The sequence below is a fragment of the Carcharodon carcharias genome, chromosome 6, assembly GCF_017639515.1.
Source record: "Carcharodon carcharias isolate sCarCar2 chromosome 6, sCarCar2.pri, whole genome shotgun sequence".
Taxonomy (NCBI): Eukaryota; Metazoa; Chordata; class Chondrichthyes; order Lamniformes; family Lamnidae; genus Carcharodon; species Carcharodon carcharias.
The window spans coordinates 176,767,742-176,905,413 of NC_054472.1; the positions used below are offsets into that span (position 1 = coordinate 176,767,742).

The 137,672-nt window shown below is 45.9% G+C and overlaps 2 protein-coding genes, 1 long non-coding RNA gene and 1 pseudogene across 5 annotated transcripts; 1 reads left to right on the forward strand and 3 right to left on the reverse strand.

The window, feature by feature from the left end:
* Positions 1-4,436: 4,436 nt before the first annotated feature.
* On the reverse strand, positions 4,437-6,403 carry LOC121278856 (annotated as a pseudogene).
* A 9,020-nt stretch (positions 6,404-15,423) lies between these two features.
* Positions 15,424-88,617, forward strand: LOC121279030 (tyrosine-protein phosphatase non-receptor type 2-like). Of its 2 annotated transcripts, none has more exons than XM_041189787.1 (10): positions 15,424-15,648; positions 24,561-24,651; positions 41,046-41,146; positions 54,140-54,238; positions 55,968-56,105; positions 57,387-57,596; positions 59,680-59,841; positions 65,321-65,529; positions 69,811-69,912; positions 88,269-88,617. In XM_041189787.1, exons 1-10 carry the CDS (start codon positions 15,592-15,594, stop codon positions 88,282-88,284), a joined length of 1,185 nt encoding a protein of 394 aa, XP_041045721.1. In that variant the 5' UTR covers positions 15,424-15,591; the 3' UTR covers positions 88,285-88,617. The 2 variants fall into 2 exon arrangements, with proteins under 2 accessions (XP_041045721.1, XP_041045720.1); XM_041189786.1 differs by having other exon boundaries at positions 15,425-15,648; positions 69,811-69,898.
* On the reverse strand, positions 83,668-85,567 carry LOC121279031. Its single transcript, XR_005943316.1, has 3 exons — positions 85,302-85,567; positions 85,113-85,198; positions 83,668-84,144 (listed from the first exon to the last, which is right to left on the reverse strand). It is a non-coding gene; the product is annotated as an uncharacterized LOC121279031 (long non-coding RNA).
* A 7,236-nt stretch (positions 88,618-95,853) lies between the features above and the next one.
* Positions 95,854-121,248, reverse strand: fam210aa (family with sequence similarity 210 member Aa). Of its 2 annotated transcripts, none has more exons than XM_041189120.1 (4): positions 121,103-121,248; positions 100,808-101,327; positions 97,964-98,075; positions 95,854-96,531 (listed from the first exon to the last, which is right to left on the reverse strand). In XM_041189120.1, exons 2-4 carry the CDS (start codon positions 101,281-101,283, stop codon positions 96,298-96,300), a joined length of 822 nt encoding a protein of 273 aa, XP_041045054.1. In that variant the 5' UTR covers positions 101,284-101,327; positions 121,103-121,248; the 3' UTR covers positions 95,854-96,297. The 2 variants fall into 2 exon arrangements, with proteins under 2 accessions (XP_041045054.1, XP_041045057.1); XM_041189123.1 differs by having other exon boundaries at positions 121,082-121,238.
* Between the last annotated feature and the right edge of the window lie 16,424 nt (positions 121,249-137,672).

The following is a 137,672-nucleotide window of genomic DNA, read 5'->3' on the forward strand; positions in this document are numbered from 1 at the left end:
TCAAGCATGCTTCTAATAATCAATTCCATGATATTGATATGACATTGATTTACAGGCCTATAGGTATGTTTTGTCATTGCAAAAGACACTACATTAGTCTGAAAGGTGTTGTTAACGGCTCTTACGTCTCTTCCGTTGTCTCTCTTAGCACAGATTTAATTTCTTTAAGCTTCTTATGGATTTTCATCTCATTTATGCCACATTGTTAGTTCTATTTTCAACTAGCATTGTAGGTGCTGAACCACTAGGATTTTCTGTGCAGCTGACTGATAGCAGCAGAAAGACTTGGCTGATGTCTCCAGATATACCTGAAGAGCTGGCAGAGGGCTGAAGGTAATAGTCCTCATCAAAGCCTTCGAAATGTTTCAGACCGGGCTGACTGAATTCCCAGAATTTGTAGTTCAGAATCTGCCTTTACTAGAATGTTTAAGTGTTTAACTGTGAAAAGAGGCACAGTATCTTATTCAAACCAGGTCTCAAGAGAGCAGAATCCATTGACTCTAACCTGGGCTGAGTTCAGGACCAGACAAGTTACCTCCCAGGCCTAGTATAAACAGAAAATGCTGGAAATACTCAGCTGGTCTGGCAGCATCTGTGGAGAGAGAAACAGAGTTAATGTTTCAGGTTTGTGACCTTTCATCGGAACTGGTAGAGTCACTGAAATACTAACTTTGTTTCCCTCTCCACAGATGCTGCCAGATATGCTGATTATTTCCAGCATCTTCTGTTTTTATTTCAGATTTCCAGCATCTGCAGTATTTTGCCTTATTATCTTTCCTGCCACCAATCCCCATTGAGCCCTGCTGTGTGTCCTGAATGTTCACGGGTGAGGAGAGGCAGGAGGCACGTAGAAAGAATAACCAGCCATTGCTTAATGGATAGCAGCAGTCTTTCCTGAGTCAGAACGTTGTGTGTTCAAGTTCCACTTCAGAGACTTGAGCACAAAAATAATGGCTAACGCTTTAGTGCAGAACTGAGGAAGCACTGTTAAAATGCCATCTCTCTCATGAGAAGTTAAATTAAGGTCCCTCTCAGCTGGATATAAAAGATCTCATGACGCTTCTTTGAAGAACACTAGGGGGAGTTCTGTCTGGTGTCCTGGCCAACATTAAAGTCTTTCTTTATTTCAGAAGGATGAAACTCCTGCCTTTTAAGAAAACAACATTCCAATGTGATAAAGGGAAGGCCTGTGGCAGATTGCAATCTCAACCTCCATAAAGTTCCACATGAAAGGGTGCCACACAAGTAAGTTTTCAGCTAATGCCAAGAGTTACAGAATCCCAAAAGTAAATCCTGACATCGTAAATGGCGCTATATGAATGCAAGTCTTTATTTCTTTTCATTCAAGTACTGGGATCACAAAGTTATTTACTTCCTTTTAGAACAGGAGCACCACAAAACCTATCATGCTGACCTCATCCTTCTCAGAAAGCAGCAAGGAACACTTGACACAGGATTCAACTTGAGTCAACTACTGAATTATTTCACTTTTAAGCGGTTTTCTCTGAATAAAATAAAACATAATTCTAGTATTAAAAACAGTTCCAAAAATTATAGAATTACTTGAAAGTTTAGAGGTATTTGTTGTAATCATAAATTTAAACAAAGAATTCTTTTTCCTGTGCAGAAGCTTGCTTTTTTACATTAGAACAGTGGCTACGCTTCAAAAGTACTTAATTGGCCGAAAAGCATTTTGGAATGACAGGAGGTCACAGAAAGCGCTATATAAACGAAAGCTTTGTTTTATTTAGCATTCTGACTGCCAATCCTACTAAGATTGACCAGATCATTGGAGACCAGAAATCAAACTTAGGATGATCATGGTCTATATGGCTTAATTGTCACTGGGTAAAATTATGCAGCCATCACGGAGCCTGTAACTTTGGTTAGCCTTGTATCTGACATGGGAAGAAACATGTCAAATGGTCAGCAGTCTGTTCAGATTAAAATTCTTGGGGATTGTGTTCACCTCTCCTGGTGGGTTTTCCTATCTATTACCCTCCATCAGTTTAGGCTCTGCTGCCCTTATACCAAATGGCACCAAGTTCTGATCACCCATTGCCTCTTTGCTCACTGACTTGCTTTAGTTCTCCATCTAGCAGTGCCACAGTTCTAAAATTTTCATTCTTGTTTTCAATCCCTTCATGGGCTTGGCCCCAGCCACCACCACTGCCCCCCCCCCACCTCCCCCGCACGCAAACCTCATAATTCCCTGCAGCCCAATAATCACCCGAGATTGTATGCGGTGGCTGCCATTTCAATGGAAGTGACCTCCCTATGGCAGGTTGTGAGGTCATCGGAGTCAGAGGTGCAATCCTTCAAACAGGGCAGCAAAGGCCCTTAAGGCCTAGATGCTGCACTTGGAAAGTTTTCCCCTGTGAGCAAAGGGGCCTGCCAGCTTGGCTCTTCTAAAATCTGTTATTATTTTCACCCCTCCAGAGGACACCTCCATTTTGAAGTGCCCTCACCTTCTAACTACTTCAGCAGCACCCACCTCTCCCGGTGGGACAGCTGAGGTTCCAGATCTGCCGGTCCTCTGATTTGGGCCAGCAGCTCTGGGAGCCCCAGCGCCATTCTTAATTGGTGAATGGCATCCATGTGTGGGCTTTGCCGTCTACTGAAGCAAAGGAACAACAGGGAGCTCAGAGGGCCAGCACTGGCACTGGTAGGTGGCCAATACTGTCACATCATTCCTACACATCTTCCACCAGCGCAGACACCTTTACCTTGGCTGGGTCTAATTCTAGCTTAGAATGGGGAGCACTGGGTGAGCAGCACATCACGAATGAACAAGAGGAGGTAAGTGAGGCCGAGTCAGCTGTGGGCAGTCCCCTTCGGAAGACAGAGGAAGAGACAGTCATGCTCTCCTGGTGGAGTTACTGGGCCTCGGGTGTCACAAACAAGGAGGATTTATCTGGAGCATCAGAAGCAGTTAAGTTCCCAAGTGTGAGAGATTCCTGAGCATTGCTGAGTCATGGACAGACATGGAGGAAACCATGCAGCGCACACGCTTTGTCATGGCTCAGGAATCTGAGCGCATGAACTCCCCAATTAAAAGAATGGCCCATATACAGCACTACTCTGACTGGATGCAGGAACAGCAATGCACAGGCAGAGTGAGACTCTCTTGTAGCATTGATTGCTCAGTGTTGCTGATAGTGCAGATATTTTCAGTGGATGCCAGCTGGATCTCAGCTAGTGCATTATCGAGCATAAAATGACACCATGAAAAGGCTGAGTTAGTCAAAGACGCTGATGAGGGATCACTCCTTTGAGGTCACCGGTGTCATCCCTCACCTCCTTGGCTGAGAAACCATCCATGCTGCAAGGCCATGTGACAGAGGCTGCCCCTGCTTTAACACAAGTGTAAGCACCTCCAAGACAAGGACGGAAGCCTTGGGCATCTTGGCTGGATTGAGGTAAAATACAGCAGGCTGCCTCTACCTCACCCTCAGCCACAGTGGGAGCATGCTGTAGGAGTGTGCATGAGTGTGAGGCGCCATTTCGTTAGATGCACAATGGGTCACCTGGATGTTGTTTTCTCCGTTTATACGATTAACATTTCCTTTAACAATTATTGCTTATGCTTACAATCAGATATGTGTTCTGTTGAAAGGTCATGAGGACTCGAAACGTCAACTCTTTTCTTCTCCCCCGATGCTGCCAGACCTGCTGAGTTTTTCCAGGTAATTCTGTTTTTGTTATGTGTTATTATTGTTTGATGTCCAAAGGGACATGAGGTTAAAGTTGGTGGTGGTGGGAGTACTGAATTTCCTGCGGTGGCATGGTCTGTGTTGGGGGAGACGTTGGCATTGGACCGTTTTCAATCTATTTGGATGGCAATGTGTGATTGGTGGATAATTTCTCTCTCTGATGGAAGGTGATTCAGAGATAATCTGGCATAAGAGCTGGGAGCCGCTCAAGTGAAAAATTGCTGACTTAGTGTGGCCCTTGTGGCTATGCCAGCCTGCTGATCGCTGCGAGATCTAGGAAGGCAATGGTGGACTGCCTCCAATTCTGGGAACCTGGCTCCTCTGGAGTATTCCCTTCATCCTCCTCCCCATCCTCCTCTGAGAAAGAGTGCCATTCCTCTTCATCCAGCTCCAGGCCTCTCTCTATTGTCATGTGCAGCAGAAGACCACAATACGAGAGATCTTGGCTGGCTCATACTGGAGAGTACTGTTAATTCCAAAATTCATATGTTGAGGAAAGAATGAGTCTGAAGCCGGTCTGTAATTTAAGGCAGAGTTATTTCCAAGAATGCAGAGTAAATCTACAGACTCTTCCAAGTCCTCCCAACAACCAGTGTCAACACCTTTACATACTCTTGTAATGAAGCCCTAATACTTCCCTAATTGGGGACAGCTGCTCTTGATTACTAACTTAAAGCATGTACTCTAATTTTTTTGTTACAATAACATTTTCCCTTAACGTTGTTAAGTGTCAAGGCCAACACAAGTAACGTATATGGGGTCTGTTATTGATGTGAAACTCAAACATGTTTTAGTGTCCATGGTTGGAGGGCTCTCCTTCCAATGGGGAGACCATGAAGCCTGGATGCTTGGCCACTCTTTCACTCTGGTGTAGTACTCCATCAGCTGGGATATTTATCTTTGATAATCCAAAATGAACAGCAGAGGCCACTTGTGAGAGCAGCTTTACATCTGCCATTGTGAAGTTCTTCCCAGTAATAAAGGAATCAGGACCCATCTTTTCAAGGTATCCTTTCCACAGCACCAACTCTGCATTCAGTGCCTTTTTGTTCCTCTCCACAGCAGAGTTATGACACTCATTCTCTGGAACCCTCCAGTTACAGTAGCTCACAGCATGCAGTTTTTCTGTAGAGCAAGAACCTCGTTCATTCTCTGGTAGACAAGTGCCTGGTCATCTCCAGAGTCGGGGAGCAGCTGGGTACCATGGGATTTGAATTGGTTCTCCAAATAAAGATATGATCCAAAAGATTTGTTCAAAATAGTGGCGGAAACTGGGTAACTGGCCTCCTATGATTTATTGCCATAACTTCAGCCAATTTATTTTTTTTATTCATTCACAGGACATGGGCGTCGCTGGCTAGGCCAGCATTTGTTGCCCATTCCTAATTGCCCTTGTTTAGAGGGCAGTTAAGAATCAATCACATTGCTGTGGGTCTGGAGTCACATGTAGGTCAGACCATGGTAAGGACAACAGAGTTTCTTCCCTAAAGGACATTGGTGAACCAGATGGGTTTTTTTTAACAACAATCAACAATGGTTTTATGGTTGTCATCAGACTTTTAATTCCAGATTTTTTACTGAATTCAAATTTCACCATTCAAACCTGGATCCCCAAAGCATTACCCTAGGTCTCTGGGATACCAGTCCAATGACAAAACCACTATGCCACAGCCTCCCCATTATGTTCCATCTTCTGGTATCCCTGCAATTTCTTCTCTTCCAAGATGATCATGATCCTCCAGCAGGGTGAGAGCTGGAGTCCCAGAATAGGAAAACAGCACAATTCAAATATTAATAGGCACCACTCAATTGGTCAAGGCAGTGACAGTGCATCCTCAAGATGCCAATAGTCTTTTCAATACATGTTAGTAATAGTAGGTAGCTCTGGTTGTAGTGCCTCTGTGCACTTATGGTTGGGTCCTGGACAGGTGTCAGGAGCCACCTCTTTAAAGGATAACCTTAACCCCCAGCAGCTATCCATGCAGTGTAGATGTTGGCCTGAAGAGATGTGGCATCTGGGACTCTCAAAGGATGAAGGAATCATAACAGCTGCCCGGGAACCAGGCTCACACCTGCAATATGCCTTCCTGTGGTCACAGACCAGCTGGCTATCCAGTGGGTTTTCTGTTCAGCCATCTGGCTGGCTGGTCTATTGATGCCTTGACAGTTACGTGGGTCGATGATTCCTCCCCCCCCCCCCCCCCCCCCCCCCCCCCGCCAGACCTGAGGGAAACCGTCAACCCAAATGCATTCTGTGCCAATGCTGGTTCATCCATCACAAAAATGGATGTAGTTCCCCCATCCTCTGAAAGAGGGTATCTGCAACTTGCTTGGTGAGCTGCCAACTGTGGATGCCATTCAGGTTTTCAGCTGACCCCTAGAACGACCCAGATGCATAAAAATTCAGGGCGACAATGACCTTGATGGTTGCAAGTTGCCATGGGGGCAATGTGGCTTCAGATCATTGTGGACCGAAACACAATTTCTGAGGCCATCTGCATAGATAGACAGTCTCCTACAGCAGTGACGCCCTGTCTTTTGCAGGTAGGTGACCTTGGGTGGAACAGCTGATGTCTTGGGTAGCACTTCTTCCCCTTGCAGTGCTTCTCTGATCTAGCCTGACCAGGAGGATGAATCTGCTGAAACTCCTCCTCTCTACTCTGTCCAATGTCAGAGTAGCTTGCTCCCATCTCTAATTCCTCAGGTGCTGCTGATTCATTCACCAAGGCTTTGTCTACCAGACTCTGATGCCCAGTGTGATACCAGCAACCTCACATCCCTTTCCTAAATCCAACCACTCACTGTTCACAAATACAAGTCACTCAGCACCAGCAATGGCAACTCGGTGTCTCTGGTTGAGCAGCTAAGTATAAATCCCTGTTTCTTAAATAGGTTGACCATTATGTCCATGAGCAGTCATTGCTCCCTGCTGTGCACATGACAGCTGCATCCTCAAGTCCCAGACCCCCGCACACCCAGACTGAAAACCTAAAACTGTTCACAAGGCTTTTAATAAGCTCTACAATAAGCTTAGCGATTGGAGACATATGGGTTACTGGCACCCCCCAATCCCTTTGAAAATCACATTGTATTCTGGATGTGTTGGAATCCAGTGACACCGTCTGACAATGCTATTTTCAATCTGTGCCTACACCCAAGCTTGTTCTCATGGGCTATCGAATAGCCCACATTAGCAGACTAACAGTGAGTATGAGAGACACACACACATACACACAGCAGACTGGCAGTGAGTCTGAGACACAGTGGGGCACACCCATTTGCAACTCCTCAGATACTGAAGCAGTTCATGTCCAAATACAGAAAGACCTGGACAATATCCAGGCTTGGACTGAAAAGTGGCAAGTAACATTTGTGCCACACAAGTGCCAGGCAATGACCATCTCCAACAGGGAAGAATCTAACTATCGCCCCTTGATGTTCAATGGCATCACCATCACTGAATCCCCCACTATCATCATCCTGGGGGGTTACCATTGACCAGAAACTGAACTGGATTAGCCATATAAATAGTTTGGCTACAAGAACAGGTTGGAGGCTAGGAATCCTGCAGCGAGTAACTCACCTCCTGACTCCCCAAAGCCTTTCCACCATCTACAAGGCACCAGTCAGGAGTGTGATGGAATACTCCCCATTTGCTGGATGAGTGCAGCTCCCACAATACTCAAGAAATTTGACACCGTCCAGGACAAAGCAGCCCACTTGATTGGCAAAGCATCCACATTCACTCCGTCCACCACCGATGCACGGAAGCAGCAGTGTGTACCATCTGTAAGATACACTGTAGGAATTCACCAAGGCTCCTTCGACAGCACCTTCTAAACCCACGACTACTACCATCTAGAAGGACAGCAAATAGATGGGAACACCACCACCTGGAAGTTCCCCTCCAAGTCACTGACCATTCTGACTTGGAAATATATTGCCGTACCTTCATTGTCGCTGGGTCAAAATGTATTTCTTTTATTCATTCACGGGATGTGGGCTTTGCTGGCTGGGCCAGCATTTATTGCTCATCCCTAGTTGCCCTTGAGAATGTGGTGGTGAGCTGCCTTCTTGAACCACTGCAGTCCATGTGGTGCAGGTAAACACTGCAGTTAGGGAGTTCCAGGATTTTGATCCAGCGACAGTCATTGCCTGACACTTGTGTGGCATGAATGTTACTTATCACTTGTCAGCCCAAGCCTGGATATTGTCCAGGTCTTGCTGTATTTGCACATGGACTGCTTCAGTATCTGAGGAGTCGTGAATGGTGCTGAACATTGTGCAATAATCAGCGAACATCCCCACTTCTGACCTTATGATGGAAGGAAGGTCTTTGATGAAGCAGCTGAAGATGGTTGGGCCGAGAACATTACCCTGAGGAACTCCTGCAGTGACGTCCTGGAACTGAGATGACTGACCTCCAACAACCACAACCATCTTCCTTCATGCTAGGTATGACTCCAACCAGCGGACCTCCCTTCTTATCAGCACTGTGGGTGCAACCACGCCACATGGACTGTAGCGGTTTAAGAAGCCAGCTCACCACCACCTCAAGGGCAACTAGGGATGGGCAATAAATGCTGGCCCAGCCGGGGAAGCCCACATCCTGTGATTGAATAAAAAAGTCACACACACACACAAAGCAGACTGGCAGTGAGTCTGACAGTCTCTCGCAAGGCAGAATAACAGAGTCTGAGATTCTCTTAAACAGCAGACTGGCAGTGAGTCTGAGCAGCCCAGGGAGAGAAATCATGGGCGCCGGTGCTTCTCCCGTTTCTGGGCCCTGACCCTTTATGCCTCCCCGACAATCGTGCATGATATTTTTTCCCCTTTTAACGTTCAGCAAACAATCACAGAAAGGTCCCAGAAAAATGATAATTCCAATTGTTGGCATCTGGTTACAAATATCGTCCAATATATATATACAGCATGAGTCATTAATATTAGAGCAGCAATTATATAATGCAGTGTTAGTTTGTGAGCACCCTATAGGTGATCCCACTGTGACTATTAAATGAAACAGTGAGTACAAATTTTAAATTAACAGCATTGTGCAATATTATTAATTTGACAGGAAAATATCCTATCAGTTATTTATAATACTGCAGACGATAACAGTGATTTCAGTAACTGTCTCATTAACATGTTCTGTACATTGCACCAAATGTACATGTTGACAGTAAATTCAAATTTGGGGGAAAGTTTCAATATTTGCAACCCAGATTGCAAGAAAACCTCTCGGGTTTTGTTTTATATATTTCAACGACCTGTTCTGGATAGAAAAGAAAGACCGTCTCCATGCCACAGCCCACGTTGTTTCATTGTTGGAGTTGTAGAAAGGAAAGAGGGAGAGAGGATGGTCCCATTCACTTGCTGCTGCCCAAATTCTCTCCTTCCTCCCCCAGACTCACTGACACAGCACTCACTCAAGATAACTCTGTATCGCTAGAAGCTAAGTTCCAATTCCCTAGGAGTGGCACAGGCTGCGGACGTGGGTGACAGCTGGGTCCAGCCTGGTATGAGGCTGAGTGATGGCTCCCCACCCAGGCCTGCTGCCCCTGGCCTTCTCTGGCTCAATTACCAGCGGAGACTCCCTCCTCTTCTTTCATTTTCTGCTTCTTCTCCTTGGCCTCCCAGAAGATGTAATCACAAGTCATTCAGTGCAGCTGGAAGACTCCTGTATGGTGGCCTTAACCTTTTAGGCCCATGAATTTGATGCTGCTGAAAACCTCAATGATTTATAAGTGGTGTACAAACCATCATTTACGCCAACAGAAGCGCTGTTCTGGGGATCTCCTCATGTCCCTCGAGAATATTAGTTTCATGTTAATGTATTTTTAAGTTCAAAAACGCAATTATCTATCTGATTCTCTTGAAACCATAAAAGACAGGCTTCCGTTGAAACTTTAAACAGACTAGTTTTGTTTCCAGCTGTTTTATCACCCTCCCCCCAAAGGATGCCTGCAAAATCTGAGAGCCCGAGAAAACTTTGCAGCTTTGTCACTCATCCCTGCACACATTTCCACATTAACCTCCGTCCATCTTTAGCCCGCCATAGCTGATATGATTATGGTTGGAGGTTTTATTTCCAACCCTCCCTCTGGCTTTCTCTCTCCACCCACCCCCACATGCCTCTACTCTGGCCTTACCATCTATAAACGCACATCCTCTTTTTCTGACCACACTTGTTTCCTTTTTCCTCCCCATGAGTTGAATTCATAAATCCCGGAGTAACTGATTTGAAAAAAATTATCAATATCCATTGAAGGCTATTAGAAGAATTTTGAAGGCCACAGCGTCAATGGGAGAAGCAGGAAGTGTGAATGGAGGAGTAGCTCCATGTTTCCTGTGCCTGCTGCTCTTCCAATCACTGCTCTGCTGTCATTTCGACCTTCGGACGGCTTTGTGGTTGACTGGATTAAAAAAATCGGAACCATGAAGCTGCCTGAAGGTCGGAAGCAACAGAGCAGCAACTTACTGAAACTGACCTGAAATACCGGCTTTAAAAAAAAATTGGAACTGTCAGGCTGATGGTTCTGATTGGTTTTCAAAAGCTAGTCTTTCAGGTCTGCAGCTCTGCCTTTGGCTGCCCAGGCTGGATGAACTCCCTTCATGTCATCAAGCCATGGCTCCCCCGTCCCCTGGGTCCTGGTGTTTTGTATCACCTGCAGCTCCCTCTCCTGGGCCCTGAGTCTCAGTGTCTCATACACACAGCAAACTTACAGTAAGTCTCTCACATAGAACAGGCTGACAGTGAGTCTCACACATACAGCAGGCTCACAGTGAGTCTCACACATACAGCAGGCTGACAGTGAGTTGCACACACACACACACAGCAGACTGACAGTGAGTCTCTCTCTCACACACACACACAGCACATTGACAGCGTCTCCCTCACATACACAGCAGACCGACAGTGAGTCTCTCTCACACACATACTACAGACTGATAGTCTCACACACAGAGCAGACTGAGTGAGTCTCACACACACACTGAACTGACTGCGAGTAACACACACACACACACACACACAGCCGACTGACCGTGAATCTCTCACAAACTTGGCAGACTGACAGTGAGTCTCACACACAAGGCAGACTGACAGTGAGTCTCACAAATACAGCAGACAGTCTCACACATACAGCAAACTGACAGTGAGTCTCTCACATTCAGCAGACTGACAGTGAGGAGATAGCAGGGGCGCTGGCAATAATTTTCAATACCTCTCTGACCACAGGAGAGGTGCCAGAGGACTGGAGGACAGCCAATATGGTACTGTTATTCAAGAAGGGAGGAAGGCATAAACCAGGGATCTACAGGCCAGTCAGTCTAACCTCAGTGGTGGGGAAACTATTGGAAGCAATTCTGAAGGACAGAATTAATCTACAGTTGGTGAGGCAGGGATTAGTCAAGGACAGGCAGCATGATTTTGTTAAGGGGAGGTCATGTCTGACCAATTTGACTGAATTTTTCGAAGAGATGACCAGGTATGTACATGAGGGCAATGCATTTGACATAGTCTATTTGGACTTCAGCAAGGTTTTTGATAAGGTCTCGCATGGGAGACTGATAACGAAGGTAAGAGCCCATGGGATCCAAGGCAGTTTGATAAATTGGATCCAGAATTGGCTGAGTAGCAGGAAGAAGAGGGTGATGATCGAGGGTTTTTTTTTGTGTCCAGTGGGGTTCCACAGGACAAAAACAGAATTACCTGGAAAAACTCAGCAGGTCTGGCAGCATCGGCGGAGAAGAAAAGAGTTGACGTTTCGAGTCCTCATGACCCTTCGACAGAACTTGCGTTCGAGTCCAAGAAAGAGTTGAAATATAAGCTGGTTTAAGGTGTGTGTGTGGGGGGCGGAGAGATAGAGAGACAAAGAGGTGGAGGGGTGGGGTGTGGTTGTAGGGACAAACAAGCAGTGATAGAAGATCATCAAAAGATGTCAACGACAATAGTACAATAGAACACATAGGTGTTAAACTTAAAGTTGGTGATATTATCTAAACGAATGTGCTAATTAAGAATGGATGGTAGGGCACTCAAGGTATAGCTCTAGTGGGGTTTTTTTTTATATAATGGAAATAGGTGGGAAAAGGAAAATCTTTATAATTTATTGGAAAAAAAAGGGAAGGGGGAAACAGAAAGGGGGTGGGGATGGGGGAGGGAGCTTACGACCTAAAGTTGTTGAATTCAATATTCAGTCCGGAAGGCTGTAAAGTCCCTAGTCGGAAGATGAGGTGTTGTTCCTCCAGTTTGCGTTGGGCTTCACTGGAACAATGCAGCAAGCCAAGGACAGACATGTGGGCAAGAGAGCAGGGTGGAGTGTTGAAATGGCAAGGGAGGTTTGGGTCATTCTTGCGGACAGACCGCAGGTGTTCTGCAAAGCGGTCGCCCAGTTTACGTTTGGTCTCTCCAATGTAGAGGAGACCACATTGGGAGCAACGAATGCAGTAGACTAAGTTGGGGGAAATGCAAGTGAAATGCTGCTTCACTTGAAAGGAGTGTTTGGGTCCTTGGACGGTGAGGAGAGAGGAAGTGAAGGGGCAGGTGTTGCATCTTTTGCGTGGGCATGGGGTGGTGCCATAGGAGGGGGTTGAGGAGTAGGGGGTGATGGAGGAGTGGACCAGGGTGTCCCGGAGGGAGCGATCCCTACGGAATGCCGATAAGGGGGGTGAAGGGAAGATGTGTTTGGTGGTGGCATCATGCTGGAGTTGGCGGAAATGGCGGAGGATGATCCTTTGAATGCGGAGGCTGGTGGGGTGATAAGTGAGGACAAGGGGGACCCTATCACGTTTCTGGGAGGGAGGAGAAGGTGTGAGGGCGGATGCGCGGGAGATGGGCCGGACACGGTTGAGGGCCCTGTCAACGACCGTGGGTGGAAAACCTCGGTTAAGGAAGAAGGAGGACATGTCAGAGGAACTGTTTTTGAATGTAGCATCATCGGAACAGATGCGACGGAGGCGAAGGAACTGAGAGAATGGGATGGAGTCCTTACAGGAAGCGGGGTGTGAGGAGCTGTAGTCGAGATAGCTGTGGGAGTCGGTGGGTTTGTAATGGATATTGGTGGACAGTCTATCACCAGAGATTGAGACAGAGAGGTCAAGGAAGGGAAGGGAAGTGTCAGAGATGGACCACGTGAAAATGATGGAGGGGTGGAGATTGGAAGCAAAATTAATAAATTTTTCCAAGTCCTGACGAGAGCACGAAGCGGCACCGAAGTAATCATCGATGTACCGGAGAAAGAGTTGTGGAAGGGGGCCGGAGTAGGACTGCAACAAGGAATGTTCCACATACCCCATAAAGAGACAGGCATAGCTGGGGCCCATGCGGGTACCCATAGCCACACCTTTTATTTGGAGGAAGTGAGAGGAGTTGAAGGAGAAATTGTTCAGTGTGAGAACAAGTTCAGCCAGACGGAGGAGAGTAGTGGTGGATGGGGATTGTTCGGGCCTCTGTTCGAGGAAGAAGCTAAGGGCCCTCAGACCATCCTGGTGGGGGATGGAGGTGTAGAGGGATTGGACGTCCATGGTGAAGAGGAAGCGGTTGGGGCCAGGGAACTGGAAATTGTTGATGTGACGTAAGGTGTCAGAGGAATCACGGATGTAGGTGGGAAGGGACTGGACAAGGGGAGAGAGAAGGGAGTCAAGATAACGAGAAATGAGTTCTGTGGGGCAGGAACAAGCTGAGACGATCGGTCTACCTGGGCAGTTCTGTTTGTGGATTTTGGGTAGGAGATAGAAGCGGGCCGTCCGAGGTTGGGAGACTATCAGGTTGGAAGCTGTGGGAGGGAGATCCCCAGAGGAGATGAGGTCAGTGACAGTCCTGGAAACAATGGCTTGATGTTCAGTGGTGGGGTCATTGTCCAGGGAGAGGTAGGAGGAAGTGTCTGCGAGTTGACGCTCAGCCTCCGCGAGGTAGAGGTCAGTGCGCCAGACAACAACAGCACCACCCTTGTCAGCGGGTTTGATGACAATGTCAGGGTTGGACCTGAGAGAACACAGGGATTGGTGTTGGATCCCTTGCTGTTCACGGTCTATATAAACAATTTAGACTTGAATGTGGGAAGGTTGATCAGTAAGTTCGCAGATGACACGAAAATTGGTGGGGTGGTAAACAGCGAAGTGGATAGCCTTAGATTACAGGAGGGTATAGATGGGCTGGTCAGTGGGCTGATCAGTGGCAAATGGAATTTAATCTGGATAAACGTGAGGTAATGCACTTGGGCAGAGCAAACAAGGCACGGGAATACACGATGAATGGTAGGATCATGGGAAGTACCGAGGACAGGTAGCGGGACAGGTACTTAAGGTGGTTAAGAAGACATGTGAGATACTTGCCTTTATTAGCCGAGGCATAGAATATGAGAGCAGGGAGGTTATGCCGGAACTGTATAAAATGCTGGTTAGGCCACAGGTAGAGTATTGCGTGTAGTTCTTGAATCCGCATTATAGGAAGGATGTAATTGCACTAGAGAGGGTGCAGAGGAGATTTACCAGGATGTTGCCTGGGCTGGAGAGTTTTAATTATGAGAGTTTGGATAGACTGGGGTTATTTTCCCTGGAGCAAAGGAGATCGATGGAGGGCATGATTGAGGTGTGTAAAATTATGTGGGGCATAGACAGGGTAGACAGGAAGGAACTTTCTCCTTGGTGGAGGGATCAATAACCAGGGGGCACAGATTTAAGGTATGGGGCAGGAGGTTTAGAAGGGATGTGAGGAAGATTTTTTTCACCTAGAGGGAGGTGGGAATCTGGAAGTCACTGCCTGAAAGGCTGGTAGAGACAGAAATCCTCATAACATTCAAGAGGTATTTGGATATGCACTTGCGATGCCATGGCATACAAGGCTATGGGCCTAGTGCTGGAAAATGGAATTAGAATAATTAGGTACTTGTTTGACGGGCACAGACTCAATGGATTGAAGGGGCTTTTTCTGTGCTGTAGACCTCTACCACTTTAACACATACAGCAGACCGACGGCGGGTCTCTCACACACAGCAGACCGACGGCGGGTCTCTCACACACAGCAGACCGACGGCGGGTCTCTCACACACAGCAGACCGACGGCGGGTCTCTCACACACAGCAGACCGACGGCGGGTCTCTCACACACAGCAGACCGACGGCGGGTCTCTCACACACAGCAGACCGACGGCGGGTCTCTCACACACAGCAGACCGACGGCGGGTCTCGCACACACTGCACACCGACGGCGGGTCTCGCACACACTGCACACCGACGGCGGGTCTCGCACACACTGCACACCGACGGCGAGTCAGGAACACACTGCACACCGACGGCGAGTCAGGAACACACTGCACACCGACGGCGAGTCACGAACACACTGCACACCGACGGCGAGTCTCGCGCACACGGCAGACCGACGGCGAGTCTCGCGCACACGGCAGACCGACGGCGAGTCTCGCGCACACGGCAGACCGACGGCGAGTCTCGCGCACACGGCAGACCGACGGCGAGTCTCGCGCACACGGCAGACCGACGGCGAGTCTCGCGCACACGGCAGACCGACGGCGAGTCTCGCGCACACGGCAGACTGACGAGTCTCACACACAGCACAGAGTTTCAGTGTCAATGTTGATGCCGCTTCCGGGTTCTCCCCCCCAACCCCCCAACTCACCAACCCACACGTGCCGCGCATGCGTGCTCCGCCGCCCCAGTTGGGCGCTGCGCCTGCGCGCTGCGGCCCTACCAGCCACACGGGCTCGGGATTTTGATGTCGGCGGCCGAAGAGTGTGGAAGAGCCGTGCTTTGAGAGGGGGCGGCGGGGGGGGGAGGGAAAAGAACTTCACGGAGCAGGAGAAGGTGAAGAAAAACCGCAGCGTACGGGACTCGAACTCCACTCTTCACATGCTTAAAACATGGAGGAGAAATTCGCCGAGATCGACGAGCAGAGCCGCTGGTCTCAGTCATACTTGGTAAGTTTGTCGAAGTTCCCATCACCCGCCGTCTCTGGTATATTTATCTGAATATACCGCAGGTCTCCGGTGCGAGTGTGCGCAAAGAACCGCGGGTGGACGCCTGACTCCCGGTTTCAGCCAACGGAAGCCAGGCCCGCAGGCTCGGAAGCAGCAGTGGCACTGCGCCTGCGCCTGTTTAAAGGTCTTTTTCTGCCGCGGATGGTTAATTGTTTGGAGTTCCCTCTTAAAGGGGATGTTTTCCTCTCGTTGCAACTTGAACTTCACGCATGGGATCGCTGCAAAACAAAACCGCAGATTGCAACATTGGGGGGGGGAAGCTCGTGGTGCTACAAATCTTCCAGTCAGTCTGTAATCACTTAGTTTTGTTTGCTTCCAATTACTCATTTCCAAATGTTCCACTCAGAACTTTTTACATCACAAATTCAAATAGGAAGGCAGGTAGCGTCGCCTTTTTGCTGTCCTCTTCCTTCAACCGTGTTGTTCGCTTAAGTTTAGACTGCAGGACACTCACTGGCACCTGCGTGGCGGCTTTCTGTGTTTTTCACAGGTAATAGCTTGGTATTGTCTTTGGGAAAACCTTGGTAGCAGGTTTGGGCTAGAGCCACAATTATTTTTGCCTAAATTTAGATTCCAGGAGCTTAGTCTCTGTGAGCTCGTTTCCACTGTTTACATTATTGAATTTGTGTTTCGTAGAACAGTAGCAGACTTCTTGCTTCAGTTATACAATAAAACATAAAAGTATTCAATGATCCTGCCTCCACTGCCTCAGCAGGTGGTGGAGACAAGGTCATTGAATATTTTAAGGCAGAGGTAGATATTTTTCCTTTAGTTCTGTTGAAGAGTCATACCGACTCGAAACGTTAACTGTGTTCCTCTCAGCAGATGCTGTCAGACCTGCTGAGCTTTTCCAGGTATTTTTATTTTTGTTGTAGATAGATTCTTGTAGGCAAAGGAATCAAAAGTTATCGGGGTTAGACGGGAATGTGGAAATTGAAACACAAGAAGATCAGCCATGATCTTATTGAATTGCGGAGTAGGCTCGAGGGGCCGAATGGTCTACTCCTGTTCCTAATTCTTATGATTTTAGACTTGTTCATTGTGCTGATATGACCCTGTTTGGTAGCAAAAAATACGGCAAGGTGATTTGTAGACATCGGATTCATGAAATTAAACCAATATAAATCCTCTTAGAGCTATGTTCACGCTGATACATGTTATTTTGGATTCTGTCACTGCATTTTAGAATGCTAGAATTCTCTTAACACAGAATCATAAACCTGGGTTTCAATCGGCTAAGCTAATGGAATTATATTTAATATAAATGGATGCGTTTGTGGACACTGGCCTCCTGGAACCCAGCTAAATGAGCATTAACAAGGCTATAGGCCAAGTGCTGGTAAATGGGATTAGGTAGGTCAGGTGTTTCTCACATGTCGGTGCAGATTTGATGGGCCGAAGGGCCTCTTCTGCACTGTGATTCTGTGTGAATATAAACATGCTGTACTCTTTCAGAGGGGGAGAGGATGATCGAGATATGGTAAATAGAGTGAGACAACACCCTTTCACAGCACTTACATGCCCTGAGGGCCCCAACATATTGCAACAGTCCATCATCAACCGTTGCCAATGTTACCAGACTGTGGGAACCTGGTTCCTTGTGGCACACCCTAGGATCCTGCTTGATGTCACAGACATGAGCATCCTTCACAGTGCTGTTACCTCATGGGACTTTTCCACATCAGCTGTTGGTAGATCTACTTGTTCACCTTCAACAGCACTTCCCTTTCTTGCAGCTTCTTCCTCTGAGGAGGGCAAGTGTAGCAATGTTGTGGACCCACCATTATTGCCACATAGCTCTATAAATCATACAGTATATTGACTGGTATAATGCTGTTGCTGGGTCTATTTTGTCGAATTCCTTCACTTGCAACACCATGGGAGCACCATCACCACCACAAGGTCTGGAGATGTTCAATAAAAATGTCCAATGTCATGTTCTGGTGTTAATTAAGAAGGACATAAATGTGAGTTTGCTAACATTATCTACATATCAAGAGCTATTAAAGTTATAGTGCCTTCTCCCCCACACCCCTTGCAATGTCACCAAATCCTGTAATTTTCTGTCAACCCAGTGCCTGCTCATCCAACACGTATTCCACAGGGACTATTGCGAGATCCCAGGAACAAGCCAGTAAAACCAATACCTGTGTGTCCTTCTGTAGTACTACCAAACTAAGTTTGTGCTCCACAATGAAATTAAATTTATATGGTGCGTTTTATGACCACTGGACATCACAATCACAATTGTTACAGCACAGGAGGTCTTTTGGCCTGTCATGACTGCAGTGGATCTACGTAGGAACAATTTGCCTACTACCACCCCCCTGCCCATAGCCCTGCAAATTCTTCCTTTTCACGTAACAATCCAATTCCATTTTGAATGTCTCGATTGTATCTGCCTCCAACACATTCTCAGGCAGCGCATTCCAGATCCTAACTGCTCGCTTGCGTGGAAAAGATTTTCCTCATGTTGCCATTGTTTCTTTTGCCTATTACCTTAAATCCGTGCCCCCTTGTTCTTGATATTTGCAGTAATGGGAGCAGCTTTACCTTATCTCTTCTGTCCAGACCCTCATAATTTTGAATACCTCTATCAAATCTCCTCTCAATCTGCTCCAAGGAAAACTGTGCAAACTTTTCCAATCTATCTACGTAATTGAAGTTCCTCATCCCTGGGACCATTCTCGTGAATCTTTTCTGCCTTCATATCCTAGCTAAAGTGTGGCATCAGAAGAGGGCACAGTACTCCAGTTGAGGCCGAACCAGTGCTCTATACAAATTGCAAAGTGTTTTGGAGCCAATGAAGTACTTTCTGAAGTGTATACACTGTTGTAAAGTAGGAAATGTGGCGACCAATTTGTACACAGAAAAGTCCCACAAACAACGCCACAGTAATATGATAATGACCAGATAATCTGTTTTTGTGATGTTGATTGAGGGTTAAATATTGGTCAGGACATCAGGGAGAACTCCCCTACTCTTCTTCCAAATAGTGTCATGAGAACTTGTACATCCATTCAAGCAGGCAGATGGGGCTTCAGTTTAACTATCATCTGAAAGACAGCAGCTCTAACAGTCAGTGCTCCCTCAGTATTTTTTAAAATTATTTTTCACAGGATGCAGGTGTCATTGGTTAGGTCAACATTTATTGCAAACCCCTAATTGCCCTTGAGAAGGTGGTGGTAAGTTGCCTTGTGGAACGGCTGCAGTCCATGTGGTGTAAATACACCCACAATGCTGTTAGGGAGGGAGTTCCAGGATTCTGACCAATGATTGTGAGGGAATGATATATTTCCAAATTAGGATGGTATGTTGCTTGGAGTGGAACTCGCAGGTGGTGGTGTTCCCATACATCTGTTGTCCTTGTTCTTCTGGGTGGTAAAGGTCGCAGATTTGGAAGGTGCTGTCGAAGGAGCCTTGGTGAGTGGTTGCAGTGCATCTTGTAGATGGTAGACTGTGCGTCGGTGATGGATAGGGTGCCATTCAAGTGGGCTGCTTTGTCTTGGGATGGTGTCAAGCTTCTTGAATGTTGTTGGCACTGCACTCATCCAGGCAAGTGGAGAGTATTTCATTACAGTCTTGACTTGTGCCTTGTAGATGGTGGGCAGACTTTGAGTAGTCATGATGTGAATCACTTTCTGTAGAATTCCCAGCCTCTGACCTGCCCTTGTAACCACAGTATTTATGTGGCTCGTCCAGTTCAGGCAATTGAACAGGTCAATCTGGATGATTGATCTCCAACAACCACCACCTTTGAAGGCACTATATACTGCAAAGCCTAAGGGACCTGACAACATTCCAGCAATAGCACTGAAGACTTGTGCTCCAGGACTAGCTGTGGCCTTGGCCAAACTGTTCCAGTACAGCTACAATACTGGCATCTACCCGCAAACGTGGAAAAATGTCCAGGTATGTCCTGTACGCAAAAAACAGGACAAATCTTGTTTTGACCATCTGGTCAATGGTAACCTCCAGGATGTTGATAGTGGGGGATTCAGCAATGGTAATGCCATTGACTGTCAAGGGGAGTTGGTTGGATTCTCACTTGTCAGAGATGGTCATGGCCTGGCACTCGTGTGGTGCTGATATTACTTGCCACTTATCAGCCCAAACCTGAATGTAGTCCAGGTCTTGCTGCATTTGGACATGGACTGCTTCAGTATCTGAGGAGTCACAGATGGCACTGAATATTGTGCAATCATCAGTGAACAACCCCCACTTCTGCCCTTATGATGGTAGGAAGCGAAGTCATTGATGAAGCAGCTGAAGATGGTTAGGCTGAGGCCACTACCCTGAGGCATTCCTGCAGTGATGTCCTGAGTCTAAGATGATTGACCTCCAACAACCAACACCTTTGTGCTAGGTATGACTCCAACCAGTGAAGAGTTTTCTCTGATTTCCATTGACTCCAATTTTGCTAGGGCTCTTTAGTGACTGGGTCAAATGCTGCCTTGATGTCAAGGGCTCCCATCCCTCGAGTTCGGCTGTTTTGTCCATGTTTGGACTAGGGCTGCAATGAGGTCAGGAGCTGAGTGCTCTGGCAGAACCCAAACTGTCAGTTAGCAGGTTATTATTGAATAAGTGCTGCTTGATATCATTGTAGGCAACACTTCCCATCACTTTGCTGATGATCAAGAGTAGACCAATGGGGTGGTTTTTTGCAATCAGGACATACCTGGACATTTTTCCATGTTTGCGGGTAGATGCCGGTATTGTAGCTGTACTGGAACAGTTTGGCCAAGGCTGCAGCTGGTTCTGGAGCACAAGTCTTCAGTGCTATTGCTGGAATGTTGTCAGGTCCTTTAGGCTTTGCAGTATGTAGTGCCTTTAGCCATTCCTTGATATCATATGGAGTGGAGTGAATTGATTTGGCGGAAGAATGGCATCTGTAATGCCAGGGGACCTTCAGAGGAGGCTGAAATGGATCAAACACTTGTTGCAAATGCTTCATCCTTATCTTTTGCACTCATTTGCTGGTCACCCCCATCATTGAGGATGGGGAGATTTGTGGAGCCTCCTCTTCCAGTGAATTGTTTAATTGCCCACCACCATTCACGACTGGATGTGGCAGGACTGCAAAGCTTAGACCTGATTCGTTGGTTGTGGGATCGCTTACCTCTGCCTAGCGCATGCTGCTTGGCATGTAGCTTAACCAGGTTGACACCTTATTTTTAGGTTTGCCTGGTGCTGCTCCTTGAATGTTCTCCGAAACTGTTCATTGTGCCAGGTTTGATGGTAATGGTAGAATGGGGGAATATGCTGGGCTATGAGGTTACAGATTATGGTGTTGTATATAATTCTGCTACAGCTGTAGGCAATCTATTGTATTTAGCACCCTGGTAGTGCCACACAACACTATGGAGGGTATCATCGATCATTGACCCCACATCTAAATTCCCCCAGCTGCCATGGTGGGATTTGAACCTATGTCACCAGAGCATTAGCGTGGGCCTCTGGACTACTAGTCTGGTGACATTATCACTATGCCACTAGCCTGTCAGCTTTTTTGTTTTATGTACTCAGTCCCTGGAGTGGGACTTGAACCCAGAACCTTGTGACTCGGAGGCAAAAGTGCTGCCAACTGACCCATGGCTGATACTGCTGCAGTACCTCTGATCGAAAGCTAATTATATCAAATGCCAACAAACCCTCAACATTAAACTTAATATATCTAGCAGCCATCTACATATTGACTAACATCTTACTATGTATCTTGGCCTATAAAGAAGGTAGAAAGAAAAATGTAAATAAATGAATAAACATAGAGTAATCAAGGCCACTCATTTGTGGTTCTCATGGAATTTGACCTCCAAACACTGGTAAATGTTTCAGAATGGAAATTGGCTGAATCCCTGTATTTTGTGTTTCAATGCGCAGCATCTATTCCATAGCAACAAGAATAGGTGATTCTGTTCCTCAGGTTTGTTTCGTCATTTAATGAGCTCACAGCTGACCTATATTTCAACAACATTCACCCAGTTTTGTTCCATATCCATTAATAATCCTTATCCTAGGTGCCAACTGTGACTTAGTTGATAGCACACTCACTTTCTGAGACATAAGAGTTGTGGCTTAAGGCCACAATAGGACTTGAGCATTAATATCAAAGCTGACATCTGAAGAAGAGTCATACAGACTTGAAACGTTAACTCTGTCTTTCTCTCCACAGATGCTGTCAGACGTGCTGAGTTTTTCTAGCAATTTTTGTTTTTGTGTCATTGGTACTGATGTAATTTCTAGTGAGATACCTTTACTGTTAAGCAAATCTTCCATGAAAAAGACACAAATGAAACTGGACATGGAGCATTATAAGGCAATTCTTGTTGAAAGTCAGTGGATCTGCATTTTACCCAGTCAGGGCATTATTGTATCCCTTTAACAAAACCTGAGGTTTCTTATCAGAATGTATTAATGGCATCGGGCGATAAGAATCAGAGAGGGGGGGAAAAAACTAATTATGGAAAAGATTAACAGACAAAGATTAAAAATCTTGGTAAAGGATGCAGGTGTGGTTGTTGAGGTGTACACAAGGCTCATCAGAGAGATTAGTGCAAAATGTGAAATATGTAAAAATCCCAAATTACTTTGTGATGTGCGATTAAAGCCCCTGCCCTAGAGGTGACGATGATTAGTTCTATTTGTTTTTGCACATTTGAATGCTTTGCATGAAGGGAGAAGGGCTTTCATCAAGGCTGATGATCCGTAGAATATTTGGAGAGCTTTGAGGCATGACATAAGACTATGTAAGGTGGATTGGCTAAGCCACCAATGCTTCCAGCCGAAAAGCAAATTTTAAAAAATCCTGATTGAATCGCCATTATTTTAAAGGCCTCAATTAAATCATCCCTCAAACCTCTAAAGGCAAGGGAACACAAGCTTAGTTTATGCAACCTGTCCTCATAACTTAAATGTTTACTGCCTTGAATCATTCTGGTAAATCTGCACTGTGCCTTTTCCAAGGCCAATATATCTTTCCTGAGGTTCGGTGATCAAAACTGAACACAGTATTCCAAATGGGATGTGGCCAAACTGTGAAGCATCACTTTCAACCCCTTCAACATAAAAAATATTCCATAAGCCTTCTTGATTATTTTTGTATGTCTCCCATTTGGCATTCTTCCATCTGCGGGAGATGGGAATACAGTCTCAGAACTTTGGTGTGGGTCAGATGATATCATTTGCTGCACTTCTTTTGATGACTGAACAAGCAAATTCTGGAAAGGCAGCATCTGCCACAAATGCCACACACGAAGTTGTCCCTTGTCAGTGGTATGGGATGACCTCTGCTAACACCATCTTGAACATTTAACCAATACTTAAGCTTGCCTGTAGCTTTTCCTGCATGTCTCACATAGTTGCATCCCTCCATGCACTGAATCCTTCTGGAATACATTTGTTTTTATCCTTTCACGGGATGTGGATGTCGCTGGCAAGGCCAGCATTTGTTGCCCATCCCTAATTGCCCTTGAACTGAGTGGCTTGCTAGGCTATTTCAGAAGTCAGTTAAGGGTCAACCACATTACTTTGTATTTGAATCATATGTAAGCCAGGCCAGGTAAAGATGGCAGATTTCCTTCCCTAAAGGACATTAGACATGTCCCCAAGTGCCCACTTTAGCAACTGGCCTTTTGATATGATAGCCCTGTCACGTGCATCATGATCACTCAGCCTACCACCATACAGCCCCTGATCTATTGTATTCGGTTTCTCAGGTCTGTCATCACAAAACATGAGTATGTGAGCTACAGGGTTCCACATCAGCTGCTCATATTTTGAGTTTTTGCGAGTATTTATTGTCCATCCTTAGTTGCACTTGAGAAGGCGGTGCCTTCTTAAATGACTGTAGTCATTAATAAGTTGTGTAGTCGTGTTCACTTTCAAATTGTATGCATTCTGAAAACACCTGAAATGTCCTTAAATTTCTCCAGATGTTTATTTGACATTGAAACCTTCTATTAAGGTTCATATTGCTGTCAATTGACCATTTTGATGTATCCACTCCCACAGACTGACCAGGGAAATATATGGAGTGTAATATGGCTGTTTGATTTCAGTTTAGATTCTAGTTTGGAATAAACTGACACAATGGCCTGGGTCCTGTGGCGTTACAAGTTTCAGGAGTAGATGAGCATGTGTGATGCCTATCTATAAAATGATAGGTCCCTGCTTTGAGCGCAGACATCAAAGCTACATTTTACTCCTAAAATATGGAAGGAATGCTTTATATTTGATGAATGAAGAGGACCCTACCAAGTAGGCTATATATATATATTTTCTGTGTGCTTTGAAGTCATCCACATTGACCTCAGCAAAACACAAAACACAGGGTGGTCAGCACTGTCCAATACTAACTTGGTATCTAATATCATCAAGAACAGTTTCATCTGTCATTTCATTGCTGTTTGTGGAACTTGGTTATGCATAAAATGGCTGCCATGTTCATGTACATTTTAAAGTTAAATAATTGGATATCAAAGGCTTTTGGGCGATTCTGAGAAATAAGGCACTTACCCTGTATCTCAAATGTCTTAGCATTTCATATGCAAATTCCTGTGTTTTTCTTCATTGGATTTTTGACAATTTCTTTGATAGATTTTTGATAATAGTTTTAATAGTTTGTTTGATGTCATGGCTGTTTGCATTAAAACAGTGTCACGTGAGTTGGAATCTCAGGGGATTAAAACAACATGACCAATGTAAGTTCTATCTTGAATGAAATTGTAAAGGTTTGTAATCGGTATAGAACTGTTTAGAAATGCAGGATGAAAAAACACATTACAAAAATACATTGTGGTGCACCTTGATTGTTGTCTGCATATGTTAATGAAGATTATTTCTTTTGATTGCAGGAAATTCGAAATGAATCTCAAGACTTCCCGTACAAAGTAGCTAAATATCCAGAAAACCAGGTTCGAAACAGATATAGAGATGTCAGTCCTTGTAAGTAGAACATTGCAGATGTTATGCTTTGTAAACTCCACACGGCTTAATCCAAGGAGATAGTTACATGTTTCAGATACATTGATGACATTTTTAATAAGGTTAACATATATATTAATTACCAGTCGATCTCTTGCCTTGCACATGGAGAGTCAAAACAATGTGTAGCCGTCAGATGAAATGGGCAATCAGTAATTGCTCTGGGGCGCACAGATGTAGTTCTCCCATTTCAAAGTTGTACATTTATTTTTCTGGGTGCAAGTGTTTAATGGAAATCACTTATGTTTACTTGTTGCACGACAATTGCTTCCTCCTGCTAGTGTCGACACTAAATTGCAAATTGCTTATGTAAACTTAATTGTGAATATAGGAATTTATAATGGCAACATAAGTCAAGGCAAAATACAAAAATCTTTTTAGGAATTACCAGTTGATCCTTATTTCTTCAAGCACTCTTGCCTCTGACTTACAAGGTAGTGGGTCTAAAGACCCAGTCTAGAGACATGAGTGTTTTGCCGAGGCTTGATTTGTCCCCTCAAGTGGATGTCAAATATGCCAGGATGCTACTTGAAGATAAGCAAACGAGTTTTCTAAGGGTTCCGAGTGACATCAGGTGGTGCTAAATGGGTTCCTTCACTGTTACTGGGCCAAATTCTTGGAACTCTTCCTAACAGCACTGTGGGTGTACTTACACCACATGGACTGCAGCGTTCAAGAAGGCAGCAGCTTCCAAACCCACGACCACTATCTTCTAGAAGGTCAAGGGCAGCAGATACGTGGGAACACCACCACCTGGAAGGTCCCCTTCAAGCCACTCACTACCCTGACTTGGAAATATATCGCCGTTCCTTCGTTGTCACTGGGTCAAAATCCTGGACCTCTCTCCCGAACAGCATTGTGGGTGTACCTACACAACATGGACTGCAGTGGTTCAAGAAGGCAACTCACCACCACCTCCTTAAGGGCAATTAGGGATGGGCCATGAATACTGGCTTAGCCAGCGATGCCCATATCCCAAGAATGAATAAAAATAATCAAAAAGCAATTTATCTCGTCATTTATCTCATTACTGTTTGTGGGATCCTTCTCTGCATAAATTGGCTGCCACTATTATCTACATTACACGTGTTACACTTCACATAGACCTAACTGGTTGTGAAGAGCCTTGGGACCCCCTAGGCATGATGTAAATGCAAGTTTGTTCTTTCACCTGGATATGCCTGACTCCATAATCTTGAATGTCACTGGTCTAATGAGTGAATGTCAGCAGATAGTTCTACTATGGGGATTGCATCCTTGCCCTAGATGCTTGAGTCAAGGTTTATCCAGCAGAAGTCACTGCCCAGGGCTATACAGTTTAAACACTGTTGTTGTTTGTGCTTTGTAAACTCCATGTGGCTTTAGCTATGGAGACAGTTACATGTTTCAGATACATTGATGACATTACCAATAAAGTTAATGTATATATTAAACACTGGTCAATCTCTTGTCTTGCACATAGAGAATTCTGATCTGTATGGGCATGAAAATTAAAAAGTACCTACTGTTGAACATGTCAGTTCTATGTAAATTCCACAGCTGTCTGCTGGTTGTCATTCAGATGGAAAGTGAGAGTATTTCAGCTGTTTCCAGTAAATGATGTTTTCTCTTAATGATGAATTACCTTGGGACAGAATCCTCAAGTAAGTTATTATCCATGTCAGATGTGATCTACTTCTTCCTTGTAGTTGCATCAGAGTGTGTGTTATACCTATGAGGTTAAAGTTAAAAGGTTGTCATTTATTCATGAGCTTACGTGATACCGAAATTGAGTGAACCATGAGCAACTCTTGATGTATGCTGCAACCTTGAAACTATACTAGCTGATCTCTCATGTCATTGGCCATGTGAGGTAGCTTTTTTTTAAAATAAGAATCAGGTGTATTTGGGTAAGTATTGGGGAATCAAAGGGACCTTGAAGTCCTATAATGGGGCCTTGATAATTGGCTACAGCAGCTTGGCAACAGGCATCAACAGCCCACAACGACACTTGATAAGCACATCGTATGTGGCACTTGTGGCAGAACCACCGTCTCGCAGATTGGTCTCTTCAGCCATCAGAAAGGGTGCACCATAGGAAGCTACCCCATCCCCAACAGATTTGATTTTCTGCATGTCTGTCATCTTCAGGTGGTAAGATGATGGTGCTAATAATGGGGCTTGGAGTCTGCCAGGACTGGAGCAGTGTCTGGTAAACTAGCAGTATTTTAAGAAGAAAGTTCCAATATCTGAATAAGGGGATTACAGGAACACTGGCAAGGTAGTCCTTGGGCGTAATTGAGCCATATCCTTGGATTTGGGAATATTGTGGAGGGTAATCTTAGAATCGATGAGCATTGTGACAGGACTTAGAATCGGGCTGTCAGCATAGAGTCACAGAGGTCTACAGCACAGAAAAAGGCCCTTCAGCTCATCGAGTCTGCGCCGGTCAAGAAAGTACCGAACTATTCTAATCCCATTTTCCAGCACTCGGCCCATAGCCTTGTATTCCATGGCATTGCAAGTGCACATCCAAATACTTCTTAAATGTTATGAGGGTTTCTGCCTCTACCACCCTTTCAGGCAGTGGGTTCCAGATTCCCATCACCCTCTGGGTAAAAAAATTCTTGCTCACATCCCCTCTGAACCTCCTGCCCCTTACCTTAAATCTATGCCCCCTGGTTATTGATCCCTCCACCAGGGGAAAAAGTTCCTTCCTGTCTACCCTATCTATGCCCCTCATAATTTTATATGCCTCAATCATGTCCCCCTCAATCTCCTCTGCTCCAGGGAAAATAACCCCAGTCTATCCAATCTCTCCTTGTAACTAAAACTCTCCAGCCCAGGCAACATCCTGGTAAATCTCCTCTGCACTCTCTCTAGTGCAATCACATTCTATAATGCGGATTCCAGAACTGCACACAATACTCTAGCTGTGGCCTAACCAGCGTTTTATACAGTTCCAGCATAATCTCCCTGCTCTTACATTCTATGCTTCAGCTAATAAAGGCAAGTATCCCATATGCCACCTTAACTACCTTATCTACCTGTCCCGCTACCTTAAGGGACCAGTGGACATGATCCTCGGTACTTCCCATTGGTCCTACCATTCATCATGTTTCCCGTGCCTTGTTTGTCTTGCCCAAGTGCATCACCTCACACTTATCTGGATTAAATTCCATTTGTCACTGATCAGCTCATCCGACCAGCCTGTCTACATCCTCCTGTAATCTAAGGCTATCCTATATCCTCGTCACTATTTACCACCCCACCAATTTTCGTGTCATCCGCGAACTTACTGATCAACCCTCTTACATTCAAAACAAATCGTTTATATATACCGTGAACGGCAAGGGACCCAACACTGATCCCTGTGGAACCCCACTGGACACAGGCATCCAGTCACAAAAAAACCCATCGATCATCACCCTCTTCTTCCTGCCACTCAGCCAATTCTGGATCCAATTTATCAAACTGCCTTGGATCCCATGGGCTCTTACCTTCGTTATCAGTCTCCCATGCGGGACCTTATCAAAAACCTTGCTGAAGTCCAAGTAGACTATGTCAAATACATTGCCCTCATGTACACATCTGGTCATCTCTTCGAAAAATTCAGTCAAATTGGTCAGACATGACCTCCCCTTAACAAAACCATGCTGCCTGTCCTTGATTAATCCCTGCCTCACCAAGTGTAGGTTAATTCTGTCCCTCAGAATTGCTTCCAATAGTTTCCCCACCACTGAGGTTATACTGACTGGCCTGTAGTTCCCTGGTTTATGCCTTCCTCCCTTCTTGAATAACAGTACCACATTGGCTGTCCTCCAGTCTTCTGGCACCTCTCCTGTGGCCAGAGAGGTATTGAAAATTATTGCCAACACTCCTGCTATCTCCTCCCTTGCCTCACTCAACACCCTGGGATACATTTCATCTGGGACAAGATTTATCTACTTTTAAGCCTGCCAGACCACTTAGAACCTCCTCCCTTTCTATGCTAATTTCTTTAATTATATCACAGACCTTCTACTTGATTTCCATACCCACGTCGTCCCTCTCACTTGTGAACACTGACACAAAGCATTCATTTAGAACCCTACCTACATCTTCCGGCCTTCACACACAAATTACCACTATGGTCCTTAATGGGTCCTACTCTTTCCCTAGTTACCCTCTTACTCTTAATGTACTTATAAAATAACTTTGAATTTTCCTTTATTTTACCTGCCAATGTTTTTTCATGCCCCCTTTTTGCCCTCCTAATTTCCTTTTTAAGATTCCCCCCTTAAGAGAAAATATTTTTCGTAAAGTGGATGCAAATTTACAAAGTGCAGGGATGTATTTTCATGATTTAAAGCTAAAAACTTAAACTTCAGTGAACTTCTTGAGTTTGCTAATTTGTACGTCCTTTTTTAATAAATATAAATTTTCAAAAGGAAAAATGACCTCAAAAGCTCATTGTTTGCTTAAGCCTCAGTGGTTCAGCAGAGATTTTTTTCTACTGAATTTCCAACACAAACGTAGAGATTTATGAGCAAAAATGAAATGCAGTCTTCTTTAACCAAAAAACAAAGAAACCTGACTTGCTTTAATCACATAGTGAGTAGTTTGTAATGGAAAAATAGTATTTGTTAATAAATTTAAATGACTTTCAGAATTGCCTACTGCAAACCTTGCTGAATTCAATCTCCCCATGTTGTTTGAAAGCCTTTGGGGGAGGAATAAAAAGCAAAGGAGTTCTCAAAGTCTCTCAGGGCAAGGGAACACACCCTTTAATCTACATGTCACGCTGATGGACCGATTGAGTGCTTGGAAATTGTGCAAGTTTCACCTGTGCAGAATGCACAGATGTGGTTGAAAGACATGTTGAGTTAAACATATCCACTGTCAGCTCTGACATTTGTGAAGCGCTGAGGCCTTGAAGTAAAAACTTTAATGAAGGTGTTAAAGGACACAAAGGACAAGCCAGTGGGTAATTTCTGTAGCATTATTGTGAAATATGCTATCTTTATTTTCTTTAAAACTTTTTATTTAGGACATTACAATTTTCAGTTACTGTGCTGAGAAACGGTGAATAAAATTATTTAGGAAGTATTTTGAGTAATTCAATTAATTTATCAACATGATGGTAAAATGTTTATACGTGGATTTGTCGTAACTGTTGACAAATCGTTTCCCATTATAATTCCACTTAAAGTGCAGCGGGAAATAATGTTTATGAACAGGAGGAGTATGTTATTTGCGGAACTTCTGATAATTTTAATATGTATATTTGTTAGATTTTATAAAAGTTAGCTTTTTGCTAAGGGATTGGAAATGAGGCTGAACTAATTAGGGAAGAATCTGTGCAGTGTTGTGTAATGTGTGTTTGAATATGTCTGTATTCCGTTGAGTTACACAGCTCCAACTGAATTCTGCAAATATTAATAGCTCATGTCGTAAAATCCCAACTAGATTTTTAAAAAAATGATTTGCTGGAATTTTACAAGTTAAGCAGTCACTGTTTGTAGGCTCAATGGCATTTTGTTCTTCAGCCTAAGGAGTACTGTGTACTTGGATTGAATGTAGGATTCCAATTTGTGTTACAAATTGACTGTAAATATACCTCAAGCACTTCAGATCCAAAACTAGATTGGGAGTTAGACCCTTGTGTACAATAAAAGGAGTCTATTTTCCAGGAAACATTAAGACAAGACACAAGCAGGAGCATGAGTTTAGTTTCTGCACAAAACTTTCCTATGATGAACTTGAGAATCAGAAACATAGGAACAGGAGTAGGCCATTTGGCCCTTCGAACCTGCTCCACCATTCAATAAGATCTTGGCTGATCTGGTTGTGGCCTCAGCTCTACTTTCTTGTCCCAAAACCCTTGACTCCCTTGCCTAACAAAAATCTGTCTAACTCTACCTTAAATAAATTCAAAGACCCAGCCCCCATTACTTTTTGGGAAAGAGAATTCCACACACCAACGACTCTTTGGGAGAAAAAGTTTCTCCTCATCTCTGTCTGAAAGGGAGACCTCTTATTTTTAAACTATATTCCCTAGGTCTCATCTCCCCCACAAGAGGAAATATCCTGCCCTCTCAGGATCTTGTATGTTTCAATAAGTTCACCTCTCATTCTTCTAAACTCCAATGGGTATAGGCCTAACCTGTTCAACCTTTCTTCATAGGCAAACCCTTCATCCCAGGAATGAGTTCAGGGAACCTTCTCTGAGCTGCTTCTTAAACATTATACTTTTTTTTAAATAAAGAGACCAAAACTGCACACACTACTCCAGTTATGGCCTCACCAAGGCTCTGTTAGCTGTAGTAAAACTTCTCTACGTTATATTCCATTCCTCTTGCAATAAACTCCAATATTCCATTTGCCTTCCTAATCACCTGTTGTACTTGCTTACTAACTTTTTGTAATTCACGTACTGCACCAGGACGCCTAGATCTCTCTGTAACACTGAGTTCTGCAATTCTTCTCCATTTACTGCTTTTCTATTCTTCCTGCCAGAGTGAACAAGTTCTCATTTACCCACTTTATGCTCCATTTTCTGGATTTTTGCCCATTCATTTAACCCGTCTATATCCCTTTGCAGACTGTCTTACTTACAACTTACTTTCCTACCTATCTTGGTGTCATCAGCAAATTTAGCTATCATACATTCAGTCCCTTCATCCAAGTCATTGATAAAGATCATTAATAGTTGAGGACCCAGCACTGATCCCTGTGGCACTCTACTAGGTACAGCTTGCCAATCAAAAAAGACCCGTTTATCCCTACTCTCTGCTTCCTGTTAGCCAACCAATCTTTTATCTGTGCTAATATGTTAGCCCCTATATCATATACATTTATCTTGTAGTATCCTTTGATGTGGTATCGTTATCAAATGCCTTTTGGAAAACCACATCTACTGGTTCCTCTTTATGCACCTTGAATTTTGCTTGGTCAAAAAACTCTTAACAGATTAATTAGACATGATTTCCCTTTCACAAAGCCATATTGGCTCTGCCTGATCAAATCATGATTATCTAAGTATCCTGCTATAACCTCCTTAATAATGGATTCTAGTACTTTTCCTATGACAGATGTTAGGCAACTAGTCTATAGTTTCTTGCTTTCTGCCTCCCCCACTTTCTTGAATAAAGGTGTTATGTTAGCTATCCTCCAATCTGCTGGAACCTTTCTAGAATCTAAGGAATTTTGGAAGATTATAGCCAATGCATCTGCCATCTGTGCCTCCGCTTCTTTCAAAACTCTGGGATGCAGGCCATCCACTCCTGGGGGCTTGTCAGCCTTTAGGTCAAATAGTTTTTCTATTTCCCTGTTAAGCTCACCCCTCCCTATCACCTTGATTTTCAAAAATCTTTCTTTGGGAAGTTTTCTAAGTCCTCTACCAAGAAGGCAGACACAAAATGGAATGTTTTCCTTTATTGGATGAGGTATAGAATACAAATGCAGGGATGTAATGATGGAACTGTGTAAAATGCTTGTTTGGCCAGAGCTGGAACTTTGTGTACCGTGATGATCACCACATTACAGGAAGGGCATAATTGCTCTGGAGAGTGTACAAAGGAGATTTATAAGAATGTTGCCAGGGCTGGAGAAATGTAGCTATGAGGAAAGATGGGATAGGCTAGGGTTGTTTTCCTTAGAGCAGAGGAGGCTGAGGAGTGACCTAATTGAGGTGTGCAAAATTATGAGGGGCTTAGATAGGTTAGACAGGAAAGACCTGTTTCCCGTAGCTGAGGGGTCAATTATCAGGGGGCATAGATTTAAGGTGATTCATAGAAGGACTAGAGGGGACTTGAGGAAAAACTTTATCACCAGAGGGTGGTGGGCATCTGGAATTAATTGCCTGAATTGGTGGTTGAGGCTGAAATGCTCAAATCATTTAAAAGGTACCTGGATCTGCAGCTGAAGTGCTGTAACCTGCAAGGCTGTCGGCCAGGTGTAGGAGAGTGGGATAAAAAAATAAGTGCCTTGTTTCTTTTTTCTCTCTTTTTAGCTGGTGTAGACATGATGGGCTGAATGACCTCTTTCTGTGCCATTCGGGAGGCAGTGGCGTAGTGGTATTGTCATTGGGCTGGTAATGCAGAGACATACTTGACCAGGATAATACTCTTGACTCACCAACCTGCTTGCTGCAGATGCATCTGTCTATGACAGCGTTGGTAAGAGTGCCCACCAAACAGTTCTTGTGAAGACGAAGTCCTGTCTTCACATTGAGGAAGCCCTCCATTGTGGGATGGATTTTGAACAGATCTCGCAACTCGGGACTGGGCATCCATGAGGTGCTGTTGGCCATCAGCAGCAGAATTGTACTCAACCACAATCTAACCTCAGGCCAGCATATCTTCCACTCTACCATTGCCACCAAGTGAGATGATCAACCCTGGTTCAATGAAGAACGTAGGAGGGTATACCAGGAGCAGCACCAGTCATACCTAAAATTGAGGTGTCAACCTGGTGAAACTACAACACAGGATGACTTGTGTGCCAAGCAGCAAGTCATAGACAGAGCTAAGCGATTCCACAATCAACGGATCAGATCTAAGCTCTGCAGTTCTGCCACATCCAGTCAAGAATGGTGGTGGACAATTAAACAGCTCACTGGCGGAGGAGGCTGCATAAATATCCCCATCCTCAATGATGGGGGAGCCCAGCACATGAGTGCCAAAGATAAGGCTGAAGCAGCCTGCTTGATTGGCACCCCTTCCACAAATATTCACTACCACCAAACACTGGCAGCAGTGTGTACCATCTAAAAGATGCACTGCAGAATCTCAACAAGACTCCTTCGGCAACCCACGACCGCTACCATCTAGAAGGACAAGGGCAGCAGATGCATGGGAACACCACCACCTGGACGTTCCCCTCCAAGTCACTCACCATCCTGATTTGGAAATATATCACTGTTCCTTCACTGTTGCTTTGCGAAAATTCTGGAACTCCCTCCCTAACAGCACTGTGTGTGTACTTACACCACATGCAGGGGTTCAAGAAGGCAGCTCACCACCACCTTCTCAAGAGCAATTAAGGATGGACAATAAATGCTGACCTAGCTACCCACATACCATAAATACATTTAAAAAACACTTTTCTGTGATTCTATGATTTTAAAATACCTGTTCGACACGACACATCTGCCATTTCTTTGTTTTTCATTATCAATTCCCCAGACTCTCTCTCTAGAGGACCAACATGAGCTTTAATTACTCTTTTCCTATTCACTTTACATATCGAGGCTGGATGCACCAATAAAGGTATCTTTGTCTTTGCCAGTAGAATCTCTAGCATTACTATTCTGCCAAAACACTTTTGGTAATTTATATACTTTTCTTCTTAAAAAAAAGTCAAAAAAATTTGTATTCCCTTTAATGGCTGCCTGTTTGACATCAAGTCACTCGTGTGCAAAACTTCTTTTAATTGACTCAAAGAAATCAAAGCCACCTTTTCTAGTACCCATCAAAAGAGCTGCTCCTATTTGCAGCAAGTTGATTGTATTCGGCCTGGAGGAAATTGTGGCTCAGCCAGGACTGGATGTTTGGCAGACATGCAGAGGAGGAATTGTAAGAGGTGGCGGAGAGGTAGCTGTTGATATCATCCAGGTACACATGGAAGATGACTCCATGTCTGTCGATGATAATAACAAGGGGCAATATGTGGACGAGAAACAGGAGGAGACAGGAATTGATCCCTGACATGTTTGGGTGGAAGAGATGCCATTGGTGGCAATCAGAGCTACACCAGGATGGTGTTAACAAAGCTGAGGTGTTGGTTGAGGATGGTGTGGTTAATTGTGCCAGAGGCTGAAGAGGAAATTCAGGAGAAACAGGAGGGATAATACATTATGATCGTAGTCACAGAGGGTATCCTTTGTAAATTTGGTTAGGGTGTTTTGCTGCTGTAGGAGGGGACTGAACATGATAGGGATTAAACCTGAGTTCTGGAAGAGATGGATGTGGATCTTAGGAGTGCAAGGTGTCATTGGAGATAGGATGACAATTGGCAAGGACAGAGGTGCTAAAATTGGGTCTTTTGAGCTGGGGTGTGTTGACAACAACTTCGAAAGGGAAGGTCTTGGTCCCTGAGGAGAGGAAGCCCTTTAAATGTTTGCTACCATGGGCTGAACTGAAGAGAAATCAGTTTAATGGGGATGAAGTTAAGGAAGGAGCAATTCAGTCTCGGACGTGATAAGTTTGGATGACATTTAGAGCATAACTATAGATAGCAGAGAGTTCAAGGACTGGGATGGAGACCTGGGGAAATTTAGCCTGGCGGGAAAAGGAGAAACAGGAGAAGCAGTTATCTAGGTGACAGAAATCTATGTGCTTCTGAAAATTCTTCAGAGGTGAGAGTGGAGGGGACAGGGGAGAATAATATGAGAGGTGGTTGGAAGTGGAAAAAGGAATCCAGGGTTTTCTTTGCCTTTGACTCTGGAATGGTCAGGGAATGAGGCAGATAAAGCCATTGAAGGCTCTCATTTCAGTGTAAAGCCTGTTACCTTTGAATTGATTCTCATTTAAAGAGTGAAACTGTTGTTACAATGAAGGGACTTTCCACAGTGATTCACAGTAATTGAAAAGAACAGAGTAATGAAAGTAATGACAACTTCACTTTAAAAGATTATTTTAGCAAAAGAGGCAGCTGAGGTATGTGCATCACTTATCTTGGTCAACTCCACCCTTTCCCCAATGCTGCATTCTGTTGTACCATAATGACTAGCACCAATTTGCATCTATTGGATTCTCCTTTTTCAGGCCTATAATTCAGTAGTTGTACACTGTACTTTCACCATTGTATTAATGTTGAAAGTTCATTAGCTTGTCATTAATTTTTTCAGGTGAGTCATTTTTTAGTGTGTGTTGTCTGCTGAATACCTCTTGGAGGAGGAAGTCTGAGAAGAGATAAAAATTGAAGGAGCCAAAAGGCTGTGCCCTGACAGCTTTGGTTACTGGAAATACTCCCCACTAAAAGCGCAATGCCCCAGACAGTAAGTCCAAAAAGCTAGAACTGGGTGATGACAACTTTGTCAGATGTGTGGGATACATTCCAGTGAAAACTCTGATATAGATTGTGACAGGTCTTTTTTCTTAGACATGTGTAGTTTGCTCCTGCTCTCTCTGCACCATCACGTTGTGCCTGGTACATGAGAAAAGAACATTGATTTGCTGTGAAGACATTTGTATGGGCCAATAGTGACGAAGATTGTTCTCCACCTTGCCCCCACCCCTGGAAGATGCTGGATTATCCACTTGACAGCACCTTTCTGTGGCTTCATCTGGTGGCATTGCTTTCCTTTCTCCTTTTCTTTTGGAGCATCTACCTCTAAGCATTTGGATCTTCTGCCTGGGGTTTTCTGTGGCACTTCTGTGGGAGAATTCCATTCATTTCAGAAGAGGAACATTGAGGGAAAAATCAGGACATGTAAGCCCCAATCCACAAGCATAATTTCTGAAATGCAGACATGAAGCAAAGACATACTAGGGGGTCTATGGTGGAGAAATGCAAAAATGGCAGGTACAGAAAGAAAATTATGTCAGGGAGATAGGGGAGGAAGTACATTGAGAGAGATTAAACAGGCTTTGAGCGACCAGCCAACAGAGATGGAATACATTGCAGTGAAATAGATACAGATACACATATGAAAGACAGATCATGACCAGTGTTCCCTTTAAACTTTGCGACTGCTTTGCTATGTAACAACTGGGAATGTGCTGTGCAGGCAATAAACAGGTCGCTTACAAGCAACCCTAAGGGACTGTGCAGTGCAGAACACAGGCCATGCACAGCGAAAGGGAATTAGAGGGATTATTGATCATGACGAACACTGATAATGGACATGATTCAGTATTGTAGAGGCAAATCGAAGTGCAAAAACAAAGATTGGAGCCAAAGAGAAACAAGTGAATGAATGTGAGTCCTTTTACAATACTGGTGTACCATAATATGACAACGGTGATCAAAATTCTTATTCTTTAAGCATACAGGTAGAAGCTTTATTTAATTCTTCAGCAACCTCATAATAACGGGAAATAGCAAAAAGATATGTTGTTTAAAGAATGACCAGGAACTACTTCAAATGGAAAGCAAACAGGAACAGTTAGGGAGGGATTCACTTTCATTTCCAGCCAATCCTGATAGACAGATCTTTGGCAAGAGAGACATGGGTTATGGAGGACAGGCAAGAAAGTGGTGTTTTTAGACTATGGCCTGATCAAACATGATCTTATTGAATGGTGGAGCAGGCTTGATGGGCCGATTGGCCTATTCCTGCTCCAACTTCTTATGTTCCTATAATGGTTGGTACTTGGCAAGACACCGGCTGCAATGACTATTAGCATTGTTTTGCCAGCCTTGTATCTTGCCAGTACTTTATGACACATCGGTTATTCCTTTTTTGGGGGGGTTATTAGCTACACTCTGATCGTATTGTTTCCCTATTAGATTGTTTGTTTCAATAACAACTTCCAAACCCGTGAGCTCTGCCACCTAGAAGGACAAGGGCAGCAGATGCATGGGAACATCACTACCTGCAAGTTCCCCTCCAAATCACACACCATCCTGACTTGGAACTATATCCTTCACTGTCGCTGGGTCAAAATCCTGGAACTCCTCCCTAACAGCACTGTGGGTATACCTACATCCCTGGACTGCAGTGGTTCAAGAAGGCAGCTCACCACCACCTCAAGGGCAATTAGGGATGGGTAATAAATGTTGGCCTAACCAATAACGCCCACATCCCATGAATGAATAAAAAGAAAATTGCCATCTAATGAATTATATTAGCCTCATTGAAGTTCATTTTTAAATGCCACACATTGGTGTCCATCTTTCATGAAAACTAGATTGTAATTGAATCATCACAAAGAGAATGTTGCTTTGATGTGCATAGTATTATCTCAGTTATAGCTATTATGTATATTCTATCAAATGACAAAACAGTTCTAATGTCCTTTACTCCAACATTCATATCAGGTCAATTTTAAATTTAACCACTAAAATTGCTCATATGTAGAAAGAAGTAGCTTGCTATAGCTGAATAAGAGCTTCCTAAAGATCAGGACTATTCAGTGAGCATCACTGCAGGATATGTTCCTCATTTATTGATTTGATAAATTGTGTAAGCCCTTTTTGCACACTAAAATAATTTTACAGCAAAAATAGATGATAGTTCAGTGTTAAATATTGTAATTGAAGACCATTTCCTCCCAGCAGTTAAAGAGTTAAGCAGCTGTGTTTATGTGTAGGCTACATCAAGAACTATTCATAGCATTACATTAGTTCGTCTTTCTGAAACAGTGATGTCATCTTTCCGAGAACACTAGGGCTTTGGCTTACCAGAAAGAGTAGAACTTTTCCTGTTGTCACCTGAAATGTAAGCATTGTTAACATGATTATGGAAACATTGAATCCTTAATGAGATAGAAACTAGCTGAATGTGACTTTTTGGAAAACAGCTTATTCAGAATAGGGAGTTGCCTGCTGCTGTTAAATTACTCCAAGCAAATGGTAGTTATGTTTTGTGTAAAATGTTAGCCTTTTCATTACAGTATGACGATTGGTGAATATTTTTGTAGTCAACATATGGTCACCTTCATTTTAGACTGGAGAGGTTATGTTTTTCACATATAATTTTCTAAGTGTGTTTAAAAGCACAGTTAGGTTGAATAAAACATATTGTGCACATAGGATGATGGCATGCGCGGTTCTACATCGTAAATTTGTGTAACTTGAGAGCCTGATGAAGACAATGGTCAGGAGTACATAGGTTTTCATGGTTCCAAATTAGATATTTATTGTAAATTCCATTGTTGTAATTTTTTTTGTTCCTTAACTTTTATAAGTCGGTCTGACCTATAGAATACTGGCAAGGAGTTCAAACAATTCTGCCTTAAATATTTAAGTTGCCTTAAGTTGTTTTAATGAACATACTACACCAGAAAATAACAATGTTAAATGAAATATATTTCATTAGTTTTTGGGCTGGCTTGACAATAGTGACAACTTAGAGGTTGCCACAAGTGGAACTGTTGTTCATTGTGCATTCCTTCACTCCCACCCACACTATGCAGCAGTTTTTTGTGATTCATGGCAGATCAGTTTTTCTGCATTACTAGCAGATCTGTGGTGGCATTGCTCACTGAGCCTTTGTGCATATGTAATGTATTAGGTCAAGTAGTATTACCAGGAACATTGATCAGCATTATGATTGTTACTGAGATTTCACACAGGTACAGGCCCAGAAGCCTAGCAGTTTTGGGATGGGAATGAGGGAACTTCCAGTTTTGCAATATTTTTATGGGGTGGGGGTCACAGGGGTGGGGAGCACCAAAGACAAAAGTTCTTGCAACACTAGGGCAGGTCTTGGGTCTATGAGCTTTGGAAATGGTGTCCCTAAGTCAGAACTTTGAGAGTTCCATCCCAGCTGCACACATAGATTAGAATGGCACTTCAATGATGTGCTCAGGGAGTGTTGCGTTGTTAGACGTGCTGCTTGTATATTCAGGTGGATATATTTGAAGAAAATAGTGCCCTTCCTAATGTTTATCAAACTGCACCATTAAAAACAAGTTGACTCTTTTCTTTCATGTTCATTTTATCCTAAATGCTAGGAACTTGCTGAAAGCAAATTGACTTCCCTTTATAAGTAACTAAACTGCAAAGTGATTGCGATACTGTTGACACTTGAATTACTAGATAATATTGTTGGGTTTTAAGAAATTCCTCTTAATTATAATTTTAGTATAGGTTTCCCTTTCTTCCTTTGCAAAGCTAACTACTTTTATTTTCTGCGAAAGTGAAATGAATTGAGAAATGTACAGAAGAATTATGACGTATGAAGTGTTCTTTGAACAAAACTAGAAGTAATTTATTTTGTTGGCGGGTTGGTACGGGGGGGATTTTGAGGCCACCTACCAGATGGACATAGGGCGTTGGTCACCTAAGAATAGTGGGAAATGGTTTACAGTCCTGTTCCCTCTGTGGCCACTGCAGCCTTTCCATGGACCTGTTGGTATGCAGAACTGCCTGCCTGAGTTGGGCAGTATACCCATTTAATCTGAAAATTGGGATCTTATGATCTGCATAGCACCCCATTTGCTAATTTAGAATGGTACGGTGAAGAACGTGCCCATTACATGCTATGCCCAGTTTCAGTTGGCAGTCCAGACAAAGAGGAGTCAACAAGTAAGCATTTTTAATGCATTTTTGTGGGGTTATGAACGTACGAACAAGGAGCAGGAGCCGGCCATTCAGCCCCTCGAGCCTGCTCTACCATTTAATAAGAGCATGGCTGATCTGATGGTAACCTCAAATCTGAATCCCATCTACCGCTAACATCACTCCTTTGCTTACCGAGAATTTATCCACCTCTACCTTAAAAATATTTAAAGACTCTGTTTCCACAACCTTTTCAAGAAGAGAGTTCCAAAGACTCTCAACCCTCTGAGTGAAAAATTTTTGCCTCATCTCTGTTGTAAATGGGCGCCACCTTATTTTTAAACTGTGGCCCCTAGTTCTAGATTCTCCCACGAGAGGAAACATCTTCTCCACACCCATCCTGTCAAGACCCCTCCGGATCTTGTTTGTTTCCATCAAGTCGCTTCTAAACTTCAGCGGATACAAGCCTAGCCTGTCCAACCTTTCCTAATAAGACAACCCACCCATTCCAGGTATTAGTCTGGTAAACCTTCTCTGAACTGCTTCCAATGCATTTACATCCTTTATTGGAAGTGTGGTTGGAAGGGTATGATTGCTATTCCAGACTCCACAAACCATTATGGCCTGCTTTTTCTTCAGTCTAGAGGCTGCATGGTGTTGTGACGACCGGAGATAGCAGAATGCCCCAGGGATCCCATTTTCTGCCCACAGGCCACTGACAATGCTAAGGAAGTCTGACCCTGAAAACGACTGGACTTCCTGCCAGGACTATCGCGCAGGTGGGGATGGGTTACAGTGGGCATGATGTCACAGCTGGTTCCCTGAAGTCTGCCTAGGGAAAAAATCTACCCCTCGTATTCATAAACTCAAGCTGATTATTCGGGTCCTTCATACCCCATTCTTGTTGAATCAAAATGAGGATGGAGGATTTTCACATTCCAGGCAGCCAGTATTGGGATCCTGTTTATACCCAGAACAGATACACTGTGAGCAAGGTTAATGGTTTGAAACTGCTTAATCTTAACTCATTCAATTTCAGTCCCTTGCTGCCAATTGGGGAAGAACACTTTCATCAGTTGATCTGGATTCATATCCAGATCCACCATTCTAATTAAGTTTTAGTTCTCCTTATTTAATATTGTATGTGTGTGTGCGCTATGAGCTATAATGTTAATTGTGATCTGACACCTCCATTGAATTACTATGTTGTTTTTTTCAAATTGTAGTTGACCACAGCCGTGTTAAGCTTCAGAAAGCAGACAATGATTATATCAATGCAAGCCTCATTGTCATGGAAGAAGCTGAGAGAAACTACATTTTAACCCAGGTAAGTAGATGTGGAAAGAGCCATATAAAGAATGATTGTTGCAGAGTCTGATTGAGAATACAGCTATACTCCGTTTTAAGTAGACTAGAATAGAGTAGTTAAAAAAAATTACTATCTATTTATTAGTTTTAAGTACTACCTACCCCGTTATGAAGTAGTTGGGAGCTGGGTGCAATTTTTTTGACTGTATGCATAGTTACCATCTGGGTGAATCAATGAAAAGGCTATTTCCCCATTCTCTAGAACTTTTGGTTTGGGTTTTGGTCTCTCCCCACTTCACCACCATGCCCCACGCCCCCAAACCTTGGAACATGTTATCAACTTAGGTTTTGGACCATTACCAGGGTGAAAGACAACCTGGTCATTTTAAGGGATGAAACAAATTAATGTAAGTGAGTATAGGAGAAATCAATCTTGCAAATATATGCTGACTGTATCTTTATCTATATCTATATCTGACTATATATTTTGTAGCGCTTTGTTTTAGAGCAGTCAGGAAAAACCAAACCTGTTCTCTTTGATTCTTTGCAATGTCACTCGGAATGGAGAAGATTTAATTACATGGTGTTTTATTTATTTCATGTTTATGTTGTGCACTGGGGCCAAAAATCTTGGGTTGAGAACACTTTACAAGCCCAAAGAGAGGGAGTGCAATTCTAAATTTAGTCTTATGAAATGAAGCTGGGCAAGTGGATGAAGTAACAATGGATGACCATGTTGGAGATAATACAGTTAAATTTAGCATAATTATAGAAAAGGACAAAGATAGAATAGGAATAAAAGTTCTGAATTGGGGAAAAGACAAATTTTACGAAGCTGAGAGGTGATCTGGCAAAAGTAGACTGGTTACAGCTACTTGAAGAGAAATCAGAGAGAAACCAATGGAGGCATTCAAAAGTGAGATTTTGCAGGCACAGTGTTGACATGCCCCCACAAAGAAAAGGGGCGATACTGCCAATCTAGAGCCCCCTGGTTATCTAGAAGCATACAAGGTAAGATAAAGCAGAAAAAGAAAGCTTATGACGGTCACAAAACTTAAATATTGTAGAAAGCCTAGAGGAGTATAGAAAGTATAGGGGTGAAGTAAAAAAGGAAATTAGAAAAGCAAAGAGAAGATATGAAAAAATATTGGCAGGTAAAATCAAAGAAAACCCAAAGATTTTTATCTGTACATTAAGAACAAGAGAATAACTAAGGAAAGGGTAGCCCTATCAAAGGTGTGCACGGTAACTTGTATGCTGATGCTGAAGGTATGGGCAGGGTTCTCAATGTGTACTTTGTCTCTGTTTTCACTTAAGGACTAGGATGATGTAGGCATTCTACTTAAAGAGGAGGAGTGTGAAATATTCAATACAATAAGCATAGTGAGAGAGGAAGTACTGGAGAAACAGGCATTCTTGAAGGTGCATAAGTCACCAGGGCCAGATGGATTGTATCCCAAGCTGTTAAAGGAAGCCAGGGAGGAAATAGCTGATGCTATGAGGATCATTTTCCAATCCTCAATAGATACTGGTGAGGTACCAGAGGATTGGAGGTCTGCAAATGTTGTACCATTATTTAAAAAGGATGCGAGGGATTGGCCAAATAATTATGGGCCAGTCAGTCTGACTTCTGTGATGGGCAAATTATTGGAATTAATTCTGAGAGAGAGGATAAACTGTCACTTAGAAAGGAATGGATTAATTAGGGATAGTCAGCATGGCTTTGTTAGGGGAAGGCTGAGTCTTACTAATTTAATCAAATTTTTTGAGAAAGTAACAAAGAGGATTGGTGAGGGTAGTGCAGTGGATGTTGTCTACATGGATTTCATTAAGGCATTTGACAAGGTCCCACATGGCAGACTGGTCAGAAAAGTAAAAGCCCATGGGATACAGGAGAATGTAGCGAGTTGGATCCAAAACTGGCTTAGTGACAAAAACAAAACGTAATGGTTGATGGATCTTTTTGCGAATGGAAAATTATTTCTAGTGGCATTCCACAGGGCTCATTGATGGGCCCCTTGCTGTTTGTTGTATATATTAATGATTTGGACTTAAATGTGGGTGGCATGATCGGGAAATTTGCCGATGGTGCAAAAATTGGCTGTGTAGTTGATAGTGAAAAGGATGGCTGTTGTCTCCAGAATTTTTAAAAAGTTCCTTCATGGGGTGTGGGCTTCACTGGTTGGGCCAGCCTTTATTGCTCATCCCTACTTGCCCTTGAAGGTGCTGTGAGCTGCCTTCTTGAATTGCTGCAGTCCATGTGGTGTAGGTAGGGAGCTGTTAGGAAGGGAGTTCCAGGATTTTGTCCCAGCAACAGTGAAGGAACAGTGATATACTTCCAGGTCAGGATGGTGAGTGACTTGGAGGAGAACTTCCAGGTGGTGGTGTTCCCATCTGTCTGCTGCCCTTGTCCTTATAGATGGTGGTGGTCGTGGGTTTGGAAGGTGCTGCCTAAGGACCCTTGATGAATTCCTGTAGTGCATCTTGTAGATGGTACACACTGCTGCTACTGTGCGTTGGTGGTGGAGGGAGCGAATGTTTGTGGATGGTGTGCCAATCAAGCGGGTTTCTTTGTCCTGGATGGTGTCAAGCTTCTTGAGCGTTGTGGGAGCTGCACTCATCCAGGCAAGTGGGGAACTTTCCATCATACTCCTGGCGTGTGCCTTGTAGATGGTGGACAGGCTGTGGGGAGTCAGGAGATGTTACTCATCGCAGGACTCCAAACCTCTGACCTGCTCTTGTAGCCACAGTATTTGTATGGCTAGTCCAGTTCCATTTCTGGTCAATGGCAACCCCTAGGATGTTGATAGTGGGGGATTCAGTGATGGTAATGCCATTGAATGTCAAAGGGCGATGGTTGGATTCTTTCTTGGTGGGGATGGTCATTGCCTGCCACTTGTGTAGCACCAATGTTACTCGACAGCCCAAGCCTGGATATTTTTCCTTATGGCTGCAAGCCCTGGCAACATTCTTGACATTCAATGGCATTACCAAGAATGTATCTACCACTTAAAATGGGGGTATTCCTGTAGTTTTAAAATTTGTGCATCTCCCTTTGAATCTTTTAAGGTGAGTAAAAGCCATGAGAAGTAAATTGTCTGCTTACTGCTCATGACTGCAGAAGTGCCCGGCCTGTGTTGAGTTTGGACGTAGTGTGTCTCATGACTTGAGATTATCTGCAAAGAAATTCCAAGCTGCTTGTTTTTGTTCTAATATCCAACAGACAGAAACTTCGACTTCTGACTTAGCTGTAGAATTGTGTGCAGTTGGGCCACTCCAAGAAGCAATCCAGCAAGTTATTCAAGAGAACATACATCTAGAGAGAGAGTTTTGAAGCTCATCATAATTTCTTAATTAGCTTGGATAATCTGACTTCTTAACAGTAAATTTCTGTGGCCCTCCAGCGCTTATCAATATTGAGGACAAGTTATTAAAATGGTTAAAACATCAATTGTTGCAATTCATTTCAGCAGGCCCATTCCACTTGTATAGCCCAAAGTCATATCAGTGACAAGTACTTGGTACTGTAGTGCTTTATGGCACCATGCCCAGATTAACAGACCATCCAGACCTTCATTGATTCTAATGGAAGTAACTTTTCATTCATTTATGAAGCAGCTGAGCTTCGTGAATTATGTGAACAAAATGTAGCAGGATGAGAGTGCTTTATTGGTGAAGAATCAAAATGTGCTGCAAATAAATGGGAGGAAAAGCTTCTCTTGTTCTACAGTGTACCTCAGTAGGATTCCTTTTTTCAAAAAAGTTTTTGTTTTGATCTGTTCTGCTGAAGGCTGACTGGTACTGACATATTGTTTTACAGGTGCCATAGTCTCTGGTGCCTTGTGCAAATGATCATTCTTCAGATAGAACATAATAAGACATGTCTGCAGGGACTATTCTGATTGAGGGAATCAGATTTCAATAGATGCTGCACAAAAACAATAATACCTGGAAAAACTCAGCAAGTCTGACAGCATCTGCGGAGAGGAACACAGTTAACGTTTCGAGTCCGAATGACCCTTCAACAGAACTCAGTAAAAATAGAAGAGAGGTGAAATATAAGCTGGTTTGGGGGCGTGGGTGAGACAAGTAGAGCCAGTTATAGGTGAAGGTAACCAAAAGATGTCACAGACAAAAGTACAAAGAGGTGTTGAAGGTGGTGATGTTATCTAAGGAATGTGCTAATTAAGGGTAGAAAACAGGCCAAGCAAGGTACAGATAGCCCTAGTGGGGGTGGGGTGGGGCGAAGGAATCGAAAAAGGCTAAAAGGTAGAGATAAAACAATGGATGGAAATACATTTAAAAATAATGGAAATAGGTGGGAAAAGAAAAATCTATAAATTATTGGAAAAAAAAGGGGGGAATCGGAAAGGGGGTGGGGATGGAGGAGAGAGTTCATGATCTAAAATTGTTGAACTCAATATTCAGTCTGGAAGGCTGTAAAGTACCTAGTTGGAAGCTGAGGTGCTGTTCCTCCAGTTTGCGTTGAGCTTCACTGGAACAATGCAGCAAGCCAAGGACGGACATGCGGGTATGAGAGCAGGGTGCAGTGTTGAAATGCAAGCGACAGGGAGGTCTGGGTAATGCTTGTGGACAGACCGAAGGTGTTCTGCAAAGCGGTCACCCAGTCTGCGTTTGGCCTCTCCAATGTAGAGGAAACCGCATTGGGAGCAACGAATGCAGTAGACTAAATTGAGGGAAGTGAAATGCTGCTTCACTTGAAAGGAGTGGGAATGTTTGGGCCCTTGGATGGTGAGTAGAGGGGAAGTGAAGGGGCAGGTGTTGCACCTTCTGCGGTTGCATGGGAAAGTGCTGTGGGAGGGGGTTGAGGCGTAAGGGGAGGAGCGGACCAAAGTGACCCGGAGGGAACGATCCCTGCGGAATGCCGCCGGTTGGCGGAGGGGAAGAGATGTGTTTGGTGGTGGCATCGTGCTGGAGTTGGCAGAAATGGCGCAGGATGATCCTTTGAATGCGGAGGCTGGTGGGGTGATAAGTGAGGACAAGGGGGACCCTATCATGTTTCTGGGAAGGAGAGGAATGTGCGAGGGCGGGAGATGGGCCGGACATGGTTGAGGGCCCTGTCAACCATCGTGGGTGGAAAACCTTGGTTAAGGAAGAGGGAAGACATGTCAGAGGAACTGTTTTTGAAAGTGGCATCATCAGAGCAGATGCGATGGAGGTGAAGGAACTGAGAGAATGGGATGGAGTCCTTACAGGAAGCGGGGTGTGAGGAGCTGTAGTCGAGGTAGCTGTGGGAGTCGGTAGGGTTGTAATGGATATTGGTGGACAGTCTATCACCAGAAATTGAGACAGAGGTCAAGGAAGGGAAGGGAAGAGAAGTGTCAGAGATGGACCATGTGAAAATGATGGAGGGGTGGAAATTGGAAGCATGAAGCAGCACCGAAGTAATCATCGATGTACCGGAGAAGGAATTGTGGGAGGGGGCCGGAGTAGGACTGGAAGAAGGAATGTCCCACATACCCCATAAAGAGACAGGCATAGCTGGGGCCCATGCCACACCTTTTATTTGGAGGAAGTGAGAGGAGTTTAAGGAGAAATTGTTCAGTGTGAGAACAAGTTCAACCAGACGGAGGAGAGTAGTGGTAGATGGGGATTATTCGGGCCTCTGTTCGAGGAAGAAGCAGAGAGCCATCAGACCATCCCGGTGGGGGATGGAGGTGTGGAGGGATTAGACATCTATGGTGAACAGGAGGCGGTTGGGGCCAGGGAACTGGAAATTGTTGATATGATGTAGGATGTCAGAGGGATCACGGATGTAGGTGGGAAGGGACTGGACAAGAGGAGAGAGAATGGAGTCAAGATAGCAAGAAATGAATTCCGTGGGGCAGGAACAGGCTGACATGATCGGTCTGCTGGGACAGTCCTGTTTGTGGATTTTAGGTGTGAGTTGAAGCGGGCCGTCCGACGTTGGGAGACTATTAGGTTGGAAGCTGTAGAAGGAAGATCTCCAGAGGAGATGAGGTCAGTAACAGTCCTGGAAACAATGGCTTGATGTTCAGTGGTGGGGTCATGGTCCAGGGGCAGGTAGGAGGAAGTGTCTGCGAGTAGACACTCAACCTCTGCGAGGTAGAGGTTAGTGCGCCAGACAACAACAGCACCACCCTTGTCAGCGGGTTTGATGACAATGTCAGGGTTGAACCTGAGAGAACGGAGAGCAGCAAATTCAGAGACAAGTTAGAATAGGTGAGAGGAGCAGAGAAGTTGAGAAAACTAATGTCACGTCGACAGTTCTCAATGAAAAGATCAAGAGAAGGTAAGAATCCAGAGGGAGGGGTTGAGGTGCAGCGAGACTATTGGAGGCGGGTAAAAGGATCCGTTGAACGGGGAGAGGACTCCTGCCCAAAGAAGTGAGCATGGAGACCAAGGCGGCGGAAGAAGAGTTCAGCATCGTGCTGAGCCCGAAATTCATTGAGATGAGGGCGTAAGGGTATGAAACTAAGTCCTTTGCTGAGCACTGAATGTTCAGCGTCAGAGAGGGGAAGGTCAGGGGGTATGGTGAATACATGGCTGGGGCTGGGATTGGAAGACGGGATGGGGACAGAGGGACAGGCAGGGGTGGATTGTCCTGGATGGGTGTTGGTGTCAATGAGTTGTTGGAGCTTGCGTTCCTTTGCACCTGAAAGAAAGAGACAAAGTTTCTTGTTGAGGCGTCGGATGAGACGAAGAATAAAATGAAACAATAGATGCTGTTTGCACAGAATGCCCCCATTCACCTATGTACATATGTACAGACACTTCCAATACGCATCACTGTATTTTAATACCGGGCAAAAACCCTGGTTTCATTCATTTTCCCCAAGCCCAGCTCAGAATGCTAATACGAACTGTAGCTCCAATTGCTACCTTTGCTGAGATCAACTAATTCAGCATAAACTGAACCTGTGATCTTCTAGGTCCCTCACAAGCTTATATTTTACAGCTGGTGTTATTTTAAACTATTTAAATTTATTTTTAATCCAGTCCACCCGTGTGTCAAGATAATGCCAATCAGAAAATCCTTGCTATGTACTCTTGCAGCCCGAGTCACTGCATGGTGATTAAGCAACCTCGCGTGTATTTACCCTTTCCCTATTCAGCGGAGCTTTAGCTAATTGATACAGCCCTTTACCACCCTGAATACGATTAGCCAACTCAGCACAGACCATAACCCATACCTGGGAATTGATTGATCTGTGCATTATGGAGCTATTTAAGCTCTCTGAGCTCATGGTCTATTTAGGAACCTACATGGATGGAGTTTCTGTAGAGGGGGTCAGCTTAGATAAAAAAGGATTGTCTCCCTTCAGACGTGAACGACCTCTCTGCTTCTCTAGCTATCTCTCTCCTTGTATTTTGGCACTTATACTTAAATATGTTCATAGCCCTTATTTAGTTGAGGGTTGTTACCTATCTCCCTAGGTTTTCATGTGGTAGTTATTGCTGGCTTTTAGCTGGTAAGCGCCCAATATGCTTAGCTCATGGAAAAAAGAGCGGTTTGAAACTTAAACTAGCACCGATTGGTAATTTTGTATTGCAGAAACTATTTTAAGTCCATTTAATGGTATCTTAAGATCTAAACTTAATTTGAAACTGTTTTCCTGCCTTTATTTTGGCAAATGGGATCAGTAAGTTTCAAATTTTCATTATTTTGACATCAATATCTGATGCATAAAATGTAAAAAATAAAATTGTTTTTGATTTCCGCTCATTTTGGGACATTTAAATGGCAGAAATTTACATACTTACATATTTACTTTCAAGAGTTTAGCATTTTGTTATCCATAGAGCCTAGTATTCTGAACTTATAGAATCAAGAATATTTTCTTATCTGGGTAAAAACTTGTTTCATGTACCAAGAAAATGTTTAGTGAGTGGATATGTCCCTGTTTGGAATGGGAAGGAAGAGATTAGTTGCTTCAGAAAAGCTTTTCCTGTGTGAATTTCACAGTAACTTGGTAATGGACTCCTTTGTATCAGGGACATAGCTTCCCAAATAAAATTGGCTGTTGTTATTGTACTTCTGCATCATTTTCCACATGGAAGTTGAACACATGAAACAGAATACATGGAGGCTGGGGAAGAATTGGAATTGTTGTTACTATCTTCTTTGTTCTGTGTAAACTGTTCAATTACCATATTCACACTTACTAAATATGTGCATTCTGATCAGAAGGAATTTGGGATGTTTCTTTATTGTTGTCTCCTTTCAGTAGAACACAGTGGGGTACCCTAGGACACGGTCTCAATATAGTGATTTGACAGAAGGCAATAATTTTAAACTTTGCCTCATCTATTTTATCATTTGTGCATGAGTTTGACAGATGAAGGTCCTGTCCAACTTGGTACCAAGTCATACAGAGCAGAAAATCCCAGGTTTGATTGTAGTCTTGCGTGAAATTAGCTGAGCTCTGCCACAATGCCGCCGGAAAAGAATAAAGAAAACTCAGACCAAGTTTCCACCGTTAACATACTATAACTTTGCCTATCTTTGCTGTTTGCCTGATTTGCTGGACAACTTTATGGCTAAGTAAGGACACAAATAGGGATGTCACAGCATAGTAGAATGGTGGTGTAAATTTTGATATGCTTACCCTCTGGGTATTAACCCTGGCAATTTTTCATATTATGATGGTGGTTATATTCTTAGAGAACTTTTACATAGATCATTAGAGCTCTGGATAGGAGCAGAGCAGGGAAAATCTTAAAAACAATTTCTTGTTTTTTTCTATTTTAAAATATGTCAAAAGTCCTGTATATTAAGTCACTGTTTTCCAAAACCCTGGCCCTTAAAGAACTGAATTTTCAAAATTAATCTCTTTCTGATACAAAAACAGAATGGTTTTTAATGGCTTGTTAAAACTTCTCAAGTTTTTGCTGTTTGTTTTTGTTGGAGTGGAACAAAATATGAACTTGGAAAGTGATGTATTAGAATAAGGAGTTGGTAAATTGCAATATTTTGAGTTTTTGTTTTATTCATTCATGGGATGTGAGCGTTGTTGGCTGGGCCAACATTTATTGCCCATCGCCAATTACCCTTGAGAAGGTGGTGGTGAGCTGCATTCTAGAACTGCTGAGTCTACGTGATGTAGGTATTGACTTTATATATTTTTAATACTTGGTGGAGTTAAGGTAGCTGACCAATTTATGATCACCATAAAATGAATTACTGCTTTCTAGAAGCATCTTTGCCTCTGTATGTGGATCACACACTTATTGCCTTGTGCAGATCACATTTCAAAAGTGAATGAGTCACTTCTTGTGGTGGGTTGTTCAGTAAGTGTTACATGAGCCCAGGTGCTAGAAACAACTTATATTAACCACTGGGGCATGAATAGTCTTAAGTCTATTTGTGGCCTTTTAAAATCTCTAGGGGCAGGAACCGCCTTTATAAAAATTGCATTGCTTCACAGCTGTAAAACTTTTATCAGGGAAACCAGTACTAGTTCAGATTTCGAAATAAATTTACATTTGGGCAAAAAATGATTAAGTGGGCCTCTTCCACAAGTACATGAAGTTGTCAATCTCAGATAAGGATTTTAAGGCACGTAACATCAGCCTGGCAGGTTTTCACTGTGCAATGATTCCTTTCTTTGAAACAAAGCAACTTTTGTACTGCAGCTATGAGCCGAGGCTAGTGGAATGTTTAGTGAACATCTGATTAAATGTATAAACTTTTGCTTTCGTAAACTGGTTGAAACTAAAAGTGTTACTTCTGAAATCTAAGACCGACTTTTAAAAATGCTATTGTTTTGTAACTGATTTTATAAGTTGAGTGAACCAGTGTGATTTATCTATGTACTATTTTTAGACTTTTGTTTCTGATAATTTTATTTATTTATAAACCTATTTTGTAGTTTTAACCTGAGCCCTGAGGTGTTAGCCATGACTCAGTGGGTAACGTTCATGTCTCTGAGTCAGAAGGGTTAATGTTCAAGTCCCATTCCAGGACTTCACAAAAATCAAGGCTGACACTTCAGTGCAGTACTGAGGGTGTGCTGCACTGTTGGAGGCCCCATCTTTTGGATGAGATATTAAGTTGAGTCTGCTTCCTCAGATGCATGTAAAAGATGCCATGGCACTATTTTGAAGGAGGTACCCGCAGTGCCCTGGCCAATATTAATCCCTCAATCAGTATCACAAAAAACAATTATGTGATCATTAACACATTTTTGTTTGTGGGAGTTTGCTGTGCACAAATTGGTTGTTGCATTTCCTACACTACAACAGTGACTACGCTTCAAAAGTATTTCATTGGCTGAAAAGCACTTTGAAATATCTGGTGGTCATGAAAAGCACTATATAAATGCAAGCATTGTTTTTCTTTTGACACATGGTGGATAATTTTAAACCCAAAAATGTTTGCGTTGGGAAGTAAAAGTTAAAATTTCCAAGCAGGCTCCCAACCCCAAACCCTCCCACTTCTGGTTTTAATGAATTTGGGATGAAGAATGTGCAACTAATCTACTGTCAACCAGTGGGTCGGTCATTAAGACCTCTAAAGGAGAGCACCTCCCTCCTTTCTGACAAAGTTTTTCTTTTTAACATTTGTTAGCTCGGTTTCCCAGGCCTTTGGAAACTTAACTGTTTCTTGACTGCGGTCTTTTTCAATGTCTTTGTTGTCTGACATCCAAGGCCATCAATCTGACTGACTTTCAGTAGGAAACTTGGGGGAGAAAACTCACATTGAAAACTCCGCTGTCTCACTCTAAAACCCTACCCCAGTAAATAACAGGGCCCTGGTATTTTGGTGTATTTCCTGATCAGTTGGATAGATATTGTAATCTAATATTTCAAGTTTGTACATTTTTGATAAAAAGTGTCATTGTTCACCCTATTAGAGATGACTTTGCCATTAAAATCATGTTAAAGGTCATGGAGAATGAGGACTTCCCTTTGTCTATGAACCTTTTCCTAAGGCATGAGGAGAATTATATGGACTGTGTCTGAATTGTAAAAGTGGATTTATCTATGATTCTGCACTACTGATTACTTACTGCTGGGGAGGTTTTTAGGACAATGAGCAAATGATGTTCCACATGATGTGCAGTAGGGAGTATTTTGTTATTCTTTCATGGGATGTGAGCATCACTGGCTAGGCCAGCATTTGTTGCCCATCACCAATTGCCCTTAGGAAAGTGGTGGTGAGTTGCCACCTTGAACCGCTGCAGTTCATCTGGTGTTGGTACACCCACAGTGCTGTTAGGGAGGGAGTTCCAGGATTTTGAGAAAGTGACAGTGAAGGAACAGCGATATACTTCCAAGTCCAGGATTCAAAAACGCTTCAGGGGGATTTGGAGAGGCTAAATGAGTGGGCAGAAATTTGGCAGATGGAATACAGTGTGGAGAAATATAAGGTTATCTACTTTGGTAGGAATAACAGAAATACAGAGTATTTCTTAAATAGAGAGAAGCTGGGAAGTGTTGCACTTCAAAGGGACTTGGGTGTCCTTGTTCATGAGTCACTGAAAGCTAACATGCAGGAATAGCAAGCAGTTAAGAAGACAAATGGTATATTGGCCTTTATTACAAGAGAATTTGAGTATAAGAGTAAAGATGTCTTACTGCCACTATATGGAGCCTTGGTGAGACCACACCTGGAGTATTGTCTGCAATTTTGGTCTCCTTACCTGAGGAAAGACATACTTTCCAGAGAGGGAGTGCAACGAAGGTTCACCAAACTAATTCCTGAGATGGAGGGCTTGACCTATGAGGAAAGATTAAATAGAATGGGCCTTTATTCTCTGGAGTTTAGAAGAATGAGAGGTGATCTCATTCAATACACAAAATTCTTACAGGGCTCGACAAGGTAGATGTAGGAAGGATGCTTCCCTTGGTTTGGGGGTCTAGAACCAAGGGGCAGAGTATTGGAATGAGGGGCAGGCCATTTACGATTGAGATGAGGAGGAATTTCATCACTCCGAGTGTGGTAAATCTTTGGAATTCTCTGCCCCAGAGGGCTGTGGAGGCTCAGTCATTGAGTATGTTCAAGACTGAGGTCGGTAGATTTCTACATATTAAAAGCATCAAGGCATAAGGGGATAGTGCTGGGGTGATGAAGTAAAAGATCCGCCATGACCTCATTGAATGGCGGAGTAGGCGAAAGGGCTGAATGGCCTATTGCTCCTATTTCTTAAGTTAAGTCAGGATGGTGTGTAACTTGCAGGGGACCTTGCAGGTGTTGGTGTTCCCCATCTTGCCTGTACGCTGCTTCGTATACATAGTGTTGACTGCCTGTGGTATTGAATGATGAGGAAAAAGGAGGAAAACCACGGCACAGGGAATAGTTGTCCTTGCATAGACAATAAAAAAGACTTTGAATATCAATGCAATGACTTTTTTTAAAACCAATAGTGTTTGACGCTAGTTACTTGATTTTAGCTGGAGTAGCAGTGGGGTTACTGGTACCCATGGAAGTGTACTCTCAGAATAAGTCATGGTATAGAAAAAGAAAAAATGGAAAATAAAATGCTGATCTAAGAAGTTTTAAAAGCCACTTTCCTGTTTAAACCTAAACCTTCCCAAAATAAAATTGGAATCTAGAAAGCTTCATTAGGAAAGTGAGAAAATAATTTTACTGTTGCTAAATGTACACTTTTGGTACTAAAAGCTATGAGCATGTTTGCAGCTCTTCACTGCAGGAACAGAAGTTGAGAGCTGTAACTAAGCTACATGCAGTGCTGAGCAGCCTTTACTGAGATGTGAATGTTTGACAGTGTTTGGTTCATAAAATCTGAAAATAATTTTAAGATGAAATATTAGATTAGTTATTGTCATTTATGGGGCTAAGGCTGGCATATGGAGATAAGTTGCTGATCAGCCATGATGTCCTTAAATGGCAGAGTAGGCGTGAGGGTCTAAATAACCTACTTCTGTTCCTATGTATTGTGTAGTGTAAAGAAACTTTAGGTTCACAGGTAAAGGCTGTGTCTTATAGTATACATGCAGCCATGCATCGCTTTTTAGAAATGAAATTGATTCCAGTTTGTTACTACATGTGTGCATTTCCTAACAGGGTCCACTTCCCAACTCGTGTGGTCATTTCTGGCAAATGGTATGGGAACAAAAAAGCAGAGCGGTAGTGATGTTGAATCGTGTCATTGAAAAGGGATCGGTAAGTGAAATCTTTACAAACTTAAATATTTGTGGCTTGATTTTAACTGCATGATTTAACTTAGATTTAATGATGCCAAGAAATGGCAAATTACCATTTAAGTTTTAACTGTGAACAGTGGGGGTTCTTGCCCTCCTGTCCTGGTTAAATTATTCAAGCTAAGTGGTCTGGTGATGCATTATATTTGGAGGCAGAGTCCCCATAATTCTTAATCTCATGTATGCCATCTGGTGGAAGCACTGAATAGAGTTATGACTGCTGCACTTGAACAGCATTACTGACAATAGTGCTGTACATCTCCCGATGGCTGATAGCATTGGTATCAACATAATTTATCTGCTTCCTCTTTCAGGCAGGAAAATATTGTGACATATTGGGTTAACCAAAAAAACCCCACATGTTTGATACATCGGAACCCATTAGAAGAATGTTCACTGAAGAAAGTTAGTGACTAATCGTCACTCATAGAATTCTTACATAAAACAATGCTGGAAAAACTCAACAGGCCTGGCAGCTTCTGTGGAGAGAGAAATAGAGTTAACATTTCGAGTCCATATGAATCATCTTCACTGCGCACTGGAAATGTTAACTCTGTTTCTCTCACCACAGATGCTGCCAGACCTGTTGAGATTTTCCAGCATTTTTTGTTTGCATTTCAGATTTTCAGCATCCGCAATATTTTGTTTTCATCCTCGTAGAATTCTTGTTTGCCAATTTCAGAGTACATACTCATCCCATGAGGCACAGCCTACTTGCCTCAATCCAGAAAGCTTAAAGTGCACATTGGCAGAGCCTGTGTGCGCAGGGGTACTTCTGAAATTTAAACAGCTACAACAATGTATAGAGCACTGATACCTAATAATGTATTTGCTTGCAAGGAAACCTGGAAACTAGTGGGAAAATTCTTATTTTGTCATGAGAGTACCACATGGTGGAGGAGGAGAATCCAGGACAATGATTTTACGTTTCTTTTTATTTTTGGAAATGTTAAAAAATGCTGTCCCAAGTGTCATCAGCTCCACCCCTCCTCCTGCAATTTAACTTAAACTGGAAAATGTTTATCTGAGTGAATGTAGTTACAGTTCCCACATTTGTCCTCACCCACTGTTGTTTCCTTCCCTAAAGGCATTGACTCATGCTGGAATATGGTTCCATGGGGAGCCACCTACCCCCATGTTATCTCATTCCTCCAGCCTAACCCTAAAACTTTGGCCAGTGATTTTACCACATTAATTGCACAAATCATTTTTCCTGATGCATGGTGAAGGTAGCCCATTACAAAAAGACATTTAGTTTAACGGTTTTATTCTAAGGTGTTATCACCTCTATTTAGAGGCAGATCATGTGAAAAAGTGCCATTTCTCCTTTCTATCCCATGAGGTTAACTTTTGGGGGTGGGTAGGTGGGGGGGTAAAATTTAATTATGGAGATGTTACTATTTAAAATGTTATTTGTATAAGCCATCTTACCAAGAGTGTTATTACTGCCACAGATAATCTTGAAGACTTATCCATTTATGGATAAAATTGTTTTCTATTTATCAATTTTTCTCACTCCCCTGTAGAGCTCCTATCAAGTGAGAAATGCTGGGTACTTTCAGACTAGCTGCTGAATGCAGTTTCATGAAAGGACCTGTGCCATATGACAATGTATAGATATTGTTTTAGTGAGCTGTACGTTTTTAGTATCTTGAAAAACAAAATGGTAAATATTATTTTTTGCTTTGCAGGTAAAATGTGAAAAGTATTGGCCAAGCAAGGAAGATGAAGTGATCTCATTTGAAGACACTCAGTTCAGCTTAAGATTGTTGTCTGAAGATGTAAAATCATACTACACTGTGCGGCAACTGCAATTACAAAGAATCTCTGTAAGGATACAGTTCACTAAAATTGTCATAATTATATAGAAGCAGTTGTAGTGGTGATTGAACCTTCTTTACAGGGCTGATTTTCCTCCCATCTTGACACAAGCCAGCCTGAGTGTTCTACCTGACCTGATTCTGCTGCTTATGTGCTATTACCCTTCCATTGTACTACTTGGCCTGATTTTGGAGTGCCAGAATCCCCTGCTTCATCCCTTAATTTTCTGTCAAAAATGATGGAATCTGGCTCCTTGAATTCTTGAGTGTGGACCTGCCGTAGTTCACTGTAGTGTAGGCAGTGGATGATCTAGTACCTTTGCATTGGTAGATAGCCGTCTTCTTTAGGCCTGATGTTCCTTTGGGTCTTTCCTGTCACTTGCAGGACCATGCCACTAACAGGGTGAGGGAGAAGCTAGTTTCAGGGCCTTCTGGCTGCTATTCAGAAACACTGACCAGAAAACCTTGATTTCCAATGTCCATCTTGCTGACCTTGAGAGAAGAAAGTAAATGATTTCATCTTCCATGGCTATGAGCTTACCCCTCCCAGATCCTTCAAATTGAAGGGACCTGGGAGCAAGACTAAGGCCATGAATTGTAGGCAAAAGTCCATTCAGGCCTCTGGCAAGCGGAGTCTTAAAATGTGGTGATGTTGCTTCAACTTCATTTGCATGGCCTTTAAACACCAGATCATAAATGGGAGCAGGAGTAGGCTATTCGGCCCATTGAATCTGTTCTGCTATTCCGTAAGATCACATCTGATCTGATTTGTGAACTTAAATCCACTTTCCTGACAGCCCCCATAACACTTGACTACCTTGTTGATCAAAAATCTGTCTAACTCAGCCTATGGTACTTTGAATGACCCAGCTTCCACAGCTCTCTGAGGAAGAGAATTCCAAAGACTTAATCACCCTATGAGAGAAGAAATTCCTCCTTGTCTGTCTTAAATGGGAGACCGCTTATCTTTAAACTGTGCCCTCTAGATCCAAATGTTGTTGCAAGTCTAAAACTTAAGTATGCTTCCTCTTTCTTAAAACTGAAGCCCCAGAATGTAACACCTTTCACTAAAGAAAATATTAATTCTAAATAATGACCTGAAAGGAAGTGGAATTTTTATGGTTTGGGATTTATTTTCCCTTTTGTACATTTAAACTTTCTTGTCCTTCATAGGAGTCTTTATATATTTTGAAAATAGGGTATTGTAGATTTGGAAATGCTGTACATTTTTTTTCTCCAATGTTAGCAATGATTTAACTTGTGTTGCTTATTCTTATTTTGTCTCGTTAGACTGGAGAGACCAGAGAGATCTTACACTTCCATTATACTACTTGGCCTGATTTTGGAGTGCCAGAATCCCCTGCTTCATTCCTTAATTTTCTGTTAAAAGTGAGAGAATCTGGCTCCTTGAACTCTGAGTGCGGACCTGCCATAGTTCACTGTAGTGCAGGCATTGGACGATCTGGCACCTTTGCATTAGTAGATACCTGTCTTCTTTTGGTGAGTAATCATGTAACACCTTGTTATTTAAAACATCATGCTGTTGTCCCCTTGTCCTTAGATACACATTGGGCAGAATTTTGCCCTTGATGGGCAGGTGGGCAGCCGATCGCCGCCACGGAAACAGGCCCCGCTGCCATTTTGAGTGGGCGCTATGCGCTCCATGTGCAGGGGGAGGAGGGATTCCCCAACAGTCAAAGTGCGCTCTTTTGCGAAAGAGCGCACATCCTCCTGAGACTAAGTGCTGTCTCAGGGAGAGCGCTGAAAGTTTCATAAACATCAAAAATAGAAAAATAAAAAAATGATTAACATGTCCCCCTCATGTGACAATGTCACACGAGATGGGACATATTAATAAATATCACATAAAGTTTATTAAATTTTTTTAAAACAGACATGAAATCTCATCCTGCCAGTGGATGAGGTTTCATGTTTTTTCAGAAGCCCACTGGGGCTCCTGGCCTGCCCGCGATCCTTAAGGCTGAACGGTCAGTGCCTTTAATTGGCTTAATTATCCTGGCAATGGCCTCAATTGGCCATTGACAGGTCGGTGAGCGGACAGCTGATCGTGCTGTGCCACCGCCTTCCTGAATATTTAAATGGGGTGGGATGAAGTCGGGGGTTTCCCCCGACGTCATTTTCGCGTCGGTGAGCGGGCCCCACCCCCAGCTCGCCGACAGAAAAATTCCGGCTATTAAATCTAGGCTGGAAGATTACGGCATTATTTTGCGTAAAGCCCAATGAAAATGCCAACGGCTGATTTAATGTTCAGACAGTAGAACAAGTTGCCCATTAAATTTGGAACAGGGCTCATAAAATAACTTGGTGAAGTTGAAGTCAAGTTGACATTTTAGGAGGATAAATTCCCTGAGTCAACTTTCTGTGGCTGATAATATTGTTCCAGATCTTTGGCAATGCAATTTTCAGGTTGTCACAAGGCGATGTTTATGATAGATTTAGCACAACTCCCTGTGATTTTTCTTTTTTTTTTGTAAGCAGGGAAGTGGTTCTGCTCACTGTATACTCATGCCCCCTCCACAACATAAATTATGGCAGAAATCTGAATGTGGCTCAGAGGATTTAAAAAAAAAAAATCATTCATGGGATGTGAGCATCACTGGCTATGCCAGCAATTATTGCCCATCCCTAAATGCCCTTGAGAAGGTGATGGCGAGCTGCCTTCTTGGACCGCTGCAGTCCATGTTGGATATATTTCCAAGTCAGGATGGTGTGTGGCTTGGAGAGGAACTTGTAGATGTTGGTGTTCCCATGCATTTATATGACTTGTCCAGTTCAGTTTCTGGTCAATGGTAACCCCCAAGATGTTGATAGTGGGGGATTCAGTGATGTTAATGCCATTGAATGTCAAGGGGCAATGGTTAGATTCACTCTTGTTGGAGATGGTCATTGCCTGACACTTGTGCGGCACAAATGTTACTTGCCACTTGTCAGTCCAAGCCTGGACATTGTCCAGATCTTGCTGGATTTGGACATGGACTGCTTCAGTATCTGAGGAATTGTGAATGGTGCTGAACATTGTGCAATCATTTGCGAACATCCCTTATGGTGGAAGGAAGGTCATTGATGAAGCAGCTGAAGATGGTTGCATCTTTTGCAACCTTTTACAAGGCTCAATCTGTATCCTTTTTCAAAGGATATAGAGCCTTTTTCAACCAATGCTGTTCCAAGGCATGCAGCACTTAAATAGTTGTACCATCAAGGTGCCTGAACAGCTGTGGTCATTGTGAGATAAACAAGAATAAGAAACATAAAAACTTTTAAATGTCTACCTAAGCAAGCTCCCCACAAAGTCTCTCACCATCCTGACTTGGAACTAAATCACCGCTGCTTCACTGTTGCTGGGTAAAAATCCTGGAACTCACTCCCTAAAAGCACTGTGGGTGTACCTACAATACATGGACTGCAGTAGCTCAACAACTGGCTCACCCACCACCTTCTCAAGAGAAATTATGGATGGACAAGAAATGCTGGCCTTGCCAGTGACGCCCACATCTGAGAACAAATAAAAAAAAGTTATGTCTAGGGTCTAAATTGTTTGCTGAGCAGGATATTTTTCTTATAGATGGAGAAACGCAAAGATCCTTCCTCTGTGGACATCAGACAAGTACTATTAGAAATGAGGAAGTATCGGATGGGACTTATACAGACTCCAGACCAGTTGAGATTTTCATACATGGCAGTTATAGAGGGAGCCAAATATATCAAGGGAGACTCATCTGTACAGGTAAAAATGTAATAATTATTTCTAATCTGTGATATTGCTGACCACAGCTGACTGTTTCAGGATAGGATTTAATCTTCTCCAAGGCGAAAGGTGGTGTGAATGTGAGAGGAGGAACAGCAGCAAGAAGAATAAACTCTTCCTCATGCTTTTCATGAAAATGAAAATCATGTTCCTTTTCAGGTTGGCAACTTTCACAGTTTCACAGTTGTGCTTCGTATCCCAAAGAACTTGGGCAGGAGTGAGTTAGCTTAAAAAAGAATGTTATTCTATCAGACTTAGTGGGTTAGATTTGTGTAATTGCAGGACATGTACCCCCTGTAGTTGGAGGCAGTGCCTATACTGATATGAGCATTACTAAAATAAGTAATTGCATAAACCCACTGTAGAGCCTCTTGGATGTAAAAATTCTATTTGCCGTGCATTTATTTTCCTGGTAATTTCTGCCGTGTGGGTGTTTCTTTCATCACAGCTTTTTTTAAAAGAAGAACCAAAGATTTCCCACCCCTGGTACAGTTCAGTTGTTTTCTCCTTGATTCACCATGTTTTTACTTCCTTGTTAAGTGCTTGAAGGTATTTGTTAATTGGCTATCATACAAATACAAGATGTCCTTGAACAGAAATTGAACTTGGAGCGGTAAACCTATCAGTTTGGACTAGATTCTTCCAATTGTGCTCCAGATAACTCTGCAGACCAGAACCTAGGGAACAAACAGCAAGAAGCTAATCATTGTTCCGTGGTTGGCAGGTAAAATGGTTTTAATTGGTTAAATTCCCTTAGTAACTCTGCACACACTTTGAGATATCCAAATCCTTGGCCCTATAAACCTATGGCTGTCCCTAGAGGGTACACTTCATATCAGGCAGACAGAAACCACAGCCATCAGCACTCTTTGCCTGTTGTTCCATGACATCTTTATCAGTTGATCTCTCCCACCCTCTAGCATACACCTGACCTTCCTTTTTGTTCTACCTGACCCTCCCCCCTTTTTCAACAGCATAAAATCCATCACCTTTCTACTCCTCTTCAGTTCCAAAGAAGAGTCATATTGGACTCGAAATGTTAACTCTCTTTCTCTCTCCACAGAGGCTGCCATGCTTGCTGAAGCACTTTCTGGTTTTATTTAAGGCAAAAACTCTGTGAATCTAGTAATAAATTGGTTCCACTTCTGTAAAATGCTCAGCCTTAGATTATCTGTTGTTGAAACCCTCATGGAATACCTTTATTGTCTCTAGACTTGACTATCCCTAATGCACCCTGGCTGGCCTCCCACCTTCCACCCTCCATAAACTTGAACTCAACCGTATATCTTAATTTGCATCACTCCTGCTGGCTCACCTACATTGGCACCTGGTCTGGCAATGCCTCAGCTTTAAAATTCTCATCCTAGTTTTCATATCCCTTCATGGTCTTTCCCTCCCTCTCCCAGTTATCTTCTCCAGCCCTGCAACCCTCTGAGATCTCTGAGCTCCTCCAGTTACTGTCTCTTGCACATCCTGGAAATACCATGCTGATGCCCCATTCTCTTCAGATACACATTAGATCTATTGATAGCGGTGCCTTTAGTTGTCTAGGCCCTAAGCTCTGGAATTCCTTCCATAAACTTCTTCATGCCTCTACTCCCCACTTCTTTAAGACACTGCAACATGTTACTGCTTTGACCAAACTTTGGGTCACCTACTCTATACCCCTCTTTCTGACCCAGTGTCAAATTTTGTTTGGTAACATTTTCTGAAGAGCCATGGAGCATTTTACTACATTAAAGGCGTTATATAAATGCTGTTTTCATGCACATCAGACATCCTGGAGAACTCTGGAAGACAAGAGAAATGTTAAAATATCTAGAGCTCTGTGAAGTAATTTCCTTTTGTTGTCTGTTGTTTAAGGGATACAAGTCTTACAGGTCACTATACAAATGTTATTCAAATATTAAATGAAGCATTAAAGTCTAAAGCATATTAAAACCATTTTTGCAAACTTGTAAGATATGGGATTTTATTAGAATTTAACCTGCATCATATTTTTTTTTAAAATGACAGTAGAATCTTGATATTAGCAATTCTATCACTTGCAACACTAATGAAAGCATCCAGTTCCTACAGGAAAGATGGTCCTATAAATTGCCTTGGTTGGATTTATGATATGGCTTGGATATTCTAAATATGTATATCTCTATCTAATTATATATGTAAGGTGGGAAATCCCTTCACTTGTTTTTGCTATGTTTGTGCTTGCCCAGCTCTGGAACCAATTCTGAAAACACAGATTTTACAAATGGATCTTTCTACTTAGTTTGTGTAATTGTTTCCAAAAAGTTGACCGGCTTACAATTGTTATTAGATCAGCTTCTGGTGTTAGGAGATTTTCTTGGTAATTTTTATCCTGCATGAGAATGTGAGATTGAAAATATCAGTGATAAAGGCTGACATCTTGAACAATATTGCCAGAACCTCCTGAGCATTCCCAATCTTCAACTTTATGTAGCAGCAATAGGACATCTACTTTAAAATTTTGTTATCTAGCAGGAAAATGAAAATTTATTTTGCTTGTTCTGCTTCCAAATACAGTGCAGTGTTTTTTTAGTCATTCTTTTCACTACATCATTGGTGCCTGAGCATTAAATCATGTTGGCCATGTCCTCTGGTGCTCTTGCCTTGAACCCTTCTGCTTCTCTACATTCCTCAGCACTATGGAATTCCTTCTCAAAACCTATCTTTTTGAACAATTTTCCAGGGATCCTCTTAAAGTCACTCTCTGTTCCCTTACTTTCGATAAAATGCTTTGGGAAGTTAAACAGCTAAATAAATAAAAATAGGAGAGGGGTGAAATATAAGCTGGTTTAAGGTGGGGGGGTGTGCAGTGGTGGGGGTGGTTGTAGGGACAAGCAAGCAGTGATAGGAGCAGATTATCAAAAGATGTCACAGACAAAAGAACAAAGAGGTGTCTGTGACATCTTTTGATTATCTGCTCCTATCACTGCTTTCTTGTCCATACAACCAACACCACCACCACCACCCCCCCCCCCCCCCCCCCCACGCACACACACACACACACACACACACACACACACACACACACACAACTTAAACCAGCTTATATTTCACCCCTCTCCTATTTTTAGTTCTGTTGAAGGGTCATGAGGACTCGAAACGTCAACTTTTGTTCTTCTCTGCCGATGCTGCCAGACCTGCTGAGTTTTTCCAGGTAATTCTGTTTTTGTTTTGGATTTCCAGCATCCACAGTTTTTTGTTTTTACCTTTTTTGTTTTTAGCTAAATAAGTACATTCATTGAGTCTGATCTATCATTCAGTTAGATCATGCCTGATCTATATCTCAAGTCCATTTCTCACCTTTAGTCTGTATCTTTTGATGCCCCTTCCTAACAAAACTATGAATCACAGTCTTGAAATTTCAGTCGACCTACTGTCCACAGCCTTTTTTGAGGAGAATTCCTGATTTCACATCTAAATGATTTAGCTCTAATTTCTAATTTTAAGATTGTCCTTTTTTCTACATTCACCCACCAAATGAAATTATTTTTCTGTATTTACCCTATCAAATTATTTTATTTAAAAGGATCTCAATTAGATCACTCCTCAATCTTCTAAATTTAAGGGAATACAACCAGTCCTTGTAATTTAACTCTTCTGTATTCTGCAGTGTATCCCCTCTAAGACCAGTACATCCTTCCAGTATATTTTTCTATTCCAGATAGAGTTCAACCAAGACTCTGCACAACTCGAGTACTTCTTCCTCACTTTTGAATTCCAAACTTTTTGAGATAAAGGCCAATACTCCAACTTTTTGATTACATTTTATTCCAGTGTAATGGCTTTTATTGATTTGCTTAAATGAACACCCAAGTCTATTTGGCCTTCCACAGTTCTTAATCTGTCACCATTAATAAATTCTGACTTGTCTTGGATCCAAAAGGGGTGACCTCATACCTTCCAGATTGAACGCCATCTGCCATAATTTTGTCTGCTCACTTAGTATGTCTTATGTTACCGGGTGAAGGACTTCAACTTTGTTTGTGCTAATTGTAAGAGTACTGTATATTTGTCCTTTAATATTGCCAATCTAAATGCTTCATCCATGCATATATGCTTCATACATTTACATCAGAAAATAATCTCTGATGCAGAGCAATAATTTATATAGTTGCTACTCATTCTAGTCAGTTATTCTTCACTGAAAAACCATCTCTACCTGCAATGAAAGCTCTCTGAGGTTCTTTTATTTCCAGTTTATTTGGCCCAGCAGATAGTTCTTTTTCAACTTACTTTAATAAAAACTTTATTTGTACCTCCCCTTTACAGCCTTTAAAAATTCCTTCTCAATTTATTTGCTGCCTTCCCTCTCTGTGATTCATATAACAGACTCCCTTTTATGTGACAAAGTATATGCAAGTGGTTGGAAACACTTTGAAGAAATTACAAGTTTGTGTGTGTATAAATTAGTGGGGGTGAGACACTATTGCTGACCTGTGTAAGTCCTGAAAAGGAAGTGTGATGCTACAGAATGGTATTACTGAGCGTGACAAAATTGACAGCAAAACTGATCATCCATATGATAATTACTCCATGCTTGTACAAGAGAAAGATATCACTTGTAGGCAAGTGCGCTACCTAACTTGGCTGCCTTCAGGGGAAATGGCTCCTGAAATGAGAGAAGCTCATTATCATCAAATATATTCCCTCTACAGACTGTATGCATCTACCTTATCATAGATTTTGCCCACATATTTAATCAATTTTAGGAAGATTTGGCATAATTTTGTATCCTTATTTCTTAGTCTGAAAGGTCATTATCCAACAAGAGCTTATGAAACTCAGGTCTACTTGATGTGACATTATGAAACCAAGTCATATAGAACAGATTGGAGAAATCATTTCTGGCTAATCAGATATTTTGTTTTAATCTTTTGTGACCCAAGACACATCTTTGAGATCTTTCTTCCTAATTTTAGAGTGCTATATTTAAAGTAGCAATGGGTTGATGATTAATAGAACGTAGGATTTTAAAAATTGAATACACTAAGCATGAATCAAATTAATTCAAATATATGATGCTTTGTTACAAAAGTCAGATTATTGAGATCTTTATAATATAGTAGAACGTTATGTCATTTACAAAACTAATCCTTTAACAGGGAAGCAGTAGGGCTGGTATTGAGAAAAAGGATCAAACCAATGGGCCAAAGAATAAGCTTTACTGTACCTGTGGTGTGAATTTGTCACCTATTAGATAGTTACATTTTTGAAAATTTTGCCGAGTCCTGTCATGAGTGAGAAGATTGGTAAGACAATTTATTCAAAAGAGGCACTAGGTGCTTTTTTTCTGTTTGTCATTTTAAAAAAATGATGTTATTGCTGTGATAAGGCTGAGCATGGTTTCTTTACTTTCTGCAACTTGCTTTTGTTTAGTGTTGTAATCGTAAAAACAGAACAAGGTTTTAAATATTTTTCTGTATGTGAACAGAAAAGATGGAAAGAGCTTTCCAACGAAGACCAGGATCCTGTAGCAGACCATCCATCTCCACCTCCCCAACCTCCAAAACGCACTCTTCCAAGGTATAATGAGAATAGGGATCTTGATTTACCAGGGGAAGAAACAACAGAAGCAGAAAATAACACCTCCATGGAAGAAACGTTTGGCAAAGTACAAGAAAACACCGAGAACAAAGCAAAGTATGTAAAATGACAATGTTTTAAAAGAAACTAAATCTGTTGCCCTGTTTCTTCTCTTCTATTTTACCCCAAGAATAGTAAAAAACCAAGAGGCAAAAGATAGGGAGGAACTTAAAACAATTGCTGTCACTAGGAAGACTAATGACACTAAAAGCTGACTGGTCCCCAGGACCTGATATCATGCATCCTAGGATTTTAAAAGAAGTGGCTGCAGGGTTGGTGAATGCATTGGTTGTAATCTTCCAAAATTCCCTAGATTCTGGAAAAGCCCCAACGGATTCAAAAGCTGCAAATGTAACACTACTATTCAAGAAAGGAGGAAACCATAGGCCAGTTAATCTAACATCCGCCATTGAAAAATGCTGTTACGTGCCATTAAATGCTATTGAGTGTTAAATGCCATTATTAAGGAGGTAGTGACAGGACATTTAAAAAATCATAAAATCAGACAGAGTCAGCATGGTTTTGTGAAAGGGAAATCATGTTTGACAAATTTGTTAGACATCTTTGAGGAAGTAACAAGCAGCGTGGAAAAGGGGAAGCTGCAGATGTGGTGTACTTGGATTTCCAAAAAGCATTTAATGAGGTGCCTTATAAAAGGTTACTACATAAGATAAGAGCTCATGATGTTGGGGGTGATACTTTAGCATGGATTGAGGATTAGCTAGCTAACAGGAAACAGAGACTTGCAATAAACGGGTCATTTTCAGGTTGGGAAATTAACTGCTGGACTACCACAGGGATTAGTGCTGTAGCATCAACTATTTATGATCTGTATTAGATTTGGATGAAGGAACCAAGTGTATTGTAGCGAAATTGCTGACAGAACAAAGATAGGTAGAATTACAGAATTAAGATTATTGGTAGGAGGATTAGAGGGTCATGAGGAAAAACTTCTTCACCCAGATGGTGGTGGATGTCTGGAATTTGCTGCCTGGGGGCAGAAACCCTCAACTCATTCAAAAGATACCTGGATCTGCACCTGAAGTGCTGTAACCTGCAAGGCTATGGACCAGGTGCTGGAAGGTAGGATTAGAATGGGCGGCTAGTTTTTTTAGATTTTTTCGGCTGGCGGAGACATGATGGGCTGAATGGCCTCTTTCTGTATCGTAACTTTTCTATGGCTCTAAAAGCAAGTTGTGTTTCTACACCAACACATGGACTGCAGCAGTTCAAGAAGGCAGCACACTACCACCTTCTCGAGGGCAGTTAGGGATGGGTAATAAATGCTGGCCTAGCCAGTGATGCCCATATCCCATGATGAATATGAAAAAACACAAGATATAGGTTAAGTGAATGGGGAAAAAAATTGACAGATCGAGTATAATGTAGGAAAATGCGAGGTTGTCCACTTCGACAGGAAGAATGGAAATGCAGAAGATCTCTGAAGGCGGAGGGGCATGTTAGTGGGGTGGTGAAAAAGGCATATGGGACACTTGCCTTTATCAATCAAGGCATAGATTACAAAAGTAGGGAGGTCATGTTGGAGTTGTACAGAACCTTGGTGAGGCCACAGCTGGAGTACTGTGGCAGTTCTGGTCGCCACATTATAGGAAGGATGTGATTGCACTGGAGGGGGTGCAGAGATTCACCAGGATGATTCCTGGGATGAAACATTTAAGTTATGAAGAGAGGTTGGATAGACTTGGGTTGTTTTCATTGGAGCAGAGAAGACTGAGGGGTGATCTGATTGAGGTGTACAAGATTATGAGGGGCATGGACATGGTGGATGGGGAGCAGCTTAGTTGAAGGGTCAGTCACAGGGGGACATAAATTCAAGGTGAGGGACAGGAGGTTTAGGGGGGATGTGAGGAAAAACTTTTTTACCCAGAGAGTGGTGACGATTTAGAATGCACTGCCTGGGAGGGTGGTGGAGACGGGTTGCCTCACATCCTTTAAAAAGTACCTGGATGAGCACTTGGCACATCATAACATTCAAGGTTATGGGCCAAGTGCTGGTAAATGGGATTAGGTAGGTAGGCCAGGTGTTTCTCATGTGTCGGTGCAGACTCGATGGGCTGAAGGGCTTCTTCTGGATTCTGTGATTATTTAAATGGAGAGAAATAGCAGAATGCAATGGTACAGTGGGATTTGGGTGTCCTCACACATGAATCAGAAAGTTAGTGTGCAGGTACAGCAAGTAATTAGGAAAGTAAATAGAGTTTTGGCCTTTATTGCAAAAGGGAGTGGAGTATAAAAGTAGGGAAGTCTTGCTACACTGCAAAGGGCATTGGTGCAACTACAACTAGATACTGTGCACAGTTTTGAACTCCTTACTTAAATTTGTGTTAGAAGCAGCTCAAAGAATGTTTACTGGCTAATTTCTGAGATGAAGGGGTTGGTTTATGAGGAAAGGTTGAGCAGATTAAATCTATATTCATTGGAGTTTAGAAGAATGAGAGATGATCTTATTGAAACATATACAATACTGAGGGGGGTGGGCAAGGTAGCTTCTGAGGAGAGATACTCTTGAAGTGTCTATAGTTTTGCCATCCAGTGAATTCTACTCATGAAGACTCTAATGCAACAAGGTTTAGCCACAAATGCTGAGACCACCTGCACAGGCAGTTCATATGATTCATCAGCAATTAGTTTGTATCTTGGTGCTTGTTCCAACAAGCGTTCAGTATTCAATCTCACTGAAAATCTATGCTGCTGCTTATTGATGCTTTCAAGATATGGTATTTGGTACTGAAGCATCATTCTCAACAAATTGGGGTCAGAACATTTTTTTAGTGTACAAGTTTGAATGATCTTAAGACCGTGTGTCAAATTAAGCTGTTGCTGCACTATACCTTATTTTGGCATATATAAGAAGCAGCTGCAGATTTTAACAGTAAATCCACTGTAATTTGTTTATCACATTGGCAGTTTACCTTTATACCTTCTCTGCTGAAGAAAATTACGTTGTGATGCTTTTTCTGCCACTTTACAGTCCCTCCGTTAACCTAAATATACGCCCAAATGGGCTTGTGGGTAAAAACAGTGGTGCAGTACAAGATATGAAACTTGATTCTTAGTCTGAGTTTTTTAATCTTAGTCAGGCCAACAGAGCACTATAATTGGCTTCAAGGTCATTCTTGATTGTTATTCAGTGAACAGTTGTTAAATTGTTCATGTGTTTCCCAGTATAGGTCACTGGTAAGGTACAAGGTTGCTTGTGGGTCAACATGTAGATTGGGGAATGCCCCAAAGAAAACATGTGCCTTTAGTGAAAAAACAATTGTCTTAAATAGGGCTCCGCTGAGCCTAGACTGTTTGAATATATAGATGTAGCCTTTTTGCCCCCAGCCTCTGGAACATATTTATGTGAAGTGAACAAAGAACAACTTGGAAGAAAGAAGTACACATCTGCATACAGAACTATCTCTTAACCTACTTCTTGACTTCTTTCTGACCTGGCATTTGTTTAACCTACTTGGTTTTTTTTGTGTGTGTTAATTGTTGTCACAGTTATGTATTGGATCTCAATATCATCCTTTCTGGTGAAGGAACTAATGTGATATTTAAAATGATAACTTTTCATATGATCATGTGGGGAAGACCACTTGATAAAGGTGGTGGCTGTGCAGTTTCCTAAGTTATTATAGCAAGCATGCTCCTGAATGAATTTTAACTTCGCCCCTAAAACCAACAAAATTATGGTAATTACTGTTTGTATGTTGTGGTGTCGTTCAAAGAATGACCGCAGCTACGCTTGTGGCAGGCAATCTTATAAGTTTCATGAGATTTCTTTAAATTCATTCTATGAAGAGGGTCTGGTGAGTCACTATTTAAAAAAAAAGCAGTTTTCATATCCGTGTTTCTAATGGACCTATTCACTTCACAGGCGATCTGTAGACAACATCAAAATAATTATTGTGTTCTGTGTTTTTACTGAAAAAACACAAATTTTGTGCAATGGAACTACGTATTTCTTTTCTTTTTAGTATTTCTAATTTTCTTACCATTCCTTTCAGACCTTGCATTATCTGTGGGGGACTTGTCCTCAAACTTCCATAGATTCTGCTCTGAGCTGGTGACCAGGGAGCATAAGATTTAATCTTTGGAATTCACTCTGCCATTAATGCAGGGAAGTAATGTTGGCTGCTCAGCCCTGCCATACCTGTTATAGCTGCATTAAAGTCATAGTTCTGTCAGTGTCCCACAGATCCGATGGCTTCCTCATGCTGCCCCTTTATGCTATGTGTAAGAGAAATACAGTAAATGAATTCTTTAAGAACCTTTTTACTTGGGTTTGTTATTGCCTGTCAATAAATAATTTTCTTGTTTGCCTTTCAGTAACCTTCGAAAACGACATCGTGAGGATAGGATAGCAAGTACAGCGCAGAAGGTGCATAGAATGAAACAGAAGCTAAGTGAAACTGAGGTGAAACGAAAAAGGTGGTTATATTGGAGACCTGTTCTCATTAACATTGCTGCAGTTGCTACTCTTGCAGTTGGAGCTGTTGTTTGCTGCTGTATGTACTTTCAATGATAAATTGTATAACTATGCATTTAATGGTGTTCAGGGGCATATTACATCTGAGGTGTAAGATGCTGAGGAGTCATATCGTCCTTGCACAAGAACAAGATGTTTGAGGATTGACAGGTCAGAGGAGGATGCACTAGAATGGGGTACTGTTTGAGTTTCACTCAACAGTTTGCAACACAGATTCTCAGGTTCTTATATTGCCAGTTGTTTGGATAATTAAAACCACCGAATAGAAGAAAAATCCTGTTGTAAATACGTTATCAGACCTGTGCTGCAATAAACATTTAGTTAAAAATTGTGCTTCCATTAAAAGCAGTCTTTTTCCTGTTTCTTGCTGGTGTTTTCCAGGAGGAAGTTTTTTTTATTTTGGCTCCATGGTGGGACACCTGTACCTAGCAGCCTGGGCATCTGATAAAGCACATTAATTTTGGTAGGCAGGTTTGAGTGTCCATTCCTATAAATGTTAAACCAGCAAGCAGCAGAAAGAAAATCCAGCAACTGCCTTGCCACTGGACCTCTTCCTTATTGCTTTGGCCTGCTGCTGCTGTTCTGCATTTTCTTAAACTGTTTTTTCTTCTTTCCAATCGGCAGAATTGCTGTGCACTTAAAACATTTCTATAGATTTAAAAAATCGTCAGCCTTAAGATATTCAATATTAGTTTTTTTGGATGGCATATTTTTCCTTTGTTTATACTGCTGTGCATAGAGTGCAGTTAGTCACTTAGCAAAGGCATAGGAAGATTTCTGGAAATACAATTTTTAATTTCCTTTTCAAAAATCAATCATTAAAGTATTTGGATTATTTACTGAATCATTATGTATGTATAAAATACTATTTAACTCCTTAACCCATAGAGGTTTCCCAAAAAAATGCGCTGTCCTTGACTTTCTGTGGCTAGGCCTTTCATTTTCATGATTGTATGAAATATGTTTTCCAATTTGAGTATTGAAAACTTCACTAACTTATTTTTAATTATTTACTCAACATTTGATTTTATAGACATGCTACCTATATTTAGAAGTAATAACCATATTTTGGTTTTTCTTTTTTTAACAAAATACTGACCACGTTGTAAAGGCATTGTTGTATAAATGCTGGCAAGGCATCCAAAGATGCTTCTGTGGGTTAAAGAGTTGAGAAGTGTTTCTTGCTAGTGTTGGTTAATGATGTGACTATCCTAAGTTGAAACAGTGGAACAAGCCTATGTATTGGCCAAGGAAGGGGAAAGCTGTTGACATTAACACAACAGATCACACTTAAAAATTGTTGAAGTTTTACATTCCAGTAAGACCAGTTGAATAAAATTTAGTCTTGAGCATTTCATTATATTGTATATTTGTATTAGAGATAATGCATCACATTATAAAATGAGGGGTTGCTGTAAACTTACTGGTCCAGGACCTGAGGATGTAAATTGTGCAGACCTGCTTTAAAATGTACTCCAGCAGTACTCATTGCCACAAGATATAATTAATGACCCATGCCAATGCATTAGCATTACTTCATGGTAGAAATCTTGTATTGCACATTAAAATTTATTATTTATTAACGATGTGTTCCTTGATGTTCAGACCATTTATTGTTTAGCTACATCTTTTCCTTTTCTTAAAAAAAAGAAAATTCCAGTTCTTGGACCAGTTATTTTTTTCAGTCCCATGGCGGGGGAATAATAAAAGTTGTAAGCCTCGATAAAAATGCAACGATAGGCTTAAAAATGACTGTATCAATAATTTATACTTGAGTTATTACTGACAACCATAAGCAATATGTAATGCATTGAGGATATCCAGTGCTGTTGTTACAATTTTGTATTAAAGAGAAAAGACCGTTTCCCCCCCACCCCCATAATTCCTGAATGTGACAGGCAGCACATTTGCAGGCAATGCTTATTTTCACAGACTGGATGTGCACTTGTTTTCCTGTTCCCTTTCATTAACTCTCAAGTATGCAAACTGTGAACATTTGATAGTTACGTTTCTCATTCTGCCTTTCTTCTTATGTAGGACTAATGTTGTAGTCCAATATATGAGGAATTTTCTATGTTCTAGACATTTTTTAGTACCATAAAAGCAATTGCATCTGAAAATTGTGTCACAGTTGTTAACGTTTTTCTTTAGCTGCCGTACATTTAGGGAATAGTGAGGTTCACTGTTGCAGTTCTTGTAAAATTGAAAAAGCATGGAGAGATCAAATGGCAGATACACCATGATCACCAAATTCTTCTTCTTTTTAATAATGCCCAGCTTTCGTATTAAAGTACCGAGACCTGTTCGAACAAGCACTTGTGTGACACATCTGGGTTCAAACTGCGAGTTAAGTTGGTATATTTTTTAGAATCGGTTGACTAAATCCACTGGCAAAGTGAAAAATCCATTAGGTGGGTTTCCTTTAAACGCTGAAATTAATTATTGAAAACAATTGTCAGGTAAGGACTGGACTTATTTTTTGGAGAGCAATAATACTCGAAATTGTTATGATCCCCATAGAGACCGATAACGTTTTTAAAAAAAAAAAAATTCAAACAAAGTTAATAGCTGTAGAGGATGACACAATATTTCATTTTTTAAAGTATTTTACTGTAACACTACACCATATGTAATAATACGCATGTTCGTATTAACAAATGACTAAAAGCACTATTAGCTAAACACTATTTTTGTAGGCAACTTAAAATACAGAATAAAAACAAAAAAACTGCGGATGCTGGAAATCCAAAACAAAAACAGAATTACCTGGAAAAACTCAGCAGGTCTGGCAGCATCGGCGGAGAAGAAAAGAGTTGACGTTTCGAGTCCTCATGACCCTTCGACAGAACTTGAGTTCGAGTCCAGGAAAGAGCTGAAATATAAGCTGGTTTAAGGTGTGTGTGTGGGGGGCGGAGAGATAGAGAGACAGAGAGGTGGAGGGGGTTGGTGTGGTTGTAGCGACAAACAAGCAGTGATAGAAGCAGATCATCAAAAGATGTCAACAACAATAGTACAATAGAACACATAGGTGTTAAAGTTAAAGTTGGTGATATTATCTAAACGAATGTGCTAATTAAGAATGGATGGTAGGGCACTCAAGGTATAGCTCTAGTGGGTTTTTTTTTATATAATGGAAATAGGTGGGAAAAGGAAAATCTTTATAATTTATTGGGAAAAAAAAAAGAAGGGGGAAACAGAAAGGGGGTGGGGATGGGGGAGGGGACTCACGACCTAAAGTTCAACAACTTTAGGTCGTGAGTCCCCTCCCCCATCCCCACCCCCTTTCTGTTTCCCCCTTTTTTTTCCCAATAAATTATAAAGATTTTCCTTTTCCCACCTATTTCCATTATATAAAAAAAAACCCACTAGAGCTATACCTTGAGTGCCCTACCATCCATTCTTAATTAGCACATTCGTTTAGATAATATCACCAACTTTAACTTTAACACCTATGTGTTCTATTGTACTATTGTTGTTGACATCTTTTGATGATCTGCTTCTATCACTGCTTGTTTGTCGCTACAACCACACCAACCCCCTCCACCTCTCTGTCTCTCTATCTCTCCGCCCCCCACACACACACCTTAAACCAGCTTATATTTCAGCTCTTTCCTGGACTCGAACTCAAGTTCTGTCGAAGGGTCATGAGGACTCGAAACGTCAACTCTTCTTCTCCGCCGATGCTGCCAGACCTGCTGAGTTTTTCCAGGTAATTCTGTTTTTGTTTAAAATACAGAATGTTCCTTTAATACTTATAACACATGGCACTCCCCACAGAATTACAATCCTTATAGCAAATTGTCCACGGTCGCTACCAACTTCCAATGTGTTCGTGTTTTCCTGTTTCATTTCAAGTGATTGTCTCCAGGCACTTCTTTCTGTTTTTGGAGATATTCCCAAAACCACCTCGAAAGCTCTTCTCTCTGCTGACCACACCAAATGCTGTTCTTTTCCTTCCCCTCTTTTTTTCCTTCTGACTCAAAAGCTTGGAGCTTGGAACTGGCAAGTCTATTTTTTGTTAGCACAGCTGCCCTTGCCTATTATTCCCAGGTCTGAGAATTTCGCACCTTGCTTAGCCAGTCCCTTAACTAAGCCAGGCTTGTTGTCAGGCAGAATTCAGAATAGTCACATGACCCTGTTCATTTTAATCTAAATTTAAAGACACAGTCCAAAACAAAATAATCTTATAAACCTCATGGTTGTAATGAAATAAAAATAAAGAAATATATAAGTAGTCTTATCGTTTCCTCAAAGTGCTGAGCGTGAAATACATTTTTTCTTTGCACCTTCCTCATGGTTGAAGTATCAGCTATGTTGTTCCCTGATGTATGGTTAAGGTTTTAGGAGATTGGCTCATGCAAAACTGCAGGTATGTTGATGTGGCACCATTATTCCTTGCTGCAATATGTTGTAGCAAAATTTGTGCATATTCAGCAAGTGTTCTATTGGGCAATAACCAAACTATTCCAAATGTAAAAGCAAAATAATGCGGATGCTGGAAATCTGAAACAAAAACAAAAATTGCTGGCAAAACTCAGCAGGTCTGACAGCATCCGTGGAGAGGAAGACAGAGTTAATGTTTCGAGTCCGTATGACTCTTCATCAGATTCCTATTCCTATTGTAATACTGTACAGCAAATTAATGAAATCCTAATCAAATGGAACCAAAGTAATTGCAGCTCCAGGAAAAACACCTGAAATTTTACTGGTATTTATGATTAGGTTGCTGTTAAAGGTACACGTTTATCTATTTGAGCAGTTTTCCTTCATGACACGATGGGAAGATGAAATGATGCTTCCTGTAAGGAAGCTTTGGCCATTTTGTACATCGAAGTATAAAATCTTTGGATAATTACTCATGGGCTGGAGGCAAGCGGGAAAGATGAGAACGTGACTGAGGAAGGGTAAAGAGGCAGGTGGTGATTCTTGGAATCTGCTTTATAAGCATTGGCTCATATAAGGTTTGATATGACAAATCTTTGTTCCAGCCACATTAAATTGAATGGAAGGTAAAGGGAGCGAAAGGGCAGTTGAAATCTCAGATACTGCCTAACCTGCTCAGTATTTCCAGCACATTCCGTTTTTATTATAGTTGAAATCTTATGCTTTACAAAAGCTTCAGTGTTTGGCTACAGTCTGGTTTAACTGTTTTCCCCTTCCTACCAATTTCTCCAGGTGTTTCCTTGAAACCCTTGTGCTGAGATACAAGTAATATTCATGCTACATAGGTGTCTTGCAATGACCATCTCCAACAAGAGAGAATCTAACCATCGCCCCTTGACATTCAGTGAATTTCCCACATCCTGGGGTTACCATTGACTAGAAACTGAACTGGCCTAGTCATGTAAATACTATGGCTACAAGAGCAGGTCAGAAGCTAGGAATCCTGTGATGAGTAACTCACCTCCTGACTCCCCAAATCCTGTCCACCATCGACAAGGCGCATGTCAGGAGTGCGATGAAATACTCCCCATTTGCCTGGATGAGTGCAGCTCCCAAAACACTCAAGAAGCTTGACACCATCCAGGACAAAGCAGTCCGCTTGATTGGCACCACATCCACAAACATTCACTCCCTCCACCACTGACACACAGTAGCAGTAGTGTAAATCATCTACAAAATGTACTGCAGGAATTCACCAAGGCAACTTAGACAGCACCTTCCAAACCCACGACCACTACCATCTGTAAGGACAAGGGCAGCAGATAGATGGGAACACCGCCACCTCGAAGTTCCCCTTCAAGTTCCTTCATGTCACTGGGTCAAAATCCTGGAACTCCCTTCCTAACAGCACTGTGGGTGTGCCTACACCACATGGACTGCAGCGATTCAAGAGGGCAGCTCACCACCACCTTTTCAAGGGCAACTAGGAATGGGCAATAAATGCTGGCCCAGTCAGTGAAGCCCACATCCCATGAATGAATTTTTTAAAATGCACTTTGACAAGCCATAGTTCAATACCATTTATCGCTGTTAGCCCATACATGAAGTTAACAGGCTGATAATTATATCCAAGTCTGTTTGCGCCCTTACTCAGGACCTGCATGTGTCCACTTTCCAGTGGGAACTATTTCAGTGTGATTGGGACAGAAATCTTGGTGAATGATTTAGCTGCTAAATTAAGAACATGCCATTATTTATTCATTCTTTCATAGAAACATGGAAAGATTTACTGCACCAAAGGAGGCCGCTTGGCTCATTATGTTCTCTTGAAATGTGCACTAGCCAGGCCAATGTAGTCGGTGTATTTTGTAGTAGACTTGTGATGGCAAGTCAATGACTGGCTAAACTGAACCTGAGATTAGAGTCCCAAAACACACTGTTGCTCCTCTGCATTGGACTGAGAGACTCTGGAGAGCTAAATTTTTCATTGCTTTTGTTTAAGCACTGGCCATAACCCATTAAAAATTGTGTTACTTCTGGTGTTGGGTAGGTGCGATTTTAAAAAAAAATCAGAGGGTTGTTTCTTTAAGGCTTTTACAGATCACCTGCATGTAAAATATCAAACTATGCGAGATGTGTTTGGTGTGAAATGACACAATTCATTTCTCAACGTGCCCAGAGATGATGTTACTTGCTGTTCTTGATGTCTGGTGGTTTTACACCTTTTACTTCAACCAATGCTGCTTGTTCTAGGGAAACCAGAACCTGGTGGCTGTACAGGAAAGAGCTAGGGGGCTGATCAGCAGTGTCAGAGTGTTAAATCATAATGATTGATTTGGTAAACTAACTTTTTGTCTGCAAAGTAATTATGCTGGGGAGCTCATATGTATTACAGGGTTAGATGGAGCTTGACTTCAAAGAATGTCATGCAAGTAATACAAAAGACACAGAGGTTCAAACTGGTGCAAGGGAAATCAGGACTGTTAGAACCATTGAAAAGTTACAACACAGAAGGAGGCCATTTGGCCCATCTTGTCCATGCCAGCCTGAGGACACGTAGGTGCCCTTTCTAATCCCACCTTCCTGCACCCGGTCCATAGCCCTGCCGCTTACAGCACTTAAGGTGCAGATCCAGGTACATTTTAAAAGAGCTTAGAGTTTCTGCCTCTACCACCAACTTGGGCAGCAAATTCCATTCACCCACTACCCTCTGTATTGGCTGGAACAACAACTTCACATAATGAGTGATTTTAACATCTGAAGGTGATTGATTTGTAGGACAGCTGTGGGGGAAGGGGGAATCGGGGGAATAGCTAGAGTAAGTTAATGAACAGTTGGTTGCTGTCATGAGGGAGCAGCAGGATATCTCAAGATTGATAAACTGAATTAGGCTGAACTTCTATAATCCAGTGAATTTGCAAAATGTAAATTAAACGCACATTTAAAATACATTTCAAACTTAACCCTTTAAAGAGCTTATTGTATATTTGTATTGTAGTTAACTACTCTAGTATAGTGGTGGCTAATTGTTGATAACTAAGCACATACGAACATGGAGCAAGAGTAGGTCTTGCTCCACCATTCAATACAATCATGGCTGATCTGATTGTAACCTACCCCAATAACCTCTCATCCCCTTGTGAATCAAGAATCTATTTAGCTCTGCCTTAAAAAAATTCAAAGACCCTGCTTCCAAAGCCTTTTGAGGAAGAGAGTTCCAAAGACACAGAAATAATTCTCATTTCTATCTTAAATGAGTGACCCCTTATTTTTAAACTGTGACCCCTAGTTCTAGATTCTCCCATAAGAGGAAACATTCTGTACACATCCACTCTGTAAAGACAGCTCAGGATCTTAAAGATTTCAATTAAGTCACCTCTTACTCTTCTAAACTCCAGTGAATACAAGCCTAGCCTGTCCAACCTTTCCTCACAAGACAACCTGTCCATTCCCGGTATGGGTCTACTAAACCTTCTCTGAACTGCTTCTAATGCATTTACATCATTCTTTAAATAAGGAGACCAATACTGTACATAGTACTCCAGATGTGGTTCCAACAGTGCCCTGTACAATTGAAGCATAACCTCCCTACCTTTGTATTCAATTCCCCTCACAATAAATGATAACATTCTATTAGCTTTCTAATTACTTTCTGTAAATGCATACTAGCCATTTGTGATTCATGAACTAGGATACCCAGATCCTTGTAAATCTCAGAGCCCTGCAATCTCTCACCATTTGGATTATTTTGTTTTATTCATCCTGCTAAGATCGACAGTTTCACATTTGCCCACATTATATTCCATTTGCCAAATCTTAGCCCACTCACTTAACCTATCTATGTGCCTTTGTAGTCTTAAGTTCTCTTCACAACCTACTTTCCTACCTATCTTTGTGTCATCAACAAGTTTAGCAACAATACCATCTGCCCCTTCATACAAGCCATTTATATAAATTGTTGAAAGTTGAGGCCCCACCACTGATCCCTGTGGCACACCACTTGTTACATCCCACCAACCAGAAAAAGACCCATTTATGGCTACTCTTAGTTTCCTGTTAGCTAGCCAATCTTCTATCCATTCCAATATGTCACCCCCTACACCTTGAACTTTTATATTCCACAATAACCTTTGATGACCTTATCAAATGCCTTCTGAAAGCCCAAGTACAGTAAATCCACCGGTTCCCCTTTACCCACAACACATGTGACTCTTTCAGAGAACTCCAATAAATTGGTTAAACCTGATTTCCCTTTCTCAAAACTGTTTACTCTGCCTGATTGCCTTAAACTTTTCTAAGTGCCGTGCTATTACATCTTAAGTAATAGCTTCTAACATTTTCCCTATGACAGATGTTAAGCTAATTGGCCTGTAGTTTCCTGCTTTCTGTCTCCCTTTTTGAATAAAGGAGTTACATTTGCTGTTTTCCAATCTAATGGAACTTTCCCCAAATCTAGGAAAGTTTGAAAAATTAAAACCAAAGCATCAACTATTTCACTAGCCACTTCTTTCAAGACCCTAGGATAAAGAACCACAACTCACTCAGCCCACAACTCAAACAATTTGCTCAATAGTCATTTGGTAGTACAGAACTTGTGTTGCTGAAAAAGACGTTTGGTTGAAGCTTTTTGTCTTACACTCGTCAGGACAATCGCAATGTGATTTCGCAATTGAACAACATTTACTAAATAACCCTCAGTCTGCTTAAAGTTACACTGGCAGCCAATTTAAGATTGTCAGTCTGGCTCACAGTTTGGCACATTTGCGTGTACTGGAAGCTACATATATTAATACACAGAGCCCTGTTCTTTGCAGACAGAACGAACATGTGCACACATTGTGCCTGTTTCAGCCAAACAAAATAAGTGACAGCCATTACAAAAACAAAAATAAAAACACCTGGAAAAACTCAGCAGGTCTGACAGCATCTGCGGAGAGGAATACAGTTAACGTTTCGAGTCGTATGACTCTTCAACAGAACTAATGAAAAATAGAAGAGATGTGAAATATAAGTTGGTTTAATGGGGTGGGGGTGGGACAAATAGAACTGGATGGAGGGCTAGTGATAGGTGGAGGTTGCCAAAAGATGTCATAGACAAAAGGACAAGGAGGTGTTGACGGTGGTGATATTAGCTAAGAAATGTGCTAATAGGTGACATTATGGGTAGAAAGCAGGATGAGCAAGTGTTAGCCATTCGCTGGTTCATTTCTCAGGGAAATGCCTGGACCAATCAGGGTCAAGCTGCCTGGTTTAAATTTCAAACAATGTTTGGCAGTTAACTGTCATTCACCATTAACTGGTGCATTCACCATGGCAAAGTCTGTACAAATCAAGAGTCCACGCCAACCGATCAGCACTATCTTCTCATATAGTATAAAGTTGTTGCTTCCCCTGACATTGGCATTCTTGTGATTGTCCTGATGAGTGCAAGATGAAAAGCTTTGACAAAATGTCTTTTTTCATCAATACTCAAATTTGCTCAATACCACTTCTCTGGTAATTATAATTTTCTTGAGTCCCTTCCTGCCCTTTCGTTTCCTGATTTACCGCTATTTCTGGGATGTTACTTGTATCCTCCTATAGTGAAGAATAATGCAAAATTCTTGTTCGATTCATCTGCCATTTCCATATTTTCTACTAAGAGTTCAGAAGATCAACTTAAACACATTAAGTATCAAAATATTGAGGAGAAATGACCCCATGTGTAATTTCAAACCTTCACGTTTAGCAATCACTTTCCTGTCATGGCCCTCTAAGTGAATCCAATATACACAGGGACCAATAAAAAGGGGGGAAAAAACAAGAAGTAGGAATGCATGATATCTGCACATAGTACTGATCTTCTGACAAAGTTTAATGATGCATTCCCATTTTAAAAATATACAATCCCTCGCTGTTGAAGCTCCTATATAATGGAATGACCAGTTGGTACCAAGCACGAGTGACTTTGAGCCACGCCCAGTTTAATGCCTTGAGATGAAAACAGAAAAGGATTTGTTTTTTTAAATGTATTTTCATCCAGCTGAGCATTTAATATGTATTTTTTCCATCCCTCGAGTTCTTCCATTTATATCTCATTTGACATTGTATATCCCCAGATCTAGAAATCATTGGTACCAGTGCAGTAGGCTGCTCACTATTCCTTGTTAATGTTCCCCTATCGTCAACCGATACCTCTACTTTTACTTCTGCAAGATGTGCCCCATGTTAACCTGTGCAATTCTTCTTCCTGTTTTGCAGTCCTTTTGGTCATCTCTCAGCTCACTTAAGGCATGTGAGTAACAACTGCGGTGCTGCCATTTGAACTTGAACACTGCCAGCACAAAATATAATTGGTGCAAAAAGTAGTTGATGAATTTAACACACATGCAGAATAGGGGCTTCTAATATTTCTATCTCATCCCTTCAATATTGTAGCACCAAATCTCACTTAGACACTTAAGTTGAACTTTTGAGCACTCAATTGTTTGCATATGTTCAGATACTTGATGATCAGTCTGCTTTCATAAGGGATATTTGAAAAAAAGATTAACAATTATTACTGACTTGAGCATTTTTGAAATTGTAACAAATGTGTAAAGTGGCTTAAACTGTAAAATAATTTGCAAGTTATTTTCTTATCCATTGGAAAAAGTGGAAGGAACCATTTTTTAAAGTGCATCCCTGAAAATAGTATACTTGCGGAATTGTGATCCACGCTCTTGGTTGAATGAAGTTAGATCATATTGAACCTTTCCTAACAAAAAACGTAAGTTCAAGCTTGTCAGTCAAGAAGTTCTCTTCGCTTCTAAAAGAGTTGGGGGGCAACATTTTTGGTGTTGAAATATTAATGATTTCTACAGTGTCATGCTATAGTTTCATATATTGACAAGTAGTTCTCCTTAACCTTACCTAGGGTGCTTTAGGTTGTGATCTGTAAAGGTGGCAATCTAGATATTACAAACTTCAAACAGCTTTGCAGGCTAGTGTTTAGTATTGTGGCTTGAAAGCCTATTGCAGACCCTGTGCACCTTGAACGTTTAATTTGAAGGTAAGAAGCCTTTAATTGAAGCAGTGATTATGGCGTATTTCCCTATATCAGCTAACAGTACTCTGTGGAAAGCAACTTCTGGAAAGCGGAGATGTGCAGTTAAACATGAAAATCTGGAAGTTGCTGTGCAAAATGCTCTGCTCCACCATAAGCTGTACAAAATTGGCATCGAGCTGTCTGGGTCTCCATTCAAGTGTGTTGAAAGGTGCGAAGTCCTTGTACTTTCATCGTAGATATGGGTTAAACTTGCCACAGAAAGTTGGGGTTTTAACTTTTGCTTTCATTCTCTTATCTCTCTCCATCTAATCTTTCTTTCCCTCTGCCTATTTCATTTTTTATACCTAGTCTAACATTGAATTCACCATTCTAACTAGGCTTGCTGCGCTGCTCATTAACAATTCTTCAGTCTAAGTAAGGAGATGCACTGTTTGTTTGCCCAAACCGAGGGCATAAAGCTGTTTGTATGCCTCACGACTGTAACTTGCCTTTCAAATTCACATAAAATGTCGATAGGCCAGTGCCAAGTCATTCACTACTCGCAGCACAAATCTGCGTTTGTCTAGTAGATTCAATTTATTTGATGAGCAGGTGCAGGTTCTGAGCATAAAGACAGGAGACTTCACCTCTTGAGAGAAGCGTCAGAAGAAACTAACAAATTAACTGGTCATTAATATATTTATAATTTCATGATTTTTTTAAACTGTTGCCCTTTTCAGTTGTGAATGTATCCCTAGTTTTGGCATCTCGTTTCCATGAAATTGCTGTTGTATTTTCATTTTTTTTTTAGTGCTTCATTTCATCTTTCTCATATTAATTGGCAATTTTTCCTGTTTCTCTCATTTGGAAATGTTGCACTCATTAATTTCCTGTTTTGCCATTGTTAATATTCTGTAATAATGCCAATTTTGCACATATGCATTCATGGTAAGTCTTTACAGTATGAGTTGTGGGGACATTGCATCTACCTTGCATTACTTGTGCTGATGGCAGCCTAGGTTTCAAGTGACAACACTGCTATTTCTGGACTGGACTTTACAGACTTGAGCCGTACATCTGCAAAGTTATGAAGACCAGATATAATGTTGCTACTTTCAAGTATTTGTGCACATACTTCAAAGCTTTCAAAGGGTTCGTGGAACATCCTTAAGTTTACACTTCTGCGTTCTACTTTACAGTTAAATTCTGTGCACAAGAAAGCTGTTAAGTTTGAATTGAGCTACATCCTTTGTTTACATTCAATGAAAGCAGTACTTTAGTTTCATTAAAATTTTAGAATGCTGTAATATTCATGAACTTACTGCTATCAAACTGTGCTGAATTTCCTGGTAGCAGAAGATAACTGAGCATGTCTGTTCCTGACAAAGTAATAGAAATTATATTTTCTAGACTAATAGTTGCTTAAGAGCTTGAGTATTGCTGAAAAAAAGAGACATGCTGTCGAAGCTTTCTGTCTTGTACTCATCAGGACAGATGCAAGGATACCAGCATTCGAAGACAGCGACTATTTATACTGCATGAAAAAAGGGTGCTTTTTCCCCTTTTCTCATGCAGTATAAATTGTTGCTGTCTTTGAAATTTGGCAATCTTACATTTGTCCTAATGAGTGCAAGACCAAAATCTTAAACACCAATACTCATTTTCTAGCCTCTTCTTTGTTTCACAACTTATTTCACATCAGTATCTAAGTAAGAGGTGAAGCTAACACATCTACTTTGTTCTTAAGCAGCTGCACCGATTAGGTGGTGGGCAACAGACTGAGCTGAGAAGAAATTTGAGTTTTGACTCTCTAATTATACCAATATTGGGTGCTAGTTTTAATCCAAGCTTGATCTTTCCATGGAAACTCATGCACTATAGATCACATGGGCAGTTCTGAATAAGATTGGCAATAACAATATATTGTACTCTACAAATAGTCGTTTGGTAGTACAGAACTTGAGTATTGCTAAAAAAGGAGACATGCCTAAGCTTTCATCTTGCATTCATCAGGACACTCACAAGAATACCAATATAAGGGGGAAACAACAATTTATACTGTATGTGAAGACTTCACATACAGTATAAATTGTTGTTTTCCCCCTTAAATTGGTATTCTTGCAAGTGTCCTGATCAGTTTAAGATGAAAAGCTTAGACATGTCTCTTTTTTCAGTATTATTGTGCTTTGTTTAGAGGCTCTTAAAAATAAAATTAGCTTATGATATGCAACTTTAATGTTACAGTCAAGTTATCTCTGGTACAATAGAACCATGGGCAATATCATTGAGCACGCTATAAGGCAGTTGAAGCAAAGGTTCAGGTTCCTGGGGCTTCTGTATAAAATATCCCAGCGAAAGTGTCCTGCGTCATTGCAGTGTGCTGCATGTTGCACAACTTGGCAAACCAGAGATCACACCTGAGATGGCAGAGCAACAGCAAGTACTGACATCTGACAAGGATGACTTGAGTGTAGAGGAAGGAAGGACAGTACAGCACATTACAGCTTGAGACCTCATGGATCGGTTGATAGTGCATTGTTTCTGGCAATCTGGTCATTCCTCTTCCCCGTAAAATTTTCAGATAGCCGGCTTCACAATGTGCTGGATAAGTGAATTTTTTTATTTGAGATTGACGAAGTACAAGTAACAGAGAACATGATCACCATCTCCAGTGTGCATCGGTCTTGAAGGGCCACTGGCTTTCATTGTTTTCTGTTCCATTCATGAAGGATCTTGTGGACATTGGTCTCTCCCAAAGTTATTCCTCTGCTTGGTGCTGTGCACTCTTTAGTTCCGAAGGAAGAGAGGGATGAGAGTTAATGACTGGACACTGAAAAGGAAAGTGCACAGCTATGGAGCTTTGGCATGTAATATGCTGAGAGTGAGAAGAAGCAAAATGCAAGCAGGATGGAAAGCAAGAGAGAGGATAGTTAAGAGCAAAACACTGTGGATGCCCAAGATCTGAAATAAAACAAAGTGCTGAAAAAACTCAGCAGGTCTGGCAGCATCTGTGCAGAGAAATGGAGTGAACGTTTGGAGACTAATATGACTCTTGGAACTGAAGAAGAGCTATACTGGACTTGAATCTTAACTCTTTCTCTCTGCACAGATATTGCCAGATCTGCTGAGTTTTTTCCAGCACTTTGTTTTTATTTATGAAGTGACAGGAGTTAATTGCTTTGCAGTTGCTGCCATGTGCAAACAGAATGTTGTTAGGAGTTGCTGTTCCTGAGGCATCTTGGACAGGGTGTGGAAAGGCTGTTTCCTCTTGTGGGAGAATCCAGAACTAGGGGGTCACTGTTTAAAAATAAGGGATTGTCCATTTAAGACACTGATGAGGAGAAACTTTTTCTCTGAGGGTGGTGAATCTTTGGAATTCTCTTCCTCAAAAGACAGTGGAGCAGAGTCTTTGAATATTTTTAAGAAGTCAGAGCTAGGTAGATTCTTGATAAACAATGGGGTGAAAGGTTATTGGGGGTAGGCAGGAATGTGGAGTTAGGCTACAATTAAATCAGCCATGATCTTATTGAATGATGGAGCAGGCTTGAGGGGCCGAGTGGCCTATTCCTGCTCTTAATTCATATATTCATATGTATGTACGAAGGGAGAAAGCAAAATGTGTGTACGTTTTGAATGAGGAATGGTGTATTGTGTCCTTGTCATTGTTTGTGAAGGATGTTGTGCATGGGGTTGACTGCTAGGTGTAGTTGAGAGAAATTGAGTTATAAAGAGCTGCACTCATCCTTGCTGCACCTTAAGCTTGTTGAAGTGTGCCTTCCACTGAATCTCTGAACTGCTCATCTCTGCCATCAGACCTGGTGCATCTTGGGACTTTTGTTCTGACAAAGAAAAAAGTGACTTGCATTTATATAGTGCCCTGCATGACCAATGGATATCTCAAAGTACTTTACAGCCAAAGAAGTGCTTTTGCAGCGTACTCACTGTTGTAATGTAGGAAATGCAGCAGTCAATGTGCACACGGCAGATGATAATGACCAGGGATTGAGGGATAAATATTGACCAGGACAGCGAGGATAACTCCCCTGCTCTTCTTTGAAATAATGCCACATGATCTTTTACATCCACTCGAGCCAAGAAATGGGATCTGGGTTTAACATATTACCTGAAAGACAGTGCAGCACTCAGCACTGCACTGTAACCACACCAACGGCCAGTCATCCCATTGTTATTTGTGGAACTTTGCTGTATGCTAATTGGTTGCTGTGTTTCCCCTGTAAAACTGGTGAATAAAATTGAAGTAATTAATTTGCTGTGGAGCACTTGATGGTGCCTTTTTGTGGAAGGCATGCCATAAACCAAAGTCATTTTCCTCTTTCAGTCAGTCTTTCTACTTCCCCCACCTCCCCACCGTCTCGTATGTGTCCGTGATTAGAATGTTTACATTTGCTAAGCACGAATGAGTCACAGCTAAATCTTTAAAGGTTTTGTTTGCTTTAAAGTTCAAGTAATTTCTCTGTTTTTGTAAGAATTACAATTGAGATCAGTGTTATCAGTTAAACTTAGTATGTGCATGCTAGTGAGTGAAAATCCATCCCCCTCGGCTAAATAGCTTTCAAAAAATAATAGAGAATTTATAATTCACACATCCACTAAAGCAATCACTAATCAGTGGTACGTTCGTTTCTTCCATTCTCTGTCATGCACTCTCACACGTTTTACCTGGATAAGGCTTTTAATGCAATTACAAATCAGTAGAAAGTAAAAATAACTTGCATTTATCTAATGCATTTCACAAACTTGGGGCATCCCAAAGTGCCTTAGAGCCAATTTTTTTTGTTTTGCTTTCTCTCTCTTCCTGATTAAAGCTTTTGAAATTTGACCTCTTAGGTAATTATATTTTGTCGTAATTGTTCCATCTCATTCTCGTGTCATTGGCTAACTTAAATGTTACTAACACATCTTTGGAAATTGTACATATGGTTCGTGCTCAGATCTTTGGCTAACAGAGCCACCAATCTGTGCACAAGTATATAGTTCCAGCACAGGCTTTTGGGAGAGGTCAAGGTCTTCAAGTAAAAACTTTGAAGGTATAAAAACATTTAATGGATAGCTACAATGTCATTGACAAATATATATTTTGAATTTTTGAAAGAGGAACAAATGACAGGTAATTTTATTTTCAAAACTATTGAGTGTTTTGATTCACCAACAAATGTAATGGACGTAAGTTGACATGTTGAGAAAAAGTTTTGCTATTATCATGTTCACAGACGGATTTCAATTATAAATGTTGAACAAAGCAGTTTTGATGTTAAATGTTGAAACAAGGAGTTTGATTCTCTGTAGTATGAATTGAGATCTGTGGAGAGGAAGTTTGTTACCTGCAGGAATTTTAATAATAATATAGATTTTGATTCCAGTTTTTACCCTGAAAATTATTAAGGTATAGAACTATGTTTTTTAAATCCATGTAATTAAGCTTCTTAGAACATGAGAAATAGGATCAAGAGTCGGCTATTCAGCCCTTCGAGCCTGCTCCGCCACTCAATGAGATCATGGCTGATCTTTTACTTCAACACCATTTTCTTGCACTATCCCTCATGTTTTTAATATGTAGAAACCTATCGATCTCAGTCTTGAACATCCTCATTGACTAAGCCTCCACAGGCATCTGGGGCAGAGAATTCCAAAGATTCACCACCCTCTGAGTGAAGAAATTCCTCCTCATCTCAGTCCTAAGGAGCACATTAAAAACAAGATGATAGTTCCCTTCAACTTCACTCTTGAGAGGAAACAGTTGAAAAAATTAAAACTTTTAAAAGGTAAATTTTAACAAAATATTTCAAGAGGCATCATAATTTTCATTGATAGTGAACTTATTGCTAACAGAAGGTTTCATTATGTTTTTGGAGGACAAATCTTTCTACATAATTTGTGATGTTATTGCATTATATTTTTTCATATTTCATAGTTATCACTTTTAGAATATTGAAATTAAACACAAAATTCTATATGAATTATCACATTCTCAATGGATCGCAGAACAAAAGGTTACTTCGATTAGTATCAATGTGCATTGCTGAAAAAAGTGACAAGCTGTTGAAGCTGTTTGACTTGCACTCATCATGACAGAGGCAAGAATGCCAAATTCCAAAGGGAACAAGGTATACTGCATGACCAAAGGGTGCTGATTGGTTGGAAATGCTGCTTATGCAAATATTTTAGATTGCCTTCATTTGTTATGCAAAGTAACTGTTTAGAAATATACCTCCTAATACACAATTTACTGTTTAATATTTTCTCCCAGTTCTGTATTGTAAACGCATATAATGAGAGGTAGTAAATCTCATTTGTAACAGTGTGCAAATACAAGTCATATTTAGGTTGTTTTCTATTTAAGGTATTAAAAACTATTTGAAATCCTTGGTACTGTTCTACTTCTCTTTATTAAAACTTAGTCAGTGTTAAACATGTTTCAATACTCTGAAAGTTGCATTACAGGATGTAATGCCTTAATCATATTGGAGAAGCACTGCAGCCAAAGTGAAAGGAAGCACTGAAATGGTTCTATATTTACTAAGACTCCATTATCAGATTGATTCATTCTGTACACATGGTGAATTGGAGTAGTTAATATGAAATAAGAACAAACCTAAGCTTCATACAAATTTAGATCCTTACATTAGCAATTAACACAATAGTTGTTTTAACTTATCTGGAAAATTGAAGTCCCACAAGCCAGCTGTTGTGATCTGAGCGAATATCCTAACAAATTTTAACTCAATAGCAGTTATCCCCAGCAACCATAAATTTTACCCATGGAGTTCTTAATTACAAAAGCAAAATCCTGTTCTTAATTATAATACCTGTGAAGTACTTATTAATGTATGGATACAATGGAACTGTTGCACTGAATAAACCTTTTATGTTCTGTATTGTATGTCATAGGCTAAAGACTGTCTGACTGCTAACTCCACAGAACAGATGCCACATTCTGCACCTATTTTTATCAGCCGTGGAAATCAGAAAAAAAATCCCTATGAGGACAGTGAGCTCTGCTATGTAGGAGACCTCACATGTAACTGTTTACAGCGTAAACTACTAGATGCAGAAGACAAAACACACAACTGACCCCACGGGACCTTCTGCAGAGGGAGTGGATTTCATGTATTGTCACATGTTTTATAATGCTTATACTCTGTTGCAAAAAAAAATAAAGCTTTGTACTTTAGTCATTTCATTGTGTTGTATTTTTATACCTTTGAGTGGCATTAAATGTTCTGAATTGAAAAAAAAACGTTGTTGCTGTGTTTTATAGAGGAAGATAGTATTATACAACACTCACCTGATATAGGTTTCAACAACAGCTTATAAATAAAAAGGTCCAGTGGTGCTTCACAAGAGTGTTATAAGGCAAAATTTGACACCAAGTCACATTGAGAATAAGGGCAGATGATCAAAAACTTGGTCAATGAGGTTGATTTTAAGGAATATCTTAAAGGGGGAGAGAGGGGTAGAATGACAGGTTCAGATAGGAAATTCCAGAGCTTAGGAACCAGCCAGGTTGAAGGCATAGCCACCAATGGTAGAGTGATTAAAATCAGGATGCTTAAGAGTCTAGAATTGGAGAAGCACAGATATGAGGGTTGTGGGGTTTGAGGAGACTATAGTGATAGGGAAGGGTGAGGCCAATGAAGCATTTAAAAACTGGTGAGAATTTTAAAATCCAGTTTCAAGTGGCCTTTTAATTTCATTCATACGATAGTTTAATGCACAAACACACACTTTGTTAGTTTTGATTTCTATGCTTGTGTAGTTAATTTTCTTATTCCCTTTTCTTTTATCCCTCTATCAAGCTAAATGATATATTTTTGTTTTTGGAATACAGGTGATGTTGGCAAAACTACTCTTAGTATTCATGGTGGTGACCTTGAACTGCCGCATTCATATTGATATTTCCTCCCATGCTGTTAAGCTAGGGCATTCTAGGATTTTTGCCCATAAACAATGAAGGAGATATGTGTCCAACTAGGACTGGTATGTGATTTGGGTATTATAATGTTCCAATGATCCTGCCACTCTTGCCCTCAGTGTTCAAGGTCATTAAAAGTGGAGCTGCTACTGAAATAACCTCAGTGACTTGCTGTAGTGCATGCTATAGGTAATATCAATTACAGTGTGCATGTAACAGGGACATCAGTTAAGCAGACTGCTCGGTCCTGATCTATGGCTTCTTAAGTGTTGTTGCCATCCAGGCAAGTGGTGAGTTTTCAGTCACACTTCTGAGTGGACAGTGGAGAGGCTTTGAGGGGTCAAGAGGTGAGCCATCCATTGCAGAATATCCAACCTCTGCCCTGCTTTAGAGGCTACAGCATTGACAAAGTTGTTTTAATGAAGCTTCAGTGGAAATTTCCACTTGAGATATCCATTTGATATTGGTGATGGTCAGGGTTAAGTGGCTGGGCTTTATCTTGTTTGAGATAGTTGTTACGTGCCACTTGTGTTACCTGCAATTTGGCAGCCTAAGTCTGATGTGGTCCGATCCTGCTGTATGTTGACATAGGCTGTTGCGTTATTGAGGAGTTGTAAATGGAGTTGATTATCATAGTATAATCACAAATAGCTCCACTCCTGATCATGTGTGGACATATGAAATTGATAGACATGGAAAGACCAGCGGGTCTATCAAGCATTTTATTTTTTCATGGAATGTGGGTGTCACTGGCTAAGCCAGCATTTTATTTCCCACCCATAATTGCCCTTGAGAAGGTGGTGGTGAACTGCCTTATTGAACTGCTGCAGTCCATGTGGTGTAGGTGGACAGAGTACTGTTAGGAAGGCAGTTCTAGGATTTTGACCCAGTGATGGTGAAGGAACAGTGATGTTTCCAAGTTAGGATGGTGTGTGACTTGGAGGGGAGCTTGCAGATGGTGGTGTTCCAATGCATCTGATATGCTTGTCTTTCTAGATGGTAGAGGTCACAGGTTTGGAAGGTGCTGTTCAAGGAGCCTTGGTGAGTTGCTGCAGTGCATCTTGTAGATGGTACACACTGTAGCCACAGTGCATCAGCGGTGGAGGGAGTGAATGGTGAAGGTAGTGGATGGGGTGCCGATCAAGTGGGCTGCCTTTTCTTGGATGGTGTCGAGCTTCATGAGTGTTGGAGCAGCACTCGTCCAGACAAGTGGACAGTATTCCATCACACTCCTGACTTGTGCTTTGTAGATGATGGACAAGCTTTGTGGAATCAGGGGGTGAGTCACTAGCCACAGAATTCCCAGCCTCTGACTTGTTCTTGGAGCCACAGTATTTATGAGGCTAGTCCAGTTCAGTTTCTGGTCAGATATACAACATGATGGTCTGAGAATGACGTTGAAACACTTCACCATTGGCTCTCCTGCATCCAACCCTGCCCCCCCCCCACCCCCACCCCCACCCCCACCCCTCCATTGCAACACGCACACACACCCTGAATCCTCACAGCTATGTAACCTGGGACATGCAAAAGAAAACAAAAAAAAAGCCTGATGAGGAAAAGAATATTCCAGAAAATTCGCCTGAGTCAAAATCAGCCCAGGAGATCACATGGACCTAGCAATTCACTCCATTGTATCAAACTGCTACAAAAAGAGTCAAATAAGAAAAAAACTGCATGAGCCACTTAACATCAAACTAGACACCAGAAATGATGATGGCACACACTTTATTCAGTTGACTCTGCAAAATCCTCACATCAGGGAACATGGGCCAAAATTGGGAGAACTGCCCCCCCCGGATAAGGTCGAGTAACAGTCTGGCATGGCCATACTCACCAAATTATACCTCACAGCCAATGTCTTACGTGTCCTCCATCACCAAACCTGGGTGTGTCCTGATCCAGTGGCAGTATAGACCCACGACAGGTGGCGAGACCATGGTGTACGTTCAAGATGGAGTTAACCTGGGAGTCCTTAAATTTGACTCCGGCACCCTTGAAGGCTTTGGGGAATTGAGGTGAGCTACTTGCCGCAGGATTCCTAGCCTCTGACCTGCTCTTGTAGCCATAGTATTTAATCAGGGATGGTAATGTTGCTGAACGTCAAGGGGCGATGGTTAGATTCTCTCTTGTTGGAGATGGTCATTGCCTGGCACTTGTGTGGTGCAAATGTTCCTTGCCACTTGTCAGCCCAAGCCTGGATATTGTCCAGGTCCTGCTGCATTTGGACATGGACTGCTTCAGTATCCAGGTGAGGATGGGATGAAGTTATGGAATAGGCATCCCGGCAGCTATGTAAAGAAGGCTTACTACTGTAGGACATGTTCATCAAGAGATGCCTGCAAAGAATTAAGACCCACACTGCAGTGTGGGGGGGGGGGGGGGTGGCGGGGGCAGGGAGGTCTAACATCTGCAGTTCAACCTTTGGATGCCTCACAAGCCATTCAAGGATCATGTTTGTGTTGAATGGAATAGATGGATGGTTGACAGAGAAAAAAATCTTGAGTGGAAATATGCATCCTGTCCTGTCCTGTCTGGTGTTTGTTATGGTTTCATTATCAAATCATAGGCAGCTATTAGTGCACAAAGTATCATTAGATTGTTCAAAAAATGCAGAATATCCAGTTCAATGGATGGAGAGGAAGATGATTTGTTGTGGAGGAATGATTCTGAAAGCGAAAGCAGCAAATCTCATCCAGAATGGGATCCTTACAATGATGCCATAGCCAAAGTGATTCAGGATGAATTTGACGAACTACAATGAATTTGACTGATTTAAAATGCTTTGATTCTGGTTAAATATATCTTTGTATAATTAATTCATTCAATAAGTTGTGCCACATTAATTTAATATGAACTACCAGTGTTTTTTTTTCACATTTCAAAATGGCGACCATCCACATTGGCGTGTACATTTTATACTTGGCGTATAAGTGAGCTCCCAATTTTAGAAGGATTTTTAGAGACTTCAAATGTCAACATCATTTGTGTTCTACAGTAATCTCTATCTCTGAATTTGTTTGCCCGAACTTCATGAGAATATCCCAAACTTCTTTAAAGGCAGCCCATTGTTCAGTTAATTTTAGGAACACAGGAGCAAGGATAGGCCATTTGGCCCTTCAAGCCTAATCCACCCTTAGCTGATCTGGTTGTGGTCTCAGCCCCACTTTCCTGTTTGCTCCCTATAATCCTTGACTCCATTGCCTAACAAAAATATGTCGAACTCTGCCTTAAATAAAATCAAAGAGCCAGCCTCCACTGCTTTCTGGGAAAAAAGAATTCCGCACACCAACAACCCTTTGCTCGCTAATCTTTGATTCCAATTTAACTAGGTCAGATCCATTCTTAACCCATTGAAGTTGGTTCTCCCCCAGCTAATTATTCTTGCCCTGGATTGTTTCTTGTACTTTTCCACAGCCGATATAAACCTTCTGATACAGTGATCAACGTCCCCTAATGATCCTTGATCCACGGCCCATCCCACTCCACTCTCAAGAACCAGGTCCAGCAGTGCTTCCTTTCTTGTTGGACTTGGAACAGACTGCTGCAGAAAATTCTCCTGAATACACTGTAGGAACTCTTCCCCCTTTCTGCTCTTTACACTACTACTATCTAAGTCTATATCAGATATTTGGTTAACATTGACCAGAATCTGAACTGGACTAGCCATGTAAATACTGTGGCTACAAGAGCAGGTCAGAGGCTAGAAATCCTGTGGTGAGTACCTCACCTTCTGACTGCCCAATGCCTGTCCACCACCTACAAGACACAAGACAGGAATGCGATGGAATACTCTCCACTTGCCTGCATGAGTGCAGCTCCAACAACACTCAAGAAGTTTGACACCATCCAGAACAAAGCAGCCTGCTTGATTGGCACCCCTTGCACAAACATTCACTCCCTTCACTACCGATGCACAGTAGCAGCAGCGTGTACATCTACAAGATGCACTGCAGGAATTCACCAAAAGTACTTAGACAGCACCTTCCAAACCCACAACCACTACCTTCTAGGATAAGGGTGTCAAATGCATGCGAACACCATCACTTGGAAGTTCCCCTCTAAGTCACTCACCATCCTGACTTGGAAATATATCGTCGTTCCTTCACTGTTGCTGGGTCAAAATCCTGGAACTTCCTTCCTAACAGCACTGTGGGTGTACCTACACCACATGGACTGCAGCGGTTCAAGAAGGCAGCTCACCATCACCTTCTCAAGGGAAATTAGGAATGGGGCAATAAATGCTGGCCTAGCCAGTGACACCCACATCCCATTAATGAAAATAATGTCCTCCATTATAACTACTCTATCATTCTTGCACCTTTCTGTAATTTCAGTTCCAATGTAATTGCACCTTTTTTTGTTACTTAGCTCTAGCCAAATAGATGCCATCTATGACCCCTCTAGGACAACCTCTCTCCAACACTGCAATGATCTTACATAATACAGCCACCTTTCTCGAACACCATGTTTCCAGGAATTTTTAATACCTAGTCCTGCCCTACTTTGAGCCAGGTCTGAGTTATACATATGTCTACAACTCAATCTTACTAACCAAACTCCACTCATTCAAATTCATGCACAGTAACCCTAATTTAGACTTACTTTTTCCTTTACTCCAAACCCACCTAATAAACTACTATTTCAAATTCTAGTGCTATCTATCTCTCCAAGTATTCTGTGCCCCATGGATAGTATCCCACTACAGTATTATCTCCTGGTCCCATACCCCTGCCAAGTTAGTTTATGCCCTAATAGCACTAGCAAATCACTTTGCAAGGAAATTGAGCCCAGCCTTTCCTGTCTCCAGCTGTTTCTTGATATCATGTGGAGTGAATCAAATTGGCTGAAGACTGGCATCCATGATGCTGGAGGCCTAATGAAGAGGCTGAGATGTATCCTCCACATGGCACTTCTGGCTGAAGACGGTGGAAAATACCTGAGAGTTAGCTTTTGCACTGACATCCTGGGCTCTGCCATCATTGAGAATGGGTTTGTTCAAGAAGCCACTCCTCCTGTTAGCTGTTCAATTGTCCATCATTCGTGACTGAATTTGGCAGGATTACAGAGCCTCAATCTAATTGGCTTGACATTCGATTGCTTAGTCCTGTCTATAAGCATATTGTTTTCTGTGCTTTAGTACATATGCAGTTTTCTGTTGTATCTTCACCAGGTTGGCTCATTTTTAGCTATACCTGGTGCTGCTCCTGGAATGCTCTCCTGCACTTCTCATTGAACCACTGTCGATCTCCCAGCTTGGTAATGGTCACGAGGAATACGTCAGACCACAGAAGTTACATATTGTGCTTGAATAAAATTCCGCTGCTGCTGATGGCTCACAGCACCTCATGGATGCGCAGTTTTGAGCTCTTAGGCGTACTCTGAATCTATCCAATTTAGCACATCAGTAGTGCCACACAATAAGATGGGAAGGTGTTGTGTGTGAAGATAGAACTACATCTCCCCAAGGACTGTGCAGTGGTCACACCTACCAATGCTGTCATTGCCAGCTATATCTGCGACAAGTGGACTGGCAAAGACCAGGTCAAGTAGCTTTTCCTTCCTCTGTCACCTGGCAGTGCTAAAGCTAATTTTATCTTCAACTGCTCACTTGATGAGATGACCCAACTCAGCAAAAAAAAGGGGTCAAATCTTGACACCTTCCTAGACTATATGGCTCAAGTTCTGCATATTACTTCCTGCATCATTTGGAAGCAAACAGAACCTTTGTAAAACTACCTCAGGTAGTGAAGTATAAGAAAAAATGTAATGAATTTTCTAATCTATGGTTAAGGAGCTATAAAAATTAAATGATCTTATTGAACCAATTCAGATCAACTTAGGTTTCAAGTAATTGGATATTAGAAAACTACATTTGATATTTAAGATATAATTGAAATGGGTTATGTACAGAGGTGGATATGTAATTTCAACGTCTGAGTCTTATTTAGTAAGTACAATTAGATCTGATTCTTGGTTAAGAACTTGATACATTAGTCTCCCTTTCCTTGAAGACAATTTTCAAGCCAACTGCAAAGAGCTGGGTCTTAGCAAGAGCTAAAGACTGGTGATTTTGTTCAAATGCATTACTATGAACACTCAAGAGTAATCCTCACAAACTCAACCACCAAATGTCATCTTTTAGAGCTGTTCAAGACTGACTTTGCTAGGGCCAAAATTCAGCTTAATGATTATTTTTAACAAGATATTTCCAGTATATTAGGAAGAGTGAAGATAAAATCCCTAATTATCAAACTTTTTTGCCTTGCCAATAGATAATCAAATGAGCTACAATACCTCAATGTATGATCCTTACCTTCCTTCCTTCTCAAGCATGAAATTTGCACCCTTGAATTACAGGGTGGGAGTGTAATATCATGTGATGGATAATATATTTTTCTGTTAAGGTGGGGTAGTGCCCCCTTTTTCAGGAAAGACTGGTGCAGGTCAACAGTGTTTAATTGTTCAGGAAACTTTGCTGAGTGCCAGTGAGTTTCAGACTGCAGCTCAGCAATACCCAGCATTGGAATCACCGAAATGTGACCACTTATCTTAATATGATTCATTTTATAAGTGATTGGATTTTATTTTTTTGAAGTTGTCACATTACACATAACAGGTCCATTTCAGTAGACATTTCAGTGACTGAAATTCTTTTAAAGGTGTTAGAGTCTTGAACTCATTTGAAATGCTCTAAGGTTAACCAGTCTATGTAGAAACTAGAGTATGATAATCTACTGAATTTCCTTTTCTGACACCACTGGATACAGGATATCTGTTGCGAGTCCATTTTTGTTACCCTTCTTCCTCCCAAGTTATTAAAATGTTCCACACAAGATTATCTAATTGTTTCGGAAACCATTTCAACACTGCCTGATATCACAACAAACCATTGGCAATTCCCAGATACCAAGAGTTTAGAGTGTTACTTAACAAAGTATCTCAGCTTTGAAACTCAGGGGTGGTCGATGTTTTCAGATTTTTAACAGTTTGCCCTCCACAGATTTATTCTTTCTTTTTCCTGAAGGAGACCATGTCTTTGGTTTCTTGTATCTTCTCACTAAGAAGTTCTTTTGTTTCCTCCATTTTTTCTGAGAATCGCTCTCTGGTTTCTTCCATTCTATCCTGTAAATACTCTCTCATTGGAGGGGGTGTCGGTAAGTAACCACGTGAGCGGAGATACTTAACTGCAAAGGATGTTCCTCCCAATGTTACAGTGTACCTGGCTGGTGTGGCAAGCTATAAAAGAGAAGTAAACAAAAATATTAATCTTCGGTAATTCTAAAGATTTGTGAAGTCAGATCTTAAGGTGAAAGGCTGAAAATCACCATTAGTAAGAGATTTAAAAAAACACATCAACTCCCATTTTTGCTCAGTGTTGATAAGTGTAGAATGTAACGTTAAGAAATTTTTAGTTTTAGTTGCGGGATCAGGTACTAATTCTACAAAATTATAATTTCTTTAGAAAAACCTTCAGCTGTTTGCTCTGCAGGACTACAGTTATGATTCACCTCACTATCTGGACACTAACAGTGACAAAGTTCTTCACAGAATTGTTACAGCGCAGAAGGCTGCCATTCAGCCCATCGTGTCTGCACCAGCTCTCCAAACAAACCATTCACCTTGTACCATTCCCCTGTATCCCCGAACATACTTCTTTTTCAGAAGACAGTCTAATTCCCTTTTGAATGTCTTGATTGAACCTGCCTCCGCCATACCCTCAGGCAAAGCATTCTGACCTTAACCACTCGTTGCATGAAAGTTTTTCCTCATGTCGCTATTGCTTCTTTTGCCAATTACTTTAAATCTGTGCTCTCCGGTTCTCGATTGTTTCGCAAGTAGGAACAGTTTCTCCTTATCTACTCTGTCCAGACCATTCATGATTTTGAGAACCTCTATCAAATCTCCTCTCAGCCTTCTTCTCTCCAAGGAAAACTTCCATCTTCTCCAAACTATCTTCATAACTGAAGATCCTCATTGTTGAAACCATTCTCATGAATCTTTTCTGCACTCTCTCCAATGCCTTCACATTTTTCTAAAGTGCAATGCTCAAATTGGACGTTAATACTCCAGCTGAGGCCGAACTAGTGGCTTATACAAGTTCAACATGACCTCCTTGCTTTTGCACTCTATGCCCCTATTAATAAAGCCTAGGATAATGTATGCTTGTGGATAACGTTCACAGTCCAAGTTTCTTTTCATCTGCAAATTACTGTCACTTTTGGGCATCTACTAGAGCCTCCCTATGTGAATTATGTCATTTCCTTTTGACGGCTGGTTTGTGATGTAGAGTGACGCCAACAATGTGGGTTCAATTGCCGTAACAGCTGAAGTCATCCACGAAGGCCTGCCTTCTCAACCAAGCTGCTCTCCTGAGGTGTGATGACCTCAGGTTAAACTCACCAACAGTTGTCTCTCTCTAACGAGAGAGCAGCCTCTAGTCCTCTGGGACCATGGCGACCTTCACTTCACTTTCCTACTCATTCTTTCACAATGCAAGAACTGCATCGATCAGTATTAGACTTTATTTGCCGTTTATCTGTCCAGTCACTTACAGATTAAAATTCTTTCCAATCATACGCAGCAACAAAATAATTTAAAAAACAATTCTACAAACACAGATCACATTACTAGCAATGCAAAGCCCAGCTCAATTCAACATGTTACTCACCTTATACAAAGCATAAGCAGTCAGTGCATTTCCACCATGAGAATGACTCAAAATTTGTATTATACCCTTGGGCGCTCCAATGTACTCAAGGAATGGAACCACATTAATACCTCTGGAAATAAAAACAGAAGGTTTTTTCAGCACTTGCGTATTTTGTTTAAAAAAAGGCTATTTTACTTTAAGTGATGCCTTCACTAAATGAAAATAGCAGTAAGCTAACCACTGCAGTGAAAATACGGTACTGAACACATCTGCTCTAGCTCTTTTAAACATTTATTTCATTTGTTTCTATTGTTTTAAAAATTCTCTTCCTCTTTTTGTCTTACTGGGAAATATACATGGAAAGACAAGGATGGTCAGCTATACCTTATTTGAGTTCTCAGGACTGTGCAAGGGTCACCAGAAGATGCCAATCCCTTTAATTGGTCCCCTTTTGCGCATGGGAATGCCTGACCTACAGTAGGACAACCGACATTAAACATTTGGCACAGGCTCAGATTCTGGTGTTGTGCATCACTGATACTCCAATACACAGCTTAAAAATGAATTTCGATTGCAAAAATTATTTATAATTCTTTAATAAGTAACAGTTACTGGACATTTAATCAGACAGCCCAACTAACTAGGACATTGTCCAAAGCATGATTAATATTTGGGTTTTAATTAAAGGGGAATGTATTGAAGTAAAGAAAAAGGTGCTAAGACAACAAACAACCAGGAAATGTAAAAGCATGAGAAATGTTCATTGGGGCATGCGGCAGGGCAGCCTGAAGGTCTCTGTTTCTGGTGCCGGTTCAAAATGCAGCAGCTCCAATCCTGGGAGTAAACACCCCTGCCCTGCCCTGCCCAGAAGAATGCTGAACAATTGCAAAGAATTAAAATTCAAAATCTAGGTTTTTCTTCAAACCATAATTCTAAACAAGAAAATAAAGACCAACAATGAAGTTCTGGCAATTTTAGCTTCATAACATTAGCCCAAATTTCCATCTAATGAGAAGATGTTTCACACACACTGCATGCAATATGCATCCTCCCTCTCCCCCCTCCATGCTGCCTCCAAAACAAACACCAAGACTGTGTGTGAATACAGATCAGTTTGAATTACTAGATTTTGCTTTGCGGCATTCAGTACAGCTTCCGCACTTAAGGATCTGGTTTTATTGATATCATCCAGCAGTACCATTCTTCTAACAAATCAGTTATGCCGATTGGTACAGTGAAGGGGGAAGGAACAAAAACCTTGTAAAAAATAATTACAGATTTACTGTTACATACTATTTAATTATTTATTACATGCATTGAATGTAAATTTTTATCTATTTTATAAGTTAAAAATCTTGGGTGTAGCCAATATACAGTTTCCATATACAAACTTCACTTGGTTGTAGTCATAACTTTTAGATAATTTTTCAAATTGTAAATTTTTGTCATTATTATCCCATTTTGTTTCAGCTTTCAATGTCATGAATTGGTAAACCCATTGAATCATTCAAAATGTTTCTGTAAGCACTTTTGCCTTGCCTTTTAAAAAAATGTATATTTCAAAAAGTTCAAAGGTTTTAAACAAAACAAAAATTAAGAAAGTTACATGACACATTTTGAATCATGTGTGCTGCTGGTATATGCCAGAAGTTCAGAGAAGCTGCACATCCCCGACATTTTCCCTCTTTGGTCTGGCACATGTCAGGAGTGCCGAGTACTTTTTTCCTTAAATGCTTTAAGGCAATTTAAAAAAAAGAGGGTGTAACCGAGAGCAGAAAAAAGGGTCTTGGGAGCAGGGGTGGTGGTAGGAACACAGTAGGGGTGTAGCAATTGACAGTGAGAGAGAGGTAAGTTTCAGTTCTTTCCCTGACACATACAAGATAATGATGCCACATATCACCCTCTGCCAGCCTGCGCTCACCCTTAACTTGAACAATGAAGATCAGAATCTGCCAACATGACTGAACTATTTGTTTGTGGAAATACAAACTATACAATTTTGCTGAAAAACAGACATTGTTAAAGATTTTTCTCATCTTTGCACTCATCGGGATAATTTGCAGGAACACAATAAGAGAAAATAACAAATTTATACTGTATGAGAAGTGTGCTCATTGGTTGGCAAGTGGACTCTGATTGGTAAAGACATTGTGCCTGTTTCAGCTAAACAAAATAAGTGACAGCCATTCACTGGTTCAAGCTGCCTGGTTTAAACTTCAAACAATGTTTGGCAGTTAACTGTCAGTCACCAACAACTGGTCTGTGCTCCATGGCAATGTGTGTATTAATTTTGTCTGCAAAGAACAGGGTCCTGTATATTAGCAGATGGAAGGAACATGGGGCCTCAGTTTAATGACTTATCGGAAAGGCGGCATTTCTAACAATGCAGCACTCCCTCAGTACTGCACTAGAGCATCAACCTGGATTTTTGTGCTCAAGCTCTACAGCAGGACTTGAACCAGGAACCTTGTGACCCAGAAACAAGAATGCTAGCATCTGAGACATGGCTGACACTCAAACGGAGTGTTGCATCCAATTCTGAGAACCATATTTTAGGAAGGATGTCAAGGTTTTCGAGAGGGTGCAAAAGAGGTTTACTAGAATGGTACCAGGGATCAGGGACCAGTTATGTAAAAAGACTGTAGAAGCTGTGGTCATTCTCCCAAGAACAGAGATGTCTAAGACGGGAAGTGTCCAAAATTGTGAACAGTTTTGAGAAGAGTAAATAAGGAGAAACTGTTCCCAGTGGCAGAAAGGTCAGGAACTCAGGGGACAGAGATTTAAAAGTAATTGGCAAAAGAACTAGAGGCAATGAGGATTCTGAAAACTTAAAAAGGGCGATCAATATAACTTGTAACTTACTTCAATGCTGCATAATAGAATGCACCAAACCACATAGTGGATGTCAACAGATGCACTGGAATCATGACTTTCCCATACTGTTTGAATGTCCTCTTGAATCTTTGAAAAAGGCCTATCGAAGGGTCCTGGAGGGGATCCGTTTCCACACTTGCTGCCTCTTGATTCAGTTTTGTGTGGGAAAAGTAGGTTTTCTGAACTGACTCCGACAAGGTATCTTGCTGTGGGTCATTCCCTGGCAAAGTCTTGGGCTCCTGCCCAACGCCCTTGTGGTGTGTGGTAAATGGTTCATCCTGCAGATTTGGCCTTCTCTGTTCAGAGGCAATGACTGGACGTGATGTGTACAGGAGTTGCCCCCAGTGTGGGATAAGGAAAGGCATTTTCCCAGAGGTAGCTGTAAACAGGAGTGTGGCACATGGCCGAGCATTGCAAACTTGTTTTGAGTGCCAGAGGATGGCCTGAAGGAAATACCTCTGCATTTTTAAGTTGTCAGTCTACCAATTTCTGGCCCAGTGAAGAAAAACTGGAAAGAAAACAGGGAAGTGTTAGCGAAAAATTTCTCCCTCCTTGACTATACCACTTCTGCACACATTCCCACATTCCTAACTATCCTTTCACTGTCAATTGTTTGAGCTTGCATTTTATTTTGTATCAATAAGCCCAATCCTTTAAACTCTACAGACACATGATACATTGTACATAAAAACCTAGGCCTTAAACCCCTACAAGTACTATAAACAAGTGACAGAAGTTAATAATGAGCTTGTTTAAATGAAATAGAATCTGATTCTGATGGCTCTCCCCCATCACATTCCATAAGCTCAGGATATTCCAACCTGCTTCACTGCCAATTAATTATTCTCAAGCATGCTGTTTCTTCAGCAAACACGTCAGCCAACATGGACATAGCACTGATTCACAAGTAGCAATAAATGACCAGTCTAGCTGCTGTTCCCCTTCAATTACACCGCCCCCCTATACACCCATTTCTGACCCCCCCCAATCCCTTCCCCGACCTTTCTCCAACCGCTGCCCCTCCCCACCAAGCCCCACCCCTCTCCCTCCTCTCTCCAACTGCTGCCCCTCCCCCACTAAGCCCCACCCCTCTCCAAGCCCCCAGCACCCTACACCCACTCCGACCCCTGCCCCTCCCCCCAAAGCCACTCTGACCCACTCCCCCTCCTCTCCACCGCACCCGCCTCCCCCCCGCTTCCCCTTCCTCTCCCCCTCCCTCCACTCCCCCTCAACCTCCCCTCCCCCACACTGCTCCCCCTTCCCCCCCGCTCTACCCCTTCCCCCTCCCCCCAAACCGCTCCCCCTCCACTGCTCCCCCCACCGCTCTCCCTTCCCCCCCTCCCCCACTCTCCCCTCCCTTCCCCCTCACCACTCTCCCCCCACTCTCCCTTCCTCCTCATCACTCTCCCTTCCCCCTCCCCTCCACGACTCTCCCTTCCCCCTCACCACTCTCCCTTCCCCCTCCCCTCCCCACACTCTCCCTTCCCCCTCCCCTCCCCCCACTCTCCCTTCCCCTCCCCCCACCACTCCCCTCCCCCTCCCCCCACCACTCCCTTCCCCCTCCCCCCACCACTCCCTTCCCCCTCCCACTCTCCCTTCCCCCTCCCACTCTCCCTTCCCCCTCCCACTCTCCCTTCCCCCTCCCACTCTCCCTTCCCCCTCCCACTCTCCCTTCCCCCTCCCACTCTCCCTTCCCCCTCCCACTCTCCCTCCCTTCTCCCACTCTCCCTCCCTTCTCCCACTCTCCCTCCCTTCCCCCTCCCTTCCCCCTCCCCTCCCCCCACTCTCCCCTCCCCTCCCCCCACCACTCCCCTCTCCCCTCCACCACTCCCCTCCCCGCTCCTCTCCTCCAACACTCCCCTCCCCCCACTCCTTCGCCCTACCACTCTCCCTTCTCCCTCCCCTCTCCTCTCCCTTCCCCCCACCACTCTCCCCTCCTCTACCACACCCCCCCCACTCTACCCTCCTCCTCCCCCACTTCTCTCCCTTATCCCACCACTCTCCCCTCCTCCTCCACCACTCCCCTCCCCCCTCCACCACTCCCCTCCCCCCTCCACCACTCCCCTTCCCCTCCACCACTCCCCTTCCCCTCCACCACTCCCCTTCCCCTCCACCACTCCCCTTCCCCTCCACCACTCCCCTTCCCCTCCACCACTCCCCTCCCCCACTCCGCTCGCTCCTCTCCCCCATCACTCTCCTCCCCTCCCCCCCTACCACTCTCCTCCCCGCTCCTCCCCACCAGTCCGCTCCGCTCCCCCCCACCACTCCCCTCCCCTCTCCCCAACACCACCACTCCCCTATTCCCCTCCCCCACCACTCCCCTCCCCCTCCTCACCCCCGCCACTGCCCCTCCCCCCTCCTCACCCCCGCCACTGCCCCTCCCCCCTCCTCCCCCCCACCACTCCCCTCCCCCCTCCACCACTCCCCTCCCACCCCACCACTCCCCTCCCCCCTCCTCCCATCTCCCCTCCCCCCTCCTCCCCCCACCACTCCCCTCCCCCATTCTCCCCCCACCACTCCCCTCCCCCCTCCTCCCCCCACCACTCCCCTCCCATCTCCGCCCCACCACTCCCCTCCCCCATTCTCCCCCCACCACTCCCCTCCCCCATTCTCCCCCCACCACTCCCCTCCCATCTCCCCCCCACCACTCCCCTCCCCCCTCCTCCCCCACCACTCCCCTCCCATCTCCCCCCACCACTCCCCTCCCCCCTCCTCCCCCACCACTCCCCTCCCCCCTCCTCCCCCCACCACTCCCCTCCCCCCTCCTCCCCCCACCACTCCCCTCCCCCCTTCTCCCCCCACCACTCCCCTCCCCCCTCCTCCCCCCACCACTCCCCTCCCCCCTCCTCCCCCCACCACTCCCCTCCCCCCTCCTCCCCCCACCACTCCCCTCCCCCCTTCTCCCCCCACCACTCCCCTCCCCCCTCCTCCCCCCACCACTCCCCTCCCCCCTCCTCCCCCCACCACTCCCCTCTCCCCTCCCTCCCCTTTCCTCCCCCCCACCACTCCTCTCCCCCTTCCTCCCCCCAAACACTCCTCTCCCCCTTCCTCCCCCCAAACACTCCTCTCCCCCTTCCTCCCCCCAAACACTCCTCTCCCCCTTCCTCCCCCCAAACACTCCTCTCCCCCTTCCTCCCCCCAAACACTCCTCTCCCCATCTCCCCCCCCACTCCCCTCTCCATCTCCGTCTCCCACCCCCCACTCCCCTCTCCATCTCCGTCTCCCCCCCCCCACTCCCCTCTCCATCTCCGTCTCCCCCCCCACACTCCCCTCTCCATCTCCGTCTCCCCCCCCCCACTCCCCTCTCCATCTCCGTCTCCCGCCCCCCACTCCCCTCTCCATCTCCGTCTCCCCCCCCCCCACTCCCCTCTCCATCTCCGTCTCCCCCCCCCCACTCCCCTCTCCATCTCCGTCTCCCCCCCCCCACTCCCCTCTCCATCTCCGTCTCCCCCCCCCCACTCCCCTCTCCATCTCCGTCTCCCCCCCCCCACTCCCCTCTCCATCTCCGTCTCCCCCCCCCACTCCCCTCTCCATCTCCGTCTCCCCCCCACCACTCCCCTCTCCATCTCCGTCTCTCCCCCCCCCACTCCCCTCTCCATCTCCGTCTCCCCCCCCCCCACTCCCCTCTCCATCTCCGTCTCCCCCCCCCCCCACTCCCCTCCCCATCTCCGTCTCCCCCCCCCCCACTCTCCCCTCTCCATCTCCGTCTCCCCCCCCTCACTCCCCTCTCCATCTCCGTCTCCCCCCCCCCCACTCCCCTCTCCATCTCCGTCTCCCCCCCCCACTCCCCTCTCCATCTCCGTCTCCCCCCCCCCCACTCCCCTCTCCATCTCCGTCTCCCCCCCCACTCCCCTCTCCATCTCCGTCACCCCCCCCACACTCCCCTCTCCATCTCCGTCTCCCCCCCCACACTCCCCTCTCCATCTCCGTCTCCCCCCCCACACTCCCCTCTCCATCTCCGTCTCCCCCCCCACACTCCCCTCTCCATCTCCGTCTCCCCCCCCACACTCCCCTCTCCATCTCCGTCTCCCCCCCCACACTCCCCTCTCCATCTCCGTCTCCCCCCCCAAACTCCCCTCTCCATCTCCGTCTCCCCCCCCACACTCCCCTCTCCATCTCCGTCTCCCCCCCCACACTCCCCTCTCCATCTCCGTCTCCCCCCCCACACTCCCCTCTCCATCTCCGTCTCCCCCCCCACACTCCCCTCTCCATCTCCGTCTCCCCCCCCACACTCCCCTCTCCATCTCCCCCCCACACTCCCCTCTCCATCTCCCCCCCACTCCCCTCCCCACTCCCCTCTCCATCTCCCCCCACTCACCTCTCCATCTCCCCCCCACTCCCCTCCCCACTCCCCTCTCCATCTCCCTCCCCACTCCCCTCTCCATCTCCCCCCACTCACCTCTCCATCTCCCCCCCACTCCCCTCTCCATCTCCCCCCCACTCCCCTCTCCATCTCCCTCCCCACTCCCCTCTCCATCTCCCCCCACTCACCTCTCCATCTCCCCCCCACTCACCTCTCCATCTCCCCCCACACTCCCCTCTCCATCCCCCCCCCAAACTCCCCTCTCCATCTCCATCCCCTCCCCACACTCCCCTCTCCATCTCCCCCCCACACTCCCCTCTCCATCTCCCCCCCACACTCCCCTCTCCATCTCCCCCCCACACTCCCCTCTCCATCTCCCCCCCACACTCCCCTCTCCATCTCCCCCCCACACTCCCCTCTCCATCTCCCCCCCACACTCCCCTCTCCATCTCCCCCCCACACTCCCCTCTCCATCTCCCCCCCACACTCCCCTCTCCATCTCCCCCCCACACTCCCCTCTCCCTCTCCATCTCCCCCCCACCCCCCACATTCCCCTCCCCCCCACCACTCTCCTCCCCCCCCACCACTCTCCTCCCCCCCACCACTCTCCTCCCCCCTCCTCCCCCCACCACTCCCCTCCCCCATTCTCCCCCCACCACTCCCCTCCCCCCTCCTCCCCCCACCACTCCCCTCCCCCCTCCTCCCCCCACCACTCCCCTCCCATCTCCCCCCCACCACTCCCCTCCCATCTCCCCCCCACCACTCCCCTCCCCCATTCTCCCCCCACCACTCCCCTCCCATCTCCCCCTAACCACTCCCCTCCCCCCTCCTCCCCCACCACTCCCCTCCCATCTCCCCCCACCACTCCCCTCCCCCCTCCTCCCCCACCACTCCCCTCCACCCTCCTCCCCCCACCACTCCCCTCCCCCCTCCTCCCCCCACCACTCCCCTCCCCCCTTCTCCCCCCACCACTCCCCTCCCCCCTCCTCCCCCACCACTCCCCTCCCCCCTCCTCCCCCCACCACTCCCCTCCCCCCTCCTCCCCCCTCCTCCCCCCACCACTCCCCTCCCATCTCCCCCCCACACTCCCCTCCCATCTCCCCCCCACCACTCCCCTCCCCCATTCTCCCCCCACCACTCTCCCTCCCATCTCCCCCCCACCACTCCCCTCCCATCTCCCCCTAACCACTCCCCTCCCCCCTCCTCCCCCACCACTCCCCTCCCATCTCCCCCCACCACTCCCCTCCCCCCTCCTCCCCCACCACTCCCCTCCCCCCTCCTCCCCCCACCACTCCCCTCCCCCCTCCTCCCCCCACCACTCCCCTCCCCCCTTCTCCCCCCACCACTCCCCTCCCCCCACCTCCCCCCACCACTCCCCTCCCCCCTCCTCCCCCCACCACTCCCCTCTCCCCTCCCTCCCCTTTCCTCCCCCCCACCACTCCTCTCCCCCTTCCTCCCCCCAAACACTCCTCTCCCCCTTCCTCCCCCAAACACTCCTCTCCCCCTTCCTCCCCCCAAACACTCCTCTCCCCCTTCCTCCCCCCAAACACTCCTCTCCCCATCTCCCCCCCCCACTCCCCTCTCCATCTCCGTCTCCCCCCCCCCACTCCCCTCTCCATCTCCGTCTCCCCCCCCCCACTCCCCTCTCCATCTCCGTCTCCCCTCCCCCACTCCCCTCTCCATCTCCGTCTCCCCCCCCCCACTCCCCTCTCCATCTCCGTCTCCCCCCCCCCACTCCCCTCTCCATCTCCGTCTCCCCCCCCCCCACTCCCCTCTCCATCTCCGTCTCCCCCCCCACACTCCCCTCTCCATCTCCGTCTCCCCCCCCACACTCCCCTCTCCATCTCCGTCTCCCCCCCCCACTCCCCTCTCCATCTCCGTCTCCCCCCCCCCACTCCCCTCTCCATCTCCGTCTCCCCCCCCCCCACTCCCCTCTCCATCTCCGTCTCCCCCCCCCCCACTCCCCTCTCCATCTCCGTCTCCCCCCCCCCACTCCCCTCTCCATCTCCGTCTCCCCCCCCCCACTCCCCTCTCCATCTCCGTCTCCCCCCCCCCACTCCCCTCTCCATCTCCGTCTCCCCCCTCCCACTCCCCTCTCCATCTCCGTCTCCCCCCCCCACTCCCCTCTCCATCTCCGTCTCCCCCCCCCCACTCCCCTCTCCATCTCCGTCTCCCCCCCCCACTCCCCTCTCCATCTCCGTCTCCCCCCCACCACTCCCCTCTCCATCTCCGTCTCTCCCCCCCCCACTCCCCTCTCCATCTCCGTCTCCCCCCCACCACTCCCCTCTCCATCTCCCCCCACTCCCCTCCCCACTCCCCTCTCCATCTCCCCCCACTCACCTCTCCATCTCCCCCCCACTCCCCTCCCCACTCCCCTCTCCATCTCCCTCCCCACTCCCCTCTCCATCTCCCTCCACTCACCTCTCCATCTCCCCCCCACTCCCCTCTCCATCTCCCCCCCACTCCCCTCTCCATCTCCCTCCCCACTCCCCTCTCCATCTCCCCCCACTCACCTCTCCATCTCCCCCCACACTCCCCTCTCCATCCCCCCCCCAAACTCCCCTCTCCATCTCCATCCCCTCCCCACACTCCCCTCTCCATCTCCCCCCCACACTCCCCTCTCCATCTCCCCCCCACACTCCCCTCTCCATCTCCCCCCCACACTCCCCTCTCCATCTCCCCCCCACACTCCCCTCTCCATCTCCCCCCCACACTCCCCTCTCCATCTCCCCCCCACACTCCCCTCTCCATCTCCCCCCCACACTCCCCTCTCCATCTCCCCCCCACACTCCCCTCTCCCTCTCCATCTCCCCCCCACCCCCCACATTCCCCTCCCCCCCACCACTCTCCTCCCCCCCCACCACTTTCCTCCCCCCCACCACTCTCCTCCCCCCCACCCCGCCATTCCCCTTCCCCCTCATCCACTCCCCTCCCACCCCACCACTCCCCTCCCCCCTCCTCCCCCCACCACTCCCCTCCCCCATTCTCCCCCCACCACTCCCCTCCCCCCTCCTCCCCCCACCACTCCCCTCCCCCCTCCTCCCCCCACCACTCCCCTCCCATCTCCCCCCCACCACTCCCCTCCCCCATTCTCCCCCCACCACTCCCCTCCCATCTCCCCCTAACCACTCCCCTCCCCCCTCCTCCCCCACCACTCCCCTCCCATCTCCCCCCACCACTCCCCTCCCCCCTCCTCCCCCACCACTCCCCTCCCCCCTCCTCCCCCACCACTCCCCTCCCCCCTCCTCCCCCCACCACTCCCCTCCCCCCTTCTCCCCCCACCACTCCCCTCCCCCCTCCTCCCCCCACCACTCCCCTCCCCCCTCCTCCCCCCACCACTCCCCTCCCCCCTCCTCCCCCCACCACTCCCCTCCCATCTCCCCCCACCACTCCCCTCCCCCCTCCTCCCCCACCACTCCCTCCCCCCTCCTCCCCCCACCACTCCCCTCCCCCCTCCTCCCCCCACCACTCCCCTCCCCCCTTCTCCCCCCACCACTCCCCTCCCCCCACCTCCCCCCACCACTCCCCTCCCCCCTCCTCCCCCCACCACTCCCCTCTACCCTCCATCCCCTTTCCTCCCCCCCACCACTCCTCTCCCCCTTCCTCCCCCCAAACACTCCTCTCCCCCTTCCTCCCCCCAAACACTCCTCTCCCCCTTCCTCCCCCCAAACACTCCTCTCCCCCTTCCTCCCCCCAAACACTCCTCTCCCCATCTCCCCCCCCCACTCCCCTCTCCATCTCCGTCTCCCCCCCCCCACTCCCCTCTCCATCTCCGTCTCCCCCCCCCACTCCCCTCTCCATCTCCGTCTCCCCCCCCCCCACTCCCCTCTCCATCTCCGTCTCCCCTCCCCCACTCCCCTCTCCATCTCCGTCTCCCCCCCCCCCCACTCCCCTCTCCATCTCCGTCTCCCCCCCCCCCACTCCCCTCTCCATCTCCGTCTCCCCCCCCCCACTCCCCTCTCCATCTCCGTCTCCCCCCACACACTCCCCTCTCCATCTCCGTCTCCCCCCCCACACTCCCCTCTCCATCTCCGTCTCCCCCCCCCACTCCCCTCTCCATCTCCGTCTCCCCCCCCCCACTCCCCTCTCCATCTCCGTCTCCCCCCCCCCACTCCCCTCTCCATCTCCGTCTCCCCCCCCCCCACTCCCCTCTCCATCTCCGTCTCCCCCCCCCCACTCCCCTCTCCATCTCCGTCTCCCCCCCCCCACTCCCCTCTCCATCTCCGTCTCCCCCCCCCACTCCCCTCTCCATCTCCGTCTCCCCCCCCACCACTCCCCTCTCCATCTCCGTCTCCCCCCCCCACTCCCCTCTCCATCTCCCCCCCCCACTCCCCTCTCCATCTCCGTCTCCCCCCCCCACTCCCCTCTCCATCTCCGTCTCCCCCCCCCACTCCCCTCTCCATCTCCGTCTCCCCCCCCCACTCCCCTCTCCATCTCCGTCTCCCCCCCCCCACTCCCCTCTCCATCTCCGTCTCCCCCCCCCACTCCCTCTCCATCTCCGTCTCCCCCCCCACTCCCCTCTCCATCTCCGTCTCCCCCCCACACTCCCCTCTCCATCTCCGTCTCCCCCCCCCACACTCCCCTCTCCATCTCCGTCTCCCCCCCCACACTCCCCTCTCCATCTCCGTCTCCCCCCCCACACTCCCCTCTCCATCTCCGTCTCCCCCCCCACACTCCCCTCTCCATCTCCGTCTCCCCCCCCACACTCCCCTCTCCATCTCCGTCTCCCCCCCCACACTCCCCTCTCCATCTCCGTCTCCCCCCCCACACTCCCCTCTCCATCTCCGTCTCCCCCCCCACACTCCCCTCTCCATCTCCGTCTCCCCCCCCACACTCCCCTCTCCATCTCCGTCTCCCCCCCCACACTCCCCTCTCCATCTCCGTCTCCCCCCCCACACTCCCCTCTCCATCTCCGTCTCCCCCCCCACACTCCCCTCTCCATCTCCGTCTCCCCCCCCACACTCCCCTCTCCATCTCCGTCTCCCCCCCCACACTCCCCTCTCCATCTCCGTCTCCCCCCCCACACTCCCCTCTCCATCTCCGTCTCCCCCCCCACACTCCCCTCTCCATCTCCGTCTCCCCCCCCACACTCCCCTCTCCATCTCCGTCTCCCCCCCCACACTCCCCTCTCCATCTCCGTCTCCCCCCCCACACTCCCCTCTCCATCTCCGTCTCCCCCCCCACACTCCCCTCTCCATCTCCGTCTCCCCCCCCACACTCCCCTCTCCATCTCCGTCTCCCCCCCCACCCTCCCCTCTCCATCTCCGTCTCCCCCCCCACACTCCCCTCTCCATCTCCGTCTCCCCCCCCACACTCCCCTCTCCATCTCCCCCCCCACACTCCCCTCTCCATCTCCCCCCCCACACTCCCCTCTCCATCTCCCCCCCACACTCCCCTCTCCATCTCCCCCCCACACTCCCCTCTCCATCTCCCCCCCACACTCCCCTCTCCATCTCCCCCCCACACTCCCCTCTCCATCTCCCCCCCACACTCCCCTCTCCATCTCCCCCCCACACTCCCCTCTCCATCTCCCCCCCACACTCCCCTCTCCATCTCCCCCCCACACTCCCCTCTCCATCTCCCCCCCACACTCCCCTCTCCATCTCCCCCCACACTCCCCTCTCCATCTCCCCCCCACACTCCCCTCTCCATCTCCCCCCCACACTCCCCTCTCCATCTCCCCCCCACACTCCCCTCTCCATCTCCCCCCCACACTCCCCTCTCCATCTCCCCCCCACACTCCCCTCTCCATCTCCCCCCCACACTCCCCTCTCCATCTCCCCCCCACACTCCCCTCTCCATCTCCCCCCCACACTCCCTCTCCATCTCCCCCCCACACTCCCCTCTCCATCTCCCCCCCACACTCCCCTCTCCATCTCCCCCCCAACTCCCCTCCCCACTCCCCTCTCCATCTCCCCCCACTCACCTCTCCATCTCCCCCCCACTCCCCTCCCCACTCCCCTCTCCATCTCCCTCCCCACTCCCCTCCCCATCTCCCCCCACTCACCTCTCCATCTCCCCCCCACTCCCCTCTCCATCTCCCCCCCACTCCCCTCTCCATCTCCCTCCCCACTCCCCTCTCCATCTCCCTCCCCACTCCCCTCTCCATCTCCCCCCACTCACCTCTCCATCTCCCCCCCACTCACCTCTCCATCTCCCCCCCACTCACCTCTCCATCTCCCCCCACACTCCCCTCTCCATCCCCCCCCCAAACTCCCCTCTCCATCTCCCCCACACTCCCCTCTCCATCTCCATCTCCCCCCCACACTCCCCTCTCCATCTCCCCCCCACACTCCCCTCTCCATCTCCCCCCCACACTCCCCTCTCCATCTCCCCCCCACACTCCCCTCTCCATCTCCCCCCCACACTCCCCTCTCCATCTCCCCCCCACACTCCCCTCTCCATCTCCCCCCCACACTCCCCTCTCCATCTCCCCCCCACACTCCCCTCTCCATCTCCCCCCCACACTCCCCTCTCCATCTCCCCCCCACACTCCCCTCTCCCTCTCCATCTCCCCCCCACCCCCCACATTCCCCTCCCCCCCACCACTCTCCTCCCCCCCACCACTCTCCTCCCCCCCACCCCCCCATTCCCCTTCCCCTCATCCACTCCCCTCCCCCCCGCCACTCCCCTCCCGCCTCCTACCCCCACCACTCCCCTCCCGCCTCCTACCCCCACCACTCACCTCCCCCCTCCTCCCCCCCACCACTCCCCTCCCGCCTCCTCCCCCCCACCACTCCCCTCCCGCCTCCTACCCCCACCACTCCCCTCCCGCCTCCTACCCCCACCACTCCCCTCCCGCCTCCTACCCCCACCATTCCCCTCCCCCACCATTCCCCTTCCCCCCCACCACTCCCCTCCCCGCATTCCCCTCCCCCCCATTCCTTCCCCACCACTCCCCTCCCCCTCCTCCCCCCCACCACTCCCTTCTCCCATCTCCCCCCCCACCACTCCCATATCTCCCTCTCCGCCCCCCCACCACTCCCTTCTCCCATCTCCCCCCCAACCACTCCCATATCTCCCCCTCCGCCCCCCCACCACTCCCTTCTCCCATCTCCCCCCAACCACTCCCCTATCTCCCCCTCCGCCCCCACCACTCCCCTCTCCCCCCCCCGGCTCCCCTCTCCCACCTCCCCCCGACTCCCTCCTCCCTCACCACTCCCCTCTAGATCTCCCCCCCACTCCCCTCTCCATCTCCCCCCACTCACCTCTCCATCTCCCCCCCACTCCCCTCCCCACTCCCCTTTCCATCTCCCTCCCCACTCCCCTCTCCATCTCCCCCCACTCACCTCTCCATCTCCCCCCCACTCACCTCTCCATCTCCCCCCCACTCACCTCTCCATCTCCCCCCCACTCACCTCTCCATCTCCCCCCACACTCACCTCTCCATCTCCCCCCACACTCCCCTCTCCATCTCCATCCCCCCCCCAAACTCCCCTCTCCATCTCCATCCCACCCCCACACTCCCCTCTCCATCTCCAACCCCCCCCACACTCCCCTCTCCATCTCCATCCCCCCCCCACACTCCCCTCTCCATCTCCATCCCCCCCCCACACTCCCCTCTCCATCTCCATCCCCCCCCCCACACTCCCCTCTCCATCTCCATCCCCCCCCACACTCCCCTCTCCATCTCCATCCCCCCCCACACTCCCCTCTCCATCTCCATCCCCCCCCCCCACACTCCCCTCTCCATCTCCATCCCCCCCCCACACTCCCCTCTCCATCTCCATCCCCCCCCACACTCCCCTCTCCATCTCCATCCCCCCCCCACACTCCCCTCTCCATCTCCATCCCCCCCCACACTCCCCTCTCCATCTCCATCCCCCCACCACACTCCCCTCTCCATCTCCATCCCCCCCCCACACTCCCCTATCCATCTCCATCCCCCCCCCCACACTCCCCTCTCCATCTCCATTCCCCCCCCCACACTCCCCTCTCCATCTCCATCCCCCCCCCACACTCCCCTCTCCATCTCCATCCCCCCCCCACACTCCCCTCTCCATCTCCATCCCCCCCCCATACTCCCCTCTCCATCTCCGTCTCTCCCCCCCCCACTCCCCTCTCCATCTCCGTCTCCCCCCCACACTCCCCTCTCCATCTCCGTCTCCCCCCCACACTCCCCTCTCCATCTCCGTCTCCCCCCCACACTCCCCTCTCCATCTCCGTCTCCTCCCCACACTCCCCTCTCCATCTCCGTCTCCCCCCCACACTCCCCTCTCCATCTCCGTCTCCCCCCCACACTCCCCTCTCCATCTCCGTCTCCCCCCCCACACTCCCCTCTCCATCTCCGTCTCCCCCCCCACACTCCCCTCTCCATCTCCGTCTCCCCCCCACACTCCCCTCTCCATCTCCGTCTCCCCCCCCACACTCCCCTCTCCATCTCCGTCTCCCCCCCCACACTCCCCTCTCCATCTCCGTCTCCCCCCCCACACTCCCCTCTCCATCTCCCCCCCCACACTCCCCTCTCCATCTCCCTCCCCCCCACACTCCCCTCTCCATCTCCGTCTCCCCCCCCACACTCCCCTCTCCATCTCCGTCTCCCCCCCACACTCCCCTCTCCATCTCCGTCTCCCCCCCCACACTCCCCTCTCCATCTCCGTCTCCCCCCCCACACTCCCCTCTCCATCTCCGTCTCCCCCCCCACACTCCCCTCTCCATCTCCGTCTCCCCCCCCACACTCCCCTCTCCATCTCCGTCTCCCCCCCACACTCCCCTCTCCATCTCCGTCTCCCCCCCACACTCCCCTCTCCATCTCCCCCCCACACTCCCCTCTCCATCTCCCCCCCACACTCCCCTCTCCATCTCCCCCCCACACTCCCCTCTCCATCTCCCCCCCACACTCCCCTCTCCATCTCCCCCCCACACTCCCCTCTCCATCTCCCCCCCACACTCCCCTCTCCATCTCCCCCCCACACTCCCCTCTCCATCTCCCCCCCACACTCCCCTCTCCATCTCCCCCCCACACTCCCCTCTCCATCTCCCCCCACACTCCCCCTCTCCATCTCCCCCCACACTCCCCTCTCCATCTCCCCCCACACTCCCCTCTCCATCTCCCCCCCACACTCCCCTCTCCATCTCCCCCCCACACTCCCCTCTCCATCTCCCCCCCACACTCCCCTCTCCATCTCCCCCCCACACTCCCCTCTCCATCTCCCCCCCACACTCCCCTCTCCATCTCCCCCCCACACTCCCCTCTCCATCTCCCCCCCACACTCCCCTCTCCATCTCCCCCCCACACTCCCCTCTCCATCTCCCCCCCCACACTCCCCTCTCCATCTCCCCCCCACACTCCCCTCTCCATCTCCCCCCCACACTCCCCTCTCCATCTCCCCCCACACTCCCCTCTCCATCTCCCCCCCACACTCCCCTCTCCATCTCCCCCCACACTCCCTCTCCATCTCCCCCCACACTCCCCTCTCCATCTCCCCCCCACACTCCCCTCTCCATCTCCCCCCCACACTCCCCTCTCCATCTCCCCCCCACACTCCCCTCTCCATCTCCCCCCCACACTCCCCTCTCCATCTCCCCCCCACACTCCCCTCTCCATCTCCCCCCACACTCCCCTCTCCATCTCCCCCCCACACTCCCCTCTCCATCTCCCCCCCACACTCCCCTCTCCATCTCCCCCCCACACTCCCCTCTCCATCTCCCCCCCACACTCCCCTCTCCATCTCCCCCCCACACTCCCCTCTCCATCTCCCCCCACACTCCCCTCTCCATCTCCCCCCACACTCCCCTCTCCATCTCCCCCCCACACTCCCCTCTCCATCTCCCCCCCACACTCCCCTCTCCATCTCCCCCCCACACTCCCCTCTCCATCTCCCCCCCACACTCCCCTCTCCATCTCCCCCCCACACTCCCCTCTCCATCTCCCCCCCACACTCCCCTCTCCATCTCCCCCCCACACTCCCCTCTCCTTCTCCCCCCCACACTCCCCTCTCCATCTCCCCCCCACACTCCCCTCTCCATCTCCCCCCCACACTCCCCTCTCCATCTCCCCCCCACACTCCCCTCTCCATCTCCCCCCCACACTCCCCTCTCCATCTCCCCCCCACACTCCCCTCTCCATCTCCCCCCCACACTCCCCTCTCCATCTCCCCCCCACACTCCCCTCTCCATCTCCCCCCCACTCCCCTCCCCACTCCCCTCTCCATCTCCCCCCACTCACCTCTCCATCTCCCCCCCACTCCCCTCCCCACTCCCCTCTCCATCTCCCTCCCCACTCCCCTCTCCATCTCCCCCCACTCACCTCTCCATCTCCCCCCCACTCCCCTCTCCATCTCCCCCCCACTCCCCTCTCCATCTCCCTCCCCACTCCCCTCTCCATCTCCCCCCACTCACCTCTCCATCTCCCCCCCACTCACCTCTCCATCTCCCCCCCACTCACCTCTCCATCTCCCCCCACACTCCCCTCTCCATCCCCCCCCCAAACTCCCCTCTCCATCTCCATCCCCCCCCACACTCCCCTCTCCATCTCCCCCCCACACTCCCCTCTCCATCTCCCCCCCACACTCCCCTCTCCATCTCCCCCCCACACTCCCCTCTCCATCTCCCCCCCACACTCCCCTCTCCATCTCCCCCCCACACTCCCCTCTCCATCTCCCCCCCACACTCCCCTCTCCATCTCCCCCCCACACTCCCCTCTCCCTCTCCATCTCCCCCCCACCCCCCACATTCCCCTCCCCCCCACCACTCTCCTCCCCCCCACCCCCCCATTCCCCTTCCCCCTCATCCACTCCCCTCCCCCCCGCCACTCCCCTCCCGCCTCCTACCCCCACCACTCCCCTCCCGCCTCCTACCCCCACCACTCACCTCCCCCCTCCTCCCCCCCACCACTCCCCTCCCGCCTCCTCCCCCCCACCACTCCCCTCCCGCCTCCTACCCCCACCACTCCCCTCCCGCCTCCTACCCCCACCACTCCCCTCCCGCCTCCTACCCCCACCATTCCCCTCCCCCACCATTCCCCTTCCCCTCCACCACTCCCCTCCCCCCATTCCCCTCCCCCCCATTCCTTCCCCACCACTCCCCTCCCCCTCCTCCCCCCCACCACTCCCTTCTCCCATCTCCCCCCCCCACCACTCCCATATCTCCCTCTCCGCCCCCCCACCACTCCCTTCTCCCATCTCCCCCCCAACCACTCCCATATCTCCCCCTCCGCCCCCCCACCACTCCCTTCTCGCATCTCCCCCCCAACCACTCCCCTATCTCCCCCTCCGCCCCCACCACTCCCCTCTCCCCCCCCCGGCTCCCCTCTCCCACCTCCCCCCGACTCCCTCCTCCCTCACCACTCCCCTCTAGATCTCCCCCCCACTCCCCTCTCCATCTCCCCCCACTCACCTCTCCATCTCCCCCCCACTCCCCTCCCCACTCCCCTTTCCATCTCCCTCCCCACTCCCCTCTCCATCTCCCCCCACTCACCTCTCCATCTCCCCCCCACTCACCTCTCCATCTCCCCCCCACTCACCTCTCCATCTCCCCCCACACTCACCTCTCCATCTCCCCCCACACTCCCCTCTCCATCTCCATCCCCCCCCCAAACTCCCCTCTCCATCTCCATCCCCCCCCCACACTCCCCTCTCCATCTCCATTCCCCCCCCACACTCCCCTCTCCATCTCCATCCCCCCCCCATACTCCCCTCTCCATCTCCATTCCCCCCCCACACTCCCCTCTCCATCTCCATCCCCCCCCACACTCCCCTCTCCATCTCCATCCCCCCCCACACTCCCCTCTCCATCTCCATCCCCCCCCCAAACTCCCCTCTCCATCTCCATCCCACCCCCACACTCCCCTCTCCATCTCCAACCCCCCCCACACTCCCCTCTCCATCTCCATCCCCCCCCCACACTCCCCTCTCCATCTCCATCCCCCCCCCACACTCCCCTCTCCATCTCCATCCCCCCCCCACACTCCCCTCTCCATCTCCATTCCCCCCCCCACACTCCCCTCTCCATCTCCATCCCCCCCCCATACTCCCCTCTCCATCTCCATTCCCCCCCCACACTCCCCTCTCCATCTCCATCCCCCCCCACACTCCCCTCTCCATCTCCATCCCCCCCCACACTCCCCTCTCCATCTCTATCCCCCCCCCACACTCCCGTCTCCATCTCCCCCCCACACTCCCCTCTCCACCTCCCCCCCACACTCCCCTCTCCACCTCCCCCCCACACTCCCCTCTCCACCTCCCCCCCACACTCCCCTCTCCACCTACCCCCCCACACTCCCCTCTCCACCTACCCCCCCACACTCCCCTCTCCACCTCCCCCCCACACTCCCCTCTCCATCTCCCGCCCACACTCCCCTCCCCCCCACCACTCTCCTCCCCCCCACCCCCCCATTCCCCTTCCCCCTCATCCACTCCCCTCCCCCCCACCACTCCCCTCCCCCCCACCACTCCCCTCCCCCCTCCTCCCCCCCACCACTCCCCTCCCGCCTCCTACCCCCACCACTCCCCTCCCGCCTCCTACCCCCACCACTCCCCTCCCGCCTCCTACCCCCACCACTCCCCTCCCGCCTCCACCACTCCCCTCCCCCCCCACCACTCCCCTCCCCCACCATTCCTTCCCCACCACTCCCCTCCCCCTCCTCCCCCCAATTCCTTCCCCACCACTCCCCTCCCCCTCCTCCCCCCCAACACTCCCTTCTCCCATCTCCCCCCCCACCACTCCCATATCTCCCCCTCCGCCCCCCCACCACTCCCTTCTCCCATCTCCCCCCAACCACTCCCCTATCTCCCCCTCCGCCCCCACCACTCCCCTCTGCCCCCCCCGCTCCCCTCTCCCACCTCCCCCCGACTCCCTCCTCCCCCACCACTCCCCTCTAGATCTCCCCCCCACTCCCCTCTCCATCTCCCCCCACTCACCTCTCCATCTCCCCCCCAACTCCCCTCTCCATCTCCCCCCCAACTCCCCTCTCCATCTCCCCCCCAACTCCCCTCTCCATCTCCCCCCCAACTCCCCTCTCCATCTCCCCCCCAACTCCCCTCTCCATCTCCCCCCAACTCCCCTCTCCATCTCCCCCCAACTCCCCTCTCCATCTCCCCCCACACTCCCCTCTCCATCTCCCCCCACACTCCCCTCTCCATCTCCCCCCACACTCCCCTCTCCATCTCCCCCCCCACTCCCCTCTCCATCTCCGTCTCCCCCCCACACTCCCCTCTCCATCTCCGTCTCCCCCCCACACTCCCCTCTCCATCTCCGTCTCCCCCCCACACTCCCCTCTCCATCTCCATTCCCCCCCCACACTCCCCTCTCCATCTCCGTCTCCCCCCCACACTCCCCTCTCCATCTCCCCCCCCACTCCCCTCTCCATCTCCGTCTCCCCCCCACACTCCCCTCTCCATCTCCGTCTCCCCCCCACACTCCCCTCTCCATCTCCATCCCACACTCCCCTCTCCATCTCCATCCCCCTCCACACTCCCCTCTCCATCTCCATCCACCCCCCACACTCCCCTCTCCATCTCCATCCCCCCTCAACACTCCCCTCTCCATCTCCATCCCCCCCCCACACTCCCCTCTCCATCTCCATCCCCCAACCACACTCCCCTCTCCATCTCCATCCCCCCCCCACACTCCCCTCTCCATCTCCATCCCCCCCCCCACACTCCCCTCTCCATCTCCATCCCCCCCCCACACTCCCCTCTCCATCTCCATCCCCCCCCCACACTCCCCTCTCCATCTCCATCCCCCCCCCACACTCCCCTCTCCATCTCCATCCCCCCCCCACACTCCCCTCTCCATCTCCATCCCCCCCCCACACTCCCCTCTCCATCTCCATCCCCCCCCCATACTCCCCTCTCCATCTCCATTCCCCCCCCACACTCCCCTCTCCATCTCTACCCCCCCCCACACTCCCCTCTCCATCTCCATCCCCCCCCCACACTCCCCTCTCCATCTCCATCCCCCCCCACACTCCCCTCTCCATCTCCCCCCCACACTCCCCTCTCCACCTCCCCCCCACACTCCCCTCTCCACCTCCCCCCCACACTCCCCTCTCCACCTACCCCCCCACACTCCCCTCTCCACCTACCCCCCCACACTCCCCTCTCCACCTACCCCCCCACACTCCCCTCTCCACCTCCCCCCCACGCTCCCCTCTCCATCTCCCGCCCACACTCCCCTCCCCCCCACCACTCTCCTCCCCCCCACCCCCCCATTCCCCTTCCCCCTCATCCACTCCCCTCCCCCCCACCAGTCCCCTCCCCCCCACCACTCCCCTCCCCCCTCCTCCCCCCCACCACTCCCCTCCCGCCTCCTACCCCCACCACTCCCCTCCCGCCTCCTACCCCCACCACTCCCCTCCCGCCTCCACCACTCCCCTCCCCCCTCCACCACTCCCCTCCCCCCTCCACCACTCCCCTCCCCCCCACCACTCCCCTCCCGCCTCCTACCCCCACCACTCCCCTCCCCCACCACCACTCCCCTCCCCCCCCACCACTCCCCTCCCCCACCATTCCTTCCCCACCACTCCCCTCCCCCTCCTCCCCCCAATTCCTTCCCCACCACTCCCCTCCCCCTCCTCCCCCCCAACACTCCCTTCTCCCATCTCCCCCCCCACCACTCCCATATCTCCCCCTCCGCCCCCCCACCACTCCCTTCTCCCATCTCCCCCCCAACCACTCCCCTATCTCCCCCTCCGCCCCCACCACTCCCCTCTGCCCCCCCCGCTCCCCTCTCCCACCTCCCCCGACTCCCTCCTCCCCCACCACTCCCCTCTAGATCTCCCCCCCACTCCCCTCTCCATCTCCCCCCACTCCCCTCTCCATCTCCCCCCCAACTCCCCTCTCCATCTCCCCCCACACTCCCCTCTCCATCTCCCCCCACACTCCCCTCTCCATCTCCCCCCCCACTCCCCTCTCCATCTCCCCCCCCACTCCCCTCTCCATCTCCCCCCCCACTCCCCTCTCCATCTCCCCCCCCACTCCCCTCTCCATCTCCCCCCCAACTCCCCTCTCCATCTCCCCCCCCACTCCCCTCTCCATCTCCCCCCCCACTCCCCTCTCCATCTCCCCCCCCACTCTCCATCTCCCCCCCCACTCCCCTCTCCATCTCCCCCCCCACTCCCCTCTCCATCTCCCCCCCACTCCCCTCTCCATCTCCCCCCCCACTCCCCTCTCCATCCCCTCCCCACACTCCCCTCTCCATCTCCCCCCCCACTCCCCTCTCCATCTCCCCCCCACACTCCCCTCTCCATCTCCCCCCCACACTCCCCTCTCCATCTCCCCCCCACACTCCCCTCTCCATCTCCCCCCCACACTCCCCTCTCCATCTCCCCCCCACACTCCCCTCTCCATCTCCCCCCCACACTCCCCTCTCCATCTCCCCCCCACACTCCCCTCTCCATCTCCCCCCCCACACTCCCCTCTCCATCTCCCCCCCACACTCCCCTCTCCATCTCCCCCCCACACTCCCCTCTCCCTCCCCCCCTCCCCCAGCCCCCCCACTCCCCTCTCCCTCCCTCCCAGCCCCCCCACTCCCTTGTCCCTCCTCCCCCCCATCTACTCCCCCCCTACTCCCCCCCCCACTCCCCTCTCCCTCCCCCCCTCCCCCCCACTCCCTTGTCCCTCCTCCCCCCCATCTACTCCCCCCCTACTCCCCCCCCCCCACTCCCCTCTCCCTCCCCCCCCTCCCCCCCCACTCCCTTGTCCCTCCTCCCCCCCATCTACTCCCCCCCTACTCCCCCCCCCCACTCCCCTCTCCCTCCCCCCCTCCCCCCCCACTCCCCTCTCCCTCCCCCCCACTCCCCTCTCCCTCCCCCCCACTCCCCTCCCCCCTCTCCCTCCCCCCCACCCCCCCACTCCCTTGTCCCTCCTCCCCCCCATCTACTCCCCCCCCTACTCCCCCTCACCACTCCCCTCCCCTCACCACTCCCCTCCCCTCCTAACCGCGCTGCTGAGGCGGTCCGGACCCGGCTGCCTCACTCGGGCCTCGGTTACTCCTTCAGCTCCTGAGCAGCCACTAACCTTCCCGCCCGCGTTTCTCACCCCGGTATTCGATCCGTCCTGGGGAGCGGTCGCTTGGGTGAGGGGAGTCTTGTTTACTTGCGTCTCCCCCCAACCCCGCGGCCGCCACCTGCGCCTGCGCCTCCACTCACAGCCGCCTTTGCTGCGAGCTAGCGCCGAGCGTCAGGTCCGGCGTGGGGAACTCTGGGAATTGTAGTACATCACCGGCCGGGGTAATGGCGTCACCAGACGGAAGGACTACAATTCCTAGAAAGCTCCGCGACGGGATCCCATCCCTCCCCCATTATTGGCTCCACGTGTTTACTGACCATGTTGGTTTCATGTCCTTTTAATGTTGCTGTCTAAAGATGGTTTATTAGTGGTTTTACCACTTTGTTACCTGTTAGTTGGTTGAATGTGAAAGACGTAGTCCCACTAAGGTAGTCCAAATAAGCAGGAAAAAAAAGCCATCATAATAATAATGAAAAATAATTTTAAAAAAGCCATCATGTTCAGCAAGGTCAAAAGCAGGGAAGTTATGCTAAACTGAGGCAGAATGGGGAAAGGTCGCTGTGTAAGGCCTTTTCAGTCATTGTACACAAAGAAAATGTATTGGACCCCATGGCTGTATGCCTGACAAGGAATGTATGTTGTAACTATCAAGAGTTTTGAAATTGTATTGGCATCTCAGAGTGCAACATGCTGTATGAAGAAAAGTTAAATTCTTTTGTACTCTGTAACCTTCAGTTTGAAACGTTTTCCCTTCAGGCTGCATGCCTAATATGTAATTAATGTATATGGTAAATATCAAGAGTATTACAATTGTATTGAAGCATCTCAAAGTGGAACATGCTACATGGAGGCAAGTTGAATTTTATTGCACTTGTGATTTTTAAAATCAAGATGTTTTGTAATGAACTTTTAGAAATTTTATAAATAAAATATATTTTTTGGGGAAAAGAGGAAGTTATGTTAAACTCATATTGAACCAGCAGCTTGTGACGTTCAAAACTGTTGCAGACTGGCACATTCCAAGGTTCAAGACTATGTGCTGGGGGAGGCACCAAAGCTTAAGGCAGCTGTCACAAAGGGTCAAAGGTCAACTGCTAGAGGCACCCCCACCAAAGTACAAACTGGGCAGGAAACGGTAAAACTGTTTATATAAAAACAAAAAAACTGCGGATGCTGGAAATCCAAAACAAAAACAATTACCTGGAAAAACTATGTTTGTTTGACATGAAATTAATATTGAAAATATAAGCTGTAATTATAAGTATAGTGAGGTGCCTCAGAATAGTGTTATATCTGAAAGAAACTGAACTGTTCTGCAATTTGCATCACACCAACTTTGAACTTTTACGAGGCCCGTTAAGAAATTCTGAGTAATGTACATTTTGTAAAAACTCATGTTCAAAACAAGTTACATTAAACTTTTATAGTCACGTGACCCTGCTTCTACCTCAGCTGTTCTGCTGCTGAAGCTCTCAGCTATGTATTTGTCATCCCTAGGTTTAACATTTCCAATGCAGTCTTGGACTGTCTCCTATATTCTACCTCTGTAACCTGGGGGGTCATCTGAAACTCTGCTGATCATGTGCATACTTGAACCAAATCCTGTTCACCCATCAACCCCTGCTGTGTTTGCTGACCCATACTGGTTCTTGGTCAAGAAATAACTCCATTTCAAAATTCTTGCCTTTGTTTTTAAATCCTTCCCTGCCCTGCCTCTCCTGACCTAGCCCCACAATCCTCCAAGATCTCTGTGCTTCTCCAATTCTGGTCTCTTGAGCAGCTCCAATTTTAATCACTCCTCCATTGGCGGCCTGGTCTTCAGCTGCCAAGACCCTAAACATCTCTACCTCTCTTTTCCTGTAAGGCACTCCTTAAAACTGACTTCTTTAACTAAGCTTCTGGTTATCTGCCGAATATCTCTGTGTTGAATTTTTGGAGGCTTGGTGTTAAATTTTGCTCGATGAATGGGGAAAGGTCGCTGTCTAAGGCCTTTCAGTTATGAAGAGTCATACAGACTCGAAAGGTTAACTGTATTCCTCTCCACAGATGCTGTCAGACCTGCTGAGTTTTTCCAGCTATTTTTCTTTTTCTTTCAGTTATTGTACACCCAGAAACTGTATGGGACCCCATGACTGTATGCCTGACAAGGAATGTATATTATTAATATCAAGAGTTTTGGAATCAAATTGAGGCATCTCAGAGTGCAACATGCTGTATGAAGAAAAGTTAAATTCTTTTGTACTGTCTGTAACCTTCAATTTGAAACGTTTTCCCTTCAGGCTGTGTGCCTAACATGGGATGTATATTGTAAATATCAAGTGTATTACAATCGTATTGAAGCACCTCAAAGTGGAACATGCTGTATGGATATCTAGTTACTTGTGCGAAACAGATTATTTTGAGTTAGACCCAAGCTTTATTACCATCCAAATAAATTTGGTGTAAGTTCAATTGAATTGTTGCAAGAGGAACTGTAACAGAAAACATTTTAAAATAAAATTTTCCATCCTGAGGATTTAAGCTATTTTAATACTTAATTGTGACAACATGAAATGCGGAGAGTGGACCAGTGCTACACACCCCTAGAATTGACTTTTGGTAGTGTGTTGTATGGATATTGAGGTATTGTTCCCTCAGACATACAGTTTATTCATTCATGGGATGCAGGCCAGGATTTATTGCCCATCCCTAATTGCTCTTGAGAAGGTAGTAGTGAGCTATTGGGGTTTAAGATATTCTGGATTCAGCTGGGCTTCCATTAGAAGTGGAAGGTTCTAGATAGTTCTGCGAAACAGATTATTTTGAGTCAGACCCAAGCTTTATTGCCATCCAAATAAATTTGGTGTAAGTTCAATTGAATTATTGAATGTTGTATGAATTTTATTGCACTTTCTGTGATTTTTTAAAGATGTTTTGCAATGTACTTTTATAAATTTTATGAATAAAGTATATTTTTTGGGGAAAGCAACTGTGAAGCACCTTCGGACATTTTACTATGTGAAAGGTGTTATATAAATACAAGTTGTTTTTACCTGTGGACCATCTAATACAATTTTTTTTTCTCTCTATTCTTACATTACAACAGTGACTCTATTTCAAAAGTACTTGGTTGGGAGTAAAGTGCTTTGGGAGCTCTAGTGGTCGTGAATGATGTTACATAAATATACAACTTTCTTTTTACTTCTTTGCTAATTTATAAGAATGAGTCTGGCTTAGATAAAATATCCTCATAAGATTTTGTATAAGAAACTGCCATAGGGATTTGAAGAAAGATTTAGCCAGCTTTATGGCTAGCTGTTAAGTAGGCTTAATTGAATTATTTCTGATAAGCTAATTGAACGAACAATGATGTTATCTGCTTAGGTTTTAAGCCTGAATTCCAGACTCCCCAGGAAACAAAAAGCAAATTTGCTTTGTTGCTAAATGATAGCTTCAAATGTTTAATCAATATGAACTGCCGTGTGATTATACATCACATGAACTGATTGGGCATCATGCAGGAAGTTATCTCTTTATGACCAAAGCAAGGTTAAAGTGTTTCAACAAGATTCTTGTATAAAATGTTAAGTGAGTTTCTCACTGTTGGGGTTTAAGATATTCTGGATTCAGCTGGGCTTCCATTAGAAGTGGAAGGTTCTAGATACTTGTGCGATTATTTTGAGTTAGACCCAAGCTTTACTACCACCTAAATAAATTTGGCGTAAGGTCAATTGCAAGATGAAATGTAACAGAAAACATTTTAAAATAAAATTTTCCAACCTGGGGGTTTAAGCCACTTTAATGCTTAATTGTGACAACATGAAATGCGAAGACTGGACCAGTGCTGCACACCCCTAGAATTGACTTTTGGTAGTGTGTTGTATGAATATTGTGGTATTGTTCCCTCATACATATTTTTACTCATTCTTGGGATGCAGTCCAAGATTTATTGCCCATCCCTAATTGCTCTTGAGAAGATGGTAGTGAGCTGCCTTATTGGACAGCTGTTAAAATGCTGTTAGGAAGGAAGTTCCAGGATTTTGACCAATCAACAGTGATGGAATGGCGATATATTTCCAAGTCAGGATGGTGAGTGACTTGGAGGGGAACTTGCAGGTGGTGGTGTTCCCATCTATCTGCTGCCCTTGTCCTTCCAGATGGTAGTGGTCGTGGGTTTGGAGGGTGCTGTTTATGGAGGCTTGGTGAATTCCTGCAGTGCATCTTATAGATGGTACACACTGCTGCAAGTGTGCATTGGCGGTAGAGGGACTGAGTGTATGTGGAGGAGGTTACCAATCAAGTGGGCTGCTTTGTCCTGGATGGTTTCAAGCTTCTTGAGTGTCCTTGGCCTGCTGCAATGTTCCAGTGAAGCCCAACGCAAACTGGAGGAACAGCACCTCATCTTCTGATTAGGCACTTTACAGCCTTCCGGACTTAACATTGCGTTCAACAACTTCAGACCATGAACTCTAGCCTCCATCCTCACCCCTTTTTTCAATATTCATTTTTATGTTTTTATTTTTTATCCACTTATTTTTATTTTTTATCTATTTTCATTTTTATTCATTGTTTTATCCCCGCTTTTTATCCTATTTTCAATCTTTTTTCTCACCACCATCCCCTACCCCCATCCCACCCTCACAGGGCCATCTGTCACTTGTTCTTGTTGTTCTTTCCAGAATGCTTACCCTTGTCCTGCCATTATCACATTCTGCTTTCTGACCTTAATGCCACTATCAGCACATCCTTTAGCCAGTAACTACCATTAACATCCCTTTGTCCTTTTTTCTCTTTAGCTCTGAAGAAGAGTCCTACGGACTCGAAACGTTAACTCTGTCTTTCTCTCCACAGATGCTGTTAGACCTGCTGAATTTTTCCAGCATTTTCTGTTTAAAAAAATGTTAGCTGTCATTGTCACCATTACTGAGACTAGCTTTCAATTCCAGGTTTTATGAACTGCATTTAAATTTCACCAGTTGTTATGGCAAGACCTGAACCCATTTCACTAGTATGGGTCCCTAGATTATAGGTTCAATGATATTATCACTACTCCCTCATCGCTCCTTATTGCTGTTTTAACTGAGAGTAGCACGGAGCAAGTGAGTAGAATACTGAGACAAGGTGGCAAAAGAAATGCCAATAAAGCACCGAAAATCTTGTGAAAGAAAGCAGCATGAGTTTTGAACAGCAAATCCCCAACCCTAACCCTAAACTTCAGGATCTCTCTCTAATGCAGGGTTACATTTAAGGACTATATAAGGAGAACAAAAGGTTGGCTTGAAGGCTGCAGACAATGTATAATTTTGTGATTCAGGCAGTGGACCTATATTTATCCTAAAAGCGCATTCCAAAATATAAGTACATTAAATAATCTTGCAGGGAAAGATTGTGCACAGTTCCTGGGATTGTTGGTTTTCAATGAGTAAGCAATGGAACTCCTGGCAATCACTAAGTTAATGCTACAGGGGGATGGAGAGGCGCAAGATGCCTGCTTCCATATACTTGTGCCAATTGCTGATAGCCAAAGAGGTCAGACAAGATTTTTCTTTCTTGGGGCTTATACTTTGAGGAGACCTTTACTTGAGGCTAACAGTAATTAGCAGGAATGTCACTACATTTCTTGCTCTTCTCACTCGGGAAATATCAGGAAACAAATTTTCTGCAGAGAGAGATGGCAAGGATCCAATGGCATAACCTCAACTCACAGCACTGCCAGTGGAAATTGGTCCAGACTGTTTGTACTCACCAGCCAAGTTTGGTTAAATTGGGGTGATACAGATACTCTAGATGAGTGATTGATACAGGATGATTCACAATTCACTGGGAAGCCAGGAGATGGTTTTGGGAGTTGAGTAATATTCCTGGGGGGCTGAGGAAATGCAAGACTGTGTCATTTGTGCATTTACAGATCTATGAAAAGGCAACACTTGTAGAGCCACAGAACCATATGGAAGACTCACAGAAGCTGTGCGGCAGATGGGCAGGGCAGTAGGGGTTTCAATGTCATTATTTGTGGAGCTTCTCCTCAAAGTGACAGGTCTTGGAACCATCTGCACACATATCCACAGAACACCAAGGCCTCCTGGCACATAATTCCATGGATATATCGAGGAACCACTTGCTGGGGGCTACACATCCTGCGATATCTGTGTGAGGATCTACATCCTCACCCTTGTGAAGTGAGAATCCTTTGATTCCTGCTGGGTTATCTTCTCTCCCTTCTCCAACAAATAAATCTGAAAGAATTCCCATAGAGAAAGCCATTTTACAGCCTTCCAAAGCCAAGAAAGTTATGCTTTATAAATCACTTGAATAGTCCTCAGCTGGAGCATCATATCCAGTTCTGGGTAGGATGTCAAAGCCTTGGAGAGGGAGCAGAGGAGGTTTTTCCACATAATACCAAGGAAGAGGGACTTCAATTACATGGAGAGACTAGAGAATCTGTGATTGTGCTCAGGGCAGTGAAGGTTATGGGGAGATTTAGTAGAGGTGTTCAAAAACAGGAAGAGTTTTGATAGAGTAAATAATGAGAAACTGTTTCCACTGGTAGGAGGGCCAGTAACCAGAGGAGACAGATTTAAGATCACTGACCAAAAAAAAGAGGGGAGATAAGAAGATTTTTTTTTAACACAGCAGGCTGCTACGATCTGAAATGCACTGCCTGAAAGGAAAGTAGAAACAGGTTCAATTATAACTTTCAAAAGAAAATTGAATATTTATTTAAAACGGAAACAAAAAATCAGGGCTATGGGGGAAAGAGCAGGTAATTGGATAGCTATTCCACAGAGCCAACACAGGCAAGATGGGTCGAATGGCCTATGCCTGTGAATTCTATGATTAATTTTCTATTAAAGTGTTAGCAATGATCTTATTTCTACCATTCAGTTTTTTATTCCTGATATAAGTTACGTATTCTGCAGTCTGTTACATCCCGAGGACATGAACTGCACCTATGATACTTTCAATAAAGCACTCAGCCTACATTGAGAGAGTACCACACTTGACTTGGATGCAATAAAGTGTATTGTTTTTGTGGTGTATGATCTAGGAGCTGAGTTTCAAAACAAGCATTTTTCATGGCTCTGACTCTTATATTTTTGATTAACTCTGCTGTAGAACCCTGGCAAATTGTGCATTTGATGGATTATAGAGTTCCCTTCAGAGATTCCCAGACCTCAAGGGCCTTGACCCAGATCCCTCAATATGGCCGTGAGCATAAAGCACAGCATATCTGCTGAAGATGCATCTATAATCATAAAGATCAGATTTGTCTGAGCTAAATTCACACTAAGCACAATTTAACCAATACTACAACTGAGAAGTTACAGCTATCAGGAAAAACTGAACATTCTGGAGCTTTTAAGTCTGCCATGGAGAAGGCTGGTCGTCGACTAATAGAGGTCTTTAAAATTATGAAAAGTTTTGATAGAGTAGACAGAGAAACAGTGGGTGGAATTTTGTGGAAGCAGCAGGGGTCTTTGCCGCCGGCTGGAGAGCCAGCAAGACCCCTATTGCCTCTTTTTGAGAAGGCCTGTGGCCAGTGGTGGGCCTTCCCTCCTGGATGAAGGACCTGGAGGCGCAAGTCCTACATGATGAGAGCTTCTGGCCAATCAGAGGCCAGCAACTCTTCTGTATTCATCAGTGCAACTGGGCAGGTACGACACCCACGTGGTCTAGGAGGGTCCCAGGCACAGGTGAGTGATGATGGGAGGTGTATCGTGGGGTGGGTGTCGAGGGGGAGCAGTGGTGCGGGGGTTTGACAGCAAATGCAGGGGGGTGGCTTTTAGCAGGTGCCCCCTTCCTGTGTGCCTTTGAATGAGGGACCCACCCTGGGAGCCTGCAAGCAAACATGAGAGGGTTTGCTTATCATGCTCCCCGCGAGGGTTAATACCAGTGGTGGCAGGATGAGGCCCTTAGCGGGCATTAATTTCACACTTAAGGGCCTCAATGGTGGCAGATCAGGAAGGCTGTCTACAGGCCTTCCTGCCATGGACTTAACTGGGGTGGAGGTGGAAAGGTAGCAGTGTCCCACCAGATTAAATACCTGATTTAGCCGAATTAAATTCATCCCTTCCACCAAACTCGCCACAGGTGAGGGTACAAGATTCCACCCACTGTTTTTGCCTGTAGGGAAGAACAAAACTAAGGGCCATAAACATAAGATAGTCACCAATAAATCCAATTGGGGATTCTGGAGGAATGCCTTTATCCCTCAAATTGTTACGATGTTAAAATCGCTATCGTGAGGAGCGGTTGATGCAAATTGTATAGAAGGATTTGTATAGAAGGATTTAGGGGAAGGAAGAGGTAGAAACATAATGCTGATAGGGCCAGATGAAGAGGCTCATGTGGAACATAAAGGCTGGTCTAGACCAATTGGACGCAATGTCCTGTTTCTGTGCTGTAAATTCTTTGTAATTCTTTGTAAAGTTATCACTCCTGCTTTACCTCTCATAAAATAAGAAAATTATGATCTGCTCAATCCTCTTTTAGCCAGGCATCTTTGTGCCGATAGAGTAAATTCCTTATTTTGAGCTACAGAGTTCAGTTGGACTGGCCAGTGTTCAATTCCTATCCTTCTATTTGAGTCTGCTTGACTGGCTAGCTTCAGGGTGCCTGAGTTCTGGTCGATTGAGGCATCTGCTGGGTGTTAGGCATTTGCTGTGTGTTAGCCACCCATCATTGGGTGTCAGATACCTGCTTGCTCAGTGGATAACAGTTGCTTTGCCACGTGAGTTATGTGGTGTGTAGGTTTGTCTGTAATAGTTCAGGTAAAGTATATGTGTAGATATATCTTAGGTGGTTTAGAATTTTTGGCCAAAATAGACATGAGGTTGGTGGTGTGTATGTGGTTGCATGAATTCATCAGGGAGCTCGAATCATTTTCATGGTTTGGGTCTCTTTAAAACATAGATGGCAAGCTTCTCAGCCCTGGCTGTGTAAGATTTATGGCCAACTCCTGTTTTTTAAGTTTTTTGTAATTCCATTTTTAACCCGAGTTTTCTTTTTACTTATGCTTGAAGATGGGGTGCTTTGGATACGATTCTCATACTTGTAAGTGGCGTTTGGCAGTCTTGATTGCAGAGGCAGACAAAGGGTGGTTGAACTAACTGAAAAATGTAAAATGGACAGCCTTGTGACTGGAGCTCAGTTGGACAAGGATTAAAAAAGGTGTTTTCTGCCTTCTGCTTAAAGAACGAAATTGTGCATCTGCAAACCACCTGACCATGGCGTAACTTGTTTTCTCAATGAAGGAACGTGTGCCTGTGCCTGACCAGATAAGAACTGAGGAATGAGAAGGGATTTACAGCAAGGAAATTGCTGATCCAGGGGGACGGAGAAAATCCAGGTGCTCTACTAATGATGCAACAATAATTTGCATTTATATAGCATCTTTAACATAGTAAAACATCCCAAGCCACCTCACAGGAGAGTTACCAACAAAAATCTAACCCGGAACCACCCAAGAAGATATTAAGAGAGGTAACTGAAAGCTTGGTTAAAGAGTTGATTCTTTTTTTATTTGTTCAAGGGACATGAGCACCATTGGCAAGACCAGCATGTGTTGCCCATACCTAATTGCCCTTGCATGGAACCATTTGCTATGCCATTTCAGAGGGCAGTTAAGGTCGTTATTGCTGTGGGTCTGGAGTCACTTGTAGGCCAGACCAGGTAAGGACAGCAGATTTCCTTCTCTAAAGGACATGAGCAAATCAGATGGGCTTTTACAACAATCAATGATAGTTTCTTGATCACCGTTACCGAGATGAGCTTTATATTCAGATTTATTAAGTAAGTTGCTATGGGGGTTTTGAACCCAATGCATTAGCCTGGACCTTTGAGATTGCTAGTCTACTGACATTACCTCTATGCCACTGTCTCCATGTGCAAGCCTGTTTAAAGACAATATGTTGAGAGGGGAGGTGAAGAGAAAAGTAAGACTGGTGAAGAGGGAATTTGAAAAGAGAATGGAAGTCGACATAAAAGGGAACCCAAAAATCTTCTATCAGCATGTAAATTGTTAGTGGGTAACAAGAGGTGGAGTGGTTTCTATTAAGGACAGAGAGGATGATATATGCTTAGAGGCACAGGATAAGGCTAGAATACTTAGTAACTTCTGTGTATTCATGTTTACTAAGGAAGAGGAATCTGACAAATTATCAGTAGAAGTGGAAATAGTGGAGGCATAGTGTGAAAATTGAAAAGGAGGAGGAGGTACTGGAAAGGCTGGCTATGCTTAGAGTGGTCTAGATGACTTGCATCCCAGGTTGCTAAAGGAAGTGAGAATGGAGATAGCAGGAAGGCTTGCCACAATCATCTAATCTTTCCTAGATGTCGGGGAGGTGCCAGAGGGTTGGCGATTGTCAAATGTGGGAACCTGATTCAAGAAAGGCTGCAAGGACTGTCCCAGCAACTATGAGCCAGTTAGTTTAATATCAGTGAAGGGTAATGAACCAATAATCGGGGAAAAGAATCAACAGGCACTTGGAGAGGTTTGAGTTAATTCAGGACAGCCAGCACGGATTTGTAAAAGGCAGATCATGCTTGACTAGTCTAATTGATTTTTTTGATGAAGAAGAGGCTGGTTAACAAAATTGTGGCTCATGGAGTAGGACAGTCAGTGTCCAATTGGATAAAAAAAATTGGCTTAAGGACAGAAAACAGTGAGTTGTGGTAGATGTTATTTTTCAGACTGGAGGATGGTGGTGTTCCCCAAGGATCAGTTCTTGGACCATTGTTTTTTTTGCTATATATTAATGACTTGGATCTTGGAATATGGAGTAGAATTTCAAAATTTGCCAGTGATACCAAATTTTGAGAAGAGATAAACAGTGAAGATGATACAAATTGCCTTTTTTTATTCATTCATGGCATGTGGGTGTCACTGACTAGGCCAGCATTTATTGCCTATTCCTAATTGCCCTTGAGATGGTGGTGGTGAGCAGCCTTCTTGAACTGCTGCAGTCCCTGTGGTGTTGGTACACCCACAGTGCTGTTAAGGAGTGAATTCTAGGATTTTGACGGAGCGACAGTGAAGGAATGGCGATATTGTTCCAAGTCAGGATGGTGAGTGACTTGGAGGGGAACTTGCTGGTGGCAGTGTTCCCATGTATTTGCTGCCCTTGTCCCTTTAGGTGGTAGAGGTCATGGGTTTGGAAGATGCTGTTGAAGTAGCCTTGGTGAGTTGCTGCAGTGCATCTTGCAGATGGTACACACTGCTGCCACTGTGCATTGGTGGTGGAGGGAGTGAATGTTTAAGGTGGGGTGTCAATCAAATGGGCTGCTTTGTCCTGGATAGTGTTGAGCTTCTTGCATAACAGTACGTGGTAACCAGCAAGAGGTTTCCTTGGCCATGTTTGACTTGATGCCATGAAACTTTATGGAGTCCGGAGTCAATGTTGAGGACTCCTAGGGCAACCCCCTGCTGACTGTATTCCACATTTTGGCAGAAGGTTTAGGAAGAGGCAATTTACACTTAATGGCACAGTTCTAAAGAGTGTGCAGGAGCCTGGGACCTGGAGGTGCAAGTGTATCAATCTTTGACAGTGCAGGACACATTAAGGGATGGTTAGCAAAGCACATGGTATCTTGGGCTTCATAAACAGAGCATTTGAGTACAAAAACAGGGAGTTTAGGCTGATCCTTTATAAAGTTCTGTTTAGGCCCTGACTAGAGCATTGCATCCCAGTTCTGATCACAGCACTTTAGGATGGATATGAGGATCCATATGAGGATGCAGAGGAGATTTGCCAAAATTGTTGTAGGGTTGAAGGATTTTAGTTACAAGGTTAGGCTGGAGAAGCTGGGATGGTTCTCTTTAAAGCAAAGGAGATTGAAGGGAGATTTGATAGAGGTGTGCAAGATAATGATGGGTTTTGATAAGGTGGACAAAGGAAAACTGTTTCCATTAGCTGATGGTACAAGTGCTAGAGGATACGGATTTAAGGTTTTGGGCAAGAGATGCAACCCCCCAATTAATGTGAAGAAGAACTTTTTTTTACCTAGTAAATGATAAGGACCTGGAATTTGCTGACCTTGAAGGTGGTGGAATCAGAAACAATCAATAACTTCAAAAGAAAATTGGATGGCCAGTTGAGCGTAACAAACCTGCAGGACTACACAGATGGAGCAGGGGAGTGGGACTGATTGGATTACTCTGCCCAGCACCAGAATGGACCCAATGGGCCAAATGGCCTCCTTCTGTGCTGTAAATGATTCTATGAATCTATGGGTGGAATCATCCCAGATTTGCACTAAGTGCGGTAGCGGGAGGGGAAAAGAACATTTTACCCTCCGGCAGCAATAGCAGCTTTTCACACCGTATCATCCCAATCCCGCCTCGTCAATCATGCAATCTCGGGAAACAGGCCGGGTTTCATTCGCCTGCCACACCATCACCTCACCTCTTTATCACGCCGGGCACCATACTTAAAGTGCAGCCGCATGCATACCTCCCAGTGCTTCCAGCCCAGGACTGCTGCACAGGAGACATGGCCCCGAAAAGCAAGAAGACTGCAGCCCCCCCCACCGATTCAGTGACGTGTCCCTGTAACGCCTTTTGGACGACGTGGAGGCCTGCCTTGATGTCCTCTACCCCCGCAGGAGGGGCAGCAACATCACCAATCCAACTTGGGAGGAGGTGGCAGCGGTGGTCAGTGCCAACACCCTGCAAAAGAGGACAGCCACCCAATGTCGAAAGAGGATGAATGTACTCCTCTCATCTCATCACTCTCAATTCGCACACTCACAAGCCCATCACAAATCCACGGGGATCTCACTCACTGCCAGTTTTTTTTTACATGTTCATGGGATGTGATCTGTATTCATACAGAACAAGCTGGCACATCACCAGAGGGAGAGGTTGCAGACCGGTGGAGGAAATCCTGACATCAGGGCCCTCACAGCCTTTGAATATAGAGTCATCCAGCTGGCCGGCGAGGATCTGAACCATTCCTGTGCTGATGGTGAGGTCGGTGATGCTCTATCAAGTGAGGATACAGCGGTGCAACATCCATCAGACAACCATGCTGTGAGTGATGTGTCTTGTTTCACAGGTCACTGCCATGCACTAATTATCTCCCCTTGCTTTCGCAGGCACATCTGGGAAACAGATGACGGAGTCCACGATCCAGATCCTCGACTCAAGCCATGAAGACACCTCAGAAGAGGAATCTACTGAAACCCTCATTGAAGCCCTGTCACAGTGCTCACCCACACCCCCCACCTGCGCAGAGACACACACTTCAGTGGGACCAAGTTTTAGAATAGCCTCGGGGTCACAATCTGGTGAACACATTGCACTGTCTGATCCACAGCAGGTGACAGCAGGGACATCCCGGGTCTCCAGCACTTGGAGGAACTGCTGGAGGCCAGAAATATTCAGAGTCTGAGTCAGATGAGGAGTCTCTGGATGGTCATACCTCAGTTGCTGGAGCTGCAAAGGCAAGCTTGGGAACATCAGGAAGGGATGTCAGCTGCACTCCTCAGATTGCAAGGCACGATGGAGGGGTCTGCCTGCCTTCAGTCTGGGGTGATGGCACTGGCATGGCAATGCACTGGGGTCAACACTGGTAAGATGGTGACCACCATGGAGACCTTGGTCCAGGACATCGATCTTGTGGCCTGCATTGCAGGGCTCCACCTGACTGGCCCAGACACCAAAACCTCATTTTCAACATTCCAATTGTTTGCTCTGCCAAGGTGCACATTGTAGCAGGAGTTTGCACCGCACTTAGGCAGGTGACTCATTGTGCCTTCTCCCTGCTGCACACTGAGTCCACCACCCGGGTGTCATCAGCCACATCGTCTGTAGGTAGTCCTTGTCCCCGAGGAGCCAACCAGGCAGCCTCTATGGACCCTGGAAGACGTCAGGGATCTGAGACCTGCTAAGGATATTAGAGTCATGGACATTATCTGGGAACTGTGTGCAGACCTGTAGGATGTGTTTGTGGTGGTCACACACCAGTTGAACGTTCAGCGAGTGGATGCCCTTGTGATTTACGTAGCCGATTACTTGTCACCACAGAGATCTGAGCGCCACATGAATGGTCAATTGCACCTGAGATCTGGGAAAATCCCAGCGCTCCTGCTCCCTGGCTTTCCTGATCCTGGGTGAAATGCACCAAGCTGTGTGCCTTTGTGAAGCTGGTGTCCATGACTTCATAGATGCATTTGTGTGAGCAGGCTTGTGATATCCCACAGAGGTCACCTGTGGATCCCTGAAAGGAGCCACTGATGTAAAAATTGAGCACCATATTTACTTTCATGGTCACTGGCAGGGGATGCCTTCCAAGTCCCTGCGGCACCAAGTCCTGCAGTAGCTGGCAGATGTGACTGACCAGTTCCCTGGACATGCGCAGTCTTAGGCGACACTGGTTTTCAGTCATTTGCAGGAATGACATGCGCAGTCTATAGACCCTGGATCTAGTTGGGCACCTACGAACAATGGCACTTCAGCAGGACGCACAGGAACCCCAGCCACCCCTCCTGATGTACTCCTCCAGCAGGATGAAAGAGAGAGACTTGTGGGTTAGCTTGGGTGTTCTAAGAGCCTCTTTTGATTAAGTCTGAAGGCCCCTTAACACATCCCAAAGATTGCTGGCCACCACTTGGATGGCCAGAGTTTAGTGCGCTGCATGGCTGCCTGAAACCCCACCCTCCTCCACCCCATTCCACCTGACCAATTGGCGGCAGCTTTGCCCACTGACTGTATGCTATGCTCCGAGCTCAGTGCAGGTATGCTCCTAACCCGCACTGCATGGCTGCACTGTTAGCTTGAACCATTGGGGAGACTGGTCCAAACTGGGATGCTGACATTGCAAGGGGCTATGAGTGCTTCCACCAGTGACTGCTCCATGGCCAGCTTTCACAAGGAGATTGAACGAGTGCATCCAATTGTTCTGCAGTCCACTAAAAGGCTCATTAGTTTTCAGTCTGTGCCTGAGGGGTGAAAAGCTCTGAAGCACTTGGTGGCACTTTCATACCTCTGCGCTGCTTCAGTGGGCAGATGAGCTAGAGGTCTGACTCCAAGCATGTCAATGTGGCTATGTTTGAACAGTCTCAGTTATGGAGGAATGGCCATTTCTCTCCCCAAACCCGCCCCCACATTTGTTTGTGCACTAACTACCATCAACCACAGTGCAGCCCTTGCCCCTGTCCCAACTCACCTCAATTGCAGTGCAGCATTTGTGCCCCCAACTTGCCTCAACCGCAGTGCAGCACTTGCCTCCCCCACAACTCGGGTCAACTGCAGTACTGTGCTTGTGCACCCGGCCCCACAACTCACATCAACTGCAGGGCAGCCCTTGCCCCTGTACTGCACTGTCAGCCAACCGGGAAAAGGCGACTTGCCTGAATGCATGGCACCTCAACCTTGAAGTCCAACAGGCGATCCTGGCGAGCGCTGCATAACGTTACTGTGCACTCAGCTCTGAGTTCCCCTCGAGGTGCAGCTCGCCAGGTGCACACCTTATAAATGCTGTTGTGAAACAAGTCGCTGTGCAATTGTGCCAGTGTGCTAGGATGATCCAGAGTGGGGGCTGATTCCAGTGAGCTGGGCTTATTATGATATATAGGTGTATTTTAATGACATTCCCGATGTCTGGCGACAGGCAGAGTGGACGATTGGTTTCATGATGGCATGGATAGAAGATTGGCTGGCTAACAGGAAGCAGAGAGCAGGTGTAAATGGGTCTTTTTCAGGTTGGCAAGATGTAATGAGTGGTGTGCCACAAGGTTCAGTGCTGGGACCTCAAATGTTTACAATTTATATAAATGACTTGGATGAAGGGATTGAAGGGATGGTTGCTAAATTTGCTGATGACACAAAGATAGGTAGGAAAGTAAATTGTGAAGAGGACATAAGGAGGCTACAAAAAGATATAGATAGGTTAAGTGGGTGGGCCAAGATCTGGCAAATGAAGTATCATGTGTGAAAATGTGAAACTGTCCATTTCGGAAGGAAGAATAAAAGAGAAGCATATTATCTAAGCGATTGCAGAGCTCTGAGGTAAAGTGGGATCTGGGTGTCCTAGTGCATGAATCACAAAAGGCTAGTGTGCGGGTATAGCAGATAATCAGGAAAGCAAATAGAATGTAATCATTTATTGCGAGGGGAATTGAATACAAAAGTAGGGAGGTTATGCTTCAGTTATACAGAGCACTAGTGAGACCACATTTGGGATACTGTGTTCAGCTTTGGTCACCATATTTAAAGGAGGAGGTTAATGCATTGGAAGCAGTTCAGTGAAGATTTATCAGACTTAATACCTGTAATGGGTGGGTTGTTATGAGGAAAGGTTGGACAGACTAGGCTTGTATCTGCTGGAGTTTAGAAGAGTAAGAGGTGACTTGATTGAAACGTATAAGATCCGGGGTCTTGACAGGGTGGATGTGGAGAGGATGTTTCCTTTTGTGGAAGAATCTAAAACTAGGGGGTCACTGTTTAAAAATAAGGGGTCGCTCATTTAAAACAGTCACTCAGTGGGTCGTGAGTCTTTGGAACTCTCTTCCTGAAAAGGCGGTGGAAGCAGAGTCTTTGAATATTTTTAAGACAGAGGTGGATAGATTCTTCATAAGCAAGGGAGTGATAGGTTATCGTGGGTAGGTGGGATGCAGATTT

Excerpts from the sequence above, each read along its gene's own strand:
- LOC121279030 (XM_041189786.1), top strand. The coding sequence starts at position 15,592 with ATGGAGGAGAAATTCGCCGAGATCGACGAGCAGAGCCGCTGGTCTCAG. Across the intron at positions 56,106-57,386 it reads TGCAATTACAAAGAATCTCT|ACTGGAGAGACCAGAGAGAT; the intron begins GTAAGGATACAG and ends TTGTCTCGTTAG. Across the intron at positions 69,899-88,268 it reads AGAAGCTAAGTGAAACTGAG|GCTAAAGACTGTCTGACTGC; the intron begins GTGAAACGAAAA and ends TGTATGTCATAG.
- fam210aa (XM_041189120.1), bottom strand. The coding sequence starts at position 101,283 with ATGCAGAGGTATTTCCTTCAGGCCATCCTCTGGCACTCAAAACAAGTT. Across the intron at positions 98,076-100,807 it reads TTCTATTATGCAGCATTGAA|AGGTATTAATGTGGTTCCAT; the intron begins GTAAGTTACAAG and ends TTTTATTTCCAG. Across the intron at positions 96,532-97,963 it reads CTGCTTATGCTTTGTATAAG|CTTGCCACACCAGCCAGGTA; the intron begins GTGAGTAACATG and ends TCTCTTTTATAG.